The sequence below is a fragment of the Trichosurus vulpecula genome, chromosome 3 (genome assembly GCF_011100635.1).
Source record: "Trichosurus vulpecula isolate mTriVul1 chromosome 3, mTriVul1.pri, whole genome shotgun sequence".
NCBI classification, from domain to species: domain Eukaryota; kingdom Metazoa; phylum Chordata; class Mammalia; order Diprotodontia; family Phalangeridae; genus Trichosurus; species Trichosurus vulpecula.
The window spans coordinates 386746348-386868243 of record NC_050575.1 but is presented as its reverse complement, the minus strand read 5'-3'; the positions used below and the strand labels follow the sequence as shown (position 1 = coordinate 386868243).

Genomic DNA, 121896 nt, shown 5'->3' with positions numbered 1-121896 from the left:
TCCCCTGATCCATAAGGTAAAATAAATCCTATTTGGTCAGCAATTAACAGGGAGATTAATAGTATCAACAAAAACAACAAAAAAGTTGGCTTTTCAACTCAAGCATTTGTTAAGCACCTACTGGACTCTTTATTAGGCCCCAAGGAATGCAGAAACAAACACAATCTCTGACCACTCTGTAGTGTGGGATGAGCTAGCCCATTTTTCTGATCTTATCTTCTTACACTTTGCAGAACTTCACAGGAAGCCGCCTCCCTAGTCAAACTTGATTCCTGGACTTGTTGTGCTCATTCTTGTCATCGCTCCTGCAGTTCCTTCTGGAACATCTGACTGTCTGACTACTTCCTCTCTTGCCCCTTGGCAGACCACACCAAGAAAACGCAGAGATGGGCTCACACAGTGGTCTGACAAGTCAGACACAACAACAGAAATGGAAAGGCCCATGGCAGGTGTCAGGAGACTGCAATATGGATCAATAATGACGTGTATGCAAGAAGGGATGTAAAAGACACGACCTATAGCATCGATGAACAGAAAAAGTAGGGGGTCAAACACTGAGAGCAAAGGATAATGGTGAAGTCTCAATGCTTCGTTCATATCCCTTAAAAATTCTGAGAACTTGAGGAAGTGTAACGGCAGATCATCTACAGAGAGTTTATGGGAAGTCATGGACTGAAAGCACACAGGATTAGATCTGTACCAAGGAAAGGAATAAACACACACACACACACACACACACACACACACACAAAGTCACAGAGTAAGATCATGGACCCTCTGAAGGATGATCCTGTTGTCGGACTGTCCCCCCGACACAGAATTCAGCCATAATTTTCACGTTGCCTCTCAGAAAATCTCTCTGGTTCATGATTCCATCCAGGGAAACACAGAGAATGTTATAATCTAGATCATTTTTTTCTCCCATAAAAGGGCTCCTGGCTCCCCTTTGAACACTCAGGTTAACTTGTGTAATGGCAGGGGTTCAGCAATATTTATCAATTGAGTCAATCGTATACAAGATATTTTGCATGACTGTCTATGTATAATGGTTATCACATTTCTTGCTTTCTCAATGGGAGGGGAAGAGGAGGAGAGAACTGAAAATAAAAATGAAATTAAAGTCATTTAAATCAATCTGAGGTATGAATTAGATGTGAACACACCCTACATGTCTCTTTATCCCTTGTTCTCACTGGGTTAAGGCAGATCTTTTAATTGAGAATTCACTTAATCACACTACCCCACTTAAGGGATCTGCTTTATTCAAGTAAGAATGACTATATGAAATAAATAAATCAAATGAAGACATTAAATCTTGGTGATGGGGTGCAGGGTCTGGGAGCCCCTTTGAACTTTGCTTGAATCTTCTCACTTGTTGAGGCCTTTGTCTGAGGCTATAAGCCTTTCCTTATTTTAAGCCCAAATTTCCGTTATTGTTAACCTAGCCTAGCCATACATTGTCTGTCACCTCCAGGTAGCCTTCAGCTCTTTCCCACCCTTCATCCCATTCCTGACCTGTAGTCACCCCAGTCTCATCAAGATCCTCCTTAGATGCCTCCTCAAACCCTCCCTAAACCCCTCCTCCCATCATCTCAGAGCCACCCCTGGATCCCTCCCACAGTTTTTCTGTATATAATATCCAACTTGCTCCATGAAGGTGGTCAGATTCATTTTGGCTGGTGGGCTTGTCAATATGAGCATCACAAATGGTGAGATTTCTTAAGACTCTACCTAATATGGCAAATCTTTAATAAGCTTTGGCTGTAAGAAGGTTCAGGTTGAATTCATTCGCAGGACCCAGCATGTCAGTATTCTGGAGTCCCAAACACCCCTAAACCTCAACATATGATTACCTAACCTCAACGCTGGAAAGCCATTGAATGAAATGTAGTAATACTGTACAGGAGATATATTTGGATTGGCTCTCAGTCATGACCCCTAGGTCATGCCAGTTTAGCTTCTAGAATTTTAATATCTTCCAGCATGTGAGAGAAAGCAATTCTAGCAAATAAACAAACTAGCCCATTTAAAGGACCTACCTAACCCAGGTGAGGAATCAATAAACCATTCAAGGGCATTAGATGAGGTTTTGAGAAGCTCTTAAAAACCATTGGACGAGTAGAGTGATACTACACAATGGATGGGATGAATAAACTTGATCATGCTCTGTGGGTTTTGTATAAATATTAAGTGAGTTTGGATTCCATCTTTCAAATGTCTGCCAGCAGAGAGGACAGTCCAGAGTCATCCCAGCCAAGTCCAGGAGAGGGAATTTACTGGGAATGGGAGTGTTGAGGTTTGGGGAGATGAGGTCCAGGAACCCCAAAACTGGAGTTCCCAGACAGGGTATTTGATGGGGAGTACCTCTCAAGGACCCAAGTACTGGAGAGGGTTGGGGCCATCTGGAATGAATTCGTGGACCCAAGCATTCTTCAAGTCAGGGTGGCAAAGATTTATTACACTTTTCAGCGGGCAAGAGTTCCCAGGGAACCTGCAACCTTGCAGGAGTGCAGTTAATGTTTTTATAGGATATTTGATGGTAAAACGTGCCAAATATGTTAATTAGGTGTGTTGGGGTGGGATTAAGGAGTGGTTAAGGGCTGGTCAGTTCTTAAAGGAACATGCACTTTTAGTATCTACTGTGCAGGTATCTTACCCAGAGTTCATTGGGCTACATGGAGGTGTGGTATTAGGCCTGAAATGTCATTAAGTCAACTAAAGGTCAGGGCTGACTGGGAATATCCAGGCTGTTTCCATCAATGTCTTGTTAGACAAGATAAATGTAAGGGAGTATACATATGTCTAGGTCTAGCATGCACAAGATAGGCGACTGAGTAATTGTTATGGCCCAGTACATGGCCAGTTCAGCATGTACACAGGGAGTCCAAACTAATAAATTCTATAGGTGCAGCTGGCCACGATATCAGGAGGAGAGATAAGTATTTTGCTAGGGTATACTGCCCTTGAACTGGAGAGGAACTGCCTGAGACAGTATTTTGAGGCTAGGGAGAGATGTAATTTTAGAACTGGATGTGGTTTTGGAATTGGGGTCCAGGCACAGGCACCCAAGCAGAGGCTAAGGAGAAATGTGATGTTAGAATTAGGGTCCAAGCACAATTATCCAAGTACCCCATCAGGAGGAGGGTGAGAGAGTAGCCTCTGTCTCTTCCACTTTTTCCCTGACCAGAGGAGGACCTTGTGAACTTAGGAGAGTTAGAAGATTTGAATTTCCTATCTGAAGCCCATCAGTGTCTCTGGAGTAGTTGATATCTATGTCTGCATTGGGAGCCAAAGACAAACTACACAGTCTGAAAAAAAGACAGCTTTAGGCATGTGCAAGAAGCCCAGTAAAAAGCTATATATGACACCTAAAGGCAGCTTAATCAGGGACCTAAGAAGGAGAAAAAAGGACTCCAGGAGCTGGGAGTTATCTTCTCTGAGCTAGGTTCTCTAAGATTGATCTCACTTTCCTCCAGACTCTAGGTACTTGTGGGAGAGTGTGACCTTGGGATAAGAGAATGTTTGCTTCAATCATTCTTCCTATACCATTTTAGTAAATATCTTTTTTTTTTTTTTGCAATCAACGTTAAGTGATTTTCTCAGGGTCACACAGCTAATAAGTGTCTGAGGTCCTGCTGACTCCAGGGCTGGTGCTATATGCACTATGCCACCTATTTGCCCATGCATTTCTTAAAGCTAGCTGCTCATTGATACCAACTCTCACCTGTGGCTCCAAGAAGCTGTAGCATGGGCAATAGCCACACCTGGCAAAAACATATGGACAGATGACTAAACCAGGTTCCAGGTAACCAACAGGTGTCAAACCCATTGGTGAGTTAGAGGGACATCTACCCCAAGCAGGTGAAGACTTCCCCCTAGCAGAATGGGCCAATGAATACAATTTGTTCCAACTGCTATGAAGGCAGCCGAAGCAAGTGCTGTGGTCATCTACTGCATCCTGGGCCATTGCCAGTCAGCTCGACTTTTGTCTTGTCACTGAACTTCAATGACTGTGGAAGAAAGAGTGAGGCTGATGACTTAGTGCAACTCTGCCTCACTTGAATGGCAGCTAGGTGGTGAAGTGGATAGAATGCTGGGCCTGTAGTCAAGAAGAATCATCTTCAAAAAAAAAAAAAAGAATCATCTTGCTGAGTTCAGATCTGGCCTCAGAGACTTTCTTGCTCTGTGTGACCCTGGGCAAATCACTTAACCCTGTTTGCCTCAGTTTCCTCATTGCAAAATAAGCTGGAGCAGGAAATGGCAAACCTCTTCAGTATCTCTGCCAAGAAAACCCCCCAAAAGAGGTCATAAAGAGTCAGATAAAACTGACTAAAAGCCTCACTTAAGTCCGATTCACAAGCAAGTCAAGACACGACTCAATGATGTCAACTGCAAAGGAGGAACAATACCAACTGATAATCCTTGAGGGAAACATGCTGATGCTGATAGAAAACCCCTCTCTAATCCCATCTTGGCTACCTCTATGAGCTGCTCTGTGGACACTTGACCTTGACCACCCTTCAAGTTAGGTGCTATACATGGAAAAGGTTTTATTTATACAACATAAGATAGAAAAAGGCTTATAATGGAACTCACAGATTGTCAACCCCCAGAATTTGGTTGGTTGATTGGTTGGTTGGTTAGTTGTTGAACCCAAAATGACTTCACCATGCTAGAGTCAAGTTTCAATGTATACGACTGTGGCTGATCGGACCAATACAAGCTTGGAATGCTCTAGCGCAGGTTGGGCACAAATAGTCCATTGGAACATTTGGGGTGGTTTCTCTAAATTTGCTCATGCCGTGTTTCCTTTAAGCTGTTTCAATTCTTCTTTGCTCATAGAGCACAGCACCTTCTCTGATGTAGGCATGCCATGCTAAGCAGTCCTGTGCCAGTGTCTCCCATATCACACAATCGATTCTGTCAACCTGAAAGTTTGGTTAAGGGAGGCAAACAGGCTAGGTGATATGTAAATTCCTATTGTTTATTCTCTTAAAGCTAGCAGCATACATACAAGTATGGAGCCAGATGAAATCTGACTGTCTGAACAAAAGAATGAGAAAGATTAAATGCATTTGAGAACAGTCCCAACTCAGCATGTCTATATCACTCAAAATTTATGATCTTCATGTGTGTTTAATCACAGTATAAGGAAAGAATTTCTTAATTGGATAGGTTGTAAATACAATAAGATAAGAGAGTTGACAAAATGTCAATTGAAATTATGATCCAGGGCATCTGTATTTTCTTTAGCATTAACATACCATAACAGAGTATATGTCCATAAAATATTAAGATAAGAAAAAGTCCCATTATTCAAGATAGTGTTTCAGGTTAAAGGTCTCATCCTTAATGGCCATAGACCTAGTGATGAGGGTGATGTTCCTTTGGGAACCCCCTTGAACTCTCCTTGAATCTTCCCACTTGATCTGGCTAGTTTCCACCCTTGATCTTGTCAAAGTATCTATGCCCAAATCTGTTACCCTTAAAGTAGCCTAGCTCCTCCACTGTCTGGCTAGTTTCCACCCTTGATCTTGTCAAAGTGTCTATGCCCAAATCTGTTACCCTTAAACTAGCCTAACCCTACATTGTCTTGTTATCTCCTGGTAGCCTTCAGCTACTTCTCACCCTTAATCCCATTCTCTTGGTTCCTGGAGCCTGACCTCATCCCAGTCCCACCAAGCTCCTCCTTGGACTCCTCCTCAAGACCCTCCCTAAACCCCTCCTCCCATCACCCCAGGACCACCCTAGATCCCTCCTACAATCTTTGTGTATGTAAGTCTCATCCTGTCTCCATGAAGGTGCTCAATTGAATCTGGCCTGTTTGTGAAAACAGGTGTCACAAAGGGTGGGATTTCTTAAGACAACCCATTATGGCAAACGCTTAATAAACTTTGTCTTTTTCCTTGGCTGAGAAGGCTTGGGTCGAATTCTTTCAGCAGAACTCCAGGGTGTTGGTATTTTGGGGTCTCAAGCACCCCTCAACCCCAAACCTCATCACTAGGATACAATGCCCTTAAGTTAGCCCCATCTCGGCTTGTTGACATAAGAAGAGGTATTCTCTGAGTAAACTTGGAGAACAAAGAGGCTGTTAGGTCCGGGCTTTTCTTCTGGTGGATTTGTTCAGGCTCTGGCTCTTATTGAAGTCATTAAATGGATATTAAATGATTATCAATTCCAAAGTTCTTTAGAGAAACCTTGTATCTTTTTGTCCTTGTATCTTTTTCTGACCACCATGTGAATGCTTGCCGTGTGTGAGTTCTCTATAAAATAGTGTTTTAGGCAAGTGTATGTTTTACATTCAAACAGCATGGCCAGACCATCAGAGTTGTGCTCTCTGAAGCAGAGTTTGAATGCTTGGCAGTTCAGTTCGAGTAAGGACCTCAGTGTCTGGTACCTTATCCTGCCAAGTGATGTTCAAAATCTTCCTAAGACAATTCAAATGGGAGTGATTCAGTTTCTTTGCATGGCGCTGATAGAATGTCCAGGTCTCATGGGCATACCACAATGAGGTCCGCACCACAGCTCTGCACACCTTCAGCATGGTACTCAATATCATACCTCCTCTCTCCCATACTTTCCTTCGGAGCCTGCCTCCCAAACACTGAGCTAGCTCTGGCAATGCGTGCATCAACCTCATTATTAATGTGTACATCCCTGGGAAGTATACTACCAAGGTAAGTGAACTTATCCACAGCATTCAAAACTTCTCCATTTGCTGCAACCCATGGTTCCATGTATGGATGGCCTGGGCTTTCCTTCACTTAAGTTTGCAACGTTCCACTCTGATTTCCAGTGGCTCAGGCAGTTAGTTCCCGGCCTTTTTTTGAGGGAAACATTCTGATACTAGGTGGTACAATGGTTAGCCTGCTGGCCTTGGAGTCAGGATAGAATGAACACTCAGGTACTAACTAGTTTTGTGTTCCTCGGCACTTAAATTCTCTCAGTCTCAGTTTTCTCATTTGTAAAATGTGGAAATTCATAGCACCTACATCATGGGAGTGTTATTTCTGAGGATTGAACGAGATAATACAAGCAAAGAGCATTTTGCCAGCCTTTAAACACCATACACAATCCAACTTGACTGCTGCTTCTCTCCGGGAAAAAAATTATAAAAATAAGTTCAATAGGAACATGTCTTATATTTCTTCATAACCACCAGAGTGTAGCAGAGAAGTACACAATGAATAGTCATCTAATTCTATTAAAGAAAGATTTAGAGTGTAAGACATTATGCCAGGCCCTGGGAGTACAGTTAACAGGAGGCCCTGTCCTCTAACAGTTTAACAGGGGAACAGGACCAGGTACTAGGGGAGGGAGTGAACACTCCCAGTCCCAGGAAGAGGGGTCCCTGAACTGTGCCTTAAAGAAAGGCAAAGATGCTGAAAGGAGAGGAGGAAGAGGACTCTAAGCCCTGGTTGGGTGAATGCTTGCAAAGGAAAGAGAGAATTTTGAATTCAGGGAACAGCTTGTACTGTGCTTTGCCTGGAATATCAATTAGGGAAAGCCCAAATACCAGTGGGAGGAGTTTGCTCTTTATCTCAGAAGCAGGGAGGAACTGGGAAAAGTTTTTGAGTTTAAATGATCAGCCGGAGAAGGATTATTTTGGCAATTGTGTCGACGAGTATTTGGCAAAGGAAGAGACTGGAAACAGGGAGACCGATTAGGATACAAGCCGTCCAAGCAAGAGGAGGTGGTGGTAAGATCTTAAAGAGACTTAGCAACTGATTGGCTTTGGGGAGGCAGGGACAGGTGTACGGATGATCCTGTATTTACTAATCTGAGAGACTAGAACTAGGTTGGTGGCTATGGGGTTTGCTGTTGTTGTTCAGTTGTGTCTGGCTCTTCATGGCTCCAATTGGGGTTTTCTTGCCAAGGTTACAGGAGGGAAACATTTGGTGGGGTGGGTTAACAGGATGAGTTCTTTGTTGGATGTATTGAGTTTAAGGAGCCTATGAGGGCATCTGGGATACGTCCGACAAATACTATAGTTAACAGCATGAGACTAGAGACCAGTATCAAAATTGAGGCTGGCCGTACAGATTAGGAGTTGTAGGCAGCTAGGTGGTATGGTGTGTTGGACCTGGAACTGAGAAGACCTGAGTTCAATTCCTATCTCAGACACTTACCAGTTGTTTGGCCTTGGGCAGACCTGTCTCTACCTTATCTGTAAAATGGGGTCGATAATAATAGCACATACCTCCCCAGGTTGTTATGAGAATCAAATCTTCAAGGTGCTTTGCAAACCTTAGAATGCTATTTAATGCTAGCTGCTATTTTATTAATTATTATTATTATTCTTTACATGGAAATAATAGATCTAGAGATTTAAAATACCTCAGAGGCCATGAAGTACAGCCCCTCCTTTTATAGATGAGAAAACAGACTCAGGAATTAAGTGATTTGCCCTAGGTTACACAGACAGTATCAGAGCAAGATAATGTTTGAACCCATGGAGTGAGTATAGAAACAAAATAGAAGATGATAGAACCCTAGGGGATATCCAGAGACATCCCGAGAAAGACTAAGAGGGAGCAGTCAGAGAAGCAGGAGAGGAACCAAGTAAAAGTAGTATCTGTCACATGAGACAGGGGAGATGAGAGTACCCAGGAAAAGCAAAGGGGTGAATAATGTCAAAGACTTGGGAGAGGTCAAGGAAAGTGAATGTACTTTTCCCTTCCTAAATCCCTTTTCAACAGTCTATTATTTGAGTATTTCTTCTTCTTATTTAACTATTATCATTTAGGACAGTTCATAAGGCCTTCATGTAGCTATCTCTTACACTTTCCCCCACTTAATTCTATCCATGGTAGAATGCCTAAGACATAAGGCAGATATCCCATCTGAAAGCACAATCATCAAACCTTCCTTCTATCTCTTATAACTCCAAATTTTATCATACTTCGCTCTTCCCACTTTGTTACCTTTGTTACAGCAAATCAGAACAAATGAAGTAGAACTTCATACCTGGAAAATTGTGCCTAGAATTTGTGTCTGGAAAACTCTGGAGTCTTAATCAGCACCATTTGTTTCCTTGGTGGTTTAGGCCTTTCCACCTCCCTTCAGAACAGAAATTCCCCTGGGGTTTTCTTGACTTCTCTGATGTGCTAATGGATGCCAACACTCAGATTCTTCCCTGTCTGAGTCATCACTGTTTTCTCAACTATTATCTAGCTTAGACAGTCTCTCTGTGACTAGGGAGCAGGCCTTTTTTTCTCAAGGTTCTCTTGGGTAACTCCATAGTTCCTTTTCTCCTGTTCTCCAAGGAGCCAGACTAGTTCCCTAACAGGAATGTGTTTGCTGTCTATGCAGGAATCAGACCATTCTCAGGGGCCATCTTGCCATTGGCACATTGTTTAATCTTTCAACTACAGAATCATCCTTCTTATCCAGAATTCATTATCTGAGTTTCATGGTTGTAAGGGTGCATTTGGTTTGTAATTTCACTGGTGTGGGGACCTTCCAGAGAGCATTCTCCCTCTGTTAATACAGAGCAGCAATTATTCTGAAACTTAGAGTTTCAGAGAGTTGATTAGAAGCATTGAGAGGTTCAGTGATGTGCCTACAGTCACCCTGAGAAGTAGGTCAAAGGCAAAGACTCTTGAGACTAGTTCTGCACCAGACACTGGCAGTGTCCAACTTAGTGCTCATCAAAATATGTCAAGGCATCATTCTTAGTCCAGACTTCAAACTGAGCTCCAGAGGCCCGGTCTCAGAACTTCTAAGTGACTGCTTGCTTCAAAGCCCCAAACTCCAGTTTGTGTATGGGATAAAAAGTCTTACTGTCATTAAGTCTTCTTTTGGAAAATGCAGTAATTTTCTAGTGACCACTGCTTTCTTGGTACAAGACTACTTCTTACCATCAATGGGCAGCATAGATAGGTAACTTAGATATATGTATGCCAATATTGGTGCGTATATGAGGAACTTGATCAAATTCATTGCTCATCCCTACATTTTTAAAAAATTGCATCAAATGGATCAGGCCAGATTGACTCCTTTTGCCCAGAATTTTGTTTTTGGTTCTTTCCAAGCATATGTTGACAAATGAAACTATTGAGTGGTTTAGCATTGATAGCTTAATTCTTCACAAATTTCTGATAGTCACCAAACTATTAAAAATATGTAAATATAAATATATATAAAAGCTCCTGTGGATTCCTGGGATGTGGCCAGCTAATCAATGCTTTCTTCTACTTTGGATTCATACTGCCTATTGAGACATTTTGGGACTTAAGAGAATTATTAAAATCTCTTTTTATTTAATTTTATTATGGTATTCCTCTTGGAACATTTGGCTAACTAGAGCCTATTTCCTGTTCATATTAACCTTACCTGGTGTGCTGTTAATGTGATTAAAGATCTTCTCCCCCTACAACCCCCCCCCCCCCCATTTAATAGGCCTCAGGTGGAGCTACTTAAGGGGACCTTGATTGCGCAGGCTTGTTTGTAGGAAGGCTGAATCAGTAATTTTGCTGTTTCTCTCATAAATGCCTTTAATGATTCTGGCTTTTGTTTGAATGGGGCAGGTAAAATGAGATCTTTTGGTCTTGGAATGTTTCTCAGCACTAAGAAAATCAGGAGTCATTGACTTGTATATGGTGGTACTAGGGATTAACTTTCTCACACCCTAAATGGGGTTTTTCACTGTTCTTTGAGTGCTTCTCAGCACTGAGGTAATCAAGTGCCCCAGGGCCCTGATATGGGTATATAAGATCCAAGGTTGGTGTTTGACTTTTGGGGCTCACTCATGGAAGGAGTGTTGAAACTCTGGGCAAGCTGTAACTGCCCCCTGGCTTTGCTAACCCAGATGTTGGTTTGTATTTGGTCTGTTTATAATGTATGTTTGTAATTTGTTTGTATTTGCTCTGAAGTTCAGGGTGCTGGCTTTTCCTCCTGAACTAAGTGAATGATATTTGTATGTTGGATTAAAGTGAGATTGTTAACCCCTTAAAGTTACTTTCCTTAGTAAAGCAGATCAAAGAATCTGTGCTAGCAGCTCTTGTTGCTGGTCTTGTTGGGTCTTATACTCCACAACAGCTGCTAGCTGAATTGTTGCTACAAAGGCCCCCCCCCCCCCCCACTCTTTTGCTAACTAGGTGCTAAGCCCGCCCACACCCTTTTGCTGATTAGGTCTGAAGCCCTGAAGCCCTAAGAAGGGTATATATATCCTGAGGGTAGCCATTAAGCTCAGAGACAGGAAGAGAGAGAGAGAGAACTACAAGGGCTCTCAGAACTGTGGGAGGAGAGGTCCCAGGCAAGCAGACAGCTAGGATTTGTGAGTGAGCATTTACAAGAAGGCCCCAGTAGAGAGGAAGGTTATGGGATGGTTTGGCTCCTTGTTAGCAATATTGTGTTTTAATTTCCTTGCTGTTATATTGAAGTGGACTTCCTGGTTTTAGGATATAACTGTTGCTATGTTGAATTGGAATTATTGGTTTTGGGATTTGATCCTGTGGTGTCTGAACAAATGCTTTACTTCCTCTGCCTTCTATATAGTCTCTTATATTCTACATTACTGAACTATACAGGCATATTCATGGTCACTACTGATATTGTGAATCTTGCCTTACTAATACACCTGGCCAAAATCCTGACTCATAGCATGATTGTATTAAGGGGAGACTTTTTGACATTCCTCAGATCAGAAGTCAAAGAAAATCTCAGCTTTCCAAAGTGATTTAGCTATTTGTGTAAGGATTCTTCTGGCTGGGAGCCTTTAGTTATCTTTATGACATGTAAATTTTCCCCTCTCAATTAGCCCATTGTGAACTCTCCAAAAGTAGTTCAATCTGTAACCTGACTTAGATTACCTATACAGTCTGTTTAACAAGGTCTGTTTCCTTAGGGGACACATCAGATCATGATTCTATTTTCCTAAGCTTGTTCAGCTTTCATTACCTAAGAAGCCCTAGATTGCTGTATTGTCAAAAATTATTCCTCTGTCTCTCTGATGTAATTGTGTCTATAAAAAGCCCTGTTAGAATCCTAATCTTTGTTAAGTTATTTTTCTACCGCCTGAACCTTTGCTTTGGTTTTTGCCTCTAAAACTTCCGCATTGTGATAGATGTATTCAGTAGCAGTTTACCTACTATAGAAATTCAATGGGGCAACATTTCTCCCATAATAGATTCACATACTTGACAAAGGCTCTGAAAAATGAGTGCTCATCTATTGACAGCTTCATACTAGCATCCTCTTGCTAATCTAAGATTTTCCTCACAGATTCACAAAATCTAAGAGTTAGAAGAGACCTCATGCTCTCTTTATTTTATCAATGCCCTTTCTTAAACTGGCACCCAGTACTGAACACAACACTTAAGTTGAGGTGTTATGAGGACAGAGTAGAGAGGAACTCTCTCTTCCCTTTCTTTATAGAACTCGTTGCATTAGCTTTTGTGGTTTCCATCTCACACTGATGACTCATGGAAATTGCAGTCCAATAAAACCCCAGATATTTTTCAGGACTACTATTTCTCCATGGCTTCCCCATTTTATTATACTCATGAACTTGATTTCATCTCTATTGAATTTCATCTTATTGGATTGAGTGAGCCCTTTTTATTAGATTGTTCCAGCCTGTCAAGATTCTTTTATATCCCGAATCTGTTATCCACTGGGTTTGTTGTTGTTCGGTTATTTTCAGTCATGTCCGACTCTTCATGACCCCATTTGGTATTTTCTTGACAAAGATACTACAGTGCTTTGCCATTTTCTTCTCCACTGAGTTAGGTGCCTGTAAATTTGATAGGCATACCATCAATGACTTTATCCAAGTCATAGATAAAAATGTCAATTAGCGGAGGGCCAAACCAGATTCTTGGTGTATTCCACTGCAGATCTCCTACCACTTGGACATCAAACTCTTTGAGCTTAGTTGTCCAACCAGTTGTGAATTAATCTGATAGTAGTATTACCTAATTCATATTTCTCCATCTTTTTCATAAGAATAGTATGAGATTTGTTTAAATCCAGTTTACCTAGATTTTACCAAAACTTTTGATAACCTATGTCCACAGTACGCCCCTTATCTACTAGTTTAGGCATTCAGTGGAAGAAGGAAATGAGGTTAGTCTAATATGTCCTGTTCTTGAAGAGGCCAGACTGGCTCATTGTCATCCTTGTTTCACTTTCTATGTATTTGCTAACCTCTCTTTAATGAGCCATTCTAGGGTTTCCCCAGGATTCAAAATGAAACTTACTGGACGATCATTTGCAGACTTTGTCTCCAACCCACCACACCTTTTTTTTTTTTTTAAATTGAGACAATGTCTATGCTTTCCCAATATTGTGTGGCCCCTCTACCATTTTCCATGATCCTTGATTCCATGATGAGCCAGTGGCTCATCAATGACATCTGCCTATCTTTTTTCCCCATACATTCAGAGAATATTGCTCATCTGTGTCAGGTGATTTCAGTTCACAAAGGGAGACTAGATATGCTATCCTACTCTTTCCTTAGTTATCTTGAGTGCCAACTCTTTTTTAGTCTTTGTTCTTCTATTTCCAATATAAAGATCATTCTTCTTTGAAAAGAAAACAGAAATTAAATAGCAGTTGCAGCTCTCCCTTCTCTGTGTTGTCAATCACTGTCTCATCCATCTGAAGCAAAGGTTCCATTGCTTCTTTGAACCTTCTTCCTACCCCTCCCCCACCCCAATATAGTGAAACAAAACAACTCGCTCATTTGGCTTTTCACTGATCATTCTGAGCTTTAGCATTCCTGACACTCTCAGTGCAGCATCATATCATTCTCTTATATATGGATCTTCTATTGCTTGTGTATTTCCTTTTAAAATCTAAGCTGTTGAGTGAGTTAGTTCCTTGTGCATCCACAACTTTCCAGAAAAAAAATCCTATTTTTTTTCCTCCTTATTAAAGTTGTTTCCCTTTTGTGTATTCCGAATTTCACTCTTGAGCATCATCCATCTCTCCTGGGCTGACTTCCCTGGCAGCACTGTAGTACATGGTGTCCCTTTCTATAAACCTTTGAAATATGCTTTCCCAAAATTTAGATTGTGTGTCAGGCTCTTTCCAGATTTCTTCTCCTCCATCCCAAGCTCTGGGATGCAGGAATCATTTCCTCCTAAAGTCCTCATCATTCCCCCTCCAACAAACAACTCCTCCTTGCTAGTGAGAATCAGATTCAGAATAGAATTTCCCTTTGTTTACTTCCTTAGGCAATTTCAGGTTCACATTGATGTTACCCAGCCATGGACAATCCTTCTTATCCAACCTAGAGAGCCCCTGTGCTGCTTTGGCTATGAAGGAATTTTTGCAGATAACTTCCATGAAATGACTAGACAATTACCACTTGGTATCCACTGATCTGCTCAGTATACCACTACACACTCTTCTCACTCTTCACTATCATTGGAGTCTAGGTGAAAAGGATCCAGGGAGTGGTTGGGTGGCTCCTGGCTTAGGTATTTCAGTGTCTAGGGTAACTGACACCCATCTCTTACTTCATTGTTATATCCTAATGGTGGTTAAGTGGATGTGAGTCTCTGTAGAATCAAGTCTCTGTTCACCTCTCAAGTGAGTCTAGCATGTCCATGTCTGTCTAAACCACAGTTTTAACAAAATATAGCTCAGATTTTCTGGCTCTCCTCTTCTTGTGATGTTCTTACATCAGGCTGCTATGATCTTTGGACCCAGGATCTTTTGTCTTTCCAGGAAGAGTGGTTTTGCCCATTGTTCTATTTCTCAGCAAATGTCCCCAGAGTCTTCAAATCTGGTCAACAATTGGGTGGTCTCTCATTTGGCTTTGGAGATAATAAGATCATAGATTTAGTGCTGGAAGGATCTTAGAAGATATTGGCTGGCAAAATGTCTGTTACACAAACAAAAAAGTTAAGAACCCCCATCTTGGGGGCAGATCCAAGATTGTGGCTGGAAAGCAGGGACTTGCATGAGCTCCCCTGAGGTCCCTCCAAACACTTATAAAAATGGCTCTGAACAAATTCTAGAACTGCAGAACCCATAAAATAACAGAGGGAAGACAGGGCTCCAGCCCAGGACAGCCTAGATGGTTGTGGGGTAAGGTCTACTCCACCAAACTGGGAGGGGAGGGGAGCAGAGCCCAGCATGAGCCACACTCGGACCAACCAGACCAGGAGCCGGTGCAACAGGCCCTAGCACCCTGAATCAGTGAGCTGTGGCAGTTATCAGACTTCTCAACCCATAAACACCAAAGACAACAGAGAAGGTTAGTGGGAAAAGCTGCTGGGACAGAGTGAAAGGAGTTCCTGGGTCGGCCACCGCCCTGGGTGCAGCAAAGGTGGTGCAGCTCTGAGGGTGCTTCCAGAGCTACAGCTGCAGTTGCTTCCCGGCCCAGGTCCACCTGGTGGGAGGAATTAAGTGGTGCATCTGAGCAGGAGTGCAGAGCCAGCTTGGATCTGGGTCTGGTCCGTGTTGGCGGTTCTTGGGGGAGGAGGACTTGGGGGAGGAGGTGTGGCAGAGCTTGCTGTATAGAAATAACTCTGAAAACAACAGTGCAGCCCCTCAAGCTTGGGACAAAGTACTCTCTACTCTGACAAAAAACTCAGGGGTCAAGTGAGTTGGCTGGGAACATGGCCAGGCAGCGAGGGCAGACTCAGATTCAGACTCAGACTTTGGAATCTTTCTTTGGTGACAAAGAAGACCAAAACATACAGACAGAAGAAGTCAACAAAGTCAAAGAGCCTACATCAAAAGCCCCCAAGAAAAACATGAATTGGTCTCAGGCCGTGGAAGAGCTCAAAAAGGATTTGGAAAAGCAAGTTAGAGAAGTAGATGAAAAATTGGGAAGAGAAATGAGAGTGATGTGAGAAAACCATGAAAAACAAGACAATGACTTGCTAAAGGAGACCCCCAAAAAATACTGAAGAAAATAACACCTTACAAAATAGACTAACTCAAATGGCAAAAGAGCTCCAAAAAGCCAATGAGGAGAAGAATGTCTTGAAAGGCAGAATTACCCAAATGGAAAAGAAGGTGCAAAAGACCACTGAAGAACATACTACCTTAAAAATTAGATTGGAGCAAGTGGAAGCTAGTGACTTGATGGGAAATCAAGATATTATAAAACAGAACCAAAGGAATGAAAAATGGAAGACAAAGTGAAATATCTCATTGGAAAAACCACTGACCTGGAAAATAGATCCAGGAGAGATAATTTAAAAATGATTGGACTACCTGAAAGCCATGACCAAAAAAAGAGCTTAGATATCATCTTTCAAGAAATTATCAAGGAAAACTGCCCTGATATTCTAGAGCCAGAGGGTAAAATAGAAATTGAAAGAATCCACAGATCACCTCCTCAAAAAGATCCCAAAAAGAAAACTCCTAGGAATATAGTTGCCAAATTCCAGAGCTCCCAGGTCAAGGAGAAAACACTGCAAGCAGCCAGAAAGAAACAATTTGAGTGTTGTGGAGACATAATGAAGATAATACAAGATCTAGCAGCTTCTACATTAAGGGATCAAAGGGCTTGGAATATGATATTCCAGAGGTCAATGGAGCTAGGATTAAAACCAAGAATCACCTACCCAGCAAAACTGAGTATCATGCTCCAAGGCAAAATATGAATTTTCAATAAAATAGAGGACTTTCAAGCTTTCTCAGTGAAAAGACCAGAACTGAATAGAAAATTTGACTTTCAAACACAAGAATCAAGAGAAGTATGAAAAGGTAAAGAAGAAAGAGAAATCATAAGGGACTTACTAAAGTTGAACTGTTTTGTTTACATTCCTACATGGAAAGATGATGTGTGTAATTCATGAGACCTCAGTATTAGGGTAGCTGAAGGGAATATACATACATGCATACATACATACATACATATATATATATATGTATATATATATATATATATATATATATATATATATATATATATATATATATATATCTCAGAGGGCACAGGGTGAGTTGAATATGAAGGGATGATATCTAAAAATATAAAATCAAATTAATGGATGGGAGAGGAATATACTGAGAGAGGGAAAAAGAGATAGAATGGGGTAAATTGTCTCACATAAAAGTGGCAAGAAAAAACAGTTCTGTAGGAAGGGAAGAGGAGGCAGGTGATGGGAAATGAGTGAATCTTGCTCTCATTAGAATTGACCTGAGGAGGGAATAACATACATACTTAATTGGGTATCTTGCCCCACAGGAAAGAAGGAGATTAAAAAAGGGGGACAACAGAAGGGAGGGCAGATGGGGGAGGAGATAATCAAAAACAAACACTTTTGAAAAGGGACAGGGTCAAGGGAGAAAACTGAATAAAGGGGGATAGGATAGGATGGAGCAAAATATAGTTAGTCTTTCACAACATGAGTATTGTGGAAGGGTTTTACATAATGCTACGCATGTGGCCTATGTTGCTTGCCTTCTTAGGGTGGGTGGTGGGAGGAAAGAGGGGAGAGAATTCGGAACTCAAAGTTTTAAAAACAGATGTTCAAAAAAAAAGTTTTTGCATGCAACTAGGAAATAAGATATACAGGCAATGGGGCATAGAAATTTATCTTACCCTACAAGAAAGTAAGAGAAAAGGGGATGGAGGGGGGAGTGGGGTGATAGAAGGGAGGGCTGACTAAGGAACGGGGCAACCAGAATATATGCCATCTTGGAGTGGGGAGGAGGATAGAAATGGGGAGAAAATTTGTAATTCAAACTCTTGTGAAAATCAATGCTGAAAACTCAAAATATTAAATAAATAATTTAAAAAAAACAAAAAAAAAGAACCCCTGTCTTTATTTTTTTAATTTAATTTTTCTTTAATTTTTTAAAATTAATTTTAAACTTAAATACAAGACAAAAAGGAACATTTCCATGTACACAGCACAATATAAAAAGGGAATTCAATATAAAATTATAAATTTCCATTCCATACTGTTTTGTTGAAAAACTGTGGTCGTAAATACTACACATTGTTTTCAAGGCTACCCTGCTTTTCTGTGCTTATTTCTAAGTTTTCTTTTCTTCTCTGCTGTGCACTTTTTTTTTTTTCTTCCTCCCTCCCTAGTTCGTCCTAGAGAAGGCCATCATTAGACTCAAGTGTGTGTGTGTGTGTGTGTGTGTGTTCAAATCCATGCTATTATACTATTTATCAATTCTTTCTTTGGACATGGATAGCATTTTCTCTCATAGGTCTTTTGTTGTTGATTTGAGTATTTATAATGCTCAAAATGATTTAGTTGTTCTTAGAACAATATTACTATTGCTGTGTACAAGGTTCTCCTGGTTCTGCTTATTTCACTCTTCATTTATTTCATGCAAGTCTTTCCATGTTTTCCTAAAATCAACCAGCTCATTATTTCTTATAGCACAATAGTATTCCATCACAATCATATACCACAACTGCTTTAGCCATTCCCCTATTGACGGGCATCCTCTTAATTTCCAGTTCTTTGTCACCACAGAGAGAGCTGCCGTAATTATTTTGGTACACATAGGTTCATTTTCTTTTTTCCTAATAATCTTGGAAAACAGACCTCATAGTGATATTTTTGGGTCAAATGGGCATAGTCAGTTTAATAACTCTTTGGGGCATAATTCCAGATTGCTCTCCAAAATGGTAGGATCATTTTACAGTTTCACCAAGAGTGAATGCATCCCAATTTTTCCACATTCCCTCCAACATTTGTCATTTTCTCCTTTCATCATGTTAGCCAACTTGATAGGTGTAAAGATGGTATCTCAAAGTTGTTTCAATTTACATTTCTTTAATCAACAGTGATTTAGAACATTTTTTCATATGACTGTATGCTTTTTATTTCTTTATAGAGACACTGCTTGTTCATATCCTTTGACCATTTATCACTTGGAATGATTAGTAGTCTTATAAATTTGACAAAGTTTTCTGTATGTATTTTATATTATATTATATTTATTTATATATTTCTTATTATATGTTATGTATTTCTTATTATATTTATATTATATATTTTACTTGAGACATTGTCTATAAAATTGTCTATAAAAATTTTCTCCCAATTTTCTGCTTTCCTTACAATGTTGGCTACATTGGTTTTATTTGTACACAACCTTTTTAATTTAATATGAATTGAAATTATCCATTTTACACTTTGCAATGCTATTTCTTGTTTATTCATCCTATCCATATCCCATCCATAAGTCTGATAGGTCATAGATTCCATGTTCTTCTAATTTTCTTCTGATTTAGTCTTTCAAAACATTTTTACTTTGTGACTTTAGGATCCAGTGATTTCAGGCCATGTACAAAAACAAATGCAGGCCCCTTGAAGCTTCCCAATAGTTTCTCCAATTTAGTTCCTGGCCACTGCTATAGTATTTCATTAGTATGTCCTACCCAAGATTCCAATGATTCCTCCAGAGAGGAGTGTGGATACTCCACTAAGAAACCTTTCAACTTTGCATTGTGGGTTCCTTGCATTTGAGATGACAGCTTTATAGACTGCTCACTATTCTCAGGTACCCCCGCTAATGCACCTTTATCTGAGAATGCACATTGCCCTGTTTTCTCTGAGTCCCTTTTCCAGTAGACACTTGAATCTTTTTTGCTAGCATGGTGTACTCATGGGAAGGTCTAATAAGCAGTGCTCAAGTGTTCTCCCGAACTGTTATCTCTGAAACAATGCTGAAATGCACCACTGGTTGTAATATGGAATGGTCTTTGTCCGGTATATCTCGGAAACTACTTCCCATCTCTCTAAACTATACTCAGAGAGCTCTCTCAATAACTTTGCTACCATGTATGTTGGCATACCCAATAATGGGAATCCTCTGTGGGGCTCTTAGGTTCACCAATGTTGGTGCTAATTTTAGCTGAAATCACATACAGCTATAGAACAACTGTAAAAATGAATTAGTTATAGCAGAACCATGGGTTTGGCTTGTAAGAGTCACACTGAAAGAAAACAAGCATTTATCAAGCACCTACCAGGCACCACACACTGTGCTAAGCCCTAGCTGCCTCTAGGGGGTCAGTTTTCACTAGATAATCCTTCTGTGCAGCCACATTTTAAGAAGGGAAAATATGCATGTAGTATATTGGTGTTTAATGTGTATGTATGTATGTTTATGTTCCTATGTGTGTACACAAAAAAGAGGGGGGAAATCTTAAATCCCTACAGTGCTAGGACACCAGAAAATAGATACCTAGAATAAACCCCCAAAATGTAAGACCTGGGGCACTTCTCACACGTTGGTCCCCCGAAAAGCTACCCCAAGTTCCAGTGGGTTGTAATCTACTGAAAAGCAAAGTCCACAGGTTTGCATCTATATGCTTATTTTTACCAGCTAGCCAGAGAGCACATTAGGTTAAAAAAATACTTTTATCATATAGCTTTATAAATAAGATAACAAAGAGAGACTCCTCCCTCCCCCACGAGGTACGTACTTTCTTTTAGGTTAGCACACCATCAGTGTGGGGAGGGGAAGAGAAAGGAATAAGTATTTATAGAAAACCTACTATGTGGCAGGTACTGTGCTAAGTGCCTTTTTTTTTAAACTAATATTATTTCATTTGATCCTAACAATAGTCTTGTAATTTAGGTACTATAATATTCCCATTTTGCAGTTGTGGAAGCTGAGGAAAATAGAAGTTAACTGTCTTGCCTAGGGTTACACAGGTAGTAAATACCTGAGGTTGGATTTGAACCGAAAACGTCCTGCTTCCCTGCCCAGCATTCTATCCACATCACCACCTATGGAGAAATGAGTAATAAGGGAACAAACGTGGAGGTTATAGGATTGGAGAACTATAGATTCATAGCTGGAAGTGGCATTAGATAGCTAATGAGTTCAAATCCAGCCTTAGACACTTAAATAGCTATGTGACCCTGAGGAAGTCACTTAACCTTTCTGTGACTCAGTTTACTGTAACATGGAGATAGATAATAGTAGCACCTTTCTCCCAGCATTGTTGTGAGGATCAAATGAGATATTTGTAGAGTATTTAAAATGTTGCCTGGCACATAGTAGGTGCTATATAATTGTTAGCTATTGTTGTTGTTAAACCACCTCATTTTATAAAACCAAGAAAAGTTAACTTACTTGTCTAAGGACACTACAGATGTGCCAATGCTCTCTGATGATGTCATCATGTTGTTCTCTGCTGGGCATCTCCTGTGTTATTGTACTCATCAAAATTCGGCTACCATCTAGGCTCCAGCTCTTCAGGGCCATCTTCTGGACTCAGTTTGCATCTGCTAAAAGTACAGTGATTTAAAAAAAAACCTCTCCCTGACAACAGCAGGCTGACAATATTTATAATCCATAGCTGAGGATATGAGATGGCTTAGGATGGCTAACAAAAGCAAGTAGAATGTCCCCAGGCTAACATTAAATCTATTCTTTTGACTTCCTGTGTCTGGCGCTGATTCAAAGTCATAGTCCCAGACATCTATCTGACTTGGAATTGGAAAATTCCATGTAACTCTTATTAAACCCAAGATGGAGTTTCTGCATTCCCCAAACACATTAAGCTGACGGAGTCTCCCCACGGCTCCTTGGGAGCTGTGTTGGGGCTTGGGGTATGATGCTCATCTTGCTTCTAAGATTCAAGAACAGTATTTGAATGAAATGGGAAAGTCCCCCTTGTCCTTCCTTTATTGTGTATGTTTGCCAACTAAAAAACAAAAGAAAAAGAAAACAAAATTCTGACTGTTGCACTACACTTTGTCCAGAGCAAAACCTTGCTGTTCCTGAACACTCACATCTACTGTTTAAACTTCATGATTGATCCTGTCTACTGACATTCCCAAAGCTCTCTGAAGAAGGGTAAAAGATGAAAGGTGTTGAGGTTACTCTTAGAGCAATATAATTCTTCATTTGACTGGCAAAATCCAATTTTGCATAGTAGATCCTGCCATAGCCCCAAAACAAGTTAACATGCCCCCTCCCCACAAAACAACAAAAAAAAAATCAAACCAAAAACCAAAACTATCTACTCTATTACCCTGATATAGTGGGGTCATGAGAAGAAGCAATTGTAGGACAGGGCCTAACTATTAACTCTAGAACTAATCATTTCACTGCATCTGATGAATCTCTGCAATTCAATGGGTTATAAAAATGTAACATACACTCCAAAGAGTAAGAGATGATTTGAATAAAAAGTATCTTAAGGAGAAGAGATAAAGAAATAAATCAAGGTGAAAGAAAGATGAAAATAAGGTTTACAAAGAAAGGCTTAAAAGGAAAGGAAGAAGAATGCAAAAAAGTCTGGTAGAAAAAAATAATGTCTCCTTTACACAGAAAGGGAAGAGAAAGATTATTAAATCATCATGTGATGATCTATTTAAATACAGAGCAATTGTCATGAGATGAACCCTCTCCATTGTTCTTCTGTTGAATCTTGCTCATTGTGTTTATTCACTGAAAGTTTCCCATTAAATATACTTATCGGTTAGTAGGCTAGGAAGGCTGACCATTAGAATCTTGAAAACCATAAAATCTCAGCATATTAGGATTGTAAGAGATTTTAGAGATCATCTACTCCAATCCCCTGTATTTAAGATGAGGCCTAGAGAGGTAAAAGGATTTGGATAAGATTGCAAAGCTAGTTTACTGGAAATGATGAAACCAGAGTGGAAAACTAATGTAATTCTTGTGTGTGTGTGTGTGTGTGTGTGTGTGTGTGTGTGTGTGTGTGTGTGTGTGTGTGTTTTATGTGTGCCTTTTAGTCCTTTGGTGATATTTGAGTTGCAGATAGGGTTGAGACACTGACATAATGTACATTATAAAGAATTCATGAGGGCACTTGGAGTACCATAAAATGAGGCAATCAGAGTAGATGTCCTTTAACGTCCCTTCCACTTTTAATATTTAATGAACAAGCCTGTATTTGAGAAATTATCATCGTCATTGTCACATCATCATCATTATGAGAGCCTAACCTCCTTGAGCACAGGGACTATTTTTTATCTCTTTTTGTATCCCCAGCATTTAGCGCAGTGCCTGGTACATAGTAGGTGCTTAATAAATGATTGATTGTTAGTAATATAATTAAATATTTATTGTTATTGATTAGCACAATCATATATTATTAATATACTATATTCATATATATATACTATATAACACAATAGCATATTGTCTGTATTTATCAATAATAGTGATTGCTCACGTACATAGTGCTTTGATAATTGCCAAGAACTTTTTATGTGTGTTTATTTCCACATGTTATATCTGTGTATATTCACATATACACAGTTCTAGACAAGTATTGAAGTTCTATATATGAGGTATCATTTTATGTATATACATACATTTATGTGCACATGCATGTACTCCGTAATGTAATACACACAATACATGCACACATGTATGTGCACATATCTGTAGATATGTATATATGTGTGTTTATGTGTATATATATGCATATGTATGTAATATATGCACACAGTACACACACACACATACACACATATACACACATATATTTGTGTTTAGTGTCATTTGATCTGTCTGATAAAGTATCCATAAGCTTTCCATTGAGGTTAAACATAGATCATTATAAAATCTGGTTTATATTTATTTATATTTCGTAATTGGGCAAAGGCTAATCAAAGTGCAGTCTCCAGATGGCCCTCAAAACCAGCTAGACTGGTTGATTCCTTCCTAAGAAGGAAATGTTAAAACATGAGAAAAACAAACTAAAATGGTTTCTTAGTAGGTAGCAGTGATTTTTAACTGTCCTTTCTAATTTGAAAAAGCTGGAGCTATTTGAACACTGCTGCTGTTAGGGTGAGGCAGAATGTGTTTATTGTCTTGGTAGACATAATTCTGTTAGAACATCTGTGAAAATTGGTAGTTTCTTTAAAACTAGATCTAGAATCTTGGCATGGTAGCTTGTGAGAGCTTAAGAGATTTTTAGAAATCATCTCCAACTCCCTCATTATTTGACCTTGTTTTTTTTTTAATTAATTTAATGGAAATAAGTTTTGTATGGTTGCACATGTATAACCTATTATCAAGTTACTTGCTGTCTTAGGAAGGGGGAAGAAAGGGAAGGGGGAGAATTTGGAACTCAAAATTTAGAAAAAATATTAAAAATAGGTTTTATATGTAATTGAAAAATATAAAATTATATATTCTATGAGTATATAAAATGTTATTCAAAATAAAAAAAATAATTTGCATGAACTAAAAAATGGATCATGTAAAACACATCTTGGTTTAAACTAGGTTACCATGTATTAAGGAAGAGGAAATGTTTATCATCTCCTTTCTTCAAATCCAAAGGATCATTCAAAAAATTTTGTTACCTAAGGTGCAACTAGAACGAGCCCTGCAACCACTGGGCATCAGCAGCAAAGGACTTAATTGATGGCGGCGGTACATTGGCTCTTAAAAGAAGGGAGGGATGTCCATGAATTTATTTTTTCAAAGGTGAAAGACCCGTCTGTAGCCAACGCAACCAGTTATTGAGTTAAAACAACGTTTAATGAACACTTGCATCCTGCAGGAAGTACACTACCCGCATTCTACACAGATTTTATAATAATTAATAGCTATGAAAATTATTAATGGATTTCTACAATGGAGACGGATAACCCACCCAGAAGAATGTGATGGCAAATGGGAACCTGATTTCTTTCCCTTTTAATTTCATTGCTTTGGAGCATAATGATGTTGACATTTTAATTTAAAGGGTGTGTTTTCAACGCCTGGGAGGTTTTATTTGAGTTAAAAAGTTCGAATCCAGTCGTCTACTAAAAATTAGGGAGCGTATTTATTTGAAATTATGCAAGAAGAAAAAAGAAATAAAAAAAAAAATCCGGCAGTTGAGCTCATAAATTTATTCAAAAGCCCTTTCATGGACCTCGTTGCTAAGGAGCCTCGTTAGCGCAGTAGGTAGCGCGTCAGTCTCATAATCTGAAGGTCGTGAGTTCGATCCTCACACGGGGCATCCGCAGTAAGTTTTTCATTTTTCATTGCCTTCCAGGGTTATTTTGGAACTAATCTTGAAGGGAGGTTAACAGAGGATGCTGCTTAAGCTGGAAAGACCGAGTCTTGAGTTCGGAAAGTGATTTCTTGTTTTCTCTATAGGTTATTTTTTTAACTTGTAGCAAAACCCGGCACCTTTAGGGTTAAGGAAAGAGAGAACCCCCCCCGCCCCCCTCCTTTTCTAAGTGGGAATTACACTGCTCGGGTCTGGCTCCTAGCGGGGAGGGCAGCTGCGTGCTACAATGTAACCAGCTAGGCTGTGCAAGGTGCAGACAGAGTCGTGCATAGCAAGCCCTTGGGGGCGGCTGTGAACGCAGCAGTGAGCTATCGCTTCCTGCGTCTCGGCCCGTTTCCCGCTACGGATAATGAAGGGGTAGTGGTGATTCTGAGCTGTTTTTGTATCTTGGATCCCTTTGTGGGGTGTGTGTGAAACCTGCCAAGCCCCGGTCCTCTCCACACCAACCCCCCCCCCCCCCCGCCCCATTCCAAGTAGAGTCAACAAACAAGCGACTACAAAGTGCTAGGGGGAGACAATGGAAGGCTCTCAAGGAGCTCACAGACTGCTCAGGATTATGTTTTAAATGTATCCGGCTGCAAAGGAAACCCATCTTGTACAGTCCAGTCGTCCACAGAAATCCTAGCCCTGACTTTATACTTATACTTATGTTGAGCATGTTTTTATACGTCTTTGTTTACAATGTCAGCTTCTTGGGAGTGGGGGTTTTTGTTCCATTCATTGTACTTACACACCCTAAAACTGGCACACAGTAGGTGCTTAATATAAGCTTCAGCTCCTTTCAGTCATTGTGCTTGTATACGCAGGACCCACCACACACTAGGTGCTTAATACATGCCTCAGCTCCCAGCAGCAGGGGTTGTTCCATTCATTGTACTTGCACGCTCAGCAGCTGGCACACCGTAGGCACTTAATAAATGCTTGTTGACGTCCTACGGCGCATGGGAGCTCTAGAGGCCCCACCTTCTCGACAGGGAGGTGGGGCAGCTGCAGTTCGCGTCGCTGTTGCGAGTGGAAACCTCCGCTAGTCCGGCTTCACTCAGCGCAAGCGCAGTACCGCTGGGAGCCGCGGGGCTGGTGACCCCTGGGGTGGGGAGTGCCTTTAAAGGGCCAGTTTTGGACACCCGGTGATTGGAGAGGACGGAGGCGTGGCTCGCTCTGTGTCGTTACACGGGGAAAGAGAGAAGGCTGAGGCCGGCCTCTCGGGGAGGAGGGGCATAGGGTCCAGGGGCTGGGCCAAGGCCGGGGAGGCCGGGGTGCGAGCGCGTGCCCGCTCGGGCGTGTGGCGGCATTGGCCGAGGCCGGGGGCCGACTCCGCCCCGGTGGGGGTGGAAGGGGCGGCTGCGCGGTGCGGGGGTGCAGGCGCAGGCGCGCGCGTGCACGGAGGCAGCGGCGGGGGCGGGGGCGCGGGCGCGGGCGCGGGCGCAGGGGCCCCCGTCACACAGGAGCCGGGATGGCGGTGTGTGCCCGGCTCTGTGGGGTGGGTCAGTCCCGGGGCTGCCGGCGGCGGCAGCAGCGCAAGGGCCCGGCTGAGGCGGCGGGGGCGGCGGCCGAGAGCGAGCCCGACACGGACCCGGAGGAGGAGAGGATCGAGGGCGCCCCGGCCATGCCAAAGCCGTCGGGGGCCTGCGGGGCCGCGGGGCACGGAGGCGCGGGGGACCCGGGGGCGGGCCTGTCACCGGGGGGCGCTGGGAGCCCGGCCTCGGCTTGCCCTCAGTCCCCGCAGCCCCCGGCGGCCCCGGCGCGCTGCTCTCTCCTCGAGTTGCCCCCCGAGCTCCTAGTGGAGATCTTCGCCTCGCTGCCCGGCACCGACCTGCCCAGCCTGGCTCAGGTCTGCACCAAGTTCCGGCGCATCCTCAACACGGACACCATCTGGAGGAGGCGCTGCCGGGAGGGTGAGCGGGCCGGGGGCGTGTGTGCAGGGGAGGGGGAGGGGGAGTGTGTGTGCAAGAGAGTGTGTGTGCAGGGGAAGGGAGGGAGTCTGTGCAAGGGAGAGGAAGGGGGGGAGTGTGCAAGAGAGGGGGAATGTGTGCGCAAGAGAGGGGTATGTGTGCAAAAGATAGTGAGTGTTCAAAGGAGGGGGAAGTGTATGCAGGGTAGGGGGGAGACTGTGTGTATGTGTTTGCAGGGGAGGAGTGAGTGTGCAAGGTTGGGGGGGAATATGTGTTTGTGCAGGGGAGAGGGGAGTGAGTGTCTTTAAGGAAGGCACAAGTGTTTGTGTGCAGGGGAGGGAAACGGGGGAAAACTTGGTAAGGCCCTGTGTCAGCCCGTCTGTGTTTATTAAGCGCCTACTCTGTGCCGGGAGCTATGCGAAGAGCTGGGGATACAAAAAGAGGCAAAAGACTGCGCCTGCCCTGGAGGAGGGAGACGACTGAAAACCATTGTGTGTCGCCGAGCTACATACGGGATGCGTCGGAGGTGATCAAGAGAGGGAAGGCCCCGGAATTAAGGGGGATCTGGAAAGGCTTCCCCTAGTGTTTGTAAGAAGGGGTGAAAATCATAGGTCCTTGTGCTGTGTAGAGGAGTGTGTGTGAATTAAATTACAGGGCCCTCTGAGGGGGAAATCACTAGGAGGCATCACTGGGCTTTGCAGGGCCAAGTGTTAGAGGGAAGGGGGAAATTAAAGGCTGTGTACGTGTGTCTAAGTGTGTAAGTGTGTGTGTAAGTGTAAGAAAGGGGAGGCTGTCAAGTCAACAATTGAATACCTACGACATACCAGGCGCTGTAACTGTTGGACATGTAGTTAATAATGGAGATCCTTTTCTAGTATGTGTTGTTCAAGGTGGCACCTGGGGTCCCTTTTGACCCCAAGATTCTGATTCTGGGGTTCGAGGGGGATGAATGCCCCTTCACCAAGGGGAGGGCAGTTTATAGTGGGAACAGTGATCCCCTAAGGGTGTTGAAGGAAAGGCTCTGAAGTGCCACCTGTGTCTCAAGGATCCCAAATCCTGTGAATTCAAGGTCCAAGGACTATGAGGGGTAGTGAAGAAGGTGGGAATAGGGGCACTGACTAGTGAGTAAGCAGGATGAAGCCAGGGACCGAATTGTAATGAAGTGAAAGGAGTAGAGGGAATGTGCTGACTTCTTGTTGTTGTGTGTTATTGACTAAATACCCTCTTGACTCCATGAAAACGACATTGCAAGATGAAATTGTATAACTCCAAATATATTCTTTCCACATTTAAAAATGAAACCAGCGATAAAAGCCAACATTTTCTTTCCTCGGTGGACTGAAGTGTAGTGTTCCTTCCAACTTTGAGGTTTGGAGAATTCTTTTTTTTTTTTTTTAAATTTGCTTTGTTTACATTGTCAAAGCTGTAAGATGTTGACTTCCTACAAATAATTTCCATCTAAAGCACATCTTTTGGTGTATAGATCAGATAAAACCTGATAAGATATTAAACACACAACTTCCCTAGCACATTGGATTTTGCTTGTTATAGGAAGCGGGACACAACTTGAGGAAGCTACTAGCTCCTTTAATGGCATAAGTAGGAATTTTTGTGCTCATGGCAAAGTCTTAAGAACTGCTCTCCTGGGAATGAACAACTTTAGGAATCTAGTAGTCCGTTGAAATAAAAAATGGGCAGGTGACCTGGTATAAGACAGAATATTGATGCAAATAGGGAATTATTGTTTCTATTCTATGGGTGATCTTACTAAAATAAACTCTGATTTTTTTTGCTCTCAGCCTGGAGTGTCTATCTTTTATTTTAGATGTAATGTCTCTGCTGGTGTCAGGTTAAGTTGGTTAGAGTAGCCCAAATGTGTGCCTCTTAGCAAGGCCGAATTTTTGAAAATGTATGAGGCTAGCATTACTCTTGTGAAAACAACTCCAAGTTCATACACTGATAATATTATCAGTAGAATCAGCTTTGTTTTTAAAAGATGGTATCTTAATTGTGGATAAGAAATTGGTAAATTTGAGTAGTGCACAATCAATCAGTAAACATTTATTAAGGACCTAATAGGGCCTGGGGATACAAAAGGAAGCAAAAGACGGTTCCTGTCCTCAGACAACTCACAATCCAATAGTGGAGACAATATGCAAACAGATACAAACAAAACAAAGCAAACTCTTTACAGGATATACAGGATATTAACCAGGAAGGCACTAGAATTAAGAGGGGTGGGAGAAGGCTTCCTGTAGGAGATAGGATTTTGTTTGAGACTTAAAGGAAGCCATGGTTGGAACGTTTTAATTAGTAATTTTTTAAAAAGCCAAATAGAAATAGGGAAAAAGAGACTTTTTTAATATTTCACTACAAAGGAATTCTGGGTATTGGTTCAGTTTTAAGAGGCAGCAGAACCCTTGTATTTTTAAATAGTACTGTCTAGGAGAGGGATGATTTTAGTGTTCTTAACTTTAGTCTTTAGCTAATTTGAATTAAATTTTTAGGCTTATTATGAACATTATCTTAGACTTATTTGCAGAACATACATATGGGCTAAATCCTCCTCTCTTTTAAAGAACAAGCTAAGCTCATACCCAACCTTAGCGTTACAGCATTTTCAACAGTTTGGATCTGTTAGGTTGACTTGTATATCTAATGCTTTTCAGATTAGCCATTCAGTGCAGCGTAATTCCATTTGAGAAAGTGACTTTGTGTTTCTGGTGTTGGGAAAGGCACAGAACAAAATAACATTTGCCATCTTTCAGAAATAAGGAAGGATGATAAGAATAAGGCAAACACTTTTTTCTGAAACATATCTCCTTTGGTAAGAGAACATTTGCAGCAACTTGTGTGTAGTTCTATAAATAAATGATCATTTTTCAGTGTTCTGAGGGTATAAGCCAAGTATGTTTTGTCTGTGACCGTGACTTGATTTATTTTGGTTAATGCATAACAATTTACTGAACACTCTTGAAAGTGTTATAGTCAGCTTTAACTCAGAGAAACTTAAACATATCCATTAAATGGCTAACAAAGATGAGGTACTTAAAAAAGTCCAACCATGGCTTTGAACTGAAGCATTTAAACAATAAAAGAGAACAGAAGGCAGACTTTCCCAGTGATTCTTAAACAAAATTCCTCTGTAGATAGAGCCTGAGTGAGCAGATCGAATGCTGGAATTTCATAATGTTGGATGACTTGCTTGATGTCTCTAAGCTTCAGCTTTTCCATTATAAAATGTAACTAGGGGAGCTTGTTTATATCGTACATGAGGGATGGATGTTTTCAGCATTCTCACAATAATATTTGTAAAATATTTTAGCTGAAGAGGAAAGTTATATTTTAAATTAGAAAAATTTTGTCTTTATTTTTATCCAGGGCACCGAAGAGTTTCCATTTAAATTAGTTGTGTATAGTCAGAAATTCTCTTTTCCTATGATACTAATCTCTGTTGATGACTAAATAGGAAATGTGTAATTATCATCATGCTTTTTATCTAGATGAAAAAGGCAAAGCTATCTTGTATATATATATGAAATAAGGTAGATTTTGCTTTTGTTGGAAAACTTCAGGATTTTTCTTGACAGTGTATATAGTGAATGAATTAGATAAAAGCCACTGACCAGTATATTCAGAGGTCACGCAGACCAGCCTGTATCATTGTACTTCACTCTAATTTTCTCTCTTCTGCAGGCTAAGTCTAGGGGAACTGATTACCTTTCAAGAGCCTTTTCAAACTTATGATGGGGAGAGGAGAGATTTCATTTCTGGAAAATAAGTTAGGCATGTTGGAAGGAAAGTTGACTGGGGGCTGGGGAGGATTTAGAGATAGCCGAACCTGAGATTTCATTGCTATGAGGAAATCTCAGTGCAGGTGAGCACTTGCTTTGGTATGTGTGTCATAGTGGACAGAGCGCTGGGGCTGGAGTCAGGAAGACCTGAGTTCAGATGGAGCTGTCAGACTCTGGGCAAATCATTTAATCTCTTTCTCCCTCCATTTCATCATCTATAAATTGGGGATAATAATAGGTTCTTGTGAGGATGGAATGAGATATTTGATGCAAGCATTTATTAGTCTCTTCCTGTTTTCAGAAAGTATCAGCTGCATAATCAGTGATGAAAATGATGTCAAGTCAGGTGTTTGTAAAGTGCTTAGCAGAATGCCTAGCACTTAGTAGGTGCTTAAATCAATGCTTGTCTGTCCCTCTCCCCCCCCGCCCCAATCATTCAAAAAGAACCCTGTATTGATGCTCTTTGTTTTTATAGGAGTCATTTATAGATGTGGCCTGGCCTCCCTGGTCACTGAGCCCTCCCTGACATCAATTAAAAACAGTTATGCGAAAACAACTGACACCCATACCTTTTGAGAGAGTGCATGCAACATTCTGTATCTTGTTGCCAAAATCAAGGAAACAGGCTTTATTTTTTGTCATTACTTACTCAGAGTTCTTTTCATTTATATCACTGTAGTTACTTTTTATGTTGTTGTCCCAAGTTCTTCTCACTTGATTCTGCATCAGTTATAGGACTTCCCATGTTTCAGTTCCTTATAGTCATCATTCATTTCTCACTTTCAGTAGCATTCATCCACCACAGTTCATAGAATCTGAGACTTTGACACTTGGAAGAGACCTCAGCAGCTATCAGGAAAAAAAGGCAGCTCTCCATAACATCCCCTAGGATATCATCAGACCGCTCCCTGACATGAACGTGGCAGACCCTTCCACTTTTACATAGTTCTTCCTTCCCAGGTGATAAAGCCATTGCTTTTTTTGTTCCTCAGATATTTTATTGTCATTTTTTGTTTTTTTCCATAGTTAGTTTTGTTCCCTTACCCCACTGAAATCCTCCTTTGTGAGAGGTAGCAAAACCATCCAGCAAACAGGAGGGCTGCATCTGACAACTGGACAGCACTGTGGGCTCTTGGCCTGGCAAATAGCAGCTGCTTAATCGATGTCTTTTGACTGCAACGATCTTTTTCATTGCGTTTTTTAAAATTATGAACTTAAAATCAACAAATATGAATATTCACTCTACAGGGAAGAACAGAATAGATGATCATATATGAAACTAAACTATTATGTACAGTTTTTTTAAAGTTCATATTAAATTGAAGATGATAGAAGTAAAACTGTCCCATTTTGTTTGTGTCTCCTAAATGTTTCATTAATGATCTTTGATTTTTTGGAGTCCGGTGGGGCTTCACTATTACTATCCACCAGTTCTCTTTCCTGCTTTCCACCCCCCACCCCTTCCCCTATCTCTTATTTCTAACATTTAAATCTTAGTGAAGTAAAACAAATCCACACTTTGGCTGTGTCTGAAAATGTATATCTCATTCCATGCTTGTCTCTCAGTAAGTAGGTGAGGGTCAGTCTTCTGGAGCCTTGATTGGTGTCATTGCATTGATCAAAATTCCCAAGTCTTTGAAAGTTGTTTTCCTTTACATAATCATAGTCATTCTGTAAATTTTTCTGGTTCTGCTCACTTTCCCCTACCTCAATTCATAAGGGTTTCTTATGATGCACTAATATTCCATTACATTCATAAACCATAATTTGTTAGGCCATTCTGTATTAATTGACACTTTATTTCCAGTTATTTTCTCTACCAGAAAGGGTAACTATAAATATTTTTTATGTATGTGTTCTTTTCCTCTGTCTTTGACCTCTTTTGGTGGCTCAGTGTGGCTAGAGCACTGGGCCTGGAATCAGGAAGACTAATCTTCATGAGTTTGAATTCCAGCCTCCGACACTGTGTGACCCTGGGCAAGTTACTTAACCTTGTTTGTCTCAGTTCCTCATCTGTAAAATGAGTTGGAGATGGAAATGGCAAACCCCTCTGATACCTTTGCCAAGATAACCCCAGATAGAGTCATGAAGTTGGACGTGACTCAACCACAGCAACAGGAGCTTGACCTCTTTGGGGGTATGTGTCACTAGGTTCAAGGGTATTCGGTTTAGTGACTTTTTCAGTTTGTTCCCAAATGGTTGGACCAGTACCTAGCTGTATTGACAGTGCGTTAGTATTCCTATCCTTACCGTGGCCTCTCCTGCGATTGTTCTTTTCTGCTTTTGTCAGCTTTGCCCTTCTGATGGATGTGAGGTGGAGCTTCAGAATTATTTTAATTTACATACTCTTATTAGTGATTTGGAGCAATTTTTATATGGACATTGATAGCTTGAATTTTTTCTTTTGAGAATTGCCACTTTACATTTTTTGACCATTTATCTATTGGAGAATGGCTTTTATATATTTGTATTAGTTCTCTCTATATATTTGATATCACTGTTAGAAGAGAAAATTGTTGTAAATATTTTCCCTAGTTCACGATTTCCCTTATAAAGGTCATGCATTGATTTTGCTCTTGCAAAACCTTTTCATATTTGTGTTATCCAAATTGTCCCTTTTAGTATTTACGGTCATCCGCACATCTCACTATTGGTTTTTCAGTTACTCAAGAATTCTTTTATCGCTCTTTTTCATTAACATTGTAGTTTATTGCTCTCAGCTCGGATTCTACATGTTATATGAGTTCTTGTCTCCCAGCCAATTATTGAGTGCTTCTCCCCTGTCCATCTCCATTCCCAGATTACCTTGTATTTACTTTGTGTGTTTATGTATATGTTGTTTGTCCTGAGAGGGCAGGGATAATTTTTCTTTGTATCCCCAGTGACTAGTACAATGCTTAGTATCTAGTAGGGGTTTAATATATGCTTGTTGATTAATTCCCTTTGGTTCTGTTTCCCTCTGAATCCAGTTCATCCAAATCTTTTCCATGTTTTTCTGAATTTATCATTTCTTCCTTCTTATTAATAGTCCATTACGTTGATATGCCAGAGGGTTTTTTTAGGCCATTTCTCACATGATAGATACCGACTTTTCTTCTGGTCCTTTGATACCAGAGTGTTCTGCTATGAATATTTTGTTAAATATTTCTGTTTTCATTCTCTTGGGATATATGCCCAGTTAAGTGGGATCACTGGGTCAAAGAGGATGGACAGGGACAGTTTTGTTACTTTTCTTGAACAGTTGCAAATTTTCAGAAGACTGGATCTGTTCACAGTTCTACCCACAGGTTATTGGTGTGCCTGTCCTCACTCCCTTTCCACCATTGTCTGTTCTGTTTTTTATCATCTTTGCCAATTTGCATGCAGGGTATGAGGTCAGAAGCCTCAGAATTGTTTGTTTTTGGATGGCCGTTTAGACTCTGATTTTCCTTTTGTAAAACTTTTGAGTGTTATCAGGGAATGTCTCTTTGTATTCTCTGTGTAAATTTCTTTTATATCTTGCATAGCATACCTTCGTTGTCAGTGATATTATAGCCCACTTTGCGTGTAATTTGTTTTAAACACCAGTTGAAACACTCAATCCTGTATGTTCACGTAACAGCCCAAGGAAGGGAAGTATGGTTGTCCAAATGCTTAATTTTCAGTTATCTTGGCAAATGTGATAGAATAGTAGCATAAATGATCTTAAGCCACAGCCAGTTAAAAATCATTTATATTTAGCAGCAAAATATATTATTGTCACTCAGTTATTTTAATTACAGCTGATATTCTGGTAATTCACAACATTTCCAGACATACTCTAAAGGCATTTAACTATAAAGATCTGAGGGAAGAGTAAACCTGTGTTTTCATCTGACCTCCAGCTTGCTTTCCCTAGTACTCTCTGCTAGGGGTAGAGGGTATGGAATGCGTGATGGGAGATGAGGAAGAGGGGAGAGGAGAAGCTCATGGTGAATAGCCTCCATTTTTTCTGTAAACTGGGAGGCAAGATTCTGAGCTCAGAGTCTAGTGGGAGGGAAGCCATGGGCCGTTCGGTCTGAGTCTCCCTGAAGATGAGGACTGATGAAAAGGTTTTCAAGAGCCAGGTGAAGAATGGGATAGTGAGTTGATAAGGCAGGGGGGTGGTGTAGAGGGATTGCCTGGTAGCAGTGAAGGACTAGTTGAGGTGAAATGTAAAATGGCCAGAGAAGCTGTGTGGGGAAGGGGGGAACTGGGTTTCAGTATAATTGATAGATAAAAGGAATGGGAGAGGAAAAGGTTTAGAATGAAAGGAAGTTCGTTGCTATATGGAACAGGCATCCTACAGGGTACAGGGGAGGGGCTTAGTGATGTTTGGTTCAAACTTGGAGTGAGAAGGCTGAAGATGGGAATAAGGAATCGGGAGGGTGAAGGTGGGTGGGGAATGTGGTTGGGATGATGATCTGCAGGGGATCAGAACTCCTATGATGTGAAGGGTATGACCAGTGTGAGAATGTTCCTCATTGAGTTGAGGGTGCCATTCCTCTTCCCAAAGGAAGCTGGAGACAAGTGCAGGATGAGATGGGAGATGCATGGTCCAAGGATTAGAAGGGAGGTCAGGAGGTCTCACTTCACTAATTCTCTTCTCTCCCAAAGGTGGATGCAGCATAGACTGCAGTCAGAGGGGGAAGTTGACTGTCCATTCCAGGTGGAAGAAGTCCTATACTCTATCACTTTCTCTTCCCAGACTGACTCAGTAGGAGATTCAGAGCCTGAGGGCAAAGGGAAAGTTGTTCTTGGTACTGGAGGTTCTCCACATCCCACTTAGGAGATTGGGCAGGCAGCAGGAGGTAGAAGTTGCCTTGTGGTGACACAGATGGAAGTTGTTGCTTTGGGGGTAGTTAGAAGATGCTCGTGTTGGGCAGGCCTTTGCCACCTTCCCTCAGGGGACACAATGCATAGTGGAAGGAAGGGCCAAGGTGTGATCAGAAGGTTTGGCTCTTCTCATCTGAGGAGCCTGGAAATCCGGCAGCATCAGAAGTGGTAGACTGAGTGGGTGGCAGTGGCTCTGGGGTAGATGGAAGATCCTGGGCCCCTTGCTGCCTCCCCTTGGGATACTGCTCCCAGCAGGAGGTGGAAGATGCAAGGTCAGCGGTTGTACTCTATTCTGGCCAGGTGAGACTGCCATCTGGGGTGTTGTGTAGTCATGGATGCTGCATTTTAGGAATGATGTTGATTGTGCATTCAGAGGGCATCCAGGATGGTTAAGGCCCTTGGAATTGTCATATCGGGTATCTTGGAAGAACTAGTGCTGTGTATCTCCTGGGGGAAGTTGAGTTAAGTCTTGTTGTATGAAGAACTGGTAGCAGCTGCAGAGAAGATGATTTTGGTTCCATGTCAGGAAAACCTTCCTCCTGATGAGAGCTGTTGAATAAGTGGTACTGCTTGTTCTGGGTGATAAAGGAAGAGGGTGCGACTGGAGCTCTTCGAGAAAGAAGAGGATCACTGGGACGTGTTGTTATATGTGACATTGTTCAGGGACACAGGACTACATGGCTTCTAAGATTGCTTGATCTTCTGACCTTTCAAAGGAAGGTGCCCTAAGGCCTGGTGACCATTTTGTTATTGTTCTTTGGGCCCAAAGAAGACCAAAATGACTTCCCTACGTCAGGGTCAGAGTGTGCAGTGTGTCTAACTGGGGCTGATCAGACCAGTACAAGCTCAGAAGACTGCCACAGGGCTGGCACAGGTAATCTGTATGAACATTTGGAGTGGAGATGGCTCTAACTTTGCACATTGGTGCCCAACTAGAGAATGAAAGAGAGGTGAAGGTGTAGTACCTCTAGGGTTTCAAACATACACAGACAGGAAAGTTTGGAGAGACATCCGACCTGCTTAGGGGGAATTCAGTTCAATTCAGCAGACTTTCAGTGCCCACTATGTGCAAGACGCTGTGGGGGTACAGAAGTAAGAAGAAAAATGACCCCTGCCTTAAAGGATTAACCTGTATTCACCCCCTCTTTAGAGGTAAGTGTGTAGAAGATATATTTAGAGAGACAGCAGTGACAGTGAAGGAGATGAAGAGCTGTCAGTTAAGCTGAGTATTGAAGGAAGTGAGGGTCTCTACTGAGGCAGACATGAGGAGGTGTGTATTACGGAAAGCAGAATGCCGGCTGGTCAATTCCCCTCTCCAGAGAGAACATGCCATCTCTCCTCTATTGAGCTATTACTGCCTTTTGTTTTATGGTTTTAATTTTTAGTAGGGATCTCTAGATTGTTGTAGTAGTATGCCCTCTTGTTGGTCACTGGGTAAGAATTTCATGCTTGAAAAAAGAATATTAAAAAAAGAATTTAATGCTTATAATGCAGGAACTTGCAGCATGGACACAAGTAAGTAAATACAGGGAATTTTAGGAGAGAGAAGTTGCTAAGAGCTGTGAGCATTTCAAAAGACCTTGTGTCGGTAGTAACGTCTGAGCTGCTCTTGGGAGAAAACCAGGGATTCTGCAAGGCATAGGTGAAGAGAGCATACATTCCAAGTATGAGACACCATTTGTGCAAAAGCGTGGTTATGGGAGTAGAATATTTGTAAGGGGACTAGCCTGTTTGTGAATGCTCGCAGTATAAGATTGGAAAGATAGCTGGGAATGAAGCTGCAGAGGGATTAGATGCCAGTTTGAGGGGTTTGCCCAAGAGGCAGTAGGAGTCATTGGTGTATTTTGAGTGGTGGTGGTGTGATATTGGAGCTTAATAAAGGTCACTGCAATTCCAGTGAGATTCCCAGGAGAGACAGTGTGTATATATAGAGAGAAGAGCATAAGGCATAGGATAGAACCGTGGGGGATCTGCATGATCACAGGCACAGGGCATAGACAGGGCATTCAGGAAAGAAGATCGAGAAGGAACAGGCTTAACAGGCAGTAGAGAGGCGTGTCATAGCAAAATGAAGGGGGAGGAGCATGGACAGGGGAGAGCAGAGTCCATAGTGTTAAAAGCTGCAGAAAGATCCAGATGGATGAGAATGGAGAAAAGGCCATCGGATTGAACAATCCAGAAATTGTTGGTAGCCTTGGAGATGTTGGGCCTGGTGGAACAGTAGTATCAGATTTTGAGGAGACGTGAATAGAAGGCGAGGAAGTGGAGGCAAGGATTTAGGAGAGGAGTTAAGGCTGTGCAAGGAGGAGAGACATTTTACTATTGCTTGAGGCATCAGATGGCAGGTCCGCAGGCTCAGAGATGGATGTTAGAGGAGATCCAAGCCCAGGGAGGTTCAGTGCATTGCCCATGTCTTGGAACTTAGGTCCTATAACTCCAGAGCCAGTGCCCATTCTGTGATGCCAGGCTGGGTTTTTGTTTTTAAAGAGGCAGTGGGGAAAAGCCAGGAGATAAAAAGAGATTCAAGATGAGAGAAGGGGCTTGAAGGCATGTCTTTGCTTACATGTGCTCCAGATAGCCATCTTAGAACAGTGCTTCCAACTTGGCCGACTTCCTTTATTCTTTGGCAGTAAAGCCCTTTTAAACTTCAGTCACTGGTTAATGATTCAGCGTGTTGTATTTATGTTCCTTTTTGTTTGCATGATCTCATCAGTCATGGGTGGCAAGTTTGTCTTCTTCATTCCATAGATTTTAAAGCTTCTGTATCCTCAGGTAAGAAATTTGAGGCAAACAAATGGCTTTGCTCGTAGCAAACATATATGTTCCCTGCCAGCTGGAGAGCAGTTCTCTATGTTGTGCTCCTCTGTGGAGGGTGTTCCTAACCCAAGTGCTTGAATTGACAAACTGCAATACCAAGATCTATTATTGACTTAGAAGGCACAGCCTGAATGCATCTGTGCACCGCTTTTCATCATCATCTTACTCAGCAGGATGGAATTGTGGCTGGGGGAAGGACATTTGGTTGCTTGCAAATGGAATTAACTTCAAAAGCATTTAAGGGTAGAGTTTACACAGTGGGTAGGCTGCTTTCAACTTGGTCTCAGACACTATTTTAAAAAATAATTTTTCTCCTCGCATTAGGTAAATGCTCAACATTGTATTTTTCTTTACAAGATAAGTTGAGTGAGTCTGGAATTACTTTAATTTTTCCTTTTTTGTATGCATCAGAGCTTTTCAGGAACATTAGGGAACGCTTACTGGAGAGTTGCTGTATTTATGTCATGAATATAACATGGTTTTTCTCTTTTCTGATCATCAGATACGGTTTATATACATACGTGAGCAAATACATGTACATACATGCATATTTCATTTGCTTTTACTATTTATTTTTTCCTTGATCTCAGAATTACCATTTGTTAACAGAATGCACCAAATTTTCTGGTGTCAGTGTGCAGTATAGTTACCCAGGCTTCAAAAGCATGGATTGCACCCTAATTTCTTTTCCCCACTATGTTCAGGCAGTACTAGGCACTATTGAGTCTTCCTCATTTTTCTACTTTCTTTTTCATTCGCTCTACCTACTTTTCACTGTTTTTATTCCTCAACCACCTCATGTCTAGACCTTTAAAATAATTTCCTAACTAGTCTCTTTGACAATAGCATCATCATCTTTTTGATTTATTCTGTATACTATTACCAGAGGAGTTTTCCTAAAACACTGCCTTTGGCTTGTTTGCATCCTTGCTCAACAACCTTCAATGGCTTCTTTTATTTTTTATTAATTAATTTATCTTTAGTTTTCAACTTTTACTTCCATAAGCTTTTGAGTTCTAAATTTTCTTTCCCTCCATCCTCTCTCTTCTCCCCAAGAAGATGTACAGTCTGATATAGGCTCTACATATACATTCATATTAAACATTCTTTCCCATTAGTCATGTTGTAAAGAAGAATTAGAACCAATAGGAGGAACCACAAGGAAGAAGAAACAAAACAACAACAAAAAAGAGAGCAAACAGTATGCTTCGATCTGCACTGAGACTCCATAGTTCTTTCTCTGGATGTGGATGGCATTTTCCATCGTGAGTCTTTTGGAGTTGTCTTAGATCCTTGCATTGCTGAGAAGAGGTAAGTCTATCAAAGTCAGTCATTGCAGTGTGGCTCTTACTGTGTACAGTGTTCTCCTGGTTCTGCTCACTTCACTCAGCATTAGTTCATGTAAGTCTTTCCAGGTTTTTATGAAGTCTGCCTGCTCATCATTTCTTATAGCACAGTAGTATTCCATTACATCCATATACTACAGCTTGTTCAGCCATTCCCCAATTGATGAGCATCCCCTCAACTTTCAATTCTTGGCCACCACAAAAAGAGCTGCTATAAATATTTTTACACATGTGGGTACTTTTCCCTTTTTTATGATTTTTTTGGGATACTCCTAGTAGTGGTATTGCTGGGTCAAAGGGTATGCACAATTTTATAGTCCTTTGGACATAGTACCAAATTGATCTCCAGAATGGTTGGATCATTTCACAACTCCACCAACAATGCATTAGTGTTCCAGTTTTCCTACATATATTATTTTCCTGTTTTGTCATGTTAGCCAATCTGATAGGTGTGATCTGGTACCTCAGAGTTGTTTTGATTTGCATTTCTCTAATAAGTAGTGATTTAGAGCATTTTTTCATATGACTATAGATAGCTTTAATGTCTTCCTCTGAAAACTGCGTATTTATATCCTTTGACCATTTATCTTTTTTTATTTTTATTTTTTTAGATATCATCCCTTCATATTCAACTCACCCTGTGCCCTCTGTCTATATATATGTATTCCCTTCAGTTACCCTAATACTGAGGTCTCATGAATTACACACATCATCTTTCCATGTAGGAATGTAAACAAAACAGTTCAACTTTAGTAAGTCCCTTATGATTTCTCTTTCTTGTTTACCTTTTCATGCTTCTCTTGATTCTTGTGTTTGAAAGTCAGATTTTCTATTCAGCTCTGGTCTTTTCACTGAGAAAGCTTGAAAGTCTTCTATTTTATTGAGAGTCCATATTTTGCCTTGGAGCATAATACTCAGTTTTGCTGGGTAGGTGATTCTTGGTTTTAATCCTAGCTCCATTGACCTCTGGAATATCCTATTCCAAGTCCTTTGATCCTTTACTGTAGAAGCTGCTAGATCTTGTGTTATCCTGATGGTGTTTCCACAATACTCAAATTGTTTCTTTCTGGCTGCTTCCAGTGTTTTCTCCTTGACCTAGGAACTCTGGAATTTGGCGACAGTATTCCTGTGAGTTTTCCTTTGGGGATCTTTTTGAGGAGGTGATCTGTGGATTCTTTCAATTTCTATTTTACCCTCTGGCTCTAGAATATCAGGGTAGTTTTCCTTGATAATTTCTTGAAAGATGATATCTAGGCTCTTTTTTTGATCATGGCTTTCAGGTAGCCCAATAATTTTTAAATTATCTCTCTTGGACCAATTTTCCAGGTCAGTGGTTTTTTCAGTATGATATTTCACATTGTCTTCCATTTTTTCATTCCTTTGGTTCTGTTTTATAATATCTTGATTTCTCATAAAGTCACTAGCTTCCACTTGCTCCAATCTAATTTTTAAGGTAGTATTTTCTTCAGTGGTCTTTTGGACCTCCTTTTCCATTTGGGTAATTCTGCCTTTCAAGGCATTCTTCTTCTCATTGGCTTTTTGGAGCTCTTTTGCCATTTGAGTTAGTCTATTTTGTAAGGTGTTATTTTTTTCAGTATTTTTTGGGGTCTCCTTTAGCCAGTCATTGACTTGTTTTTCATGGTTTTCTCATATCACTCTCATTTCTCTTCCCAGTTTTTCATCTACTTCTTTAGCTTGCTTTTCCAAATCCTTTTGAGTTCTTCCATGGCCTGAGACCAATTCGTGTTTTTCTTGGAGGCTTTTGATGTAGGTTCTTTGACTTTGTTGACTACTTCTTGGCTGTATGTTTTGGTCTTCTTTGTCACCAAAAAAAGATTCCAAAATCTTAGTCTGAGTCTGAGACTGTTTTTGCTGCCTGTTCATGTTCACAGCCAACTACTTGATCCCTGAGCTTTTTGTTTGGGGTACGACTGCTTGTAGAATAGAGAGTACTTTGTCCCAAGCTTGAGGGGCTGCACTGCTGATTTCAGAGCTACTTCTGCACAGCAAACTGCCACATCAGCACTCCTCCTCCCCTAAGAACTGCCAACCTGGATTGCAGCCTAGATCCAGGCAGGGCAAAGCAGGCTCTGCGCTCCAGCTCTAATCCACTACTTAATTCCGCCCACCAGGTGGGCCTGGGCCTGGAAGCAACCACAGCTGTAGCTCTGGAAGCAGCCTCAGAGCTGCACCACCTCTGCTGCCCCTGGGGCAGTGGCCGAACTGGGAACTCCATTCACTCTGTCCCCGCAGCTTTTTGCACTAACCTTCTCTGTTGTCTTTGGTGTTTGTGGGTTGAGAAGTCTGGTAACTGCCACAGCTCACCAATTCAGGGCACTACACCTGTTCTGCCTGGCACCCGGTCTGGTTAGTCCTGGCGCGGCCCACCCTGGCCTCTGCTCCTCTCTGCTCCCAGCTCTGTGCGATAGACCCTTCCCAGGGACCATCCAGGCTGTCCTGGGCTGGAGCCCTGCTTCCCTCTGCTATTTCATGGGTTCTGCAGCTCTAGAATTTATTCAGAGCCATTTAATAGGTATTTGGAGGGACCTGGGGGAGAGCTTAAGCAAGTCCCTGCTTTCCAGCCACCATCTTGGCTCTACCCCCTTGACCATTTATCGTTTGGGGAATATCATTGGCTTCTTCTTGCTCATACAATCAGTTACAAATCCTGAAGCCTGCTGTACCCCTTAATCCCAGCTGGCCTTCCTAGGCTTATCTCTGAATACTCCCAGGACTCAGGTAGAGTGGGTGGAACGCTGGCTTGGGAACCAGGATCCCAGGGCTCCCAGGGCTTTCACCTTGAGCCGTCATTTACCAGATCAGTGACAGTAGGCAACTGTGATCTAACTTCTGATCTTCCTCTTCCTTGTCTGTCAAGGGGCATGATAATGTGTAGCCTGCCTCCTCCAGGATTTTGTGAGAATCAGTCAAATTAAGTTGATAATGTATAATATGAAAGTGTTAGTTTAGTTGTATAGGGCTTTATAAATATCAGTTGCCAGCCTTCTCTTGCAGCCAAGCCAATCTTCTTATTGTCCCTTAAAAGTGCTGCTCACCTACCTCTCTGCCCTGATGTTAGGCCATCGCCCGAACCTTCAGTGCTTTTCCCCGTGTTCCCAAGCCCTGCGCTTCCCCAGGTTCTACGTGTCCTTCAAGGCCTCTGGCTCTCTAGAACTCTGCCAGTGTGGCTCTTGTTGCTTTCCTTCAGATGCCTAGAGCACTCATTGTCTGTATCAGCAGTTCTCAGGCGGTAATTGGTTGGTAAGCATTTTGGAATCCCTGAGATGGTTTTCAGGAGGTCTGTTAAGGGAAAAAAGTAACACTGTCCCAAGCAAAAAACCCCAAACTGTTTTCATGATAGTACTAAGACATTTTAATTTCTAATATGATGACTAGTGTTAGATGTAGCCATATGAACAACAGCATTTGGGGGCAGTCCTCAATCATTGTTAATAGTCTGAATTGATCCTGAGACTAAAAACTGTGAGAACTGATAGTCTCTGCAGACATCTGACAACCTCAGCCATCTGAAAGGTGATGGCACCTACTCATGTTCCTCAGTTGACTGACTGTAAATGTTAAAAAACAACCGTAATCCCAGAAGTATAGGGTTTTGTATCTTCCCACCATTGCTCTGTCGGTGGTGGGGGGTGTTCCCATATTAATAATAGTTTATACTTTAAAGTTACAAAATTCTTTGTATATGTTATTCCCACATTTGATCCAACAGCAACCCTGTGAGGTAGGAAATAGCAGCGTTATCCTCATTTTATAGATGGAGGAGGCTGTCTATCTACTTGTCTCGTAACTGGCAATGCCGCAATTCAAACCTGGGTGTTCTGATTGTTAAGCATAGGGCTCTCTGCAGTACACCACATTGTGAGTTCCCTGTCTCCCCAGGGTCATTGAATGACATAGATTCGTCTAGGTTGTGTGAAATACGGGTTTATTTTGCTGTCTGTAGTCCTTTTCTATTGGACATAGTCTCACCATGCCAAAGGCCACTTCTCTGTTGATTCCATTATAATTGTTTATCCCCTTCTGTGGGCAAGGCATAATGGCGACACAAAATAAAACAGTCCCTCCCTTCCATTCTAGCCTGACCAGTGCCTCCCTCAACAAACCACCCATTTTTAATTACTTTTAACTTTTTTTTCTTTTGGGAAACTTTGAATGCATCCTGTTGTTTCCTAGTTATTTATTGATGGTTTTCATTTCTGTTAGGAGATTCTCTTTTAATGTGCCTTTTGCTTTGGATCTTTGAGAAGGCATTTCTGAGAAGTGTGGCCTGGCACCTTAGCTCTAGAGAGGTCTTTACAGTCATGTTCTTAGGTCTTGTGGTCCAAGGCAAGTGGAGAAGCGTGTACTACTTTACCATCCAACACACCAATGCTAGAATTGGAAATGACACACCTGATTTTCAGTAAAAACAATGTACTTGTGAAAGAGTTCTGGGTCAGAGCAGGACATAGCCTTGCAACAAAGCCTGTTCTGTTCTTAGTGTCCCCATTTTTGACTCTGGTCTTCTACTGCCATTTTCCCCCTTCACTGCTTTCCATTGCCCCTCCAAACATCTGATTGATTTCTGCATGAGTGAAGGGTTCTTTTGGTTGTTGAATGTCTGAACATCTGTTTGGGGCAAACTCTGACTTCTCTTACTGCTTCTGCTGCCTGTACCCTGGTTTAGTCATTTCAAATAGCAGGTTATTTCAGATATGTTATAAAATAGTTTTAAGCAAACACCAAAAGTAAGAGAGTCCAAGCTGTATAAAGCTTAGACCTTTGATGGGTTGTGGTTTTGGGCCAAATTTCCATCTTTTATTACTATTTGTACTTTCTGTACATGGTGTGCCAATTGCAGAGATGAACTCAAACCCAGAGCTGGTTTGTGCAATTCTTTGTACCCTTTTTGAAGACCTTTGCTTTTGTAATCAGGCTTTTGGAGATCAAAGATTCTTGGAAAAGGGAGCAGAGCCTGGTACAAACAACTTTTAAGTTTGTAAATCATAATCTTTGCCAATGAGGAACTGACTCTTCTTTCATCTTTTAAATTTCTTTTTAAGAGACCTAAGCCATATTATTTCAAAGCAGTTCTAGTTCAATCAGTTAGCATTTACTAAGTTCCTACTATGGGCTGCAGTGTGCTGAGCACTGGGTAATGAAAATATAGTATGCTGTGAATGTTATCTGTATGTGTGTTCTCTGTTCAGGAGTAGTCTGTTCTTTTGTCATTTTAGAATGCCCAAGCAGGTTCAGATATGTATATTTGAGTGTAATAGCAAGGTTATATGGAAATAAGAAAAAAAATGAGTTGGCAAGATGGAACAAAAAACCCCAAAGAATAAATCACGTCCTTAACATTTGCTAATCATGACCCTAATGCTGTGTATTATTGACTTGGCATAATAGAACCCATCTTGATTGTTTTATGTTGTTTTTTGACCTTTATAACTTGGGTTTGTTCCTAGGTTTTTGGTTTTGTTTTTTTTTCTTTGTGTTTACATAGCTATGTCAGTCAATTAATAAAGCATCTAAGCCCAGTGCCAGCGGGAATTCAGGTACAAGGTGTGAAACAGTCTGCTTGAAAAGAAGGGGGAAGGGAAAAGGAAATAAACATTTGTATAGCATCTACTGTGGTACTATGCCGAGCACTTTTACAAATATCTCGTTTTATCCTTATAACAACCCTTGGAGGTGGGTGTTGTTATTATCCCCATTTTGCCAGCGAGGAACTGAGACAGACAGATTAAGTGGCTTGCCCAGGGTCACACAACTAGCAAGTGTCTGAAGCTGGATTTGAACTCAGGATTTCTTAACTCTTAAGTGCAGTTCTCTGTCCACTGTGCCACATTTATGATTTCTTGAAATACAGCTCTGGAAAAACAGGCTTTTAAAAAAAATGGCTTTAAAGGGGTCTCATGTTCTCTGGACCAGCCTATTTATTGTGTTTCAGATGAAGCTACTTGACTATGTCTTTAAGCCCAGATCACTCTGGCTTTCATTCAGTGGCCAGGAATAGCCCCCAGACCAACCATCTGTGGTTCTTTGTTGTTTAGGTTTTGACAGTTTGGAGTGAACATAAACAGTAATTGTCTTCTGTTCTGCCCAGAAACTTGGAGTGTCTGTCCCTCCCCATTGATATTTTTGTGATGGTGAATTAGGCTGTCTTTCCTTTCCTTTCCTGTTCTCACTGAGCCCCTAGTCTTTGGATGGGGTTGCTTCCAACAAACTGAGGCCTGGGAAAGATGTTAACTTAGAAAGGCCAAGGTCACCTCCTAGATCCTGGGCCAAGGACTCTGGAGGAGAGAGTGAGTGAGGCTCTGCCTCACTTAAATCCAGCTCACTGCAGGTCAAGACATCGCCCTGTCTCTGCTGTCTTTCCTCTTCTAGAAGGAAGGACAAACAGCTGGTCTTATCTTGTGAGGAGGGAAGGGGAGGCAAACAAGTGTATATGGAAGAAATGGAGAGAGTAAATGCCAAGTAGTTTACTGCAAGGGCCTCTGGGAAGGATGGGACATTGGAGGAGGGGACTAGAAAAGGCTTCACATGGGGAGTGATGCTGGAGATCTGTCTTAGAGGAAAAGAGATTTTGTGAGGCAGAGGGAAGGGGGTATAAGGCACTGAGAGAGACAACCTGCTTGTCTGTCTGGCACAGAGTGTGGAGTTTGAAAGAGGAGTCGAGGCCAGGTGGTGAAAGACTTAAAAATCTCCACAGAAGTGTTTGTATTTGGTCCTAGAGGCAGGCACCAGGGAGCCAGAGACTTTATTGAGTGGGAGAATGGCATGTTAGCTTTGTGCTGCAGCTGTGCAGTAGAGAGGGTAGATTGGAGAGGGCTATGGAAGCCCCGTCTAAAGGGACAGTTGTGTGAGGAGAGAGGTGGTATCCAAAGCCAGAGATGGGGATGGGTGGGTAGAAAAGGTAACATTTGGCAACTGATTGGCCATGTGGATGTATGTAGGCATATTGTGTAGACTGTCCTTATGAAACTGTCTTCTTTACTCCACATTGCATCATATAAGCCTTCCCATATTTCTTTGAATTCTTCAGATTTGTCTCTGCATCCAGAGAGAAAACTGATAAATATACGTATATGTAGAATAATTTTACATACATACATATATGTATATATACACACATATAATGCACTTATTTGTGTCTAATGGTAGCCATCTCTAGGTGGGGGTGGGGTGGGAGAAAAAAAAGAAAAGAAATTTACATGACAACTGTATTACATATTTAAAAAGAATAGCAAGTTGTACATAACAGATCTGTAGCTTCATGTGCAATCATCTTTTTTATTATACTATGTCATGGAATTGCTTGTTTTATTCCATCAATTAAAAATAAAATAAATAAAAATAAAATAAATTTATCTTAAGGCAGAATAATATTTCATTCCATTATTGAGTACCTAGTTTGTGTCTTTTCTCCCCATTGCAAACAGTGCTCTTTGGAATACTTTTGTACAGATAGGTCTTTTTTTAATGACAGGTCCTGTCATTAATCTTTTGGGGATATAGTCTTGGTAGTAGAAACTCTGGGTTAAAGGGATGTGCACATTTTTATAAGTTCTGTAGTTCAGTATTATTATTTTTTAAAAATCTAGACCAATTCTCAGTCCTTTCAATTTGCTTTATCCCTCCTGGGTGGTTTGTTAATCTTTTATTATTTTTTTTTTCCAATTTGATAGCAGTGTCAGGTGGAATCTTAGTCTTATTTTGCATTATGTTGATTTAGAGATTTTGAATGTTAATGTGGTGGTTGATAACTTGTGTTTTTTTCAAAGACTGCATGTTCAACGTTTTCTCTTTGCTTATTGAGTGCAGCTTCACCAGCAATCTATTGATCATTTCAGACTGGATCTCCCATAGACATCTCAAGTTCAGCATGTCCAGGACAAAATTCATTATCTTTTCCCCTACATCTAACCCATTCCCAAATTAGTCTATTTTCGTCAAGGGTACTATAGTTCTTCCATCGTCTCAGGCATTAACCTTAGCTCCTCATTCTCCCTCGCCCTTTATATTCAGTCTGTGCTTAAACCTTGTCATTTCTGTGGTTTTCTCACCCCACCACCTCTCACAGCCACCACCTTACTTCAGGACCATGTCCCCCTCCCCATTCAGGTCCTTCACACAGTTGCCAAAATGACTTCCCTTAAGCACAGCTCTGACCTGGTTACTTATTCCCTTGCCCATTAATTGCTAGTGACTCATTGTTGCTCTTAGAATCTGGCATAAACTCTCCTCTGCTGGACTTTGAAAGTCCTTTATGATGTGACCCCAATCTGCCTTTCCAGCCTGATTGTACATTACTTCTCTTTCTGTCTTCTGGAGTCCAGCCAGCCATGACCATGAACACGACTGGAATATACTCCCGATTCTTTGAAGTTGAGCAGTTCTTCATGCATCCCAAGATCTCATCCACTTTTTTTTTCTTTTTTTGCATTACTTTGAGGCCTCTCTGACTTCACCTGCTCCAGAAAGCTCATTATGGGGAAAAACTCACTGTCCTGCAAGATCCCACCAGCCTTGGTCTGCCCTGCCCCTCATGAACTCCAAGTACTCCATTTGAGGAGGGAGTTCATCTCAGAACGCCACCTCATTTCTCACAAGGCCACACTATTTTGGGACTTCTTTGACTTCCCCCTCATATCCCTTTTCAGCTTCTGTTGGATGTTGTCTACCCCCATTAAATTGTAAACTCCTTGAAGAGAGGGACTGTCTTTTTTCATCTTTGTGTCCCCAGCTCTTAGCGCAGAGCCTTGAATATAGTAGGCACTTAATAAATATTTATTGACTGACTGTTGAAGTTGATTTCTTGTAACCAAATGAAATACTTTACAGTTATCCACATTGAATTTCATCTTAGATTCCATCCATTTAATCCTTTTGGATCCTGTCATCCCAAATGTTAGATATCTTTCCCAACTTTGAGTTATCTGCCAATGTCTTTATCCAGGTCATTGATAAGGAAGTTAAACGGCATTGGACCAAGCATCAATCCCTGGGGGTGTCCATAAGCATTGTAATCTTCCTGCCCAGTTGACATTGAACCAGTAACTGTTCTTTGAGCCTGGGCATCCAACCACTAGGATTCATCTTCTCCACATTAACAATGGGAGATACTTCATCAAAAGCTTTTCTAAGATCTGTGTCAATGATGGAGCATTCCTGTCATCTCCTAGCTTGGTAACCCTGCCAAGAAAGGAAACAAGGTTCCTCTGGGGTGACCTGTTCTTGATGAGGCCAGCCTGGCTCTTGATCTTGTCTGGGTCCCTTTCTAGTTCTGCCAGCTCCCTGTTAAATGAGCCCTTCTTTCTAGAATTTTCCTGGGAATTGGCCTTTAGTTTGCAGTCTTTATTTTTTCTCTCTTTTTTGAAAATTGAGACAACATTGTCCAATTCTGTGGCCCCTCTCCTGTCGTCCCTGTTGTTCCATCGTCCCTGCCAGCGGCTCGTTAATGACATCTGCAGGACTTTTAGCTACAATCTGAGGTGACTGGGATTTACAGGGGGTGGCTAGATGTTCTCTTCCTCTCTCTTTACTTATCCTGAGTAGTGATAATAGCTAGTATTTATAAAGCATTTTGAGGTTTGCAAAACCTTGTACAAATCTGCCGTGTGATCACACAACAACCCTAGGGGGTAGGTGCTGTCATTTCCATTTTACAAGTGAGGAAACTGAGGCAGGCAGGCAGAGGTGCAATGGCTTATCCACTGCCACCCAGATCGGCCCTCTTAGTCCTTTTTGTTCTTCCATTTCCAAGGTAAAAGTCGTTGCAGAGAAAACAGAAGCGCTTGAGCTGGTCTGCCTTCTCTGATAGTTACCACCCACCCCAAGCAAAGGTCCTACTCCTTTTTTCTCCCAGTAGAGCGAAAATATCCCAGACCTCTCTTATTGTCTATCCCTTTCCCTGGCCATCCTGAGTTTTTTGAAGCTATAGCATTCCGGACACTTTTTTTTAATACCGGTTCTTCTGACAAAGATCTGGGCATTTTAGTGGACAATAAGCTCAAGATGAACCAACAATATGATATATCGGAGAAGAAGGATGATGTAGTTTTTGGTTGCATGAGTAGAGGCATTGAGTCTAGGAATAGGAAGGCACCATTAGTCCTGCTGTGACCTTCCCCAATCAGAACACGTTTGCAGTTGTGAATTCAGTTTGGGGCCTTTTAGGGACATTGATAAGCCACAGTGTGCCCTGAGGGGGATGACCAATATGATGGAGGGCCTTCAAACTGTATGAGATTTGCTTGGAGAAACTGGAGGAGAGAATACTTAAGTAAAGCAATGTAGTAGCTATCTTCAAGTATTTGGAAGGCTGTCTTGTAGGACGGATTAGCAGTAATAATAATAACTAACATTTACAGAGCTTTTGCTATGTGCCAGCCACCATGCTAAGTGCTTTTGCGAGTATTATCTCACTTGGTCTTCACAACAACTCTGGGATGTAGGTGCTGTTATGATCTCCAATTTACCTGTGAGGAAGCTGAAGCAAACAGAGGGTAGTGACTCGCCTAGGGTCACACAGCTAGGCTGTGTGTAAGGCTGGATTTGAACTCAGATCTTCCTGACCTCAGGACAGGTACTCTATCCACTGCCACCTAGGCTGTTCTTTTTGGCTACATAGGGATAACTTCTTTTCGGTTAGAACTGCACACAACTAGGTGGAACGATGGATACGGTATTGGCCCTGGAGTCTTCTTGAGTTCATATCTGGCCTCAGATACTTCCTAGCTGTGTGCCCTTGGCAAGTCACCTCACCCTGTTTGCCTCAGTTTCCTCATCTATAAAATGAGCTGGAGAAGGACATGGCAAACCCCTGTAGTATCTTTTCCAAGAAAACTCCGAATGGGGTCATGAAGATTTGGACACAGCTGAACAACACAAGTGGAATGATCCGCCTCAGAGCATGTAGTGGGATTCCCTCACTGAGGGTTTCAGGCCAAAGCTGTGCAGGTATTTCTTGTTGGGGAGAGTCTTGTTTCAGCTCTAGGCTGAACCAGATAGTCTCGGAGTTGTTGGTGATCCTAAAGACATGTCTCAGCTCCGTTTTTGCCTTTTCATACCATGTTGATGCGCTAAAATTGGATCCTCTGTTGTATTGTCCAAACCTAGAATCAAAAGTTACTGAGATCAGATTTTGGCATCTGTCACAATTTAAGATTTGACCATTGGCTTTAGTCATTGGATCCCTGGATTGTCTCTAAATTTGGCTAGGTTCTTCTTAACAGCCTTTTTTCTTTACTACCCACTGAAAAGCTAAAAATAGTATGGATTCCTATGGATGACACCTTAGTAAAAGTACTCAGAATTAGCAGAATAGGACAGGCAGGCATTGCTCACCCTATTTGGCCCAGAGTTCTATGGATGTATAAGCAGCCAAAATTCTGTCAGTTCTAAAATTGGTGGGCAACTACTGCCCAAGTGGTGCCAGATTGAAAGCATTGAAATAGGTCACATATATAACTACATGCATGCATGCAAATACATACATTCATGTATGTATGTATCTGTCTAGTGGATTTTTGTAAAGGGGGAATAAGGGAGCATTGGTCCAGATAGAAGGGAGCTAGTGCTTAAATCAGATGTTTAATAAGTTCCTCCTTTAGAAACAGCAGATTTACAAATTCTCCATCCATACAGCAGCTTTGGGCCTTTGTCCTGCTTACTGCTAGAGCCTCTACTGCTTGCTGCCCTAAATGAGTGAATGGATGGATGGATAGATATAAAAGCATTTACTGAGTATATATATATATATGTATATATATGTATATATATATATATATATATGTACTAGGCACTGTGCCACGGGAGTGACTGGAAAACCTGGAGTTTTTGGGTGTTGTAGGTTCATGAGTTTAAGAAACGAGATAGGAAAATCAGCTTATGTTCCCACGCTTATCCACTTCTCTTTTCCCCTGCTTCCTTCCCCTACTTGAACCTTTTTTAAAAAATTCCCTACTTGAATCTTATTTCAATCATTTCATTTCCATGAGGTGTTCTGAACATAGTAGCTGTTTAAATGTTTATTGAATTGGTTTGTCTAAAACTCTACCAATTCGCACTTCATTAGGATTAAGCATAATTTAAAAGATTATAAATAGCTGTTGTATGATTAAGGGACTATAATGCATTCACTCAGTAGCAGGAATGCTTTCCTTTTGATACCTTGTTTAGATCTTCTGTATTGAGGGATCATGAGTTTTGATTGTGGGAGGAGAGTGAAGGGGTAAACTTTAGAGGGACCACATTGAGGGAATTTTAGGCTATCATGAGAGTCTTGGGGACCTAGTGAAAGGACTTTGTTCCGGAAAGGCAGAGGCTAGAGTACATCAAAGACAGATTTTATTTGTACTCATTTTTGGTATTCTCTTTCACGTTCTCTTCCTTCTCCTATATTATATGGTCCACAGTTGCCCAGGTCAGCCACATTATAGGTTGGGTAAATCTTTATTTCTTGGGATACTTTAGGAGTATAACTGCCATGAAAATGGCACTCTTCTGGATAAATAGAGTCCAATTTCCACATGAATGTACTTAAGGAACTCAACCTATTCATGAGGTTGACTTTTAGCCTTTACTGGAAATGTACAACGTTGATGGTTGACTGACCCAAAGTGGAACAGTGGGAAAATTCCAGACCATCTCCACAAAGTGGGACAGGTCGAAATTTGATGGAGTGAAGACTTTGGTTTCCCCATTCCCTATTTTTGCTTTGTGCTTTTTTGAATTTAATTTTTAGTAAATTTCCATTTTTTTCAGAGTATGGTGTATGTGAAAACTTACGGAAGCTGGAGATTACTGGTGTGTCCTGTCGAGATGTTTATGCCAAACGTGAGTTAACCCACTTATTATCATAAATATTTCTGTTATGAAAGTCTCTTTGTTGACTCAGTTTTAGCTTTGAATAATACATAAAATATGGTTCATATTTGGTAGTCTCATCTTTCCAGCACTTCAACTTAAAGCTATTAGGAATTTGTCACCATTTAAATGACATAACACTAGACTTGATCCCGAAAATTATACATTTGCTTCCTATTTTTCCCCAGTGTTCATATTCCGGTTATGTAGGTGTCCTCATTTTTTAGCCTACCCTGGATAAGAAATTGTGTGCCTAGAAATCAAGGAACTTGTGTATTGCAAAATCCTCGGGTTGTGTGGAGCAGCAGTGGCTTCAGTTTTTTACTAATTTATGTTGTGATTTGGGGAATGCACTTTGATTCCCTTCCAAGAATCTGCTGCTTGTTTAGATTCATGGAGAGCCTTCCTCTAGCAGGCATTCAACACATGACTTAACTAGATTTTAGGTAGGATAGACTGTAGTCTAAATGAGAAGTCTTCCCTTTTCAGAAATCCTTTAGCCATGGCTTTCTTCCAAACTGTGAAGCTGGCCTATAAGTGTGGGACCGTGGTGCCCATGGTCAAGTCACTCTACTTCTTGGGGCTTCAGATTGGACTAGAGCAGGGGTTCTTCAACTTTGGAGTCAGGAATACTCATCCAGATGAGTTCAAATCTGCCCTCGGATACTTACCAGCTGTGTGACCCTGTTGGCCTCAGTTCCTCATCTGTAGAATGAGCTGGAGAAGGATGTGGCAAACCACTCTAGGATCTTTGCCAAGGAAACCCCAAATGGGGTCACGAAGCCTGGACACAACTGGAACAATTGAACAAATTTCTTAAACTTTTGTGCCAGGGACCCAATTATGGACCCCTTCTTAGAATAATTTTTTAAAATGTAAAAAATAAAATACTTAGGATTGCAAAAGAAACCATTTATATGGAAATAGTTATAAAATTAAAAAAAAAATCCCATAAACAGCAATTCACAGACCCTAAGAGGTTTTTCCAACTCTAAAATTCCATGATCTTTTTTACTGCCTTTGCTTTCCTACAAGTGAAATTTACATAGATGAAAAGGCAAATATCACGTCACTACCTCTGCCTTGTCTTGCTTCTTTCTTCTAGAGTTAGGACTCCCATTCAAATAGCAGTGAGCTGCTGAGGGGAACAACATAAGCTGTTACTAGCTGTTATTTTTGCTTGGATTACTTGTTGGTAATAAGTCATCAACCTAAGGGAGTGGGATACAGCAAAGAGGTTGCTTTTTTTTGTCTGTTTTAAATTAAAACTTAACAGGTTGTTTTTTTTGTGAGGCACAGTTTGGAACTTTGGACTTTATCTGTGATGGCAGTCCTAAATGGGCACTTTAGCAAAAAGGTCCTGGTAAGCAGAGTTGGGCAGCAAGTACCTTTGAAGTCAAGCAGAGGGAGTCACTGCATCAGTTTCTTCCCAGATTTTTCTGGAACTGTCTCTTTTGTTTTTTCTTATGGTGTAGTAATAATCCCATTACATTCCTAGATCATAATTTGTTCAGCCATTTCCCCTAGTCGATGGGCCTCCCCTTAGTTTCTGGTTCTTTGTTATACTACAAAGAGCTGCTATACATATTTTTGTAAATATAGGTTCTTTTTCTTTGATCTCTTTGGGGCCTCATAGTGGCATCATGACTAGGCTCTGTGACTTTGGGGGCACTAAGTCGTTCATACTGCTGTCCACAATGGGCTGGCCTGATTTCATAGCTTCACCCACAGTGAAGCTTTTTTTAGTTTGAACCCCAGAGGAGGAGATAGAAAGGTAGAGGCAAAAATTCTAACTCTTAATTTTGTTAGTGTAAGGAAGCTTTTGTAAAGGGGTCATAAGCAGCCATCTGGAAGCTGTTTTGGCACAGATTTTGCCACATGTTGCAGTTTTATCCAGGCTTAGTTTTCCATAGTTAATATCAGGGGTAGATTTGCCCCTGCACTGAAGGTTCTCCTCCGGAAGCCCTTCGGATAGAAGACCTCCCCTCCCCCGAGCCTTTTGTGAGGTTTGTCAGGGAAAAAGGTACAGAGTCTTCCTGCCCATGGAGCTGTTCTCTATTTAGAAAGACCTACATTTAGACACGCCTACCGTGCAGGTCATCTATTAGCCATGAACTGAAGTGAGCTGCATTTGGAGGGGAGCTTTGGGCCGGCAGGCAGAGGGTCTGAGTTCAAATTCCATCTCTGATGCTAGTTACTTATGTGACCTTGGGGAAGGGCATGAACACTGATTGAGTGCCTGCCAAGCGCTTTGCTAAGCACTTTACAAATATTCTCTGGTTTGGGGAAAGTAATTTCTCTTTTCTGTCCTCAGTTTCCTCATTTGTCAGTAGGGGCTTTGCCTAGGGTCCCTTCCAACACTAGGTCAGAGTAGACCTGTGGTCGGTGGTTGCTTTTTTCTAGGGGAGCAGATGGCGCCGTTAGTGCATCTCATGCCCTTATGTCATAAGGGGACGTGAGTAAATTTTAATCGTAGTCTCTCAGGTGGCTGCATTGATTATTCAGTGCACATCTTCCTTCTGTTCTCTAACTTGAGACTGTTGCTTTCTTTTGGGTTGCTCTCACTTCTTCTTGGGCTCTGAGTGGCTTTTCCCTGTTCTTCCTCCTGGTTGTTTCTCCAGTTCTGCTAGCAAGGTCCTCATCTTTGGTCACATTTCCAGGGACACTCTCAGTTCTTCTCCCCTGTTGCTCTTACCCTTCTGTCCTCTACAGATTTCCACCCATTCCTGATTCCCTGGGCTCATGTCTGTGGCCATCCTGCTTTTTGTTCCCAAATCACCAGGCAGCCCTGGCCTGCCCAAAGCCTGCTTCTTAGACATCCCTACAAATTACACAAATAGAGAAGAAAAACGTCTTCCTAAGAAAATTGTATGTAAGTATCTTACTGAGATTCAGACTTTACAACCTAGGAATCCAAGTTCACTGTGATACCTCTCTGCCTGGCTCTGGACAGGTCATTTCACTTCCTGTGAGACCTGGTTTTTTATAAAATTAGGGACTTGGAACTCGGTGATTCTAAAGTTCCTTCCAGTGCTAAATTCTTTGTTCCTCTGAATCTTGAGTATTCTCTTCTTACTCCTAATCTTGGGATATTAAACCCTCTGTGCTAAGGGCAGAGGGTATAAAAACAGAATGGAAGGCAATCCCTGTCCCCAAGGAACGTCTCTTCTAGTAGGAGGAGACCTTAGACCTAGGACGGGTGTGCTGCTTTAAGGTCTGCCAGGTGATTACATAGATCATCTCATTTCATCCTTCTACAATCCCGTGTAGTAAGGGTTGTGACTTTCTCCGTTTACCTGTGAGGAAACCCAATGCTAAGAGAGTGTGAGTTGCCTAGGATCACACAGCTAATAAGTGTCTACAATAGGTTTAGAATCCAGATCATCCTGACCACGTGTCCAGCATTGGTCATTTTATTTAAAACTGAATTTAATACAACAAAATGAATCTTCCCAGTTGTATTGTCCTTTGGACCTGGTTATGGCAATTAGCCTGTGCCATCCCAGGCTTCCCTAAGAGAACCAAGAGGGCTTATCTGTGTCTCTTAAGCTTAGCTATAATAATAGCGTTAGTATGGTAGAAAATCCCTTAATATTTTCCTGGTAGTTAGTTGATGTGCCATATGACCCTAAGGAGTATACAGATGAGAGCTATAAAACTCTTTCTGGCTAATTTATCTGGGCTGAGGGCATAGGAGGCTGCCCAGGCATTGGCCTTTGCTACTGTGGGAGAGGGGATCTGGCCAGCTGCTAATGCTAAGGGAGAAGATAGGTGTGTATGGAATTGAGTGGACTGGAGGTGGAGGGGATGGGTGTGTGTGTGTGTGTGTGTGTGTGTCTGTGTGTGTCTGTGTGTGTGTGTGTGTGTCTGTGTGTCTGTGTGTGTCTGTGTGTGTGTGTCAGTCAGTGTAACAGAGCATGGGTCAGGGGAAATGTATATAATGAAATTTGTAATTTATAGAAACAATGGCATTGTTACATTATAGACTGAAAGCCTCCATAGAATGTTTCCGGTAATTGTCATTATTTTTGTGGTTAAGGAACCTTGAAATCATTAAGCTGACATAGATAGGAGTCCACTTTTCTGTTGCTCCTTACAACAGGGGCAGCTATTTTCAAGGCAAAATCAGTTTAATGGTTTGACCAATTGTATTAGCAAAATGGAGATACTGAGTGTTTCTTTCCCTTTCTCCAAAATTAGGATGGGGGCAGCCTTATCCAATTATATAAGGGGGTTCCAAGGAAGAATTTATCTTACCACAAGGACAGGTGGTAGAAAGATACCAAATGTTGCTTGTCAGATCTTGGCCTCTCTGCTCAGATCAGCAAAGGAACCTGAAGTAAAACTTCAGCTACGTGAAGAGGGTCTTTGCTTGAGTCATTTGGCTGTCCACTGTCAGGGAAGCCATGTCTTGTAAACACTTCTATTCTTCTTAACTCCTGACTCTTCCAGGCTTTGTGAACCTCATTTATCTCTAGGTAGAAAAGGTTAAGTCCAAGTTGTTGAAATGGGAGTGGGGGAGTGAGATCAAGCTGTCGCTAAGCAAGGCAGGGGAACCTAGAGAATGTTGTAAAAGTGTGTACTGTCCCATTCTGGGTTTGTTGTTGGAAACTTCTCCTGTAGAGGACTAGTTTCCCAGAATTGGGTGTGCAGGCCAGGATTGAAGTCCTTGACCAGAAGATGATGAACTCTTTGTACCTTGCATTGTGCTTGGTGAATATAAATGGTTTTATATTTAGCACTAAGGAGGAAGACAACTTTACATCCTATGAAAATGTGTATATAGTCATGAAAATTGGAAACATCTTCTTTAGTACTTTCCCTGCTGTGTCTGTTCAGGTATAAATCCACGAGTGAAGTCGGGACGTTTTATGAAAATTCTTCCCGATTACGAGCACATGGAATACAGAGATGTTTACACCTGCCGTACGTACTTGCTGCCAGCTGATGCTTTTTGCAGAGAGCACGCCCAAGATGCTGCATGATGATCCTAACACACAGAGGATGTTAGGATTGTGCTGATCTCAGAGCAAGCTGATGATCACTTTGGCTTTTTTGCTGCTCGTCACTTTTCGGGAAGATGTCCTGTTGTTTTGGTTGGCGTTGGTTAAGGTGTACTAGGCTTAGGGAGTAGTTCTGTCATTGCTTTGATCAGTGCTACATAACACCTAGGAGCCTACCAACGATAGCAGTTTAAAAGTTTACTAAGGGAGCTTTATGCTGAAGAAATTCATTAGGTTCATGCAGGATCAGAGCAGGGAGAACTGAACAGAAGCCCTCAAGTCTTTTCTCTTCCCCTCAAAATGAAACTCAAGCAGTTCACTTGTTTTAAACGTTTGTCATCATTTTGTGTTTGAATTCTAGATGGGCTCCTTTGCTGAATTTATATCCTTGATTATATAGTATGGCACTTGGATACAAAAAAATCTTTTGGACCCACATAACATTAACTTGCCCTCCAAACTTGTATTGACCCTCCCTACTTTCATCAGGATCATCTCCATCTGTTATTCTAGTTAGCTATCGTAACTGCTTCTCATTTAAGAGAATGAGTGGATACTTGAATCATAAATCCTTCCAAGGTCTATGCAGGCTATTAAGGTAAAGTTATTTGGATTGATTTAACAGTATTTTTATATAATTAATACAATTATAAAGAACTTTGGGAGAGGGCGTGTGACATAGTGGATAGAGAGCCAGCCCTTGGAGTCAGAAAGACCTAGGTGTGAGTCCTGCCTCTGAGACATCTCCAGGTCACTTAGCCTTCTGGGGGTGCCCTTGGCCATGAAGCTCTCTCACACTATAAGTTAGAGGTCAAGGTTATTGATTTAAGTGAGGAGGAGTTTCCCACACAGATGAAATTAGAAGATCAAACAAGTAAAAAAAAATATTTGTGTAGATAACGAGCTCAAAAAAGTGAAGGTAACCCAGGTACAAGAATACTGGCTACAAATAGGTAGGAGGGGATACAGGCTTTTTTCATTATTGACCTTTCCTCTACTCCACCCCCACCCGTCCCTCATTCCTTCCTCTTCACCCTCCACCCCTAACCCTTTTCAGCTGTGGAGTAGAGTCTAACCAGAAGAGATACTTCCAAAAATGTAGAAAGAAGCTCAGAATTAGCTGAAACCAGCCTTGAAAACAGTGAAGACAAGTTAAAGGTGATGGGAATGTAAGCCAGTTAACAAAGGCACTTAAGGATGTCACAGGAAGAAGGGAGGGGAGAGTTCAAGAAAAGGAATGAGAAACAGTGGTGGAGGCCACCCACGGATGGGGGGTGCTGGGGGCAACAGAGAAGGGCCAGAGGTTGCTGCATTTGCTGCAAGTGAACTACTAGCACATTTCTTGTGTGCTGTGACTCTGTGGGTGTGGGCTTTAAAAAAAATCGGATATTAACTTTGTTACTAAAGCCCTTGTTAATTGGAAGCAGATGTAATTACTGATTTTAAAAAAATGATTTGAGTGTTAAGATCTGTTCAATATTTAATCCTTTTTCCCTGTGGGAGCTTCTTTTTTTGGCAAAAAGAGAATTTATGATTTAGAAAATTTTCTAAATGCTCTTAACATCTGGTATTCTAGATTTTATATTTATATTGGGAATAGTGGTTCTGTATAGGAACATGGGAACATTACAGTTTTTGAGGTGTTGAGTGACAGAAAGCCGAGATTGTTTTATGGCCAGGTATACCCTGTGTTTTGTGTTATACTGTGACCTTTCGTAAATTAAATTGATTTTGATGATGCACTTGTGATGAGTAATAGGAAACTGTCGTAAATAGTCTCAAATGATTTTCTGAATTGTGGGGAGAAATATTTTAGCTAGAGCTGAGTAAAAGAGCCTAAAGAAAGAAAATTAGCTTGGCTTTAATAAACCAGGTAATATGGACACACACACACACACACACACATATATGTATATGTATGTATATACACATATAAAAATGATCTTTTGAATTATTTTATGAGGAGCATGCTGTATTCTTGAGTGTTTAATACCATATTGCATGGTCCTTGGGTATGGATGTTTGCTTTATTAACCAGTCGTAGATATAATATCTGTGTGATCTGTAATGGTTCTGTCTCTCTTTTTTTGGTAGTTATCTTTGATGCAATTCCAAATCACATGAATAAAAATTACAGACTTTAAAGAGTTTAAAATAGATGTTCAGGTGGAGACACTGCCAAGTCCTTTCACCTTCAGGTCTCCTTGTCAGTGTTAGTCTGGTTAGAGGGCTCTTGCTCTCTCTCATGGTATTGCCCATTTTGAATAAAGGTCCCTTGGGAAAAAATCTGGATCTTCCTTCCCAGATATGTCATATTCTAAGGATTTCTTTCTGATGCAAGCAAAATAGCATGTTATGGTAGAAAGAAAATGAGACTTGAATTCGAGAGACTCGGCTGTCACTGACTGTCCATGATGGGGCTCTGGGGCAGGCATTTAACTCAAGTGTTGTTGTCTCACCTGTAAAAGGGGTTGTGAAGATTAGATGAGATGGGAAAGTGCTTAGAAAAGTATCTGGAAGAATGAAAAAGCATCTATTCAATGCTCACTAGGTGCTGGGCAGTGTGAAGAGGCAGCTGGTGGTGCGGTGGGTAGAGCGCTGGGCCTGGAGTCAAGAAATTCAACTATGTGACTTCAGATACTTCCTAGTGGGGTGACCCTGAGCAAGTCACTTAACCTCTGTTTGCTTTTTTTGAAGATCATCCTAGCACCTACCTCAAGGGGTTGTTCTAAGGATCAAATGATACAATAAATTGTAAAAAAAAAAAAAACAAAACAAAAAACCAACCCCAATCTCTTAGCACAGTGCCTGGTGTGTGGTAGGTGCTGTAAATCCTTATCCTTTCCTCTTCCTCCTTCAAATAGAAAAAGGTTGCTCTCACCTCTCCTCTCCAGGAAGTCACATTCTGCAGTAGAGTTTGAGTTTGAACGCTTGGCAGTCCAGCTCGAGAGGGAACTGCAGTGTCTGGTACCTCATTTTGCTAGGTGATCTTCACAGTGTTCCTAAGACAATTCAGATGGTGCCTGGGCAAGTCACTTAACCTCTGTCTGCCTCAGTTTCCTGATCTGTAAAATGGGAATAATTATAACACCTACCTCCTAGGGTTGCTGTGAGGATAAAGTATGCTAATTGGGGGAGACAGCCTATAAAAGAAAGTTCCACTGCAGGTTGGCTAGAAGGTCTGGGAATCCTGAGGTTTAGTGAAAGGGCAGATGGCAGGGCCCAGGTTTGTCATTAGGTCCAGTGGCAGTGCCTAGGATTGTTCAGGTATAGAGGCAGGGATCAGATGGTAAGGCTTGGTGATCCTGCATCTCAGTGGAATAAAGAAAGTTGGAAACTCCCCTCCCATTCAGCTGGTTTGAGTAGTGAAGCAGCCCAGGTGTGTTCTGGGGCAAGGAAGGAGATGAGTGGGGAAACAGTGGGTGGAATGTCTAGGACTTTTCCTAGTTCGGGATTGACGAATGTAAAGGGTTAACACTGCTTAAAAAATACAGCTTCTGTTGCCACGCTGTTCACCAGGGCTGGCCAGTGAGAAGGTTAACTTGAGAATAGTGTATTCCAGTTGAGCCAGTTAGGATATTTTTTACTTTGGATAGTTGTCAGAACATACCTTTATACTAGTATAGAATTCAGCATTTTTGTTGTGTAGTTTCAGTCATGTCCACTTCTTCACGACCCCTTTTTTTGGTTTTCTTGGCCAGGATACTGGATTGGCCTGCCATTTTCTTTTTTTAGCTAATTTTATAGAGGAACCTGAGGCAAACAAGGTTAAGTGACTTACCTAGGGTCACAAAGCTAGTAAGTGTCTGAGGCAGGATTTGAAATCATGAAGATATCTTCCTGATTCTAAGCCCTATGCTGTCTCTACTGTGCTACCTACTTCTACCCAAATAGTGGATATACCTTAGTCAGAGGTGTCAACTGAAGCAGATTAAAATGTAATTGGGAAATGTCTAATTAAAAAAATAAAAATACAGTGCAACATAAATGATGTTAATTTATGTTTTTCTAGGTCAATATATCTGTAAGGGATTGTTTCTATTTGATTTTGACAGCACTATAATACCCCATCTGTTCTTTGATAGTCTAAGTTAAGGGTCTAAAACAGACTTCTTTGTAAATTTGAGCCACCAACCTGAATTTTTGTAATTATTTGGTGTCTTGTCCTTTTAAGTATGGCTCTATGTGAATTGAATTTAAATCCCAACTAATAAACAATTTAATACTTCAGAAATATTAACCATCTTTGTTTAGTGACTGAATTTTTGCAAAGTATCCTAAGAGCTTTCTTTAAATTTAATTGTTGGGGGCAGCTAGGTGGCACAGTGAGTAGAGCACCACCCCTGGAGTCAGGAGGACCTGAGTTCAAATCCGGCTTCAGATACTTGACATTCTTACTAGCTGTGTGACCTTGGGCAAGTCACTTGACCCCCAATTGCCCTGCCTTCCCTCCTACTTAAAAAAAAAAACCCAAACTTAATTGTTCCTTTTTTAAGGTGGGTTTTAGTTTGGTTCCAAAATACACAAAGGATATCACTACATGAAGGAATCCACTGGCTAGTGTAGGGAAGTTCTGGTGTGGGAATTCCCTCTACCACTCATTACAATGTCTGTACCTTAGCAAATCCATCCAGGGGAGTTGTCTGAAACCCTGCATAGTTAAGTGACTTACCGGGGGCTATGTAGCCAGGAAGATTAGAAGAAAGTCTGAAGCCACATCTTCCATGCTACAGTTCGGCATTCTGTGTTCTTTATGTGAGACAGTGATCATGTACAATTTGAGAGGGAGAGAAGGAAGTTTGGAAATCATAACAGTAAGTTAAAAAATGTTTTTATTAAACATTAAGTAACACAAATTAGCTCCATAAGTAAAAATTCTCGCAATATTTAGCAGATTTCTTTGCTATGGAATGACAGAATGAGACTACGTTGTGGAGGAATTTTGGTGTATCAGATTATAAACTCACCTTATTTAAGGTGGAATGTTCTGAATAGGATAGAAATAAGCCAGAGGAAGCTTTCATTGGGCTGCTTGTAGTGTGTATACAGAGAATCATAGATCTGGATACTCTGATCATAACATTAGGAATGAGGAGGCTGAGGCTTTACAGAGATGAAGAGACTTGACTACAGTTAAAAGCTGAGACTAGAAATCAGGTCGCCTGATCCCTGGTGGTTTGTTCTGTGTTGGGAGATAGTCACGTCTTCCCTTCTTGCTTGTGTATTTTACTTCCTGTTATTTTAAAACTCTGGTTTATGTTTCTTAACTCTTCCAGTGGTAGTCAACACTATTGTGTTTTAATATCCTCAAAATAATGTGGAAGTATAATTTCATAAAGCCTTCATCCTCTGCCTCTGAATTTATTGTTTATTTCAGTAGGTTCAGGGCTTTAAACTTTTTAGTTAGTTGTAAGTCAGTGAGATTGGTTCTCAGTATCACTGTGGAAAAAAATTATCATGTGCCAAAAATATGTCATGGTCAAAATTTCTCTAGAAATATATTCTTTTCTTTTGATCCTTGAATCTAAAGGATATATTGTGAATGAAAAATATTGGGGGGGGGTGTAAAGGGATGAAACTCTGACTTTTCCTAATACCATTTGTTATTATTTTTCCGATTCTTCATTGCATTGAATTGAAACACATTTTTTATCCCATGTTTACAAGCATTTGAGTGCTCTGGACGGCTTGAGCAAATGACCACAACACGCCATTTGGAAGTGAACTTAAGTTACTTAGTCACTATTGAGACCTGAGGAACATTGTTTAAGTCTAAAAGTGTTTTGATGTGTTGAGTCATAGTTTAATTCCGTCTCTGTGACCTTTGAATGTGAACACCTAGAATGCAATGTGATGTCTTGCCTCAAAATGACAAGCAGCTATGGCTTCCCTCCAGGGACAATCTCTGCTTACAGATGTCAGAAGTTCACTTGAACACATCCTAGCCTGTCATTTAGGTGCTTCACCTTTTATTAGCTGAAATCACTTTATGGCTTAGCCCCTCAAAAGGATACAGTATGAGGGAGAGGCTTTGTGTTAGAGTGTGATGATTTTTAATCCTGTATATTTATTAAAGAAAGGCAGCCTTGGCAGAGGGGTGGAGAAGCTGGTCTGGGACCCACGGTGATCTGTCCTGCATCTGGTCAAGTCATTTAACTTCCTGCTAGTGCCCCAGACAAACTACTCTATAGGCAGGGTAGTGTAGTAGGGAAGAGGGTATTTTCCCACACAGATGAAATCAAGGTCTAGAACAAAAAAAAATACTAAAGTATACATTTATTTTTGAATTATACCAATGTCTTTGATTTATCTTTCAGGGTTTGTTTGTGCAGTTGTACCAGACCAGTACATCCAACATTCAAGGTAGTAATAGTAGCATTAGCAGCAGCAGCAGCGGTAGTAGTAGTGGTAGTACTAGTACTAGTACCCCCCTTCAGAGTGTATCAGATGTGATGACAAGGTAATAGAATTACTTTTTTTTTAAACAGACATCCCAGAATCGTTTACTTTCGAGGGTAGTTCTCATTTTGGGAAAGAACCAAAAGTCATTTGGAGCCAAATCTGGTACTTGAACCGGGTAAATCCCCTTTTGCTCCAGAAAGAGGTGTGACTGTAAGCTAATGAGACTCTTTTCTGGTGGGGCATCTGGCCTGGTTGCAAAGACAGTGCCCGACAACATTGTTGGGATAAGGATAGAGTCTCCCGGGGTGACAGTTTTGAAGAAGCAGCACTACCTAGATGTATGTTCTCAGTAATTATTGGTTACTGCCTCTTCTTCTTTTATCCCCATATTGATGAACAGTCACCAAGCCGATTCATCTTTCCCACGTGTCTCTTATGTTGTTCCTCCTTTTTCTTCTCGTTACTTTCCTTTCTGTATCTACCTATAATTACCTCATGCTTACACTAGTTCAGGGGCCTACAGACTGTCCCTGTGGCTCTAAGCCCTTCTCATACAGCCACCATACCACATGTGGACATAAAACCTACTGCCTTCCCATTAGTCACCTCACCACATTAGGCACCTCAGCTAGGTGTCCTTCAGGGCCGCTTCAAGCTGGCCCCAGGCCTTTTCCCAGGCTTAGCTGTTCTCTCCTTCAGGTGCTCCCACCCTCCTGGAGTTCTCACCTTGACACATCCCAGGCTTACCTGCCTCTGTACCTCTTGGAATGTTGTTCCTCTTAAATTATTTTGCCCGTCTATCTCCAGACCCAGCTTGAATACTGCTCCTGTGCAGTCTGATTTGGATGGGTGGGAATGCAGCCTGTCCTTCCCAGAACCAGTGTAATTTCTAACCCACTCTGCCTGTTAGGGTTATTTTTTTTGTACAAGTCATACATCTCCTTGGCAGAGTTACAACAATGTCTTACATAAAACCCCTATACTATGTGGGACCATCTCCTGCAAACAGTAGGTGCTCAGTAAATACTTGCTGTTTGAATGAACTTTTTATGATGTTTGTTTAAAAAAGACCCCACCTAAGGTCATAACTTTTTATGTCATTCGAAGATTTATTAAGCACGTGTAGTAATTGGAAATATCTTTTATTGTTAATTCTCCAAACAATTCTAGATAAGATTTGTTGCTCCCTCTGTTTTCATAATAGACTTTGCCCCCCAAAGCTTCATGTGATGTGACCTCATCTTTCCCCTCCTCGCCTCTCACCTTTCTGCTTTGTCAGCCTCTTTAATTCAGCCTCGTGCATTCAGTTTGAGATGTATCCTCGATGTTTTTCTATTTCCGCAGTGCTTCACCGATATAGACATATTTTGGGATTGTGGCAACCAGACATTGGGCCATATGGAGGGCTGTTGAATGTTGTGGTAAGTACTCAGAAAAGCTTTATTTATGTAAAAATAAACAACAAAAGAATCACCCCCCTTTGTATTTAATTATGTAACACTAATTAACATGACCATTTCTACATATGAAGAATCAAAAAACAGGACTCGCTTATGAAACCTACCAACCTTTTATCTTCAGAGAGGCTTTAGTGGTTGTCTTGTATGAGAAGTCCAGAGCTGTTGGAATGATCTCTACTTAGTGTCATTCCCACGCTGGAACGTTTTGGGGAAATACCATGAAGGCCCCACATTGAAGTTCTCATTTCCAAGTTGCTTATGTTTTTACATGTCCTGTAAACATATCTCTGGCCCCATTAACACTGATTGATTTTTTTCCCCTTCACTATATGCTAACATTCCTTCTTCTGTGAAATTTGTAGTATTATCAAGAAATTCTACATAAGTATTTTTTCAGGGAGCTGGATTTTATTATCCTCTCAAGTAAAGTCTGACTAGACGTAGCTTTTAAAATTTTACTATTTGTAGACTTTTTGATAAACAGATGTTGACTGTCAGAGGAATATTTCCAGCTAGCCTGGTTTATATTTGCTTTCTTGTAGCCAGTGAGAGACAGGCAAAGATTCATCAATATGGCCCTCCTCTAGAGAATAATTCATGGCAGGGTGATTTTTCTCATTTGTTTGTGCCTCACTTTGAAAGATAGCGTTGGGGGACTAGAGTTTCCAGCTGGCCTTGGTCAAGGCTTAGACTTTTCCTGAACAGCTCCAAGCTGCCACCCTGGCCCCAGGACCAGGCCCTGCACACAGTAGCCATTTCCTGTGTCTGAGTGAAAGTGGACTGACGTTGTATGTCTCCAGATACTGGTGTCCCTGTGGGGACACCAGTATGAATCTTCAGCTTTAGGGTTAGGTTCTGTCTAGTGATGACAGAAAGTATCATTGCAGAATCCCAGGGTAGGATCCTTGGGGCCTCCACAGCAGAGCTCTCCTGAACCTCCCAGAGCCCTGGGATCCCTGCCTTTGGGGAGCAGGTGTACACTGTGTGTGCTTCTAAAAGTACATAAGCATGACATGGCATATTTGTCTGTACATTAAATTTAATAGAGTAGCACGCAGAGGAGGCTACTATCCTATCAGCAAGAGGTGACATTAAAACCAGGCAAGCAAAGCAACTGAAAATGGCTTACTTCCCTCCAGGCTACTTTGGGCAAATTGGAAGAATTGAAATTAGCATTTAGAAATAGGGTTTATCTGATCTCCTATTCAATTCATTCTTGCTTTGCTCTAAGAGTGTACAGATTTTTTAAGTTTATAGCTCTAGTCTGAAGGAAAGATATTTACTCTTGGATTTTAATAGGAGTAAGTAGATTGATTTTAGGCTTTGTAAGAGTGGGTAAACAGTGGAGATCTCGAGTAGCGTTGTGATAATTTGGTACCCTGAGGGCTGTGTATGATACGGTGTTTTCTGCTATCTGTACATTAAAAGGGTAGTACCTTACATCAGCAATGTGAAATTCCTGGCCCACATCCTGAATTAAAATGTAATTAGGAGATATTTAGCAAAATAAATAAAGATACAAGATAACACAGTTAATGTTAATTTGTTGTTTTCCTGGTTAACTTGAAGCAGGAGGGATGAGTTTCTATTTGAGTTTGAGACCAATGACTTACATTGCAATAAGCCAAATTCTGCTTCAGAGATCCTAACCCCTTTAGTCATTTTGGGGTTTACTGGGACCACCCAAGTGCTGAGCCCCAGAGTCTTCCTCTGACATCTCATGATCTGAAATAGTTTTCTTTGAATCCTTGACTGGCCCTAAAGGTCTAGTGAATTCCTTGGGAGTTCTGGTTACTCTGGGTCTAAGCCTGAAGCCTGTGTACTCCTGTTAGGAATGTCCCTCAATTGGCTAGGATCTCCCTTGTTGTCCCCTGGGTTAGGAAGTGACCATGCGGGAAGGAGGGAAGGAAGGGGTGGGGCTGAAATTGCCCTCTATCCACTCTGATTCTAACCTGAAACCTTAAGGCCGTGTTGCTCCCAAGGATCCCAAGGTGTGTGGCAGGGCCGCCTGTGTTGAGTAACGTGCCAGCTCCAGAACGCCTTTAATTAATTCCTTGTGAGATTTCATTGCCACGCATGTTGCAGTTACAATAAAGCTCTGGGAATGAAGTTGGGTGCTTTTGCTTTTAAGCCCACCCTCTTGTACATGCCCAGTGTTAGAGTTCTATAAATCAAGGTGGGAAGCTGGCTTTTTGCCACTGCTCTTGTACAATAAGTGTTGAAGTGGCCCACTAAAACCCACAGGCCCACTTTCCACAGAAAGTTCAATCATGATCCACTGTAGACAAGGTAATTTGGGAGGAAGGGAAGATTAAGATACATATTGAAATAAACCTCTGTCATCTCCCCTTCCAGTATTTTAAATTCATATTTTAGCATTCTTTTTCTACTCACTTTGAAAAGTAGACATATAGTCAGTGAGACAGATATGAATGTAAATATGGGCTCCTGGCTTAGTAGGAGTTGTATAGCCTCATTTTTAGGGCATACAGAGCTGGTTTAAATGAGCTACCCTGTACAATTTTGCCTAGCTTTTGTTGGTCATTATTTTGTTCCTTTGTCTTGAGTTCTGCTGAGGGATAAATGTCCTTTGCGATTTGGAAGAAGACGTGCTAATTAAGCCTTCATTTTGGGAGGGGCATATATCTGATGTTATTAGAGAAAAAAATATAGCTTGCTTTTTGATTCTTTTCCCTTTGAGATGAGCATGATAGATTTTCCTTTGAGCCAAGGGGAGGGATTGTTTTTCTTATTGGTAGTGAATAGTAGAGTAAGAAAATGCATCTTCCAAAAGCAGTGAATAAGTAGAAGGAAATAAATAATGCCTTATGAAAAGATAACTGCCCCAGTTATCTTGTCCAGACTGTGATCCTGATGCACCATAGCACAGTTCACACAACTCTAGATTGGGAGTCAGACTCTGTGGTGTCCTTCCTGTGAGAACTTAGGGAGGTCACTTACCTTCCTTTGGCCGGAGTTTGATAGGACTGTGAAGTGTATAGGTGGGCTCGCTTACAATAGTAAGACCTTTGCCAGCTCCAGACCTGTGATCCTAAGAGTTACAAACTGAAGAGTGTCATTTTCCCAGCCTCTCTCTGTGGAACTAAAAGCGACACGCCTGGACTTGTGTTCTGTATGACAAAGAAGATTTTGATCTGTCAAACATTGATTCACAGAATGTCTTAAAATTGCAGTCTTTATTGGAAGGCCTTTGTTTTTTTCTGTCTCTCACTGAGAATCTGCCATCTACCTGAGTCCCAAGCTGGTGATTGGAAAAGCAGTCTTCAAAACTAAAGCATAGTCAGAGGAGGTAGTGGGGAAACATCATCATGTTGGAAGGGCCTAAGGTTAGCATTCTGGGAACATTGAGACCAGGCAGTCATTGAAGGATTTTAAACTCTTTCTCATAGCCTGCTTTCTTTTGATACAGGTAGATGGTTTATTTATCATTGGTTGGATGTACCTGCCTCCCCATGACCCCCACGTTGATGACCCCATGAGATTTAAACCTCTATTTAGGATTCACTTAATGGAAAGAAAGTCCGCGACTGTTGAGTGTATGTATGGCCACAAAGGGCCTCATAATGGCCATATTCAGGTAAGCATAATGCCAACTTCTCTATTTATGTAAACTGGGAACATGTTCTAGGTGCTGTGACATGAGTTATGAGCTCATATTCTTGGCTAGTGTTCATATATTGTGCCAGTAATTATGCCATGGAGAAAGGAAGACAGTCTTTTTAAACCCTGTCTTGTGAATTATTTAATCTTTGGACTTGATGTAACTTTGAAAGAATAATTCAAAGGAAACTATTGATTATCCATTCAGACTGAACTCTGGGTTATCATATGGCAGTTTTCCCACACTTGGGTCTTTCCGGTTTTAGGAGAACCTGCATTGCAGTAAACCACCCTACCCTTGACATTAGATTTTGGCTAATAATAGGGACCGTCCCTGAGAGAAGAAGTGGATTATTTACCTTAATAGCAAACGGCCACTTTTGGCTTAACTCAGAAGCTCTGTGAAGGCAGAATGCCTATCTTTCTTCCTTCAATATCGTCTGTCCCCTCGCCTCTGAGAAGGGAACTGTTATTTCAGGGTGTGATGATGGGGTTCTGCCATTTTAACCTTTCACACTTACTGGTTGCCAAAATTGCCTTTAAGATAGGATTGTTTGGTTAATTGAGTAAACCAGAGGGGCCTACCTTGGAGCATCCCTGTGTTTCCTGTTTCCTGTTGTGTGCTTGAATCCCTTCTGCCAAATTGCTCACATAATACTTCTTGTTGTCAGTTCTCTTTTTCTCCTATGAATCACTAGATTGTAAAGAAGGATGAGTTTTCTACCAAGTGCAACCAGACAGATCACCATAGGATGTCTGGTGGGAGACAAGAGGTAAGTCTGTCTTTGGGATGCAGGTGGGTGGGCACCCTAAAAATAGCTTAACAGATATGTTACTCACTGTTTATTGTATCCCTCTTGGAGCAGGAGAGTGTAGAGATATTATTAGCAGAGTACTTAGCACAGAGCTGTATTTTGATGCATTTTTAGAAGTTGTTCAATATAGATGTGTTCATATGTATAGATTTCTCCCCTAGAGTGTATGAACTAAGCTCTAATATTTGCATCCCCTTTGTTAAGTGACTGGAAGTATCCGTAGAAAGCTTAAAAAAAACCCCAAACCCTCCAAAAAGTGAAAGCATTTAATTTGATCAAAAGGCATTTTTTAGTTCAAATAATATATTGGGCTTGTTTAAGAAGTTCCTGAGTCTGATTTCTCAACATTTTGTAGCTATTCTAGATTTCATAACTGAAGAAAAAAATTTGAAATGCTATTTTTGTTATGTAGTGAGGCCCCTCCTTCTGGATTATGACTTTCAGAGACAATTAGATACATTGCTTTATTTGGAACCTCCATGTAGTCACTCACTTAACTGTAGATCAGGTAGTATAGAAGCTTGCATGTCAGACACAACCCTAGGGCCATTGTCGTGAGTCAGTGATTCTGTTTTCAGTGTAAACTACAAAGCTGTTAAAAAGAACTGATTTAGTTTCAAGTCTCTCTTGTTTGTGTAGACACCACTTCGTGTTAACAGTAACTGATGTGTGTGAATGTGTGTTTATGTAACTTAGGTTTGTACAACACTTTCACATGCGTTACCTCATTTAACCCTCAGAACACCCCATTGAGGTCGGTACCACATAGGCATTATTATCGCTGTCTTACAAATGACAACACTGAGGCTCCGAGAGGTTAAGCAGCTTGCCCATGGTCACATAGCCGGTCAGTGGCAGAGGTGGGATGTGACCCCAGGTCTCTCTTGAGTCCAGGCTCAGCGCTCTTTCCACTACACCATGCCCTCTCTCATTGTGTTGTCAGCTTGAGTTGTAGGGACCTAGGCAGCACCCGTATACAAGAATATTTAAGAGACTGACTTTGTTCTAAATGCCTCTTAAGGGGAGCTGGCAGCTGTCCCAGTTCCCAGCAAACGTGCCTTCCATTAATTCCTCTATTTAGAGTCTGTTACAGTAGAAATTAAAGACAAGCAGAATGTGCCCAATCTTAACATTTCAAGAATGTTTTGTACTCCTGAACACCTGGTTGATTGAGGTGATGACTAGTGGAAGCTGGTGCCCTAAAGTGACTGTCCTGCCTGCCTCCCCAGAGAAGCCAAAACTGCTGCTGCTCTGGGCTTTGGTCTTGCTCAGGGAGGAGGTGCCACATACTGTGTGGGGAGCTGTTTCCTAGGTTGCCAGCATGGGTGGGTGGATAGCAAGTAGAAGCCTCTTCATTTGCTGCTCACTGCTTGTGTCTGCTCTAGTCAGGTTGTGGTTGTCCATCTTAGGGTTGAAGGGGATTAAGGACGTTAAAAAATAACACCCCCTTTTTCCTTCTTCTGAGCCTTGTTTCCAGTAGTGATGCCCTTTGTAGATGCTTTTGGCAAGCCCACCGATTCTAGTGAAAGGGGCAGTAATTACTCCTCTCAACAGTTGTATAAAAAGTTTTTAAGTAGTCTTCTTTTAGGGTTGAGTTTTTAAAGAATATATTTCTAGAGTCCTCAGGAAGAGTGTCCTCAAATATTGATTATAATTTATATTTTTTGTCAGTTAAATGACACCTTTTATAGTCCCATTTAAACCCATATATATTTGTCAGCTTATAAATTTACATAATTGGCCATTCATTACAGAAGTAAAATGAGTGAATTTGGTACCCAACTAGTACTTTTTTAAACTAAAATTTTTGTTTCTAGTTCTTCATTTTTTTTAAAAAATTTTTTAAAAAATTTTTGTTTTTTTGAAGGGAGTTAGGCAGAGGGCAATTGAGGTTAAGTAACTTGCCCAAGGTCACACAGCTAGTAAGCGTGTCAAGTGTATGAGGTCCGATTTAAGCTCAGGTCCACCTGACTCCAGGGCCTGTGCTCTACTCACTGCGCCACCTAGCTGCCCCTTCTTTCTTTATTTTTAACATTCCTTTTTAAAAAAAGTCTTGTTCCAAATTTTATCCCTCCAGCCCTTTCCCCATCTATTGAGAAGGCAAGCATTATGATACACATTATACATGTGAAGCCATGTAAAACATATTTTCCATATTAGTCATCCAGCTAGATTTTTAATCTAATCATTCATAATAACCATAATCTTTTTGCTTGGGATACCTGTTATTAGTGGTGTGAGATGAGAAGGGATAAATAAACCTCATTAAATGAGCTCATGGCTTCATCAAAGTATTTATTGAGTGCCAGCTATAAGTAGTGGTAATCTTTCCCAAGAAGCATGCCAAATTTATTTTTTAAACTCCTTGAGGCCCATTTAATAATACCTTTCTTTTAAAGAACTCCATCACAATGGGCAGTTGATTCATTTTTGTTAACCTGCTGAAATTAGGGAAAGTAAAATAATACAAAAACAATTGACAGATTGTAATAATTTGGAAATAAAATCTGAATCTGTTGAATGTTAGGATTAATTCTAGATATTATTGAAAAACACTTCGCAGAATTAGAAACTAAGAGTTTTGTATAAACCATGTTTATGTAGTTTTTAAAGTTAAATGTTATATTCCAATACACAGTGGAAATATACTAGTACATAGTCTGTTAGTGAACAGCTGGGAGATGGTCATTTAGAGATATCTGTTCATGCCAATTTTCTGTGGAGAGTTTTATAAATTTTATTATTTTGGCAGGAATTCCGAACGTGGCTGAGAGAAGAATGGGGACGGACCTTGGAAGACATTTTCCACGAACACATGCAAGAGCTTATCTTGATGAAGTTCATTTACACCAGTCAGTATGAGTAAGTGTCAGCATTGCATGCCAAGAAGCCGGGTTGCATCCTGCCTCCTCTGAAACTGATGAAGCTGCCCAGTGCAGTTCCACAAACAGCTTGCTTGTTTGAGAGGACTTTGAGTGTTTGGATTTTTGTCTATGCAAAACAGATACCCAAATGCACATATAACATGCCTAGGTTTATATACCCACACTGCAGTACTTTAATGGTGTATAATTTAGTCAGTGTGTGTACATTCCTTCCAAAGGTTATGCATATCAGTCTTCCTGTTGCTTGGTAGGGAAGTCTTCGGGAATTGCTGGATCTGTCAGTTCATTTACTTGTAGCCATGATAATCATGACACTCTTCTTCTGTACTTAGCGAGGCTAGTCCTCAGATGGCAGACAGTTGTTCTTTTACCAGGTTTGTACTGGGTGCTTTCCTGTTTTGGTAGCACCTCCAGAGTTTGTACATTAGAGTTAGATTTTAGTGGAATCTCTCTCTGTTTCTGTCTCTCTGTCTCTCTCCTTATATCAGAGTTAGAATTTAATGGAATTTCTCTCTGTATTTTTCTTTCTCCCTTTTTTTCTGTGTTTTCTCTATTTCTTAATGCCCACATCTGTGTGTGTGTGTGTGTGTGTGTGTATGTGTGTATAAGTATATATGCATTGGTACATATAGTTATATGTATTCACTTTAAACATTAAATTTTTTCAATTAACAAACATCTATTTTCTCCCTCTTTCTAGGGGGGAAGAAAAAAGAAAAACAAAACCCTTGTAACAAATATGGATAGTTAAGCAAAACTAAGTTCCACATTAGCTGTGTCCAGAAAATATTTATCTCAAATGTGTACCTTGGATTCCATCACCTATCCTTTTGTTAGGAAATAGATAACATGCTTCATCAGTTCTCTGGCTCGTCATTGATCATTGCATTAGTCAGACTTCTTAAGTCTTTCACTTTCTGTATATATGTTCAAAACATATCCATAATGCCTATAAAAATGTTGTTTAGATGTCCTTTCTTTGGAAAGGCAGATGTGCTGTAGTGGATGGAGTATTGGGCTTGGAGCCAGAAGACCTGGATTCAAATCCCTCCTCTTGATGTTTGCTAGTTTTGTGATGCAGGCTGGTCCCTTCGCTTCCCTAAGCCTCAGGCAGCTCTCCAAGCCTCATCTGTTGAGTTATAGATGGATTGTGAGAGCACACCAAGATCTCCGATTCTTGTTGTATGGACCGTATTTATGTACAGATGTGAAATACTGTTCTCTCTAGTTGAGCTGTGAATTCTTTTGTCTTATTCTTATCTCCTTCGAACGAGATGTTTTCCAGTCTTGTCCTTGCTGCTGATGTCCTAGATAGTCACTTGTTTTAAGCCCTGATTGGACTACTGCATTATATGGTTCTTCCTCTCAGTGATTTTTATCCAGGGATAACAGAAGCAAGGAGTTCTTGGAACTAGATCTGGGATGTTTGCAGCACAGCAACAAAGTGGCTTTCTTGGTTTTTAAAGGATTCTCCTGTAAATTGATGGTGTATTTTGCTCTGTGTTGGGGAGGCTTTTTTGGATGGGGATTGGTGGTAAGAGTGATGAACTGTGGGAGGGGGAGAAGTTTGTTTTCTGGGAGCGAATGTCTTAGCAGTTCTGCGGCCAAACCATGATATTCTCAGAAGTTTAAAGAAGGAAAGATAGGTGGTAGTTTCTTCCAAGAATTCAGAAACCTTGATGTTGTCACTGCTCTGCTGATATTTGTTCATTTGGTTTCCATCTTCTGCAGCAATTGTCTGACGTATAGAAGGATCTACCTCCCCCCTAGAAGACCTGATGATCTCATCAAGCCAGGCCTCTTCAAGGGAACTTACGGGAGTCATGGCTTAGAGATTGTCATGCTGAGCTTTCATGGGAAATGTGCCAAAGGAACAAAGATAACGGTAAGGCTGTCTGGCAGTATTTATCTTTTCTTGTTGTGATCAGGTCAGGGAATAATGTGAATTGAACAAGGTGGTAGAAATATCCGTTTGTATTAGAGAGCCTGTGATCATCTCATAGATTTAGAGATGAAGGAGACCTTAGAAATCGTCAAGTACTGTTCTTAGATTTTACACTTGAAGAAAGCAAGGCCCAGAGAGGGGGTTTGTGACTTGCTAAGCATGACCTTGATTGTAAGAGGTAGATCTGGGATTTGAACTGAGATCCATCACTGCTCTAGGACTTGGATTTGAATCCTGCCTCTGCTCTTCCTCTGTGTGACCTGGGGCAGGTGTCCTGAGCTCTGCAGGCTTGAGTGTCTTCATCGGTATGCTCTGATGTTCTGTCAGGCCCCATCCTCCACCCCCAGGTGAGCAGTGTCTAGTAAGAGTGGATCTCTGGACGTGTGACCTTCAGGAAGGGGAACGAAGCCTGAGAGTCTCTGCTCATCAGACACTAGCAGTTAGCTTGCCTGAGTGCTCCAGCTTGTGGTTGAAAAAGTGAAATTGTTTGGATGTTGAATCAGGAGAGTCCTGGGTTTAAGTCCTACTTTTCATACTGTATAACTCAGGGCAAGTCTCTTAGCCTCTCTGCCCCTCAGTTTCCTTATCTGTCAAATGAGATAGGCCCTACCACAGAGAGCACTGGTGAGGCCTAAGTGAGATAGTGTACTTGAGGTACTTCATCAATGTAAGGCACTGTGGAAAGACTAGCTGCTGGCATTAGTGCTTTTTGGCAGCTTTATCTTTGGGAATCTAGGCTCCAGCAGGATCGTGACTGGCGGGTCACTCATCTGTTCCCCTGCCTATGAGGATTGGTACGAGTGATCTCAGCTTTGAAGAGAGGCAGCCTTGGATGAGTTGTTTGTGCGCAGACATGAAATGCTGTTCTCTCTACTTGAGCTGTGAATTCTTTTGTCTTATTATCCCCTTTGGACAAGATGTTTTTCAAACCTTGTCCTTGCTGATGACGTCCTAGATGCTCACATGTTCTAAACTCTGTTTGGACTACTGTGTCATATGGTGGTTGTAAAAAATGATCTTTTAGGTCCCTTCTAGCTATAAATTTGTTGGTTTGTGTTTAGACCTTTTAAAAGCTGACCTTGGAACTGCTAGTAAGGACCGGTCTCACTCTTGTGTTCTGGGATTTGATGAAGTCAGACTGTCTCAACCAAATATCTGAAGGGGATCCAGCCTATTGATGGTTGGCTGTGTTTTTCAGGACTGCCTCCCACTGCTGGTGAGGTGTCAAGGACCAATAGGCCTGCTGCCCCCTGTTCAGACAAGTAATGTCAGTCACTAAGGCATTTTTGTAGAGAAAGAGCTGTTCCACCCCAGCTCCAGGCAGTTGTAAGGCAAAAGATGGGTTGCATTTTCTATGTGACTGCTTTCACCACCTTCAGCCACTCAACACAGGAGAGTGTGCACAGAGCCAGAGATGTTTCTCCAGTGTGAGTGAGTTTGGCTCAATCCAGTGTTTAACCTAGTTAAGTCCCACGTAAATGATACTTTCTGGGCACTTCGAGCTTTTTAATTCCTCTGATTGCTCCCCTCTGGGCTGATTACTTCTTCTGTCCCCACCTTTAGAGTCACAGTTATTTCTTGCTAGTTTACCCTATTTCAGCCTTTGACCAAGAGCTTGTTCTCTGAGCCCTCAGTTTCGTGGGAGCTGGTAGTGTTTTAAGGGGGTGGGCTGGGTGGGGAGCTGGCCTCAGATCCGCCCCCAGGGATTTCAGGCTGGAACTGTTTTTCTTGTCGCTGCCTGACCCCCACATCTCAGCCTTTGTCCCTGAACCCTGTTTGTAGAAATCCCCTCCTTAAGTCTCACTTTGTTTAGGACAGGAATCCTTGGCTTATCTCTCTACTCATCCTCCCCATCTAACCCTAGACTAACCCTGTCATTTTTTGTGTTTGCAAGAAATACTTTTCTAGCAGACTGACTAGCCCAGCTGTTTAGTTTGGCCCAGGTTTACATTCTCTTCTTTGGAATTCTTACATTCTTTAAAAGTTTCAGATATCTTCAGAACTTTACACATGTACTTCTATGGGTTAACATAAACTAGTTGCATAATTGCAAATCAGTTTTGACTTACACTTCCCCAATTTACACTGGTTTTTACTATGAACCTTTGAACAAAGATGCACTACATGAATACTGATACAAGTGACTTACGTGACATAGGAGAAAGAGATGGGCATCATGGGGTTCATATTGGTTCTATAAGATTTTCCTCCCTGGAGAGACAGACCCAAGATGGTTGAGAGAAGCCAGAAAGTTGCCTGAACTTTTCTCAGTTTCCCTCAGAAACAACATTAAATCAAGCCTCTAAATGGATTTTGCAGTGACAGAACCTACAAAAAGATGGAGTGAAACAATTTTGCAGTTTAAGATAACTTAGAAGGACTTCAGGAAAGGTCTTCTCCCACTTGGGTAAAAGGGGAGCACAGCCTAGTGTAGACGGTGTCCAGGCAAGCCAGTCGGAGGCTCTTAGTCCCAGCACAAATCATCAACTGAGGTCCCGCAGACCAGTGGCACAGCAGGCCAATTGTGAGGCCTCCAGTTCCAGAGCAGAAGGCAAGTGGCCGGTCCTGGAAACCAGGCAACAATAGGCATGACTAGGCCAGGGCAACCCAGTGCAGTGAGCAAGCTGCTAGCACCTGAGGTTTCAGCACACAAAGCCAGTGACCAGGTCCCTGGCCCCTAGCACAAGAAGTTTGGGACAGTGTACTCTGTGCCCTAGGAGGAGAGCTCAACTTTTAAAGCCAAGAAATAGGTAAAAAAAAAAAAAAAAGGAACCTTGACCGTAGAAAATTGCTATGGTAACAGGGAAGATTAAAACAAACTCAGAAGAGTACATTGTCAGTATACCTACATGTGAAACCTCAAAGGGGAAGATGAATTGGTCTCAAGCCCAAAAAGCTGCCTTCGAAGAGCTCAAAAAGGATTTTAAAAGTCAAATAAGAGAGGTGGAGGAAAAATTGGGAAAGAAATGAGAGGTATGCGCGAGAGTCAACAGCTTGGAAAAGGAAGGATAGAAGAAAACAATTCTTTAAAAAATACAATTGGCCAAGTGGAAAAAAAACCACACTAAAGAAAACTCCTTAAAGAGTAGAATTGGCCAAATGGAAAAGGTGGTACAAAAGCTAACTGAAGAAAATAATTCCTTAAAAATTAGAGTTTGGCAAGTGGAAGCTAATGACTTTATGAGACATCAAGAAAGAGTCCAGAAAAATTAAAAGAATGGAAAAATAGAAGAAATTGTAAAATACCTCATTGGAAAAACAACTGATCTGAAAAATTGATCCAGGAGAGATAATTTAAGAATTATTGATCTACTTGAAATGCATGATGAAAAAAAAGAGAGCCTGGACAGCATTATCAAGGCAAACCGCCCTGACAATATCCTAGAACCAGAGGGTAAAATAGTCATTGAAAGAATCCATTGATCAGCCCCTGAAAGAGATCTCAAAATGAAAACTCCAAGGAATATTGTAGCCAAATTCCAGAATTATCAGGTCAAGGAGAAAATACTGCAGGTAATCAGATTGCACAGGACTTAATCAACTTCTATATTAAAGGATCAGAGTGCCTGGAATATGATATTCCAGAAGGCAAAGGAGCTGGGACCAGCAAAATTGAGCATAATCTTTCAGATGAAAAGATGGACGTTCAACGAAATAGGGGACTTTCAATCATTCTTGATCAAAAGACCAGAGCTGAACAGAAAATTTGAACTTCAAATACACTCAAGAGAAGCATAAAAAGGCAAACGAGAAAGAAACAAAAACACATGCTATTCAATACAGTTAAACTGAGAAGATGATACTTGTAACTCTTGAAAACTGTATCTTTATTAACGCAGTTACAAGTATACTTAGAGGATGTGCGTATAACTTGACTTTGATATGATATTAAAAAATGAAGGAGTTAAAAAAATATTGCACTGAAGAAGAGGAAATAGGGAGGCAGAATAGGGTAAATTATGTCATATTGAGAGGCACAAAACATCTGTTACAGTAGAGAGAAAGAAGGGAGGAGGGGGATGAGCATCGTTTGAATCTTACTCTCATTGGATTTGTCTCAAAGAGGGAAAAATGTACTTAGTTGGGTAGAGAAATCTGTCTTACCCTATAGGGAAGTAAGAGGAGAAAGGGGAAAGAAAAGGGTGGGGGTGGATAGAAGGGAGGGAAGAGGTAGTAGGGGAAAGGAGAAAGAAGAGGGAGGGGTGATAGAAAGGAGGGCAGATTGAAGGAGGTGGTGGTCAGAAGCAAAAGAGTGGTAGGAGGGCATGAGTTAAAGGAGAGAGAAAAGTATAAACTGGAGAGAAATGGGATGGAGAGAAGAGGCAATTAGTAATCATAATAGTGAATATGAATGGCATGAACTCTTCCATAAAACAGAAGTAGATAGCAGAGTAGATTAAAAACCATAATCATACAATATGTTGTTTACAAGAAACACACTTAAAGCAGAGAGATACACACAGAGTAAAGGTAAAAGAATGGAACAGAATGTATTATGCTTCAGCTGAAGTAAAAAAAGCAGGGGTAGCAATCCTGATCTCTGACAATGCAAAAGCAAAAATAAATCTAATTAAAAGAGATAAGGAAGGAAAGTACATCTTACTAAAAGGTACCGTAGACAATGAAGTAATATCAATATTAAACATATATGCACCAAATGGTATATAGCATCAACATTCTTAGAGGAGAAGTTAAATGAGTTACAGGAAGAAGTAGATAACAAAACTATACTAGTGGGGGGACCTCAACCTCCTCCCCCTCTCAAAACTAGATAAATCTAATCATACAATAAACAAGAAAAAAGTTAAGGAGATGAACAGAATTTTAGAAAAGTTAGATATGATAGACCTCTGGAGAAAACTGAATGGAGATAGAAAGGAATATACCTTTTTATCATTGGTACATGGCATGTATACAAAAATTGACCATGTATTAGGTGTAAAAACCTCACAATCCAATGCAGAAAGGCAGACATATTAAATGCATTCTTTTCAGATCCTGATGCAATAAAAATTATGTATAATAAAGGGTCATGGAAAGATAGACTAAAAATTAATTGGAAACTAAATAATTGAATCCTAAAGAATGAGTGGGTCAGACAACAAATCAAAAACAGTAATTTCATCAAAGAATGCAATGAGACAACATACCAAAACTTATGGGATGCAGGCAAAGCAGTTCTTAGGGGAAGTTTTATATCTCTGAATGCTTACATGAATAAAATAGAGAAAGAGGAGATCAGTGAATTAGGCATGCCTCTAAAAAAGCTAGAAGAGAATAAATTAAAAGCCCCCAATTGAATACCAAATTAGAAATTTTGAAAATCAAAGAAGAGATTAATAAAATTGAAATTAAGAAAACTCTTGAACTAACAAATAAAACTAAGAGCTAGTTTTATGAAGAAACCAACAAAATAGATAAACCTTTGGTTAATTTGATTAAAAAAAAAGAAGAAAACCAAATTACCAGTATCAAAAGTGAAAAAGGTGAATTCACCACTAATGAAGAGGAAATTAAAACAATAATTAGGAGCTATTTTATCCAACTGTATGCCAATAAATCTGACAATCTATGTGAAATGGATGCATATTTACAAAAATACAAATTGCCCAGATTAACAGAAGAGGAAATAAAATACTTAACTCCATTTCAGAAAAAGAAATTGAACAAGCCATCAATGAACTCCCTAAGAAAAAATCTCCAGGCGCAGGTGGATTTACAAGTGAATTCTACCAAATATTTAAAGAACAGTTAATTCCAATAGTACATAAACTATTTGGAAAAATAGGCGGAGTCCTACCAAATTCTTTGTATGATACAGATATGGTGCTGATACCTAAACCAGGAAGAGCCAAAACAGAGGAAAAAAATCATGGACCAATTTCACTAATGAATATTGATGCAAAAGTTTTAAATAAAATATTAGCCAAAGAGATTACATCAATTCGTTGTGAGGATAATACACTATGACCAGGTGGGATTTATGCCAGGAATGCAGGACTTGTTCAATATTAGAAAAACTGTCAGCATAATTGACTTTATAAGTAACAAAACTAACAAATCGTATGATCATCTCAATAGATGCAGAAAAAGCTTTTGACAAAATACAATACCCATTCCTGTTAAAAACACTAGGTAGCACAAGAATAAATGGAGTTGCCCTTAAAATGATAAGTAGCATCTATCTGAAACCATCAGAAAGCATTACGTGTAATGGGGATAAGCTAGCATATTTCCTAGTAAGATCAGTAGTGAAACCAAAGATATCCATTGTCACCACTGCTATTCAGTATTGTACTGGAAATGTTAGCTTTAGCAGTAAAAGAAGAAAAAGAAATTGAAGGAATTAGAATAGGCAAAGAAGAAACAAAGCTATCACTCTTTGCAGATAATATGATGGTATACTTAGAGAATCCTAGAAAATCGAGTTAAAAATGATTTGAAATAATAAACAACTTTAGTAAAGTTGTAGGGTATAAAATAAACCCACATAAATCATTGGCATTTCTATATATTACTAACAAAGCTCAACAGCAAGAGAGAAAGAGAAATTCTGTTTAAAGTTACTGTAGACATTATAAAATATTTGGGAGTCTATCTGCCAAACAAACCCAGGAACTATATGAACACAATTACAAAACACTTTTCACGCAAATAAAGTCAGATCTAAATAAATGTGAAAACATCAGTTGCTCGTGGTTAGGCCAAGCTAATATAATAAAAATGACAACTAGATTAATTTACTTATTCAGTGCCATACCAATCAAACTACTAAAAATTATTTTATAGAGCTAGAAAAAACAATAACAAAATTCATCTGAAAGAACAAAAGGTCCAGAATATCAAAGGAATTAATGAAAAGGAATGCAAGGGAAGGTGGCCTAGCTGTACCAGATCTTAAATTGTGTTATAAAGCAGTAATCTTTAGAACTACTTTGTACTGGCTAAGACATAGAGTGGTGGATCAGTGGAATAGGTTAGATACACAGGATAATTTATATAATAATTCACTATTTGATAAATCCAAGGACTCCAGCTTCTGGGATAACAACTCACTACCTAACAAAAACTGCTGGGAAAACTGGAAAATAGTATGGCAGAAACTAGGTATAGACCAACATCTTACACCCTATACCAAGATAAAGTCAAAATGGGTACATGATTTAGATAAAAAGGCTGATACTATAAGCTAACTAGGAGAGCAAAGAATAGTTGACTTATCAGATTTATGGAGAAGGGAAGAATTTATGACCAAATGAGAGATAGAGAACACTATGAAATGCAAAATGGATAATTTGGTTATATTAAATTAAAATGTGTTTGCACAAAGCCAATGCAACCAAGATTAGAAGGAAAACAGAAAGGTGGGAAACAATTTTTACTGCCAGTGTTAATGACAAAGGCCTCATTTCTAAAATATATAGAGAACCGAGTCAAATTGATAAGAATACAAGTCATTCCCCATTTCATAAATAGTCAAAGGATATGAACAAGCAGTTTTCAGATGAAGAAATTAAAATTATCTGTAGTCATATGAAAACATGCTCTAAATCACTATTGACTAGAGAAAGCTATATTAAAGCAATTTTGAGGTACCATCTCACACCTGTTAGATTGGCTAATATGACAAAAAAGGAAAATTATAAATGTTGGAGATGATGTGGGGAAATTGGAACACTGATGCATTGTTGGTGGAGTTGTGAATGGATTCAACCATTCTGGAGAACAATTTGGAACTATGCCCAAAGGGCATACCCATTGATTCAGCAATACCACTACTAGGTCTGTATCCCAAAGAGATCATAAAAAAGGGAAGAGGATTCACATGTACAAAAATATTTACAGCAGCTTTTTGTGATGGCCAAGAATTGGAAATTGAGGGGATGCCCATCAATTGGGGCACGGTTAAACAAGTTGGGGTATATGAATGTAATGGAATAGTATTATGCTATAAGAAATGATGAACCTATGGATTTCAGAGAAACTTCAACACTTTCATGAATTGATGCTGAGTGAAGTGAGCAGAACCAGGAGAACGTTGTGCACAGTAATAGCAACATTGTGCGACGATCAACTTTGATAGACTTAGCTCTTCTCAGCAGCATAATGACAGTTCCAAAAGACTCATGATAGAAAATGCTATCTACATCAGAGAAAGAATTATGGAGTCTGAATGCACATGGAAGTATACTATTTTTTTTTCTCTCTCTCTTTTCCCTTTCTCATGATTTTTCCCTTTTGTTCTGATTCTTCTTTCACAGCATGACCAATATGGAAATATGTTTAATATGATTGTAAATGGATAGCCTCTATCAGATTGCTTGCCATCTTGGGAAGGGGGTAAGGAAGGGGGAGGGAGTGAGAGGAAAATTTTGAACTTAATATCTTATAAAAGTGAATGCTGAAAACTAAAATAAATAAATTTAAAATAGAATAAAATAAAAAGGATTTTCCTACCTGTGTCCTGTAATCAACAGAATCTCTGACAGTGAAAGAGCTTGGCCTAGTAACACAATGGGTACCCTGGAATGAGAATTAGACTTAAAAGGCATTTAAAATGTCTTCCTTTGTTACAGGGTATTTTTAATAGCTGAATAGGAGAGAAGAGGGAGATCATTTAGTCTTTAGTAGAAGCTGGACCATCAAAGGAGTCAATGCATGTTTTCCAAATGACATTCTGCTGATTCCTTGGCTCTTACAGGGAGATCCCAATATTCCTGCTGGCCAGCAAACTGTGGAAATTGACCTCATGCACCGAATCCAGCTGCCTGATGTTGAGAACCTACGTAACTTTAATGAGCTCTCTCGTATCATCCTGGAGGTACGAGAGCAAGTCCGTCAGGAGCAGCAGCAGCAGCAGCAGGAGGGGCAGGAGGAAGGGCAGGGCCGTGCCCAGCCAAGTGCCAGAGAATGTCCACCAGGCCCCGCTTACCAGAAACCAGAGCAGCCTGTGCCCACGCCCTCTCGTGGTGCAGAAGGAGGAGGAGGTGGAGGGACTGAGAAGAGTGTGGAAGCTGCGGGGGGTGTGCCACAAGCAGCCCCAGAGCCAGCTCCATCCGAGGCTGGGCAGCCTTTTGTGTTACCTGCCGGAGTGATCTCCAGAAATGAAGACTATCCTCGAACATGTCGCATGTGGTAAGAAATGGGGGGCCCATCTGGGGATGAGGGTGGGCCAGGTTTTGTCTTCTTAGTTGTGAAATGGTAGGTGTGGTAAAATTCTGCCCTGTCCACTGCATGGTGACTGGTGACGGTTAGGTCTCCACCCTGGGGAGACCCAGTGGGGAGCAACTAGGGTCAGGTTAGCTCCCTTGTTCTTCAGGTGGGTGTGTGCTTTGAAGGCCTCATGTAAGGACTTGGGGACATTTGGGAGAGCCTCTGGACATGGGAATTCCCTGCTACACCCTCTCCTCTTAACAGTGCAGAACAGAGTACCTTGGCATGTGACCTATGGGATCCGCTAACAGATTTCCAGGGCTTAGCCCCGACTTTCTTTCTGTCCTCCTGTTTTTCGTTTCTCTTTGTGTCCTTCTTTGGTACATGAGAGAGTGTTAGCACAGAAGGACCACCAAGGAGGGTTGATTTGCCTCTCTTCTTTTTGTTGACACCAGACTTACACAGTGCTGTGAAAAGATTTGAGATGATTGCTTCTCCCTCTGTCCCCAGCCAGGACTTTCAGCTCATCCTCTAGCACAGGCGAGCATTCCTTTATATTTCCTCGCTGAGAGCTTACCTTCTTCTTCATCTTGTCTTGACCATGGCTGCTGCCTTCGTTCATTGTTTCTGCATGCTGGTCATGACAAGTCCCCGTAATGCAGGTCGTTGATGCAATAGATTGGTTCTAGGACTTCATTAATTTATGTTCACATAGTATGCACTCAGTAAACAATTTTTTAAATCACAAAAACAACACAAAATAAAGTTAACTATCTTAACAGATACAAAATGAATGGTGGAGTATTATTAATTCATGAGAGTCATCAGAATCAGCTTTCTCTGTGCAGTCAGACTATTAAGTAAAGATCAAAATCCACATCAAATTAGAAGGATAAAGAGAAGACAACACTGAAAAGTTAAAGTAGCTTCAACCTGAACTATTCACATGAATTGTTTGATACTGAAAAAAATCCTGGAAATGGAGAAAGGCAAAGATATTGATCTTGTTTGTCACCATTTCCGGCAGAAGCTTAAGTTGATGTAAGGCAGTTACCCCAACAAGGACAGATGATCTGAGAAACCTTTTTACAGAGCAAATACTTCTTCTCCTTGCCAAGTGTAGAGACATGGCAGCCAAAGACAACATTGGTTTAGAAACTTTATTTGTAAAACACTGTAGGGGAGAATGGGAAAAGATTGTGAGCGATGTCACCTCATAAAACAGCAAAAGGCAATGGAAGCAGAAACAAATCTGTAGAAAACTTGGCATGAGACCCAGATGAGTCCTGTCGTCCTAAGAGGGTTCGTGGATGCAACAGGAATGTGGGACCCTTTGTTATTCTCTTACACATATATTATGTATGGAAATGTTTTTTTTCCCCCTGATAGAATATAAGCTTGTTTCATTCTTTGCATTTACATTCCCGTGCTTAACGGTATTCCTGGTACGTCGTTGGAGCTTAATAAAATCACTGATTTATTGTAAACATTCTCTGTGTACTTGCTGTGGATTAATGCTTAGGTTCTAATGTATTACTGCTGTATGAGTAGTAATTAGGTTTAGCAAAGACAAAGGTGAGAAAAAAAAGCTAACGCATAAATATGCGCGTAAGTGACCTCATTACTACAAAAGACCCGCTGTAGCCTAAGTCTTTTCTCTTTGCTGTGAGCTGGGTCTTTTTACAATAATAGAGTGGCTTGTTACGTTGGTGCAGTACCTGTTGCTAGAGTCCACAGCCCTTCAGACTTCTGTGGTGGAAAACACAGCTCCTTTTTGGCATAGTCATTCCTGGTGTTTTTCAGATTTTTAAAAAACAGGTTTACCTAAAGGCAGTTTGAGTTTGACTAAAATTTGAGTATTTTCTTCCCTCTCCTAAAGCATTGTTTGTGTGTCTTTAAAAGACTTCTCTCATTTGTCTCTTTCCTTTATCCCCTTTCTTTTTTTGCTCACCATCTCTTCCGTTTCTCTCCTCTTAGTTTCTATGGCACAGGTCTGATAGCGGGACATGGCTTCACCAGTCCGGAGAGGACTCCAGGCATCTTCATCTTGTTTGACGAGGATCGCTTTGGGTTCATCTGGCTGGAACTGAAATCCTTCAGCCTCTACAGCAGGATCAAGGCCACTTTCCAGAATGCGGAGCCCCCTTCCCCAGAGGCTTTTGATGAAATGCTCAAGAATATTCAGTCTTTGACAACTTGATGGTCTACTTCTCATCAAAGAGGGAGGCTTGCTGGAAGGGAATATCTCATCTCCTTTGGCTTCTGGAGGATGAGATAAGACTCGCAGACATTGGTATCTATGACTCGAAGCAGCATGCACTTTTGAAATAAGGCCTTTTTACCAAAATGCACACTTTATTGTCAAAGGAGTATAAATTCACGCACCCTTCCTTGAAGTACTTTATACGTAGTATGTAATATAGACTTGTATATTTGCCGGTAACCTTTGGGGAAGAACATTGAGCATGTTGCCACTTAAATATACAGAACAAGACCGAGAGGAGCAGTCCAGTTTGTTAGAAGCTGTTAGATTGAGACAGGTGCTCCTGGCTTTGGCTTCTGGCAGCTTTCCAGGGAAGTTTGTACTGTCATGTCAGAAATCTTTTTGACATACACGGTGATGAATGAATGTTGTGGTAGTCAGTAGAGGGTGGATGCCATGAAGGCTGTTCTGCCTGGGGTCAAACAACAAAGACAGTGACTTGTAGAGCTGAGGGGATGGGGCAGGCTGTCTGGAGCTGGATTTCCTTGGAAGTCAAGAATATGAATTATTCAGCTTGGGTGTGTCCATTTCTAGTAAATAGAGCCAGTAAAGTCCAGTGGCCAGAATGCCAGCTTTGGAGTTTGGAAGTCTGGGCTGCCTTCCAGGTTCTTCTGCTGACTCATTTAGACTTTGGACAAAGCACTTAGCCTCCAGCTTAAGCTTCTCCATTTGTAAAACGAAGCTGATGATACTTGCCACTTGAATGTCAGAGTGCTCTGAGATTCTTAGAGGAGCAGCCACATACCAATACAAAATAGAGTTAGAAGAAGAAAGTAGAGTCCGTTACCCTTCCTCCTGTTAACCACAAAGCTTGCCTTGTACCCAGTCTCATCCGTGCACTAGTTCAGATGACCGTCTTCACAGTCATTTTCATGTCTGTGTCTGTAAAAGGCCAACATTGCATTAGTTTTTATGTTTACCATGTTTATACACCTGTGTTGTGATACTAGGTATGAACAAAGGTCAGATAATTCTGAGTGCAGGGTGTGAGGAACGTACCTAGAGATTTACGCCTGAGACAGCCATGTCACAATCACTTAAAGTTGTCATCGATTTAGATTGGTGCTAGTTTGGACTAAGGTTGTTTAGCAGTTGAAATGAATGCTCCTCAAAGGCCTTTGGTTTGTGTACGAATTAAGTCCTCGGGTTTGAGAAACCTTGTCCCAAAACACACTGAATACGGATGGTCCTGTGCCTCTCCCTGAGCATTCTTTAGCATCGTCGACATTTTGTTGTGGATGGTGCATCTCATGATAAAGTAAATATTTGTCCACTTTTAAGATCCTGTTTTAATTGCTATTGTTTTTACTGTTTTATTAAGAAACGTGACTAAATCCCAGGCTTACATCTTGCTTTCCAGAATCATTTTTAAGCGGCTTCTTTTGCCTTGGTACAGCCAAGCAGGACTTTTCCCCACATGGATGAGACTCTTGTAGACAGTGCTCATTTTTTTCTTTTGTACCTGTGGCACATGTGTGGATGGTACCAATTTTCTCTGTTCACTTTGGCCAATGTATTCCATTTCACAATTGGATATAGTGAAAGAGGTGGTGGTTTGATGGTGTCCTTGCTGAGGAACTAGACCCTTGCCTTAGATTTTCCTCTGATACTCTTCTGTATTTCTGTTTATTTGGTGATAGCTCCTGACTGGCATTTTTCAGTTTGAAACAGGATCATCCCATATTTAGTATCCTGGGCTTAATCAACTTATCCTTTATTTTTCTTAGCTTCTCATAAAACCCTGAGAGTAGTGTATTGAAAAGCTATTTTGAAGAGCCCTTCTTTGCTCCTGGTCACTTGAAAGAGTGTATGTCGAGATGCATAAGAAGGGGCTGATTGGGACTAAGTGCCATTGGTTATCCTTGCCACTCAGAAATTTAAAAGCATGCTTCTCTAATCACAGAATCTAAAAGGACTTTTCTGAAGTGCATTCTTCTCCCGGGAAGGCAGAGAGGTGAAGCCTGCAGCAGAAATGAAATGTTTGCACCAGATACTTTCTGCTCTTTTCTTGACAAGACTGACTATAAGAAATGCCTTAGGATCTCTCTCATCCTGATGCTTGGGGCAGTGATTTTGGAGAAAGTAAAAAGCTTCGGGTAGTTGAGGATGCTAGTTGTCTGTATGTTTTGAGTTTCTTTCAGCCTTGTTTCAATAAATTCACTGCAAAGGGTATTTTTGAATATGAAGCTTATTCCTGACTCAGCAGACCGCTGCCTCCCTCAGAGGCATTACTACATAGCATGTCGCTAGACCCATAGGCCTTTTCTATTAAGGGCAATAGCATCCGCACAAACCCTTCATAATGTACGTTCTGTTCTCTGCCTCTTTGGTCTGTGTCAGTAAGGGAGTCCCATGACCATTCATTAAATATTTTAGGTAACAGTCTGTCCTTGGACTAGGAGTGTCTGCTTTGGCTGAGGAGCAACTTGGGTCGGGCCATAGGGAATTCTGTGGCCGTCGAGGGCAGGTATTTGCTGCAGGAGGGTTCAGGTGGATCGGCTCCTCCCAAGCTGGCAGTTTTCCACAGGGGACAGTCTGCACTAACCGTGAGGGTGCTCTGGTATCTCTGAAGCCGTCCTTTTGTTTATTATGTTCTTCTGCCATTCTTTGATTCTAGGTTAGATCAATGTAAATGGGAAACTGCAAAAAAAAAAGAAGTTACATGTGGAAAATATTATACCTGTAAGTTTCCTAATGAGGAGAGAGAAATTCTTACCAGAAAGTCCACTATGGCACAGTGGTTTAATCACACTAATTTTGAAATTTGTGGTTAGCTTTTCTTTTTAGTGAGGTGAGAATTTGATCCAGATTGCCAACAAAAGCCAAAGCATTGGTGATCAAACAGTTGACGGGAATTTCAATTTTCCTGTGGAAAAACTAGGACAGACAGCACTTTCTGCAGCATGCAGCTCTATTTATGGTTAGGTTAAGATCCTCCATGGGGTCACATGGTGTGGCTTCAGTGTTTGGTTTTTGGGGAAGTTAGTGGTTCCATCTGGAGAGTCTTTTGGCTTTTTCAGCTCTCTTTTGCATCCGTGATTACTCTTATTTGCAAACTCTGCCCCTTTTGCAGTATAGTGGTAGATTAGAGTGGGATGGATTTACTGTAAAGCTCTTGATACTTGAACACAGTTCATTTTCGGTTATTCTCTTGGGGTTTGAGAGTTGATGGGATCCAACCTCACCAGTCATTACTGATTTTTTTTTCTGTCTGTGGACCTTGAATGGAAATGTTGAATTTTGCATGTAGGTTACATGATGGTGGTTTGCTAGGATATCACAACTTGACCAGTTGGGTTCATACTTGGATTGCAAACATGGTTAACATTTGTACCAAGAGTAATTTTAAGGGGGGGATGGTTTGGTAGCAATCTTTTCACCTTTCCATTGAACTTTGTGCCCATCTTCAGTGCCTGCTTTTCAGTCTCATAGGAGCTCAGCTGATTTTATCAACCCTTTTCCCTGTTCCTTTCCCTTACTCAGACTTTGAAACGTTGCCTTAAATTGTGATAAATCTAGGTGGCAAGTGAGAAGAGGAGGGTTGAGCAGTGTTCTAGAGTGGTTTCCACCCAGTCCAGATATAGCCCTTGCTTCATCTTAGGCAGTTCTTTGAGAACTTTGGAAAAAGGGCCTGTTCGATTATGAATACAGGGTCATGTGTTTAGGTGGTTTCTTTTCCGTTGAGTCTTCTGGGGCTGGGGTGGGGAGTGGGGAGTTGTTGGGGTCTGTCTTGGTACCAGGACAGTTATGTGAAATCATGATTGTTGGGAGCCAGTTTTCATCTTCAGGATCAGATGAGATAATATATGTAAAGTGCTTTGTAAACCTTAAAGCGCTGTAACAATGTTAGCTCTTGTTCCATGCATGGCTGAGGTGTCTGTGATTCACCTGCCCTTCTGTGCTTCATTGTTTGACCACTTTTCTACTTGTTAATATTTAGGGAGAAACCAAGAAGAGGTGAAACTTAGGTCTGCTTCTCGTGTGTGTGGTTACATGGTAGGGGAGTGTCTTGGGAACTAGCCACAATCAGGCTTTTGGATTGTCTCGAGTTTGTTTGTTCTTTTGTCATGCATAGTTGGTAGTGGTAGGATCAAATACCAACTGCTGAAGAAATTGTTGACCCATTTGTCTTAGGAAATTATCAAGACCATTTCTGATGGTGTGTCCACTAACAGTGTCCCAGCTTTAAAAAATTCTCGGGAGAAGATTGTCGTTCTGTCTCCTGGGTGAGGAGATAAGGTGCTGTCTCTCTTCTCTTCTCTTCCTCGTAGATTCAGGGCTTCTTAGCCTTTTGGAGTCATGGACACTTTGGAAAATCTGGCCAAGCCTATGGATTTCTGCCCAGGATAATATTTTATTACTTACACCCATAATTAGAGGAAATGCTCAATTTCATTTAAGAGATAAGTGAAGGTAAAGATGTAGTTTTTTTCCCCTTCCAGGTTCATGGGCTCCTTGAAATCTATTTATAGACCCCGGGTTAAGAACCTTCCCTGGGTACACTTAATACACCCAATTTATTTGTCTCTCTGAGGCAAATAACGCATAATTGTATGTTCAAAGATATTCTAGAAGAAGGTAACACATGATGTAGGTGTGAATGTTATTGTGAGTGATAATGGGTTTTGTTGTGAATTATTACATGGTAGGTATAATTTAAGTCTTAAATTTTTACAAAATAATTTTAAATGTACAACATTTTCAGCCATCAAGGGAGAAAAAAAGTGGAGATATTTTTAAGAGAGGTCTTTGGACACCCAGGAATTGGCACGTTTAAGAACTAGCTGGTACTTCTAACTCTCAGAACTGAACCAATTCATAAGGAGGGCCACCAGAAGTCAAGATTTATGAATTTGGTTTCTTTGTGGACATAGTTAAGGTAAAGTTGTTAAAATTGGTTTGATTGACAGGTATCCTACATTAGAGACTTGGTAGGGTGGGGGAAATGAAGTATGCTTGGGCGGGAAGGAAGAGGAAATAGCTCTTTGGTCTTTCTTAAATTACTTGATTTGTACAAAATCTTGAAATTGAAGGCATCGTCCAGCATCATTTAAAACCTTGTAACTGGTCGACCTAGCCAGGTCAGGGCTTGTTTTACAAGGAACTAGCTCTTTAGTCTTTCCTTTAAAGTCTTTGATTTGTAAAAAAAAAAAAAAAAATCCTGAAACTGAAGGCATCGTCCAGCATCATTTAAAACCCTGTAACCAGTCTACTTAGTAGCCAGGTCAGGGCTCGTTTCACAAGGAGGTTCCCTCTGGCCAGAGCAGCACTCATTTGGCCATGGATTTCTCCGTGTCCTCCATGATGAGGGGTTGTGTATATGTGTGTTGGGGGGAACTTTCTGTATTCATTGAGCTTCTGTACTTTTTACATTAGACTGTTGTTACGTGGGGAGATGTTTGATTTTTTTTCCCTTTTCAGTTTTCAATAAATGAATTTTAAACACCTTGTTCTGTACTTTGTGATTTGGGAGCTATATGGCATCACAGTGAAAATGTGTTCAGAATGCTGCAGCCTGATGAATCAAGTGAAGAATGGTACTTGATCTGGGAGACATACTCAGCTACCTGTTTTTGAAAAGGTATTGGTATTTTTTGTTTTTATGTTACCTAAATTCCCTCCTGTGCCCTTTTCTTGATCCTTCTCAGAGAGTTTTGATCCATACCTTGAATTAAAATTTGACAGTATATGCAATGTTCCAGACTTGTGTGCCTCCTCCCACTCCCTTCCTGGGGGAAGGTTTGATTACCGTCTACAGGACAGTTTATCTGTTGCAGTAGTAGAAATAACTTGAAAATTGTCCATGATCTCAGAATCATTTTATTTTGGCTTTCTGATATTTTATATTGGCATGACAGAAGAAAAGACTCCACTAATTTTGTATGAGCTAACACTGAAATTCCCCAACCACCTCACAACTGAGTGGCAGATGGTGACTTGACAGCTTGCTTTGTGATAGGCTGATAACGAACCTACAAATAAAGCCTATTCAAGGAGAAAAATTCAGCTACAGATTAAAAAAAAGTTGACTGATTTCAGCTTTTACTGACCCCAACACCCTTATTGACTGGTTTGAGTGAGAGAGAGACTGAGCAGTGTTAATAGAAAATACCACTAAATGTGGACCCCGGGGGACAAAGGTTTTATTTGTTTTGCGTCCTTAAGCACCATAATCTAAAATAGAATGTTGAAGGTGGTCCCCTTTTTAACTCCCATCCAACTTTAATATGCTATAACCCTTGAGTTTGAAATCTTTTCCTTTCTGCTGTCTTGATTCCTAGCGTCAAAGTGATTTGGAAACAGACAAGAGAAGGAACAAAAGTCTCTAATTTGAGATCAGATTTGATTACCTTCAAGTGTTTTATAAGTATAATCAACAAACATCAGGACTTGAAACTGTCCGGATTTTACAAATGGGGAAACCGAGTCAGCCATCCTGGCTATGGTCACACGGAGATTAGCGAGTGGAGCCAAGAATGAGCCAGATGATGTCACTTCTCTGTGGAGTCTCACTGCTTCTATAAATACTCAGCTTAATCATGTTTAAGAGAATCTGAGTCTTGCTGACTCTCTTTATGGGAAGAGGGCATGTTCTATTCCTTCCTCTTTGCAGGTGATTTGCCGGCAGACTTTGGCTCTGTATTCTTTGCAAATATCCTATATCGGAATTTGTTTTTCTTCTTTCTGGCATATGAAAGTGTAGTCTCTTTGTAGTCTGACCTCTAGTGGGTGTGGGGGTTCGTTACAGGAATGCTTTGACAACCCAGCTAGTAACTGAAAAAAAAGCACCCATTAAGATTCCCAGGCTTACAACTATGTCCCTTTTTAAGGAGATGGAAAATCTGTTTCTTGGTCTAGTAGTTTTCTGTCTTCTCTGATTACATAGGATACTCCAGTTTTGAACTGGGAGACTGGATTGATAAAGTGTGGCTTTATTTGATTTCATTCCTTACAATCTAGGGCTTATCTAAACTCAATTTTTTTTTCCTGCTGGCTGATCTTAAATACAATGCCTTCTGTGTATGAAAACCAATTCATTTCTATAGAACTTTAAAGCTTAAAAAGTGTTTTTCACTTGTATGATCTGATCTAAAGTGAAGTGAGCAGAACTTTTAAGGCAGGTTATCTGATAGCATTGTAAAGAAAACTTTGAAAAACTTACGGATCTTGATCAATTTGACTAACCATCATTCTGGAAGACCACCGATAAAGCATGCTACCCACCTTCTGACAGAGAGGTGGGGGGGCTCGAGATAGAGAAAGGTGTTATTTTGGACATAAATGAATTGATGAATGAAAAAGACATTTATTATTTAAAGAAGTGCTATGTCTCAGATACTGTGCTTAGTAGTGGGAATACAAATAGAAACTCAAGCTCATTCTGTAATTGTGAGAGAACATAAAAATGGCGATGCCTAGAGGCCCTCAGGGTTCAGCGGCAGGGCAGATGGTAAGGCTGGTGGACCTCCATCTCATTGAAAGGAATAGAGTTGTTGACTCTCATCTCATCCAAGTCCTGTGAGCAGCCAAGCTACCCAGAGTCAGGGGGATGAGTGGAGTTTTTATGCCATTCTCATGGGTTCTGGAATGTGACTGAAGAGTGGGGGGAAAGAAGGAGGTGATGGGGAAAGTTACCCCTAGTGGTGGGTCCTAAAGGAAGAAGGAAATAAGTAGTAGAATTACCAAAATTTTTAAAAAGAAAGAAAAAAAAGAAAGGAATCATTGAAGCATTTTTCAAAAATTCACAGAACAGAACAGAAGGAAGGTCAGTGGGAAACAGACAAGCACCACCACTTTGAAAATAACATGTTGAATTTATTATGTACTTAAAAAGAAAAGCAAGCTGTGCACAATAGAGAATTGTGGTTTCATGTACAGGCTTTCTGTTTTACTTCATATTTGGAAATGAATGTTTTATTTGGTGTTAAGTTCAGAATAAAAATTTAAACATTTTTTTAAAAAGCATAGGAAGAAGTGAAAAGGCCTGATTTTGAAAAAAAAAACCCAACAATTCAAAAACTCACATCAATTCATATAAATAAGAAATGTACTCTTCCCAATTAAATAATATCTTGTGGGTTGGGGAATTGCTTTCCTATGAGGCTAAGTAGTATAAATATGTCGAAATCTGAGTCTCTGGGAAGTTATAATTTACATGGTCACACAGCTGAGATCCAAAGCCAGGTCTCTCCTCATAATGCTGGATCTTAAAGCATTTTGTGCAGTAGAAGGTAAGCAAGTAAGTAGTATGAAGGGGGTGGAGTGGGGTTTGGGAAATGGTGTGTAGTATGTGAGGGTGGAAGGGAGATGGGTTCTAGCTTACTCTAAGCTCCAAGTACATGCTAACATAATGACCATCAAGGGAAAGCCCAAGGTTCTCACCAATTAAATCACAATTCAGAGGAAATAAAATCACTTGGAAGATGAGGTACCATAGGATGATGCCATGGCCTTTTGGTACTGGCATTTTCCCAAAGCTTAGGCTATAAATCAAGAAAATATCTGCCCATAAATCTATGTATGTATGTATATGTATCCATCTATCCATCCACCCATCTATGTATCCATCCATCTATCCAGGACATCTGTCTATCCATCCATCTATCTATCCATCCATCCATCCATCCACCCACCTACCCATCACCTGTCATCTATCTCAGACATTCCCAAGAAACTACCTCCATGGTTAATGTAGCCCATGGATGTGGTACCGATTATGATGCCTGCAGCCCTTCTCCTTGGGTTGGTTCACTCATCCTAACCAGGTTCAGAGGTCTCTACCTGAGGGGAGCCAACCATATCCATGGCTATGTGACTGTGAATCACTGCTCTCTCTTCCTGTATCTATTTTCTGTTGCCCTGAATCAGAGCCTCCTGGTGATAATGACCTTATGAGATAAAACTCAAGAACTATGAACCTAACAGTCCTTATTTAATCTTTACCCAGTCCTCAAACTATTTTGATTTGTAATTTTGTCAGTTGGAGCCTAAAAGCCTTATGCAGATGATCTGATGAATCACAATTTCTTGTAGTCATCGTTTTCTCCATCATTTCTCCCTCCAAATGGATCCCCTTCGAACGTCCTCCTGAGGGTTGGTTCTCTCACTGGTCCTCAGAACAGTCTGCCTGCCCTCGACATTTTATTTAAGAGTATTCACAAATTGATTTTGTCAGTTTTCTTTACACAAATCATCTTTTTCTGTCCCTTTCAGTATTCCTATATGTAATACAAGTAACCTTATAAATACATTGGTTATTAAAATATTACATATTTTTTAAATGTTAAAAAAGACCCAGAGAAAGGCCTCCAATGTGCTAGGTAGCTTATTTATGGAGGAGTTAAGCAAAGGGACAAGAATCTCAAAGAATGGGTGGCAGTGAAAAGGGGTCTCACTACTGAAGATCAATGTGTCAAAATATTTCTATAGAACTTGCTTTTTGAGGGTCTCCAAGATCTTTATATATCTTTGGACAACTGAATTTGCCATCGTGGGATTACTGTAACACAGGTGGGAGCCAGTGATTATAATACTTATTTTTGAGAAGCAAACCTTTGGACTCAGGAAGGTTAAGTGAAGTCAAATCAGCAAAAATTGGCAGTGGGAAGCATTGCACTTGGCTCACAATTCTGTTCTTTAAGCCAGGCGTGGTAATTCAACATTAGGGTCATCCTTAGGTCTGTAGCCAAGGCAGCATAATGCAGGGGAGAACAACACTGGTTTGAGAGTAAGGAAAGAACTGGATTTGAATACAGGTTCTTGAGAAGGCCTGCCTGACTCTGTCACCTTGCCCTTTCGGTCAATGAAGAGATTAGGCTGAATGAGTACGGAAGTGCTATTTGAAATCCACACCTTTACCCCTAATCTGCTCCAAACCCTTCTGTAAGAAAGCTCAGCAGGGTCAGTGTTTCCTGACTCTGGTGGCGCACCTATTAGTTTGAGGAGGCACAGGCTGGACCCCATCTGGATGAGGCACCGCTTCCTGCAGATCATCATGACAGTGAACTTGGAAGCAGCTGAGTCCAACATGCAAACCGTACGCATTCTGATGCTCTTGCCCTCCTGTGGTTTCTCTGGGGAGCATTACCGGATCTTCTCCTTTATTGCATCTTTTCAAAACACTGTTTTCAGAAACAACACAGCTGCTGAGGACTAATTGAACTGCTCACAGCAGGAAGAAGGAGCACTTAACTCATTCCACCTGGCCTTATGTGAAAGCTGCCGACGTCACCCTGCACTCTTGGCTCAAGTCAGGATAATTCCTCTTTGATTTCCTTGAGGAGAGCTGATGTGGTGTCTGGTGTCCAGTAGATGGAAGCAATGAGCTAAAGATGTCCATTTAGTTTCTTTGATAAGCAAGAGAATCGTTAGAGGGGGATTTATCTTAGTTTCTATCTCATTGCCCGCCATTGGAAAAAGAGAAAAGCTCTACTAACCAATGTGCATAGAGAACAAATTCCTGCATTGTCCACGTCCAAAAATCTTGAATTCATCATTTGTCCTCTGGACCCATGGCTGACTGTTTTACTGATCAGTATTATTAATAAGTTTCAAGATGGTCTTCACAATATGCTGCTAATGAACAATAAATTGTTCTGGTTCTACTCACTTTGCTCAGCATCAGTTCATACTTATCTTCTCAGGTTTTTCTGAAACTATCCCTTTCAAAATTTCTGATGGCTCGATCTTACTCCATTACATTCACATGCCACAACTTGTTTAGCCCTTCCCAGGTGATGGACATCCCATTAGTTTTCAGTTCTTTGCTACCACAAAAAGAGTATCCTTGTTCATATGATTTTTTTCTTCTTTCTTTAGTATCATAGGTTTTGGTTCTGTAAAAAAAAAAAACAAAACCTTAGAGATAATCCATTCCAACCCCTGGTTTTACAGAGAAGAGAAATGAATTTCCAAAGTCAACGTAGATAGTAAATAGCAGCTGTTGTAGGATACACTCTACTTCAGTGTTGTGACTACTAGAGCATATAGCTTCTCGATGATATTTTGGTTCTCTTGAAATACCTAGCTCAATCCTAAGTACACACTGGAACTGAATGTCTTGGTGAATGGAGCAGTTTTTTTGGGGGTGGGGCGGGAAGAGAAGACCCAGGCAAATGGGGGTCATTCCTTATGGGATCCTTCGCCCATCAGGCTGGCCCAAGTCTCTTAGGTTCTGAGATGGAAGGAAGAAATGTGTCCAAGCTCTGAGAACCAAAATGTCATTTCAGGAGCAAGGAACCAACCAGACCCCTGGTGGAACCTGGCTGCCATGATTCTGGAGTCTGAGGACCTAGATTTGCCATCTCAGCTCCTGACCTTTACCAATTATATGACCCTGAACAAGTCATTCCTCTCTGAGTCTCATTTTCCTAATCTTTGAAGATGAAGGGGTCTGACTAGATGGTTCCTCTTTCAGCTTTCATTCCATGACCTCACAGTCATTCACATTTCTATGGCATGCTGAGATTTACTCTGATAGTACAGCCTACTGGAAAGAGTGGTGGGTTTGGAGTGAGGGGCCCTGCATTCAAATCCCAGCTGTGTGACCTTGCTCTCACCTCTGTCCCCTGCCTTCTGTGGCTTTCTTCAAGTCCCATCTTCTACAGGAGACCTTTCTGACCTTGTCTCCTTCACCCCCTACCTCCCTTAGTGTCTTCTCTCTGAGACTACCTTCCATTTCTCTTGTATGTACAATTTTTTTGCATGTTGCCTTCTCCATTCGAATGTAACCTTGAGGTTAGGGAATCCAATTTTTGGCTTTCTTTGCATTCTCAGTGCTTACTTAGCACTCAGTAAGTGCTTAATAAATACGTAATGACTGACAGATCTTGGGCAAATAATTTCTCTGAGCCAGCATTTATCATCTATAAAATTAAGATGATAGATGGACCTCCAAGGTGCCGTTCCAGCTAGAAACTAGTCATCCTACCATTCTAAGTGCTTTCCTCACAGTAATACTACAGAGTAAGTGGTGTGTTATCTCCATTTTACAGATGAGGAAACCGAGGTAAAGTGAAATTAATTGTCTTACGAGTGGTCACACAGTTACTAAGTCTCAGGTCTTCTGACTCCAAGTTCAATACTCATTTTACTGTAATACCAGATAGGTTCTTTTTAATAAAAGGAATCCCCCAAGTAGTTATGGGGTATGTACAAATGGGGAATTTACCGAGGGCTGGGAACCCCATCTCTTTTTCCATCCATGCCTCAGTTATTCATCGTCAACATCCAATGAACCATTAATGATTTTAATTGGTTCTTAAACTGATGCTGGCTAGCCTGGATCGTCAGGAAGGAGGAGGATATTGTTGACTCCCTGTTCCTTCCTTCCTCTCTCCTGTTTGCACACAAGAAGGTCCATGGTTGAGTCTGATGATGGGGATGGATGGATGGATGGATGGATGGATGGATGAATGGACGGATGCGGCTGTGGAAATGCCAGGACATTGTACCTCAAACAGTCTTATCGCAGGTTGTCATTTCCTCAAGGGCTTGGAGAGAGGTGGCCAGGAGGGAAGATTCTAATCACCGCACTAGGAAGATATGAGTTCAAGTCTAGCCTGAGCATTTAGTAGCTGTGACCCCCCAAGTCATCCTACCTCTGATCTTCCCTTCATTATTCATAAAATGGGAAAAGTAGTACTTGTACTGCCTGTTTTCAGGAACCTTAGGATGCTATTATTCATTCGTGGATTCATTTAATAAATATCTGAGGGACTACTAGGGTGAATGTGGTAAACAATAGAAAACAATATAACTAAATGCTAAAATAGCCCTTTAGGCTGTTCCTTCAAGCCCATGCCAGTCATCCAAGGTCAACCACAGTGCTTGCTGTATGACAAGCACTGTGATAAACCATGAGGATCCAAATAGAAAATCTAAGACTATCCTGGCTCTTAAGGAACTCACTTTCTAGTTGGGAAAGACAAAACATAAAAGAATCCAGAGGCAGGGCAGAAAGAAAAACCCAGAGCCATAATTGGCGATTTTTGTAGGTAGAGCAAGTGGCACAAAACACGGGCTCCTCGGAAGCCCATCAATCCATGGCCAAGTATTTATTTATCCTCCTCTCCAAACATTCTACTAAATTTAAGGAGAAAAATGGACTGTTTTGGACAATTCCTAAGCTTGACCCCAAGGTTAGAGTAATCCAGAATGCAATTAGGTAAGTGCTCGATGTATCAAGGAACCACCCTCCCTTTTGCAGCCTTGTCATCCCTGGGTTCCCTGCCCAGTAGCTGGCCTCTCTGCTTCTTTATACACCGACTCTGCTTTCTCCTCCTCTGGTGATTCTGCTCTTAGCCGGCAGAGGGATCTGAGGTAGGGAAGAAGTGGGGAAGCTTACAGGGCCAGGATCATTCACAGACTGAATAATTAGCTCCAGATTCATCCAGAGCTGACCAGGTGATGGAAACAGTTCTGGATTTCCACTTGGCGAATCTTATATGTCTTCCCCAACTTCCAACTTTAACTGGTGTCATGTTTTGTCCCATGCCGTAGGTTCACAGATTTGGTGCTTAAAGGAATTGTAAAGCTCAGGATTTGTTTTTTTTTTTCCTTTGTTTGTTTTTGGTACCCTGGACTGCTTTGGCAGTCATGGACCCAACCTCAGAATAATCTTTTTAAATGAATAAATTAAAAGATATGGGATTGTAATGGAAACCAATTATATTAAAATATAGTTACCAGAATATTAAAAAAAATTTGTGGACTCCAGATTAAGAACTCCTCACCAGTCCAACCTGTTCTTTTTCCAGAGGAGAACACTGAAGCCCAGAGAAAGTAAGTGATTTGGTCAAGGCCGAACAAATCATTAAGCAGCAGACTAGAAATTCATTGTTCTTTCCCCTTTCTTCTTTTCTGTTTCATTTTCCTTTGCTCCCTTTTTCTTCTTCCTTTTGGGATCTCTTCTTTCCTTACTCAGCCACTCATATTTATTGGCCACACTGGAGCCTTGCATTTCTGACCTCTACGATAATTTTGTGGGTGGTCCCATTCACCCTCCCCTCTGTTGGCCATGCCCATCTTTTCCTTGGCTCCTCTACTCTGGCACAACACCACCCTAATCCCTTTAACCCAGTTAGTGAACATGTTCTCTGCCCACAGGCCTAAGAAGCATGACCCAATTCCTAATCATGGATGATAGAGTCATAAAGAGATTTTGTGTGGCAAAGTGGAAGGAGGGCCAGCCTTGAGTTGAGAGACCTGCCAGGGCTGCTGACTGCTTATATGACCTTAATTAAGTCACAGAACTTCCCTGGGCCTCAGTTTGCTCATCTGAAGAATGGAAAGCTAGAACCGGCAGACCTCCGTGGTCCCTTCCACTTCTGTATCATAGGATCCGATAAAAGGATTCATGTAGTTAAGAGGCCACCCAAGGCCATCTCACAGAGGAATCAACTCAAGCCTAGAGAGAGTATTTTGTTGTTCACGTCCCACTCTTTATGACCCCATTTGAGGTTTTCTTGACAAAGGTACTGGAGGGGTTTGCCATTTCCGTCTCCAGCTCATCTTGCAGATGAGGAAACTGAGGCAGACAGGGTGAAGTGACTTGCCCGACTTGCCCAGGGTCACAGAGCCAGTAAATATCTGAGGTCAGATTATGAACTCAGGTCTTCCTGATGCCGGGCCTCACGCTTTATCTACTGGGCCATCTGGCTGCCCCCTACATGAATATGCTAAAAGAACCATTCCTTTGGAGGCAACCACAATCCAGTGGAGGTGGGACGATACTTCCTTTCATTACTCAGGTAGTATTTCTAATGGTCTAGCTTATATCAGAAAGAGATGAGTATGGCCTAAGTGTTTCTTTAAACCTGAAGATACCAAGGTCCCCGAGGAGATGGTGAAACAGGTGTTTGGCTTGAGCATTCCTGGGAAGACACGTGCCAGCTGTGGTGGAGGAGATGGAGAGTTGATGGGCTGGCCAGATGAGGAGAGGAATAGGAACTGGTGTGTGGGAACGGTGTGGAGTGGGGGATGTAGGTGTGGGTGTGGGGGGGCAGCACACCACAGTGCAAAGTGTGCAAACTTGTCGTAGCTTCTGAGGTCAAATCTGGGTTACTCATTTATTACCTGGGCAACCTTAATTAATATTAATCAATATTTATTAAGTGCCTACTGTGTACAAGGCCCTGGATACAAAAGGAGGCAAAAGCCCAACCCTGCCCTCAAGGAGCTTACTGTCTAATGGGGAGACAATGTGCGAATAAATAGTACAAAGCAAGCTAGGTACACAAGATAAATAGCAAATGAGTAACTGAGGGCAGGCACAGGAATTAAGAGGGGTTGGCGAAGGCTTCCTGTGGAAGGTAGGATTTTAGTTGGGAATGGAAGCCAGGGAGGTCCGCAGTCAGAGTGGAGGTGGTGGAGCTTTCCTGTAAAATAGATGATCCCAAGGTCCAGCTTTAAGATGTTAGCTCTGACATTCTTTGTTCAAGAGACAGGAGAGAAGGCTGGGAGGGAGGAGCTGAGCAGGCCCTTGCTACAGATGCCCTCAGTTCTCTCCTGCTGCTTTGGGTCCTGTCAAAATGAAGGCTAAACAAGCAAACAGACTTTGAAGAAGACCATGATAGACGGGGCTTCACTGGAATGCATTTCTGGCCCTTTTGACCCTCCCAGCATGTAAATGATTTAACAGCTCCAAAGTCAGGGCTCCCTGCAGGCACCAGTCAGCATTCCCACTCTCCAACTTTGCACTGTCTCCTTTGCTAAACAGTGAGGATTGTCCCCAGCAGCTATGTCTATCCAAAGACCCGAGGAATATATCTAATGAAAAAGCAGCAATGGGCTACCTAGCCATAGAGCCTAGAACTTCCACCGTTGGTATTATTGTAGGTTATGTTCCCCAAGTTGGATCATCCATTGGATCTTTAGAAACTATAGCCAATTCATTATTTATTAAACACCTATTGTATGCAAAGCCCTATAGAGCTGACTGGAAGGGGCCTTCAAGGCCATCTGACTGGAGGGGAGGCAAAGACTTGCTCTGAGCTTGGAAACTATAACCTATGTCTTCTGTCTTCAGATTCAATGCTCTCTACCCAAATAGCATAGTGAAGTGGAAGAGCACTGGTTTGAAAGTCAGAAATCCCAGATTCCCATTCTGGCTTTGCAACCTAGGCCAAAGCATCTTCCTCTCTCTAGGCACAATAATCCTGGCCCTTCTTGCCTCACAGGGTTGTTGTGGGACCAAATCAAGTCTTTCAGAAACACAGAGCAATGAATGTCTATGAGATAGTTGATGACTGGCGTTCTTATTATGGTGGGCTGGACAGCTCCTTCCACTTTGTTCTTCTGTTGAGACATCAGTTAGATTGTGGACTCCATGAAGGAAGCTCGAGTCTCAGGTAAATGGTGCATCTCCCCCAGGACCCAGCACATCAGTCTGTCCATTGTAGATGCTCAGTAAGGGTTTATTGGTTGATCAATTGGCCTAGTTAAATTCCCAGAGAACAGATCTATGGTGGAGGAGAGGGGAAGAGATGGAGTATTTATATAGCACCTACTGTGTGGCAGTTGCCAAGCTAAGTGCTTTATAATTATTATCCTGTTATATCTTCATATTACATTAGTGTATTTTATCATCACAACAATCCTGCAAGGTAGGTGCTTTATTATCCCCGTTTTGCAGTTTTGGAAATTGAGGCAAACAGAGCTTAGTTGACTTGCCCGAGGTTACAGAGCTAATGTCCGAGGCTGGATTTGAACTTGGGTCTTCCTGACTCCACACTAGCTGTTTCTGTAAGAACACAGGGGTCCCAAATACACCTGAAGATTCACAGCAGCACCTGTTATGGTAGCAAAAACCTGAAACAAAGTAGATGCCCGTCAGTTGGAGAGTAGCTTAATAAAGGGAGGGGGATGACACTAATGAGTGGACTATTACTTTGCTGTAAGAACAACGGATGTGAAAAGTTAAGAGAAGCTTGGGAAGACTCAGCAGAACCAAGAAAACTATGCATAAGGGCTGCATTCGTGTAAATGCAACCCTTTATATGTGTAAATGCAACCAATTATTCGTGTAAATGCAACCAATTATAACGACCAAGTTTGTCCCCAAAGAAGAGAGGAGAAAATATACTTCCCTTTCTTCTCTGCAGAAGTGGGGGACTATGGGTGCGGAAGGGCACATTTACTGTCAAACTTGGTGGATGCATTTGTTAGTTTTACTGCGTGATTTTCTCCCCATCCCCTTTTTCTATGTTATCTGATTTGGTACAGGGAATGGCTGCCTGAGTAAGGGAGGGTGAGAGTTGCATTAAAAAACGGAGATGCTGTAGAAACAAAAGGTCAATAAAAATTAAAAAAAATTGAAAGTACACATAAGTCTGTGCGTACAAATGTATCTTGCGGCTCCTCTACTAAGATTCTACTTTGCTGCCAGACAATGGGCTGTGTTTGTTGGGGGACGACCCCAGCTAAGGGTTGAGCACCTCATCTCTAGAGGACTTACCGTCACGCAGCGAATTCATCTTGGTTGCAGAGATTCAGAAAGGTCATCCACCAAGACCCTGGGACCTTCCTTCTGCATCAAGGATCCATGGACCCGTTGCCTTGAAATCCTCACGATTCCGTGAGGAATTCCTGATACCCACAGACCCATGTTCACATTGTCCCAGCATTGCCAGCGTGCCAGGCACTGTGCTCACTGCTGAGGTTACAAAGACCAAAATGAAAAAAAGAAAACACAAACCCCTCGCTTTCCCCGAAGTTTACTTTCTAACGGAGATTCCACGTAGTCACAAGAATAAAACAAAATATACAGAAATAGTAGCAATAACATTTAATAATAATGTAATTATGTTATGTTATTAATAATAATAATAATAACGTGCACTTTAAAGTTTGCAAATGTTACCTTACAGGATCCTTACATCAACCCTGGGAGGTAGGGGCTATTATCCTGCTCATTTTACAGATGAGGAAACTGAGGCAGACAGAAGGTAAGGGACTTGGCCAGGGTCACACAGCTGGTCAGTGTGTGAAGCCAGATTTGACTACAGGTGTTTGGGGCAGGGGGTGGGGTGGGGTCCTGGATCCAGCACTCCATCTTCTGCATCACCTAGCTCCATTTAAAATGCAAAGTAATTGAGAGAGAGAGAGAAACAGGAGACAGAGAGAGAGAAAGAGAGAGAGAGAGAGAGAGAGAGAGAGAGAGAGAGAGAGAGAGAGACAGACAGAGAGAGGGAGAGACAGAGAGAGAGAGAGAGACAGAGAGAGTGGAGAGACAGAGAGAGAGAGAAAGAGAGAGAGAGAGAGAGACAGACAAAGAGAGAGACAGAGAGAGAGAGAGAGACAGAGAAACAGAGAGACAGAGAGACAGAGAGAGAGAGAGAGAGAGAGAGAGAGAGAAAGAGAGAGAGAGAGGAGAGACAGACAGAGTAGAGAGAGAGACAGAGAGAGAGAGAAAGAGAGAGAGACAGAGAAAGAGAGAGAGAGACAGAGAGAGAGAGAGAGAGAGAGAGGAGAGAGAGACAGAGAGAGGAGAGAGAGAGAGAGAGAGAGAGAGACAGAGAGAGAGAGAGAGAGACAGAGAAAGAGAGAGAGAGAGAGAGAGAGACAGAGCGAGGAGAGAGAGAGAGACTGAGAGAGAGAGACAGAGAGAGTGGAGAGAGAGAGAGACAGAGAGAGAGAGAGAGGTTTCACAGCTGCAGGGACTAGGAAAGACCTCATGTACTTTATGGGAGGTTGCACTTGAGCTGCTCGCCTGGTTCTGACCTAATTCCTCAATTAGCAAGGATGTCAAGTCACTCTAGAGTCAGAAATCCAGACCTTTAAAGAGAAAATGGATCTCCTTTAAAATAGAGGGAGACTCAAAGGATTAGTGGCTCGTGCTTTCACAGAGCTCACTCCCAGAAGCCCAGCGTCAGAGGGCGACTCAGCTTATCTAGAGCATTCCCACCTGTTCCTGAACACATCCAAGCCCTTGCCTGAAGTACGCTTTTACCTCAAGAGTTTAGGCTTAAATTTACTCTATTCTTTTATTTCCTTTTTCTAAAGTTGACAACAGGAGATTCCTGCAAATGACCTGTATAAAATGTTTTCAGCTCTGGGCTGGACAAAGATGGCTCCTGAGGTCCTTTCTCACTCTGAAATTCTGTGGTTCTGTAATTAAGACTAAGCGAGGGGTTCAGAGCACCAGAGGAACCCCCTTGTACCTGAGTTGTCCAGTCTAGTTGATAAATCAACTGAAGAATTCATTTAATAGACAGAAAAAACTATTTGTGACTCTGCCTCCTGTTTTCTTGGATTCCTCTGGTCTGTCCTGCCCATCCTACACCTTTCTATCAAAGCCATAACTAGGGTGGTGCAGCTGGAGCTTTGTCTTAGGGTGCAAAATTTAAAAACCACTGACAACATGCACGATACAGCTCAAATTGTTATGAAGACTTTTGGGACACTATTTCTTTTTTTTTTTTTCCCTTTTTGTTTATTTATTTATTTTTTGGGACACTGTATTTCAGCAGTGCAGAAACAAGGGCTTATCACCTAGTTAGCAAGAATAACTAAACAGGAAACAACTAGTAAATGAGGCAGAGTCTTCCCCCGACCCATTTGCTCTCCTGCCCTGGACTCCAGAGTAAAGGAATCACACCAGCATCTTAAGGTCTTGGTGTTTGGTTGGGCTTACCCCATGAGCTCTATTTCTAATAGTCAAGCCTGAATTTCAATCTCTACAGGTTTCTTCTCTACCCTTCTGACAAATGTCTTGAAGATCACTACCTTGAAAGTCAGCCTAACTCACTTTGGAATGGTTCTGGTTGTTAGGAAGGTTTTCTATGCATCATACCTCAATCTGCTTCTTGGCAACTTCACCCTTTGATTCTCACTCTGCTTTCTGGTGCCAAGCAGACAATCCCTTTTCCAATTGATAACTCACCTCAAAGGATTGGTTGTTGTTCGGTCTTTTCCAGTTGTATCTGACTCTCTATGACCCTAGTTGGGGCTTTCTTGGCAGAGATACTGGAGTGATTTGCCATTTCTTTATCCAGCTCATGAGGAAACTGAGGCAAACTGGGTGGAGTGACTGTGTGGGTCACACAGCTAGGAAATGTCTGACTCCAAGCCTGGCACTCTGTGCACTATGGCGCCACCTAGCTGCCCAAGGGATTTAGCTCCCTCTAACTGGGGAAGCTTCCTATCAGGAACACCAATATTCTTCCCTGGTCCATGACCTAGAGGCATTCCTTGACTTTCACTTTTCTTCACCCCTCATATCCCACTTTTAAATCTTATCATTTCCCTAACATTCCTTCCTTTTCTTCCTTCCTTCCTTCCTTTCTTTCTCTCTCTGTTTCTTTCTCTCTCACTCTTTTTCTTTCTCTCTCTGTCTGTTTCTTTCTCTCTCTCTGTTTCTTTCTTCCTTTCTTTCTTTCTTTCTTCCTTTCTTTCTTTCTTTCTTTCTTTCTTTCTTTCCTTCTTTCTTTCTTTCTTTCTTTCTTTCTTTCTTTCTTTCTTTCTTTCTTTCTTTCTTTCTTTCTTTCTTTCTTTCTTTCTTCCTTCCTTCCTTCCTTCCTTCCTTCCTTCCTTCCTTCCTTCCTTCCTTCCTTCCTTTCTCTGTCTCTCTGTTTCTTTCTTTTTCTCTCTGTTTCTTTCTCTCTCTGTTTCTTTCTTTCTTTCTCTCTCTCTTCCTTCCTTCCTTCCTTCCTTCCTTTCTTTCTCTCTCTCTCTGTTTCTTTCTTTTTCTCTCTGTTTCTTTCTCTCTCTCTCTCTCTGTTTCTTTCTTTCTTTCTCTCTTTCTTCCTTCCTTCCTTCCTTCCTTTCTTTCTTCGATCAGGGTTAAGCGACTTGCCCAGGGTCACACAGCTAGTAAGTATCTGAGGCCAGATTTGAACTCAGGGGTCCTCTTGACTCCAGGGCTGGTGCTCCATCTACTGCTCCACCTAGTTACCTCCCCTATAATATTTCTTAAATCTGACCCTTTTCCATCACTCACTAGCACCCTCTCAGCTCAGTCCCTCATTACCTCCCACCTATATCACAATAGACCTAAAATGAGTCTTCTTGTCCCAGGTTTCTCCTCATTCCAATCCATCCTCCACATATTTCCCAAAACTGATTTTCCTCAAACACAAGTGTGATCATGTCATTTCCCTGCATAATATGTATACTCCAGTAGTTCCCCTTCATAACCTGGCTCCAATCCAGCTACATTAGTCTTCTTCCCATCCTCTTTGGTCTAGCTCAACTGGCCTTACAGTTTCTCACACATGAGGTTCCATCTCTTGTCTACATGCCTTTGGACTGACCATCCTCTGTCCCTAGAATTCTCTCCCTCTTCATCTCTACCTCATAGAATCCCTTCATCTAAGACTTGGCTCTTCTTTGTCCCAAACATTAAATTAAGCCCGGCTCTTCCCTTCCCCTCACCTCATATTCAATCAGTGACCATATCTGGTAGATTCTTCTTCTGTATCATGTTTTACATCATTCCTGTCTTCTCAGTTTCTACTGATTCATTCTCCATTTCCAGTTATGTTGTAGCTCTTCTTCTGATTATTAGGTTCATGACAGACATTGTTATTCTTGCCCTGACCAATCTTCCTACATATATTATAGCCCTGTTTAAGGGGGAAGAGATAAGGAACTTGGGAAAAAAGGAAAGGAGGGATGGAAGAGAGACTCTAAGGAGCACAGCAGTAACCCTCTACTTCATTTCTCCACTCTTAAAATGGGGATAATTAGCCTGTCTTACTGGCTATGTGGCAAGGATGGTAGATAACGAATCAACCACTGGGATTACAAATGAACTTGTGGGACCACAAATAGCTGACTAGGAGACAGAAAGCTTGGTGGGATGAGCCAGTGGTTTGGAAAGAAATGTAAATGGGTGAAACAAAATCACTAGTTTTGGTATTCAGTGGCTCTGAGCTCTCATGGGGAACAAACGAAGCCGTGTGAATATACTGTTATAGCACTTGAAGCACCCGTCACTCAGATGTGGGGGCCACCAGAATAGCTTCCTTACATTCAAGGTAATCTTGAATTCACAAGTCACACAGTGTGTTTGGATCACTTAAAACCATGATCATAGGCCCCCATCGGTGTGTCTACTTGTTCTTTAGTCAGCCGGAAGGCATATTGCAAAGGATGCTATTTAATGAGATAGCATAATAAAAGTAGCAGTAGACCATACCCCTGATAAACCTGGGGTCCACTCTTTCACAAACACACCATCCGTAGGAAGGGTGAGCATAGGCAGTACATATGGACGGAGCACATCTGTGGAACAGTGTGTACCTTGGGACCACATGTGGCTGAGAATGCTCTAAATTTCGTGATACCTCTCGTGATATCATAACCCTTTTCTTGCTGGATCTGCTCCGTGTTTGGTGAGGCATCTTTACTGGGTGACACATAGTCTCTATCTGATGTTGTTGCCCTGGTCTTAGTATCTTGCTGGGCTTCATTTCATCAGGGATATCTGCAGGGCCATCCCAGCTCCAGTCTTCCAGGATATAGTGGCTAAAAAAACCCCTTCCCTGATAAGGACAAAGTGACAATTGTTTATCCATACTTAATATCATCCATTCATAGAGAGTGCCCCCTGGCTAAAGTTAAATGATTTATTTTTACCTCCTGTGGCTGAGGTAGAGATTGCAGTCCTCTGTTCCAGACAACTATGTGAGTTAGGTTTAGAAATCCCTAAATCCCCTCTGGCTTAGTATCCAAATGAATTGGAGCCAGAAATGGTGATAAGCAAAGAAGGCAAGGTCAACGTCCCCCTCCGTTCCCCAATCCAAATTCTTGCTTTAGTATATATAGACATCGTCAGCAAACCTTCTGAGATGTATTTTAACCACTGAAAAATCTTGCTGCCTCTTTATATAATCAATGACAGAGTTATAAAGGACTTTGGATATTTGCCTTGAAGGGCAGCTAGATGGCGCAGTGGATAGAGTGCTGGGCCTGGAGCCAGGAAGGCCTGAGTTCAAATCTGATCTCAGACATTTCCTAGCTGTGTGACCTCGAGCAAGTCACTTTACCTTGTTTGCCTCAGTTTCCTCATCTGTAAAATGAGCTGGAGAAGGAAATGGCAAACTGCTCCATCTTTGCCAAAAGAACCCCCAACAGGATCAGGAAGAACCAGACACAAATGAAACAACCGAACAACAACAGAAACCTTGAACTAAAAGAGTGACACCACGGATTTCAACCACAATCAGACGGCTAAGGGAGGTTTTGGGTGGGGAGTCCGAGGTGCCTGTGATCGCCTCCTGACTCTTGCTGACTAGGACGGATGTTTGGAGAACCAGGAGTCCTGGCTTGGGGACTCTGGGATTTCTTCTCTGCTTGTCCTTTTTGTAGAAGCCAGCAGGGGAAGCCAGGCTAGGGAAGAAGGCATTTCAATCGCTCAGGCCGTCCACCAACAATATAGTAAGTGCCTTCTATGTGCCGTTATGGGTTTCCCAAATGTTCCCTTAACATTGCATCCCGGCACTAGTAGATGCTGCTTAACAATTAACCGTGGTGTTAACGGCGTAATGACTTAGGCAGAACTTAAACATAAAACTTCCAAACATTCATGGCTTAGCCTCAAAGAACAGCAGGATTCTTCTTTATTCCCTGGACCTATAGAACCCAGAAGTGGGTGAATAAGCCAGCAAACACGATGAGCTTCTCCCCCTACTCTAAATGTCGAGAGTTACAGGAAGAAAAATGAAACAGTCCCTGCCCTCCAGGATCTTATATTCTAACGGGGGAAACAACACACACACACACACACACACACACATACACACACACACACACACACACACACACACACACACACACACACACCCCTACACACGTTGTTTAGTTGTTACTGACTCTCCGTGACCCCGTTTGGGGTTTTCTTGGGAGAGATACTGGAGTGTTTTGCCATTTCCTTCTCCAGCTCATTTGACAGCTGAGGAAACTGAGGCAAACAGGGTTAGGTGACTTGTCCAAGGTCACACAGTTAGTAAGTGTTTGAAGGTGGATTTAAACTTAGGTCTTCCCTGACTCCAGGCCTGGTGCTCTGTGCACTGTGGCGCCCCCTAGCTTTCCCTGCACACGCATATAAAATGAGTACAACATAGGGAGGAGGCACCAAAAACAGGGGAGTCAGGAAAGGCTCATGCAGCAGATGGTGCTTGAACTAGCTGTGGAACGAAATCAGAGGTAGGAGGAGATGGATGGAGAGAGCGCATTCCTGGGATGGGGGACCAGCCAGGACAAAGGTGTGGAGGTGGGAGGTGGAGCACCCCATGGCAGGGACGGCAAATGCCAAGACGGCTACATCCTGGGGTTTGCAGCGGGGAGTCACGTATAAGAAGTCTGGAAGGGTGGGAAGGGGCCAGGGGCTGAAGCATGTTCAGTGCCGCACAGAGGAGCTTCTGTCTGATCCTAGAGGTCATAGGAAGGAGCCAGGGGCGTTCACTGAGTGGATGGGGGGCGTGGTCAGCAAAACTTTGAGGAAGTCCCTCTGGCAGCTGGGTGGAGGATGGATGGAGGCCAGTCAGGAGAGGGGCCGCAGTCCGGGTGAGAGCTCATCAGTGCCGGGACCGGGCGGTGGCTCAGTGCGGCGACGTAGGTGAGGAGGTCGCGGAGACGGGAATGATTGGATGAGCGGGGTGAGGGAGAGTGAGGACAGCGATGCCTGCAACATCCCTAATGAGAATCGGGGGGATGGTGGACCAGTTGGGCATTGTCTGTATCTTGTCTGTAGCCGCTTCCCTTTCTTAGTGGTTTGGGGGAATGAAGAGATGTAACTTTGGGAAGGAGGGGCTGCCCGGGTGGAGGGCAGCCGGCAGCCTGGGGCCAGAGCAGATAGGGACAACTGTGTGTGGAGGGAGGGCAGAGTGCAACTCTTGTGACCCTTTGGTGGAGACAGGGAGCTGGTGGAGGTGACCGGGGCGTGGTGGAGCAGGACGGTCAGTGGTCAGAGCATCGTGATCACCAGCATTTATGTAGCACTTTAAGGTTTGCAAATCGCTTTATAAACATTATGTCTTTTTTATCCTCACAAAAACCCTGAGAGGGAGGAGCTGTTATTATCCCAATTTTACAGATGAAGAAACCGAGGCAGAAGTTAAATGCCCTGCGCAGAGTCACACACCTAGTAAGAATCTAAGGCAAGATTTGAACTCAGATCTTCCTGACTCTAGGTCACTCTATCCGCTGGGCCACCTGGCATGGATAGTAGGTGTCTGTAGGTGAAGGATTTCATTCTGTCCCACAGGAGGAAGCATGAAATCCTTCTACCTAGAGTGGGGGGAGAAGCTTATCATATTTGCTTGCTTATTCAACCACTTCTGGGTTCTGTAGTTCCAGGGAATAAAGAAAAATTCTACTGTTCTTTGAGGCTAAGTTATGAACGTTTGGAAGTTTTATGTTTAAGTTTTGTCTAAATCATTACGCCATTAACACCATGGTTAATTGTTAAGCTGTGTGTACTAGTGCCTGCATGCAATGTTAAGGGAACATTTGGGAAACCATAAGGGGAGGAGATTTCAATTACTGCTGATTGGGGGCTCCTGTTAAAAGAAGAGGAGGGGGAGGGTGCAGCCAAGATGTCAGAAGAAAAGGGGTGGGCCTTGGCTGTGACTCAATCAGCAGCAGCAGCTGTTGCTTCTTCCAGAGATCTCAGCCCACAGACGGTAAGGGGGTCAAACAAATGGTCAGAGAGAGATTACAGTATCTCTTTACTGGCGCTGGGGTTAGGGCTCTGTTGCTTTGCTCATACTGGGATCTGGATCACAGTCCTGGCTGGCAGTCTCAGGGCAAGGAGGAGCACTAGCATGCCAGAGCTTGCTGCCTCAGTGGAGCAGGGACCCTCATCACAATTCCAGGGCAGAAAAGGGTGCTTTTGGTCACTCACAGAGCAGAACACAGGCCAGGAGAGTGGTAGACACACCTCTCCTTAAATCACAGCACCTTGGAAGAACTGAAAACTTACATTTTCCTAGAATTATCTCTGTAAACAGCCGCACAAAACCCCTAAAGCTTGGGAAAGTACGCCTTCCACCCTAGAAGCAAAGCACCACTTTAGCAAAGAGTTAAAAGTCAAGAAACAGGATGTAAAAATGAGAAAACAACAGAAAAATTCTGACTATAGAAAGTTACCGTGCTGACAAGGAAGATTAAAATACACACTCAGAAGACAGCAAAGCCAAAACACCTACATCCAAAGCCTCCAAGAAAAATATGAATTGGTCTCAGACCATGGAAGAGCTCCAAAAGGATTTTAAAAATCAAGTAGAGTGGGAGAGGAAAAATTAGGGAGAGAAATGAGAGCAATACAAAAAAACAATGAAAAAAGAGTCAACAGCTTGATAAAGGAGGCACAAAAAATACTGAAGAAAATAACACCTTAAAAATAGACTAGGCCAAATGGTAAAAGAAGTACAAAAATCCAATGAGGAGAAGAATGCCTTGAAAAGTAGAATTGGCCAAATGGAAAAAGATGTAGAAAAATTCACTAAAGAACTGCTTAAAGAAGTAAAACTGGCCAAATGGAAAAGGAGGTACAAAAGCTCATTGAAGAAAATAATTTCTTAAAAATTAGAATTGAACAAGTGGAAGCTAATGACTTTATGAGACATCAAGGAACAATAAAACAAAACCAAAAGAATGAAAAAAATAGAAGACAATGTGAAATATCTCATTGGAGAAACAACTGATGTGGAAAATAGATCCAGGAGAGATAATTTAAAAATTATTGGACTACCAGAAAGCCATGATCAAAAAAAGAGCCTAGACATCTTCTTTCAATAAATTATCAAGGAAAACTTCCCTGATATTCTAGAACCAGAGGGTAAAATAGAAATTGAAAGAATCTACCAATCACCTCCTGAAAGAGATCCCTAAATGAAAACTCCCAGGAATATTATCACCAAATTCCAGAGCTCCCAGGTCAAGAAGAGAATAGTGCAAACAGCCAGAAAAAAAAACAATTCAAATATCATGGAGCCACAGTCAGGATAATACAAGACTTAGCATCTACTACATTAAAAAATTGGGAGGATTGGAATAGGATATTTTGGATAGCAAAGGAGCTAGAATTATAACCAAGAATCACCTATCCAGCAAAATTGAGCATAGGAGAAAAATGGATATTCAATGAAATAGAGGACTTTAAAGCATTCCTGAGAACTGGATAGAAAATTTGACTTTCAAATACAAGAGTCAAGAGAAGCATAAAAAAGTAAACAGCAAAGGGAAATCATAAGGGACTCAGTAAGAGTAAACTGTTTACATTTCTACATGGGAAGATGGTACTTATAACTGATAAAAACTTTCTCATTATTACGGCAGTTAGAAGGAGTGTATATATAGACAGAAAGCACAGGTGTCAGTTGACTATGATGGAATGATATCTAGAAAAAATTAAGGGATGAGAAAGAGGAATGAATTGCAAGAGAAGGAAAGGGAAAGGTAGAATGAAGTAAATTATCTTACATAAAAGAGGCAAGAAAGAGCTTTTACAGTGCAGTGGAACATGAGGGAGGTGCAGGGAATGCTTGAACTTTACTCTCATTGGAATTGGCTCAAAGAGGGAATAACATACACGCTCAATTGAGTATAGAAATCTATCTTACCTAAGGAAAGTAGGAGCAAAGGGGATAAGAGAAGGGTGGGGTGCTGATAAAAGGGAGGGCAGATTGGTGGAGGCAGTGGTCAGAAGCAAAACACTCTTGAGGAGGGACAGGGTGAAGGGAGAAAGAGAATAGAATAAATGAGGGAAACAGGATGGAGGGAAATACAGTTAGCAATCATAACTATGAAAAAAATTTTGGAGAAAGTTTCTCTGATAAAGGCCTCATTTCTCAAATAGATAAATGAGTCAAATTTATAAAAATAAAAGGCATTGCTCAACTGATAAATGATCAAAAGATATGAAGTCAGTTTTCAGATAAAGTAATCAAAGCTATCTGAAGCCATATAAAATGCTCTAAATTATTATTGACTAGAGAAATGGAAATCAAAACAATTCTGAGGTCCTACCTCATACTAATTAGATTGGCTAATAGGATGGGAAAGAAAAATGACAAATGTTGGAAGGGTTGTGGGAAAATTGAGACACTAACATACTGTAGGTAGAGTTGTGAACTGATTCAACCGTTATGTAGAACAATTTGGAACTATGCCCAAAAGACTATGGAACCACATGTATACTCTGACTCAGCAATACCACTACTAGGTCTTTATCTCTAAAGAGATGAAAAACAAAAAGGCCTTATATGTAAAAAAATATTTATAGCACCTCTTTTTTTTGGTGGTAAAGAGTTGGAAATTCAGGGGATGCCCATCAATTGGGGAATGGCTGAACAAGCTGTGTTATACGTTTGTGATGGAATACTATTGCGCTATAAGAAATGATGAGCTAGATGCTCTCAGAAAAACCTGGAAAGACTCACATGAACTGATGCAAAGTGAAATGAGCAGAACCAGGAGAACATTGTACATAGTAACAGCAGTATTGTAAGATGATCAATTGTGAATGACTTAGCTATTCTCAGCAATACAGTTGATCAATACAACTGTGAAGAACTTATGATAAAAAATGCTGTACATTCCCAAAGCAAGAACTGACAGTCTGAATACAGACTGAAGCATACTTTTTAAACTTTATTTTTCTTGGGGTTGGTTTTTTGGTCTATATTTTCTTTTAAAACATGACTAATATGGAAATATGTTTTGTATGACTATGCATGTATATGAGGGGGCAGAAAGGGAGGGAGGGAATTTGAAACTCAAAATTTTAAAAACAAATGTTAAAGAGTGCTTTTACATGTAATTGGGGAAAAATAAAATACTAAATGGAAAAAAAAAATTAGAGAAAGAGTTAATTGATTTTTTAAAAACACTTCCTGGAGGAGAGAGAATGCATTCACCAAGGGTGAATTAAAGCAAATGTACAATCGCAGTGATGGATGCTTGGGTTAACATAGGCAAGTCACAAGAATCCCCTTCACTCTCCAGTGGGTTTGGAAGGATTCTGCATCCTTAGAAGAATAGAATTGAGGGGGATGCTAGTAAGAAAGTTACATCCCAAAGGAGGAATGAGTACCAAGAAAACTGCCTACACAAAAGTATCAGAAAGCAAAGTGAGTGATGGCTCTGCTAGCCTGCTCATCTTACCACCTAGGGTTTAAACATTGAGGTTGCAAATCTTAGTGGCTAGAAAGATATGGAGGTTTGGATGACAGATGCATTTTGAGGGAAAGACAATAATTTCTTTTTCAGACATATTGGATTTGAGATGAAGAGAGTATAACCTATTCAAAATGTCCAGTGGACAGTGTGTAATGAAGGACCAGCATCCTGGAGAGAAAACAGGACTAGATATGTAGAGGGCATCATTTCCTTCCTTCGTTCCTTCCTTCATTCCTTCCTTCCTTCTTCCTTCTCTCTCTCTCTCTCTCTCTCTCTCTCTCTCTCTATATATATATATATATATATATATATATGTATATATATATATGTACTTGTATATATTTATATATTTTATTTTTCCCCAATTGCATTTTAAAACTTTTTTTAACAGTTTAAAAAAGTTCTAAGCTCCAAATTCTATCCCTCCCTCCCCTCACCCCTTCCCTGAGACAATAAGCAATCAGATATAGGTTATACATGTGCAATCATGTAAAACATTTCCATATAAGTCATTTTGTACAAAAAGACTTAAATTAAAAAATGCAAGAAAGAAAGAAAGAAAGTGAAAAATAGCTTCCTTCAGTACGTATTCAGACAATATCAATTCTTTCTCCGGAGGCAGATAGTACGTTTCATCTTTAGTTCTTTGGGATTATCTTGGATCATTGCATTGCTGACAGTAGCTAAGTCGTTTACAATTCTTCACTGAACAATAATGCTGTTACTGTGTACAACATTCTCCTGGTTCTGCTCACTTCACTTTGCATCAGTTCATGTAAGTCTTTCCCAGTTTTTTTTCTGAGGCTATCCTATTTGTCATTTCTTCTAGCACAATAATATTCAATACCATCAGAATCATATACCATAACTTGTTTAGTCATTCCCCAAATGATGGGCATCCTTTTGATTTCCAATTCTTAGCCACCACAAAAAGAGCTGCTTTAAATATTTTTGCACAAATAGGTCCTTTTTCCTTTTTTTTGATGGGTATCATTTTCATAGATATGGTCATTAAACCCTTGGAAGCTAGTGAGATCATTGAGTGAGAATATAAAGAAGAAGGTGAAGAGAGCCAAGTACTGAGTTTTGGAAACAATCGTAGTAGGCACACTCATTTTTGTCTCATTTTCTAAAGGTGCCACCCAGCAATATGCCAAAATGGTCCACAGAGGCTAACCCCTAATAAAGAAAAAAGAAAGCAAATTGGGGTAGGAGTTTTGTGGGTTCCTATTTTCTAAGGATTAAGAAGTGGCTAACACTCTCAGTAAGGTGTTTCTAGTTAATCAGGAGCTCACATAGTCTTGTTTGTGCAAAAGTCTTTGAATTTTATATAATCAAAATTGACCATTTTATCTCTTGTAACTCTCTGTATCTTTTGTCTAGTCAAGAAATGTTCCCCTATCCATAGTTGTTAAAGATATCTCCTTTCATGATTCTCTAATTTGTTTATAATATGACCTTTTATATATGGGCCATGAATTCATTTGGAGCTTATTGTAGGATGAGGTACAAGATGTTAAGTCTGAGCTTAATTTTTGCCAGATATCTTTCCAGCTTTCCTGGTAGTCTTTTTAATTGAGTAGCAAGTATTTCCTTCAGTAATTGGTATCTTTAGCTTATTAAATATCATGTTACTATGCTAGGTAGTGCAGTTGGTAGAGCATTGGACCTGGAGTCAGGAAGACCTGAGTTCAAATGTGATCTCAGATACTTACTAGCTGTGTGACCCTGGGCAAGTCACCTCACCCTGTTTGCCTCAGTTTCCTCATCTGTAAAATGAGCCAGAGAAAGAAATGACAAATCATTCTAGTATCTTTACCAAGAAAACCCCAAATGGGGTCACAAAGAATGAACAACATGTTCAATCCCTTCTTGGTTTTGTGTACTTAATCTGTTTGACTCATCAAATCCATTAGGTTTTTCACCAGCCTTTTTTTTACTCCTAGTTTAGCTGTGCTGTGATTGTTCCCACTAGTCATAACAATGGGAGTCCGGGTGGTGAGAAGGAGGGCCATATACGGGGGCTCCAGTGGTAGGGGCCTAGAATCTTTGTACTCACCTCAGGTTAGTTAGCAAGGATTCTGATTAAGAACAATCTGATTTGTAAAATGAGGAGAATGGTCTAAATGATCTCTAAGGTCTTTTCTAACTCAAAAAATGCTGTAAGGTCCCCCTAACTCAAAAAACTAGACCATCCCAAACCATAGTGGAAAGAGCATTGGCTATGCTGTCAGACAGTCATATCTAGGCTCTGCCACCACTTGGATGACCTTAGGCAAGTCAGTTATTATCCCCTGGACTCTGTTTCATCATCTGTGAAATGAAATTAAATGGCATCTGACTCTAGATCTGTGATCCTGGTCGTCAACAAGCATTTATTAAATGCTCTTCATCTACCAGGCACGGTGCTAATCACTGGGTATACATAGAAAGACAAATAAACATAAGATCTATGAGCTAGCTCCTTGAGGGCGAGGATCATACTGTTAAAAACAAAAACAAAACAGAATGTAGCTTTAATTTTTTTTTTCAGTTCCAAATTCTCTTCTTCCACCCACCAAGAAAGCAAGAAAAACAAAATCCGTTACATATACGTATAGTCTAGCAAAACAAATTTCCACATTAGCCATGTTTAAAAATATGAAGAAGAGAGAGAAAGAAAATATGCTTCAATCTGCACTCCAAGTTTATTAGTTCTCTATCTGGAGGTGGATTGTATCTTTTACTATGAGTCCTTTGCAATTGTGGTAGGTCACTATGTTGATTAGAGTTCATAAGTCTTTCAAAGTTGATCATCTTTACAGTGTTGCTATAGTTGTGTCTGTTTTGGCCAGGAACCTTGAGTGTCTTCCCCTCCCAGACTGACTTTTTTGGCTAGGTAAAAGAGGTCATTCTTTGCCTCATTTCCTACCTAACCTTAATTGCTGAATGGGCACTGCCTCAGTCAAACTGAGATCTGGGAAAGAGCAGAGCTTAAAATGGTCAAGGTCTCCCACTGCATCCCAGGCCGTCTCCAGTCATCCTGATCTATATCTTGCCGCTGGACCTACATGGCTCCAGAGGAGAGAGTGAGGCTGGTGACTTTGTGCAGCACTCCCTCACTTAAATCCAATTCACTTGCAAGTCATGGCATCACCTTCCTGGTGTCGTGGTCCTCTTTGAGAACAAAGGACAAACAACAACAACGTACTGTTTATCTCCTTTAGTATCTATTATAGGGCTCTGCACGTAGTAGGTACTTAATTGATGTTTATATGGTTGTCATTGCTGAGAAAAGGGATCTAAGATCCACAGTTATAGACACATTTTCATTCACCAGGACAGAGCAATTTCCTGGAGGAAATATGGCAGCTATATATCATATACATCTATATACCCAGCTATATGCCTTCTGCATTCTCATCTGGCAAACGGAGGAATGGTACTTTTATCCAAGGGGAGCTGTAGCGATAAACGCAGTATGGCTAAAAACAGGAACACTTGGAAGGAAGCCATTTGGTTCGTCATGTCCTTCAGTCTCCAGATGTCAGAACTGAAAGGCAGTGAGTTGGGAAACGTGGGCACACTTGTATGAACTGATGCAGACTCAGGAGAGCTATTTAGATAGTAACAATGACATTGTAAAGACAACTTTGAAAGATTTTAGGAGCTCTGGTCAACACAATGACCAGCCACAATGCCGGAGGGCTCACGATGAAACATTTGTCCTTAGTTTTAAAGAGGACCAATGACATTAGGGGGTGTTGTCTCGACTTGTGAGAATTAGATTTAAATGAGTTAGAGTTGCACAAAGTCGGCTACCCTCCTGTAAAGAGGGGGTGGAGTCTGGGAAAATTTTTATATATCTATGTTTTTTTTTGTGGGGGAGACATGGCTAATGCAGGAATTTGTTTTGCTTGACTATAAATGTTTGTAAAAGGGCTTTTGTTTTTCTTGTTTTCTCTATGGGGGAGCGAGACAAGAAGGAGTCATCATTTGAAAATAAAAATTAAATTTTGAAAAAGAAAATACAAAGATAGGCAATGAATCAAATTTCCCTAATGACCAAGAATGGAAGGCATGAGACCAGGCTGAACAATATTAAAGCCTCTTAGACTACACCTCCTGCACCCTATTTTTCCTCTGTGGGCCCAATGGGAAAAGTATCCTAGAATCCTAGATTGGAGCCAGAAGGGACCTCAGAGACCATCTAGTCCAATTCTCTGTCTTAGGAAAACTGAGACCCAGAGAGGGGAAGTAACTTGCCTAAAATCACAGAGGTATTAAGTGTCATAGACAGGATTTGGACCCAGGACCTCTTACTCCAAGACTAAGATTTTTTCCATTGTAACAAGCTGCTTTTAAATCAGAGAGGGGACAACAAACAAGTGTTTTCTGGAGACATCTTCTTTGTCCCCAGAATGCCTCAGGCAGAGACCCTGAGTTACAAGTTGGTGCTGCCTTTTCTGGGGTGTCCGATCTTCCTAGGGTCTCCACTTTTGTCAGGATACAGGTGCCCCACAGTCCGATTTGTTAGGAAATCATGGCCCCAGAGGAGAGAAAACATTATTCCTCAATGGAATTGTGAATCCTAAGGAAGCTCCATACTGCACCAGGATGGAGATTAGATGGACTAACTCACCTAGAGCATAGAGCACTGAGCATAGACTCCCAAGGAAGATCTGAGTTCAAATCCAGCCACAGATACTGTACGGTTGTGGACAAATCACATAGACTTTCTCAGCTTCTGCTTTGTCGTCTGTATAATAGGGTTTTAGTAACAGGTTATTAATAATATAATTAATAACAGGGTTCTCCTGAGGATTAAATGGGATTTTAGATGTAATCTTAAAATTTTTAGATGTTATTTTATGATTTTTAAATTTTAAATGGGCTAATGAGTTGTCATCTTCCCCAGGTCTCTGCTTTCTCTAGAGCACCTCTATGTTGTCTGCAGTGTCTCTCTTCCTCCCGGGGTCTCTGCTTCTTTCAGAATGGTTCTATTCCTCCCCACCCCCCTGCTTTCCCCAGAGGGTCATTTTTTTCTCCTGTAGGGTAAGATACATAAGGTAGGAGTTCTTCACCCCAGGTCAGTGAAATTGTTTTAAAAAATACTTTGATAACTATATTCCAATATAATTTATATCTTTTGTAATTCTACGTATGTTATCTTATATATTTAAAAACATCATTCTGAGAAGCGATGTACAACTTTACTAGACTGTCACCAAAGGGGCCCATGATAAGATTGAGAACCCCTGCTAGCTCAAATCCTACTTCCCCTGTGACCTTGACCACAGCAGGCCATAGGGACTTCTCCCTCCTCCAGCCTCCTATGCTTCGGTGTGGACCCTGTCATCAAGCCCTCATTTACCATGCTCTGCCTGGTACAGTTTCCTGTCTTTTCATGGTACCTGTGACTCATTTGACCAAGCAGACCACGAGCTCCTTGACTCATGTGTTATGCTCCGTAAGTCCCCAGCACTAGATGGATATTTGCTTTTTGATTAATCAATAGATAATTCTGGAGGGGTTTTGTGATCCAAGGAAAAACTATTACAGAAGAAAGACCATCAAGCACTGGAGAAAGTTACTAAGGAAAGTTTTAGATTTTACTTACTATGTGATTGAAACGCTTTAGCCACAGCCTGCTTGGAGGCAGGGGACTAGATGAAATGACCTCTGGGCATTCTTTCCTACTCTATGTTTCAAAGATTCTAAGATTCTATGAGAATATAAATTCTTAGAGTGTAGGGAGTGGGTCTTCCCTATGTGATGTAAAGGGCCATGGGGGACTCGGATCATGTGGGATCTCACAGCCTTCTTATACCTGATAACGCGCTGGTGACTGTGAGAGAGAGCCTGGAGAGATGCTTTCGAAAGGCCTGTGGGAAACAGACATTTGGCGCATCTGTTCCTTCTTTTGAAGCGTCAGTACACTTGTAATAATGGTACTTAGTGATAAAAATAATGGTGGTGGTGAGGATGGTGATTGATAATGACATGTTGCCCAACAGATTCTCAGGAGGAGAAGGAGCTCAGGAGACTAAGAAGTAGACAAGTCTTACGTGGACCCACCATAGAGGAGGCCCAAGGAAAGAATGTCCGAGCTTGCCAGGCTTCACCAAAAGCAGCAGATCCCAGGGTGAAGAAGAGGCAAGGATGAAGCCAGTGCTGTCAAGATGGAAGGGTATGTGCTTCAGACCAGCAAACATGGATGGGATCTGATCAGAGATTTTGTTTGAAGAGGTTCGCCCTGAGGTTGTCCAACCTTTGAAAGACAAAGTATCCTTCCAATGTAGGGATGGGGGGATACTGACAAGTCCTCTTCCATTTTACTTTTCCCATTGTAGGGCCAAGGTCATACTCAAAGTAGGATCCCCCAGACCATCATGGGAAAGACTGCGTGTTCACTCAGAGTCAAAGAATTTCAAAGCTGGAGGCATCTTAAAGATGATCTGGTCTGATTTCTTAATTTTACAGACAAGGAGAAGTGGCTTGATCAGGGCCCCACAGCTAATTTAGTAGTCAAGCTGGGTATAGAACCAAGATCTCCTGCTTTCTGGTTCACTATACTCGGCTGCCTTTCATTCCTCTCTGCTCTTTGAAGTCTGTGGCTTTGCAGTTCAGGTATCTCAGTAACTCTGCAACCAGTTTCTCTAGTTCCTTCCTTCCTTATATCCTGAAGACATATCCAAAGGTAGTCAATTAACCAATCAAATAGGCAGTCTGTAAATGTCTAGTGGTCAGCCAGGGT

The 121896-nt window shown here is 41.3% G+C and overlaps 1 protein-coding gene and 1 non-coding gene across 7 annotated transcripts; both read left to right on the top strand.

Annotated features, from left to right (window-relative positions):
- Positions 1-7650: 7650 nt before the first annotated feature.
- On the top strand, positions 7651-91482 carry FBXO31 (F-box protein 31). Of its 6 annotated transcripts, none has more exons than XM_036748514.1 (10): positions 26375-26829; positions 52388-52459; positions 57329-57415; positions 65239-65315; positions 68785-68952; positions 69674-69748; positions 72543-72652; positions 74407-74560; positions 83322-83755; positions 85751-91482. In XM_036748514.1, the coding sequence occupies exons 1-10, from the start codon at positions 26388-26390 to the stop codon at positions 85971-85973; spliced, it is 1842 nt and encodes a 613-aa protein (XP_036604409.1). In that variant the 5' UTR covers positions 26375-26387; the 3' UTR covers positions 85974-91482. The 6 variants fall into 6 exon arrangements, with proteins under 6 accessions (XP_036604411.1, XP_036604409.1, XP_036604410.1 ...); XM_036748519.1 differs by lacking the exon at positions 26375-26829 and adding an exon at positions 27334-27352 and having other exon boundaries at positions 85751-87525; XM_036748517.1 differs by lacking the exon at positions 26375-26829 and adding an exon at positions 37684-38225 and having other exon boundaries at positions 85751-87525.
- Positions 24808-24880, top strand: TRNAM-CAU. Its single transcript has one exon. It is a non-coding gene; the product is annotated as a tRNA-Met (tRNA).
- Positions 91483-121896: the final 30414 nt, after the last annotated feature.

Coding starts and splice junctions, on each gene's coding strand:
- FBXO31 (XM_036748514.1), top strand. CDS start 26,388: ATGGCGGTGTGTGCCCGGCTCTGTGGGGTGGGTCAGTCCCGGGGCTGC. Junction 26,830..52,387: donor GAGGAGGCGCTGCCGGGAGG/GTGAGCGGGCCG, acceptor CATTTTTTTCAG/AGTATGGTGTATGTGAAAAC. Junction 65,316..68,784: donor GAGGGCTGTTGAATGTTGTG/GTAAGTACTCAG, acceptor CTTTTGATACAG/GTAGATGGTTTATTTATCAT.